The sequence below is a fragment of the Gymnodraco acuticeps genome, unplaced genomic scaffold (assembly GCF_902827175.1).
Source record: "Gymnodraco acuticeps unplaced genomic scaffold, fGymAcu1.1, whole genome shotgun sequence".
In the NCBI taxonomy this organism is placed as follows: domain Eukaryota; kingdom Metazoa; phylum Chordata; class Actinopteri; order Perciformes; family Bathydraconidae; genus Gymnodraco; species Gymnodraco acuticeps.
Genome location: NW_022991216.1, coordinates 467,750 through 611,928, shown reverse-complemented (window position 1 = coordinate 611,928; position 144,179 = coordinate 467,750). Strand labels below are relative to the sequence as shown.

At 41.4% G+C, this 144,179-nt stretch overlaps 5 protein-coding genes across 11 annotated transcripts; 2 read left to right on the top strand and 3 right to left on the bottom strand.

Annotated features, from left to right (window-relative positions):
* Positions 1 to 3,794: 3,794 nt before the first annotated feature.
* On the bottom strand, positions 3,795 to 4,616 carry LOC117561526 (protein ANTAGONIST OF LIKE HETEROCHROMATIN PROTEIN 1-like). The gene has a single exon (XM_034239017.1). The coding sequence runs from the start codon at positions 4,614 to 4,616 to the stop codon at positions 3,834 to 3,836; it is 783 nt and encodes a 260-aa protein (XP_034094908.1). The 3' UTR covers positions 3,795 to 3,833.
* Positions 4,617 to 45,012: 40,396 nt separating this feature from the next.
* arhgef28a (Rho guanine nucleotide exchange factor (GEF) 28a) lies at positions 45,013 to 107,524 on the bottom strand. 4 transcript variants are annotated; one of them, XM_034238836.1, is made up of 36 exons: positions 107,322 to 107,524; positions 104,234 to 104,288; positions 94,199 to 94,343; positions 93,740 to 94,111; positions 87,206 to 87,395; positions 86,891 to 87,074; positions 86,104 to 86,173; positions 83,411 to 83,457; positions 83,157 to 83,229; positions 79,920 to 80,017; positions 79,004 to 79,275; positions 78,736 to 78,919; positions 78,508 to 78,619; positions 77,740 to 77,826; positions 76,350 to 76,392; positions 74,977 to 75,078; positions 73,634 to 73,757; positions 71,601 to 71,736; positions 71,236 to 71,291; positions 71,061 to 71,121; positions 70,838 to 70,952; positions 70,628 to 70,743; positions 69,806 to 69,946; positions 68,957 to 69,207; positions 68,746 to 68,871; positions 68,179 to 68,296; positions 67,802 to 68,056; positions 66,644 to 66,720; positions 66,318 to 66,496; positions 65,937 to 66,028; positions 65,652 to 65,837; positions 64,516 to 64,751; positions 63,322 to 63,369; positions 55,027 to 55,545; positions 52,371 to 52,650; positions 45,013 to 46,246 (listed from the first exon to the last, which is right to left on the bottom strand). In XM_034238836.1, exons 2-36 carry the CDS (start codon positions 104,264 to 104,266, stop codon positions 46,077 to 46,079), a joined length of 5,298 nt encoding a protein of 1,765 aa, XP_034094727.1. In that variant the 5' UTR covers positions 104,267 to 104,288; positions 107,322 to 107,524; the 3' UTR covers positions 45,013 to 46,076. The 4 variants fall into 4 exon arrangements, with proteins under 4 accessions (XP_034094727.1, XP_034094729.1, XP_034094728.1 ...); XM_034238838.1 differs by lacking the exon at positions 74,977 to 75,078; XM_034238837.1 differs by lacking the exon at positions 77,740 to 77,826.
* A 3,665-nt stretch (positions 107,525 to 111,189) lies between these two features.
* Positions 111,190 to 115,383, top strand: ankra2 (ankyrin repeat, family A (RFXANK-like), 2). Of its 3 annotated transcripts, none has more exons than XM_034238970.1 (9): positions 111,190 to 111,324; positions 111,581 to 111,907; positions 112,499 to 112,657; positions 112,737 to 112,802; positions 113,172 to 113,269; positions 113,369 to 113,494; positions 113,586 to 113,652; positions 113,804 to 113,884; positions 114,631 to 115,379. In XM_034238970.1, exons 2-9 carry the CDS (start codon positions 111,625 to 111,627, stop codon positions 114,684 to 114,686), a joined length of 936 nt encoding a protein of 311 aa, XP_034094861.1. In that variant the 5' UTR covers positions 111,190 to 111,324; positions 111,581 to 111,624; the 3' UTR covers positions 114,687 to 115,379. The 3 variants fall into 3 exon arrangements, with proteins under 3 accessions (XP_034094861.1, XP_034094863.1, XP_034094862.1); XM_034238972.1 differs by having other exon boundaries at positions 111,230 to 111,319; positions 114,631 to 115,383; XM_034238971.1 differs by having other exon boundaries at positions 111,284 to 111,502; positions 114,631 to 115,383.
* An 887-nt stretch (positions 115,384 to 116,270) lies between these two features.
* btf3 (basic transcription factor 3) lies at positions 116,271 to 122,157 on the bottom strand. Of its 2 annotated transcripts, none has more exons than XM_034239047.1 (6): positions 122,069 to 122,157; positions 121,008 to 121,076; positions 118,821 to 118,934; positions 118,522 to 118,723; positions 117,643 to 117,705; positions 116,271 to 116,769 (listed from the first exon to the last, which is right to left on the bottom strand). In XM_034239047.1, exons 2-6 carry the CDS (start codon positions 121,074 to 121,076, stop codon positions 116,723 to 116,725), a joined length of 495 nt encoding a protein of 164 aa, XP_034094938.1. In that variant the 5' UTR covers positions 122,069 to 122,157; the 3' UTR covers positions 116,271 to 116,722. The 2 variants fall into 2 exon arrangements, with proteins under 2 accessions (XP_034094938.1, XP_034094939.1); XM_034239048.1 differs by having other exon boundaries at positions 122,006 to 122,119.
* Positions 122,158 to 126,968: 4,811 nt separating this feature from the next.
* foxd1 (forkhead box D1) lies at positions 126,969 to 128,776 on the top strand. Its single transcript, XM_034238980.1, has one exon. The coding sequence runs from the start codon at positions 127,202 to 127,204 to the stop codon at positions 128,192 to 128,194; it is 993 nt and encodes a 330-aa protein (XP_034094871.1). The 5' UTR covers positions 126,969 to 127,201; the 3' UTR covers positions 128,195 to 128,776.
* The last annotated feature ends 15,403 nt before the right edge of the window (positions 128,777 to 144,179 follow it).

Genomic DNA, 144,179 nt, shown 5'->3' with positions numbered 1-144,179 from the left:
TGGTGCCGGGATGCAGGTCGATGGCACAGTCGTAAGGCCGGTGTGGTGGTAGGGAAGTAGCCCTCGTCTTGCTGAATACTTCCTTGAAGTCCAGATATTCCGGTGGAACTACTGTAACATCCGGAACTTGGCTGGGGTTCCCCGAGCACTGAGGCGCGGCAGCCTGTTTCAGACAGATCTAATGACAAGAGGGGCTCCACCCCAAAATGGCTCCCGTCTCCCAGTCAATGTTAGGGTTGTGGCGGCGGAGCCATGGGTAACCCAGGATAAGCGGGATATGTGGAGACCGGAGAACATGAAACTGAATAGTTTCGTGATGGTTCCCGGACAGGAGCATGTAAACGGGTACAGTCTGATGAGTCACTGTCCCCAGCAGGTGACCGTCTAAGGCGCTGGCTGGAACTGGGCAAGATAAGGGAACCCGGTATATTCCCAACTGCAGCATAAGCTCTTCATCCATAATACTCGCGTCCGAACCAGAGTCAATAAAAACTGCAAGAGCCTGAGAGCTATCTGGCAATAGCAACCTGGCGTGGCTCAATGGTCTCTGAGCGGGAACAAATCCAGGGGATTGGCTCACCAGTATGTTCCCCATTACTGCTGAGCCCTGCCTTTTACTGGGCAGCGAGAAACCAAATGGCCAGCCCGGCCGCAGTAGAGACATAAGTTACTTCGTCTGCGATTTTCACGTTCCTCCAAGGTGAGGCTGGTGCGACCCACCTGCATGGGCTCATCACCCCCTGGTTGCGGCTTTGGAGTGAGGGAAGGAGTCCCAGTCGAACCCGGATGTCGGGGCACCCAGGCATGTTGAACTCCCTCCGATCGTCGCTCCCGTCTCCGTGTCTGGATGCGCCGATCAATGCGGGAAGTCAGCTCAATCAGCCCCTCCAGTGAGTTGGGCAGATCAAAAGACACCAGCTCGTCTTTAATGTAAGCCGCCAAGCCACGCAGATAGGCGTCACACTGGGCTGCAGAATTCCAGTTGCTGAGGTGGCCCCTGGTGCGAAATCCAATAGCATAATCCACCACAGATCCATTACCCTGGCTCAGGCTCAGTAGTCCCCCTGCAGCGTCTGGACCCACGGACACGGGTCCAAACACCTTGCGTAGCTCCGCGGAAAAAGCGGGGAAAGAAGAGCATGCGGGTGTCTGCTGCTCCCATTCAGCTGTGACCCACAGTCGGGCTTTCCCAGTCAGATGATTGACAGTGAACGCCACATGAGCTGTGTCAGAAGCGAAAGTTTGTGGCTGCTGCGCGAACCAATAGTATGAAGCTGCAGCATCGGAGGCTGCACTCTCAGGACCGCACTCCCACGACCGCACTCCCGCGACCCTAATTGTTTTGCGTATTGTGTTGTGTACTTACCATAGTCTGTATAAAGTAACATATTATATCTTATATTATTAATATATATATAAATAATTCGGATAAAATGTTATTCCAGCGTCAATAAATGAGTGTTAATCCCAGTGTGTTTAGTGTACAACATCACATGTCATTTCACCTTCAATTCACGGTTTTCAAAACGTTAGCCAAATGCTAATGCTAACCGGAAATGAAGAATCTTCAGAATAAAAGTGTTAAGTTAATAGTTAGTGTGAACTTCCGGGTTTTTCAGAATAAAACTGCTTTAAATTAAAACCCTGTATTTAATTTAAATTACGTCATATCAACATCGAAACATTGAGGTTTGGGAGGGAGGAAGGAAGATTAGGATTAGGTAAAAAGGTAGGGAGTGGTTAGGGTTAGGATGGGGGGAAGGGAAGGGTTACGGCCCGTCTACACTACAGGCGTCAAAAAATGCTTTCAACGCTTCGCCCATTCATTTGAATGGGGTGACGTGGATATTTTCAAACTTCGCCGAACTGCATTGTGGGTAGCATGGCAAGGCGTTGCAAGCATCACGAGCGTCTATCGGCGTCAAAAGTTAAACAATGTTCAACTTGAACAATGTTCAACTTTTGAGGCTCGATGCTTGCTCGAAGCTGGCGTCAGCCAATCAAATCCCGTTTTTGCAATTCCCGCCAGTACAAGCACTAGCCAATCAAACCGCATGTATGCTGATCCCGCAGGTCTTGACTATTTTCCATATGTCATAAAATGGAGGACAAATTAATCATTGCCGTGGCAAATGTCCCAGTCTTGTATGACTGTACTCTGTTCACCTACCGGGACCTAAACCGGAGGAACCAGGCATGGCGGGAGGTGGCAGAGACAGTTGGTGAAACTAGTAGATTTTCTGGGGAGTTTATATCCAGTTTACTTCGTTTTAGCATTGAATGGACAGCTAGTAATGTAGCATAATAACATATAATATATATTAATATAATAATAAAAAAACATTATAATAAGTATAAGCATAATATATAACATAACATATAATACATGCACAGCTATCAAGCATAGACAGTATATTTAGCCAGCTAGTAATGTAGCATAACATATAATATATATTAATATAATAATAAAAATATATAATATATAATATAATAAGTATAAGCATAATATATAACATATAGCCTAATACATGCAGAGGGTGTCGTTTTTCTCATACTTACTGATATTCTGAACAATCTGTGCTGTTGTATTTGCTGTAAAGTGTCTCTACTGTAGGCTAATTTTATTATATGTACAGCACTTTGGCTCGACCAAAAATCGTTTATAAATGTGCTATATAAATAAAACTTGATTTGATTCACAGCTATCAAGCATAGACAGTATATTTAGCCAGCATGGAATGTAGCATACAAATAGCATTCATTAATGGAGGAATAATTTAGAAAATTCAAGAAATTCACTTTATTATTTATTAACTTTATTATTTCATTTCATTTTATTAGATAATGTCTGCAAGAAGAGATGGAAGAGTCTGAGGGACAGGTTCCGCAAGGAAAATAATATGGAGAAGGAGGCCAAAAGAAGCGGGGCAGGGTCTGCAAGGTGGTACAAGCCCTGGCGTTTCATGGCAGTGATGGGGTTTTTAACCCCATTCATCATAGACCGTGAGACGTCCAGCAATGTCCCCCGGCAGACCCTGCCTCCATCCACCCTGGTGGCAGAGGAAGAGAGTCAGGTAGACAGTGAGTCAGCCAGCCAGTCCACCAGCCAGTCCGCCAGCCAGTCCACCAGTCAGCCCGCCAGTCAGCCAGGAGGAGAATGCTGAGGTCCGGGGCAAAACACGGGGGAGGGGGAGGGAGATGTCCCCGTTTGAACGAAGTCTGCTGTCTGCTGTCAGCAATTACCAAGCAATTGCCCAGCCAACCCCACCAGTGGTGGAGGAGGACGAGGACTTGCAATTTTTCAAGAGCCTCTTGCCCACCATGAGGCAGATGACAAGGGCACAGAGGGCAAGAGTCCGCCTCGGGGTACACCAGCTAATTTTTGACGTGGACCAGCAGGACAATTTATAATTTAATAATATGTTCACACATACTGATCCACATTACATTTGTTTACACTCATCACACACACTTCACTCAAATTCACCAAATAAAACATTATTTCAAGTATGTTGTGGCTATACTATGTCTTCACTTGTTCATGTGGTTTGTCAGTTGCAACATACCAGAAGCTTCATGTATGTCGGTATATATAATGTGCTTTCTTCTGTAATTGGTCATATGAAAACCTATTGAAATTATGAGTGGTTTATCAGTAAAAACAGGGCTGAAAGAAAAAGGTTGTTAGTCATATCATAATATAATAATATCAATTCAAGAAACATGTTTATTAGGAATGTTTGATTTTAAAATGGCTCATTTGGAATATTTGCTCTTTAAAGAAAATGGGTAGCTCTTAAAAGAGCTTTTGGTTTGGAGGAGCCATGGTGACCCTACACCACTTTATGCTGCCATGACACTACACCCTCCTCATTCAAATAGGAGCAGAAGGTCTCCCGCAGTTGGATGGATCGGCGTGTGGCGTTGTTTGAGCCCATCATAGGTGCATCGCGCAGGGTTGGAGCTTCATCACTCGACTCTGCGACGACAGGTGTGCGTGATGACCTTCCTATTGTCTTCCTGCGGAGGAAGTTGTGCAACACACAGGTGGCCTTCACACACAACTCTGTTACCTCCGGGCTGGTGGTAATGACACGCCGGAACATTCTCCACTGAGATGAGAGGATGACAAACGCACATTCAACCACCAACCTGGCCCGGCTGAGGCGGTAGTTGAACAGCCTCCTTTCACGCGTGAGCTGACGTCCAGGGAACGGACGCAGCAGGTTGTCCAGCAGCGGAAAAGCCTCATCTCCAACAAACACATGGGGAAGAAGGCCCAGCCGCTCTGCTCCTGGGATGACGGTGTCAGGTGGTAGCTGCAGACTGCCATCTCGGAGGCCCTCTCCAAAAGCGGAATTCCGCAGGCTCCCACCGTCGCTGCTCCTTCCAAAACCTCCGACATCCACTACCCTGAAGAGGTACTGGGCATCCACTACAGCCAGTAGTACCAAGGAGTGGGTGGACTTGTAGTTGAAGTACAGGGACCCAGAATTTGCCGGAGCCTGGATCACCACATGCTTCCCATCAATGGCACCAACGCAATTTGGAAAGTTCCAGCGCTCCTGGAACCCAGCAGCGATGGCTCTCCAGTCCTCCGTCTGTGGTACCGGCATGGTCTCCTCGACCAGCGCAGTCCAGATGGCACCCGCAACCTCCTTGACGATGACAGCCACTGTTGCATGCACGAGTCATCGGTTGCCAGGTACCTGAGAAAAAAGTAATATACAAGATTTAAAAAAAAAAAAGTTATACGCCACGCAGACACACACACCACAGACACTAGGGGTGTTGAAAATAATCGTTTCTACGATGCATTGCGATGCGGACGTGGAGGATTCGGTCTCGGTGCAGTGACGGAAGATAATCGGTTATAGCGTAGTAACGTTGCTTCCTGATTTTCCGGCCGCGGCTTTACTATAACGTTTTTTTTTCTGTCACTTGTTAGTGTATTCTAAAACCCCGAAGGCAGGAGAGACTGAAAAGAGTCAAGGGAAGCTTATAAAAGTTAACAGCATTTAATTACACAAAAGATGCGGTGGTGTACAAAATGAAATGTGCGAGTGGAGGCGCTCTCCTCATCCGACCGGTCAGTCCAGGTCAGCAGGTAGAAAGAGGTCAATCCTTGGCTTGCTCTTCCTGTTGTCATCGGAGGTCTTCTCCTATTGGCCGGCGTCGTCGGGGGCGGGTCCAATGCAATTTCTGCCTTTTTCTGTTGTTAAATTAAATTAAATTAAATTATATCACCTCTCTGAAGAACCAGCACCTTACCGTGGTAGAGAGGTTTGTGTGCCCTGATGAACCTGGGGGCTGTGTTGTCTGGAACCTTGTGTTCCTGGTAGGGTCTCCCATGGCAAATTGGTCTCAGGCAAGGGGCCAGACTAAGATTGGTTCAAAAGACCTCATGAAAGAAAAACTAAGAAGTGAGGATACCCGGCCCGGAGGAATCCCGGGGTCCCCTTCTGGAGCCAGGCCCAGAAGGAGGACTCGTCGGCGAGCGTCTGGTGGCCGGGCTTGCCACGGAGCCCGGCCGGGCCCAGCCCGAAAAGGCAACGTGGGCAACACCTCCGCTTCTCCGTCCCGCGGGCCCACCACCTACGGGAAACATCGATGGGGTCGGGTGCGCTGCCAGAAGGGTGGCAGTGAAAGCGGAGGGTCTCGACGGACCAGACCCGGGCGACAGAAGCTGGCTTTGGGGACATGGAACGTCACCTCTCTGGGGGGGAAGGAGCCGGAGCTTGTGCGGGAGGTGGAGCGTTACCAGTTGGATCTGGTTGGGCTCACCTCTACGCACAGCGTCGGCTCTGGAACCTTACTTCTGGATAGGGGTTGGACTCTATTCTTCTCCGGAGTTGCTCAAGGTGTGAGGCGCCGGGCGGGTGTGGGGATACTCACAATTCCCCGGTTAGGTGCTTCGTTGTTGGAGTTTACCCCAGTGGACGAGAGGGTCGCCTCCCTACGCCTGCGGGTTATGGGGGGGAAAACTCTGACTGTTGTGTGTGCTTATGCACCCAACAGCAGTTCAGAGTATACGGCCTTCTTGGAGACCCTGGAAAGAGTCCTGTATGGGGCTCCTGAAGGGGACTCTTTAATCTTGCTGGGAGACTTCAACGCACATGTGGGCAATGATGGAGACACTTGGAGGGGCGTGATTGGGAGGAACGGCCCCCCTGATCTGAACCGGAGTGGTGGTTTGTTACTGGACTTCTGTGCTAGTCATGGATTGGCCATAACAAACACCATGTTCGAACATAAGGATGCTCATAAGTGTACGTGGTACCAGAGCACCCTAGGCAGAAGGTCCATGATCGATTTCGTTATCGTATCATCGGACCTGAGGCCGTATGTTTTGGACACTCGGGTAAAGAGAGGGGCGGAGTTGTCAACTGATCACCATCTGGTGGTGAGTTGGGTCGAGTGGCGGGGGAAGCCTCTGGATAGACCTGGTAAGCCCAAACGTGTAGTTCGGGTGAACTGGGAACGTCTGGAGGAGGCCCAAGTTCAGGAGGCCTTCAACTCGCACCTCCGGCGGAGCTTTTCGGGCATTCCTGTGGAGGTTGGGGACATTGAACCAGAGTGGTCGGTGTTCAAAGCCTCTATTGCCGAAGCCGCGGCGGGGAGCTGTGGTCTCAAGGTCCTAGGTGCCTCAAGGGGCGGTAACCCTCGAACCTCCTGGTGGACACCGGTGGTCAGGGAAGCCGTCCGACTGAAGAAGGAGGCCTTCAGGGATTTGTTATCCCGGGGGACTCCCGAGGCAGTTGCAAGGTACCGACAGGCCCGAAGGGCAGCAGCCTCATCCGTGGCCGAGGCAAAGCAGCGGGTGTGGGAGAAGTTCGGAGAAGACATGGAGAAGGACTTTCGGGCGGCACCAAAGTTGTTCTGGAAAACTGTCCGACACCTCAGGAGGGGGAAGCAGGGAACCATCCAAGCTGTGTACAGTAAGGATGGGACGTTGTTGACCTCAACTGATGGAGTGTTAGGGCGTTGGAAGGAACACTTTGAGGAACTCCTGAACCCGACAACTCCGCCCTCTATGTTAGAGGCAGAGCTGGAGTATGACGGGGGATCAACACCAATCTCCCGGGGGGAGGTCACTGAGGTCGTCAAACAACTCCACAGTGGCAAAGCCCCGGGGGTGGATGAGATCCGCCCGGAAATGCTGAAGGCTCTGGGTGTTGAGGGACTGTCATGGTTGACACGTCTCATCAACGTTGCGTGGAAGTCGGAAACAGTACCGAAGGAGTGGCAGACCGGGGTGGTGGTCCCCCTTTTTAAAAAGGGGGATCAGAGGGTGTGTGCCAATTACAGAGGCATCACACTACTCAGCCTCCCCGGGAAAGTTTACTCTAAGGTACTCGAAAGGAGGGTCAGGCCGATTGTCGAACCTCAGATTGAGGAGGAACAATGCGGATTCCGTCCTGGTCGTGGAACGACGGATCAGCTTTTTACTCTCGCAAGGATCCTGGAGGGGGCCTGGGAATACGCTTATCCGGTCTACATGTGTTTTGTAGACTTGGAGAAGGCGTATGACCGAGTTCCCAGGGAGTTACTGTGGGAGGTGCTGGCGGGAGTATGGGGTGAGGGGGTCTCTACTCAGGGCCATCCAATCTCTGTACTCCCAAAGCGAGAGCTGTGTCCGGGTCCTCGGCAGTAAGTCGGACCCATTTCCGGTGAGGGTTGGCCTCCGCCAGGGCTGCGCTTTGTCACCAATCCTGTTTGTAATATACATGGATCGGATTTCGAGGCGTAGTCGTGGGGGAGGGGGTCTGCAGTTCGGTGGACTAAGGATTGCACCACTGCTTTTTGCAGATGATGTGGTTCTAATGGCTTCATCGGTCTGCGACCTTCAGCACTCACTGGATCGGTTCGCAACCGAGTGTGAAGCGGCTGGGATGAGGATCAGCACCTCCAAATCTGAGGCCATGGTTCTCAGCAGGAAACCGATGGACTGTCCACTTCAAGTAGGGAATGAGTCCTTACCCCAAGTGAAGGAGTTCAAGTATCTCGGGGTCTTGTTCTCGAGTGAGGGAACAATGGAGCGTGAGATGGGCCGGAGAATCGGAGCAGCGGGAGCGGTACTGCAGTCGCTTTACCGCACCGTTGTGACGAAAAGGGAGCTGAGCCAGAAGGCAAAGCTCTCTGTCTACCGGGCCATTTTCGTTCCTACCCTCACCTATGGTCATGAAGGATGGGTCATGACCGAAAGAACGAGATCGCGGATACAAGCGGCCGAGATGGGTTTTCTCCGCAGGGTGGCTGGTGTCTCCCTTAGGGATAAGGTGAGAAGTTCGGTCATCAGGGAGGGACTCGGAGTTGAGCCGCTCCTCCTTCGCGTCGAAAGGAGCCAGTTGAGGTGGTTCGGGCACCTAGTTAGGATGCCACCTGGGCGCCTCCCTAGGGAGGTGTTCCAGGCACGTCCAGCTGGGAAGAGACCAAGGGGTAGACCTAGGACCAGGTGGAGGGATTATATCTCTTCGCTGGCCTGGGAGCGCCTTGGGATCCCCCAGTCAGAGCTGGTTGATGTCGCCAGGGAAAATAAAGTATGGGGCTCTCTGCTGGAACTGCTACCCCCGCGACCCGACCACGGATAAGCGGAAGAAGATGGATGGATGGAATTATATCATTCTGGTGTCTGTGGTTATTTAAACATTTCCTAATAAACGTTATTCAGCGGTAATAAATGAGTGCTAAACCCAGTGTGCTCAGTGTACAACATCACATGTCATTTCACCTTTGATTCACGGTTTGAAAATGCAGCAGTGGGCGACATTATTGTCACAAGTAAGAAGGAAATTACATACCTAGGATCTATTCTTGAGGCAAACCTCTCCTGTGACAAAATGGCATCCAATGTAATAAAAAAAGTCAATCAAAGAACTAGATTCCTATACCGGATCTCCTCTCTGGTAAACAAAAACACCCTGAAAACTCTGGTAGGAGCACTCATTCAAGGGTACTATGACTATGCTTGCACGTCATGGTACCATAGCACCTCCAAGGCGCTAAAAATAAAACTTCAAACATCGCAAAATAAACTGGTCAGACTACTGCTTGACCTTTCATCTAGAACCCACCTCACCTCTGCCCACTTTGACAACCTAGGATGGCTTAGAGTAGACGACAGAGTACAGCTACTTGCAATGGGCCTGGTCTACAAGATCCACTACACCTCTATGGTACCCATGTACATGTCAAAATTATTCCCAAAGGTCAAGGAATACCATGATCATAACACCAGAGGGAGCTCCACAAATCATGTGAAACCCAGATTTGGCACAAAAAAGGGGGAATACACGTTTCGCAATTATGCCACATCAAGGTGGAACGCTCTTCCCACAACTGTAAAGGAAAGTCAAACTATACTTACCTTCAAAACCTCTCTTAAAGAGCACCTTCGGGGGAGAGCATTGCAAAACTGGCCCCGGTAATGGTACAAATCTCAACCTGTCGTTCAATGGACAGCTTCCCCCCCCCCCCCCCATCTATGTATATACTCGCATTTTAGACTCTGTTACTAACTGTATATCTGTAGACTTGGTATGTCTTAAATGTCCGGTTAGGATGTATTATAACGAAATCTAAAATGAAAATTGTAAACAAGCAATCTGTATGTAAAAAAACCACCTGTATGTAAATTGTAAATAAGCCATCTGTATGTCAAATATGTCTTATATGTCTTAAATGATATGATGAATTGGAAATGGGGGACCCTGATGTAAACAAGACGAAAGTCTTTCTCTGGTCTGCATCCCCTTAACAATTGTATGTTTTGAGCTGTACTGTACTGTACCCAATATACAAGCTGTTAATAAACTTTTCAATCAATCAATCAATCAGCATTTCGCCACATGCTAATGCTAACCGGAAATGAATAATTGTCAGAATAAAAGTATTAAGTTAATAGTTAGTGAACTTCCGGTTTTTCAGAATAAAACTGATTTAAATTAAATAGTGTATTTAATTCAAATTACGCCATACCAACATTGATTTTAATTTCTAACAATCCCTCCTTACATACCCTTTAAGGTATGTAAATAATATTGAAATCAATTAGTTCTTCATCCGAACATTGCATGGTACATAACCAGTGTTGGGACTAACGCGTTACTGTAACGCCGTTATTTTTGGCAGTAACTAGTACTCTAACGCATTACTTTTAAAATCCAGTAACCCAGTTACCGTTACTACATGGTGCGTTACTCCGTTACTCCGTTAATTTTTTTATATAGTCAACAGCCAGGCGAACAGAGATGAGAACTGTACTTAAGTACAGTACTTGAGTAAATGTACTTTGATACTTCCTGTGTCACATGCGGAGACGGGCAGTGGGCGTGTTTGTGTTGTTTACTAACAAGACTATCATGGCGGCGGCGGAGCTCAAGTCTAGTTTCTCCACCTGGAGATATTCTCACTATTTCACTTTTGTCGAGCACAAAGAAAAGAACGTTTTAGTTAAATGTAAGTTGTGTCTTGGCGGGTCAAAGATCCTATCTACTGCCCAAACCAGTAATTCAAATATCTTAAAACATCTGCAAAAACAACATGCTGGGACGAAGCTAGTAGCTAAGACCACAGAGACTCAGCCGACGCCACTCCACCTCCACCTAAGCAACAGCGGCTGGATTTTAACCAAAGGACTGTTATCCAGGGAAAAGTCGATAAAGCCATTGCACGGTATGTTGTAGAACACATGCAGGCTATTGCTACAGTGGAGTCATCCGCTTTCAGGGAGCTAGTTAGCATGATAGCATGTCCGGGCGGCACACGGCATATCGGACGGAAAACTTTTTCCAAACCTGGAGAAAGAATATACAAAAATGGAAAGCCAGCTAATATCGATGCAATCCAGATTGCATATAATGCATGTCAAGTTGATCAACAGATTGTATTATTCTCCAATGCAATAACAGTACTGAAATGAAGGCTATAAGGGCATTAATGGGAGCCCTTTGTTAAAGTAACGAAAACGTTAATAAGAATACATATTCATCATAAATATGAAGTTTTTCATTTGTGCATAACTTCTAGCTTAAACCTTTAATGTCACTTTGTAAAATAGCAGCAATTAGCTTGGTATGGAAAACGTCTAACTCCCTCCTTTCACATCATAAATAATCTTCTTACTGTATCTGGTGTAAAGGCACTTGTTCTTTTATAAAGTATAAGAAGGCTTAAACTATCTGAAAATAGCTAAATATTACTCTTTATTTACTTTTACTGTGTCTCAGGTGTAATTTATGAATCTCTGCTGGTTCTAGTAGATATAGTTCTCCCCATCCACATTCTTGTTGGTTGTGGGACAGAGGAATACTAATTCAGAACCTGCTGATATTTTAATCTTACTACTGGGCATATGTTACAAACAAAAAACATCTTCATGGTGAACTAAATAAAAACCTTGTAATCTTTCTCAAATCTAAATATAACAATGAACTATTCCTGTTTGTGGTAAAGACACACACTAACGTTATGTAATACAATTTCATTATGGATTCAAAAACAACTAAAGTCATGATGCGGTCAGAGTGAATGATTTCCTGAGTGTATCTGTCCTGTAAGGTACGTCATTCTCTGCTTGGATCGTGTGCAGAAATCCCATCGATTGCACCTGGCAATACGGCTTCCACCTGTCTATTATCAAGCTGAAAAATGAATACAGAATTCCAACATACTGTCATCAAATGTCTTGCTATTATGAATTTAAATTAAATGTATATCCCCATAATGAACTAAACAATAAAGTCTATGGCTTTTACTTCTAATGCTTTACCAGGCTAGTTACAAGATGTTGTCTAAATTAAATTCGGTCTAATTACATTACTATGTTTTAGCTTAACTTAACTGTAATATGTTCTTTCTACATTTCAAACCTCAGTTACTCTAATGTCTGTTAAAATATTACAAAATTGTTTCATTATCACAGGTCAACTTCTTCGGTATTCTATTCGGTAATTACATCTCTCACAGTAGCCCCTTGGCCACTGCTTCTGTGTTACCTGTTATAATTCAATCAATATTTAGAAACATCTCAACATTCATCAAACAGTATCTTATCCCCAGATATGGAGCAGGTTAATTATAAAACTATCATTCAATGCTCAGTTTGAACATCTGGGTTGGGGCGGAAGGTTTCTGTCAATCCTTAAAAGAAAAATTTAAATTGTGAATTTTACAGCCATGTTGACATTATACATTATACACACTCCCCCCTTTATTTTATTTAAATCAGTTTTATTCTGAAAAACCGGAAGTTCACTAACTATTAACTTAATACTTTTATTCTGACAATTATTCATTTCCGGTTAGCATTAGCATGTGGCGAAATGCTGCATTTTCAATCCGTGAATCAAAGGTGAAATGACATGTGATGTTGTACACTGAGCACACTGGGTTTAGCACTCATTTATTACCGCTGAATAACGTTTATTAGGAAATGTTTAAATAACCACAGACACCAGAATGATATAATTTAACAACAGAAAAAGGCAGAAATTGCATTGGACCCGCCCCCGACGACGCCGGCCAATAGGAGAAGACCTCCGATGACAACAGGAAGAGCAAGCCAAGGATTGACCTCTTTCTACCTGCTGACCTGGACTGACCGGTCCGATGAGGAGAGCGCCTCCAATCGAACATTTCATTTTGTACACCACCGCATCTTTTGTGTAATTAAATGCTGTTAACTTTTATAAGCTTCCCTTGACTCTTTTCAGTCTCTCCTGCCTTCGGGGTTCTAGAATACACTAACACACTTTAATATCAAATCGGTCGGTGACGCAGAGATCAGGGAACAGACGTGACAGCGGCACAGCAACACAAAACACGGAGTAGTCTGCTTTATCCACCAACACAACACCACCGTCCAGAACCAACAGCAGAAGGACCCGCTCTGAATCACTCCGTGTCGCTGCGGCACAGGGATTTAGGCTATGTTTTTCAAAAATAATCGCATTACAATCATGTCAGGTTTTTGGTGGATTTAATTAAGTCTTGGATTGCAGAGTATGAATGTCCTCTAGCAATTTTCAGACGATATACGTGTGTGAAGTTTGTGAAGGCAGGAGGAAAAAAGCTCCCGCGATCACCGTCTCCTCCGTTCCTCCAAACCCCTCCCTGAAAATAATGAGTGACAGGCTGATAGTGACCCGATAGAAACTTTATTATTCACTTAATCACTGAGATATAATGAAGCTAATTTAATCTCATACATTCATGGGATGTATGCAACAGTAAGACAGAGAATGTAAGTGTGCACCCACATGCAGTATTTTTGTTTGTATATGCTGTTGTAAATACTCCTGTTGTCTGATATGTTCAGACTCAAGTCCTGTGTGTGATGCCACATTCAGGACATTCAGTGTCCTTTTTTTAACAGAAGACCGTTGCTAGAAGCTGCAGCTAGACTGCAGAAGCATTATTTTTTTGTTTTTGAGGATGGAACAATTTCACACACAGATATAGGGAGGCTAGACCTATACAATTCATTTATTTTGGTTTATAAATGAATGTCAAGACATTTATGTTATTGATTTCTGAAGCACTTTCTAAATAATAAAAAGAGAGTTCATATGTATTTACTGCATGTATGCATTGATGAAAAATAAGCCATGTGCAGTAATATAGAAAATTGAGGATGCAACGCATTGGTATGAATCGTGATGCATCGGGATATCGAATTGAATCGTTGACAGGATAATCGAATCGAATCGTGAGACCAGTGAAGATGCACAGCCCTAACAGACACACACACACCACAGACACACACCACAGACAGACACACACACACCACAGACACACATCACAGACACACACACCACAGACACACACATCACACAGACACACACACCAACATACCACAGACACACATATCACAGACACACACACCACAGACACACCAACATAACACAGACATCACACAGACACACACACACCACAGACACACACATCACAGACACACACCACAGACACACATCACACAGACACACACACCACAGACGTACACCACAGGCAGACACACACACACACACCACAGACACACACACACACACATCACAGACACACACACACACCACAGACACACACACACACCACAGGGGAGCAATACTGCATTTACCTAGCTATCTTAATTAATGTCATTCATCTGAACTAAATCACAGACTTCATTCATCCATTGCATGCATTCTCTCTCTTTATATACAGAGTCATATTAAAGAAGTAGAAATACACAAAACGTATCGTAGGCAGATGGCGAGTCGCTCGGCGGGTCCGATTGACAAACGCATACGGGTGTCTGCTAGTGATGGGAATTCCGGCTCTTCTTGGTGAGACGGATCATTTGGCTCGGCTCACCAAGAAGAGCCGGCTCTTTCGGCTCCCAAACGGCTCTTCAGTTTACCACATATTATACCTTTTAATTAAATCAAATGTAGCCCTGTTCAGACTAATGATTTATATTTGTACACATATATCACTTAAATTATTCAATACATCCTTTGTACTGAAGTATTCAAAAGTAAAAATTACATGTTTAATATAAATGATTTGCTGTGGCCAATTGTTTTCATTGCATTTACAGACCCGTGCAACTCTCTGATACCACCCAATGAATTGACTTGCTTGTAGAACCACACTACACAAAACAGATAGCAACACCTATAAAAACTATTTTAAAAAAGGGGCTACTGTATCGACCTATATAAAGTATATAAATATAAGGTTTTTTTCAAAATACCAAAAAGATCCTGCATTTTAGCCATGCCTCATTTCGCTCTATTTGCTCCATCCAGCGCTGTTTTTGCAGGGGGCTGATTCTGTGAGCTGCAGCTGACCACGCCCCCCTGCAGGAGAGGGGAGCGTGCTTTGAGGTCAGCAGCTGGGCTGTCAGAAGAGGGGGAGAAAAAGAGATCTCCGTCCTCCGTGTTTTATTCTTATAGAAGTAAGAAGAGAAGTAATGGGGCAGAAACCCTCCTTTTTATACAGCGGTCCAGACATAGACATCAAACGGCGACACATATTCAGTTGCCAGTTACTTTAGCATTAGGGCAGGGATATCTAGATACTTTCCAAGGTTTGACATAATGAATTGTGCTACTTTTAAAGCAAGGAACGATGTTTTCAAATCTGTAATCAAAAAGCTCCTCAAAAACACTATCGAAGCAGTTCCTGCCGTTGCTACATTAGTTCAAACAGTAACAACGGACTACTTTTCTTAGCGGATGCATGTCAATTTAAATCAATACATAAAACTATTTTTTAAATCAATAAAATCATTTTCTAAATCCATAAAAGCATTTCCATTACTATTGGGAGTCATGTCGTTACTTTGTTGAGAATGTGGCCATGTAATAAGCGGGATAATGTGCACATTGCATATTGCATAATGTGCCTTCATGCCGATCTAGATCCCTCCGCAAAAATGGCTCGTTCGCGGGCGAGAGCCGGCTCCCGTCGTTCACTTAAAAGAGCCGGCTCTTTGAGCCGGCTCGTTCGCGACCGACACATCACTAATGTCTGCCTTTGCAATCAGTGGACCGACTTTTCCGAGCAACTCGTCGAACGCGTCTTTGCTCATCCTGAAGTACTGCTGAAACAGTACACCATCCAGGCGGAGCTCTTGGACAAGAACGTGGTATTCCCCCCGTTGCAGACGTTTTCTGAGTATTGTATGTACCCAACAGCGACGCACTATACGTGGCCTCCTGCGAGACATTGCATAAACCAACGCTACCGTTGCTACAAAACCGGCATCCATTTTGGAAATAGTGTAGAAGAACCGGGCTTTTTTTTGCTTTGTATGCTGGGGGCGGGCGGGAGATTCCTGATTGGTTGTTGGTCGCGAGAAATCGCCAAGCCTCAGACACGCCCAGCTTCAAGCTTTTTCGATGCCTGTAGTGTAGACGGGCCGTTAGATTGCGCACTGCATTGAGGGGCTTCAGGCGTTCATGTGAACTTGCTCCGTTACGTGCCGCTGTGACGTGCTCCGTCGGACCTGTGTGTGCGGTTCTACAAGTGCAGTCCTGTAACTGCTGTCTCCGACGCTGCAGCTTCATGCTACTCGCGCGAACAGGATAGAACAGTTAGTAAGAAACGGGCTGCAGCCCTCCGGTTCCCCGGCGTATCGCTCCGGAGTTCCCACCCGAGGCTCTGGAGTAAATCCCATCGGAAAGGATGCAGAAGCGGGGGCCGGCGGCATGGGAAGAGGTGCTGGAGCAGCCACTACTGCCGCTAGCTGCTGCACAGTAGCCGTTAGCTGCTGTAGCTGCGCAGCTAAATAGGTTAGCGTCTGGTCGTGTGTAGAGTTAGCATGATGAGCCTCGGTGGCCAGCAGTGGCGGCGCCAGAGTATTTGTGTTGGGTAATCTATGGTAGGGCTAGCCCATACAGTGGTGGGGCTCAAGTCAGTATTTGTAATGTAATTACATACACGCTATATCGCACCCCTTGACAGTGAAACGCCAAGCGTGAGGCTTTTATTAGTCTCCTTTTATCAGCTAAATTACATCGAGAGCAACAGGTGTGAGTTAAACAATACAATAGCGTATTCTGCTAATTCCACGTTGTTACAACATGCTACGCAGCGGCAGAAACAAGAAAAGTTGGCATATAGAATTGACACGGAGAGGGAGAGTGAGGGAGAGAGACAGAGAGAGAGACAGAGAGAGAGAGACACAGGTAAACAGACAGAGACTGACACAGCACACAACAGGTGGCCTGTGTCTCTATTGTCATACAAAACACTTTTTCAAATTACTATTACAAAATATATTCAAAACTCACTATTCACTCTTGAGGTGGGTCGTGTGACTCTGGCACCTGTTCGACTTGTACCTCAATGCGAGGGCGTTTAAGAACAAATCTATCCATCCGAAATATACAATTAATCCTAGAAGTTCTGCTGTCTGTCTGCAATTTACTCGGCGCGAGTTTGGGGACTTTTCACTGTGAACGTGACGTCTCGACGTATCAGTAATACATGACGCAGCAGACCCAACGTTTCGTTGCTCTGATTGGCTGTAGGTCTATTCAAATTGCATTCGGAGGCATTTTGATCTCGCGGCCGCACTGATTTCCACACCTTTAGTGTATAAAACTCCCCCACTACTTAGACACCCCTCTAGCATAAGCCCGAATGGTCTCAACCATATTGCGTCAGTAACGTGCACTTGTTGTTACAGCAGGATCAGTTTGTGTGTTATGGACACGACCGGTAGATGTTCGCAATCCGTGTTCTCAACATGCTTACTTTAACATAATTTTTCATGGTCGGGCTAAGGTAGGGCTAAGCCATTTCTTGGTATGGCTGTAGCCTACCCCAGCCATACCCTGGCGCCGCCACTGGTGGCCAGGGAGGCTATCGAGACTTCCTGCCTCTGGAGAGCGTCCTCAACTCTCTCAAAACGGTCTCTAGGTGAAGAGGAGTGCGCTGGGTCCATGTTCTGGCCAGATTGTTCTGTCACAATCTTATGAAGGACCCAAATGCAGCACTCGAGAAACCACGGAGTATTGGTAATGTACTTTATTGGTAATAATACCAGAGCAGAGGAATACCGGATGATGTACAGGCAAACGAACCGGAGGACAGCGGGCAGAAGGTGAGTCAGGGCCGGGCAGAGGGTCAGGGAGCAGGCGAGGCAGTCAGCGTAGTTACAGGCAGGGTCAGACAGCAGAAAAGGCAGGCTAATCCAAGGACAGGCAGGATCAGGGATCAGGCAGAGCAGGCAGGTCGGGGACAGGCAGGGTCGGAACCGGGTAGGCAATCTGATGACAAACGCGTGAAAGACTAGCATGAAGGCAAAGTACGATTTGGCAACGGGTGTGTGTCTGGTGAGGGTTTAAATACTGGCAGTGAAGCTAATGGGTGCAGAAGAGAAAGAGAGTGAGCAAAAACGTGAGTGTGGTTAACAGGTGAGACAGGTGAATGGAAAACTACTGGTGAAAGATGGAGCAGACTGTGACATACAGCCTATCTACCAATTGGATCAAATATAAAAGTCAGCCGAATTAGTGTTGATACTGCAAGGAGACGTATTGCGTGAAAATAAATGTAAGATGTTGTTTAATTGCTGATATATTCATGATACACGTCACGTTTTCAGTGTTGGCGGCATTTCCTCATGTTTGTCTAGAAGTCTTCTCATCAGGACTCTATAAATAGAGAACTACGTATGTATATGTATATGTAATATTTAATGCAGCCGAACCGAGTATTACAATGCCGTTATGTGATGACCTCCAAAGAGAAAAGCAAGCACACGGGATAAAGTATTATTTTTTTTTTTTTTAAATGTTTTCGGTCTGTTTCCGGTATTTGTTTATGACGATGTGATGTGAGATGTGAGACTGGTTTGGAGAATTGCACAGGGGAAAATAATAGGAATGCACGATAATTATCGGCCCGATAATTATCGGTCCGATAATAGGAATTATGACGTCATCCCGATAAACCCGATACCAGTATTAATAGCCCCGATAATATACAATATATTTTTTGGGTAAAAAAAAAGAAAAAAAATACTGCGGTGTGGGTGGATTGGGATGAGGGGCGCTTGTTTTTCACTCGGCTCCTCCCGTTTTGCCAGTACTGTGGTATTAGTGGTTTAGGAAGAGGGGAGTTCTTCACAAATCCAGCGCTCCCTAACTCGTGCCTGGCTGTGACGTAAATGGTGTGCGGCCGTGAAGCCAGGACAGTAAACAAACATGTCGTCGGTGGTATGGGCGTTGGAGCTATGTGCAACTCAAGGCATATGCTCGAACCGGAGCTGCCTGGACGCTGCAATCATGTTGCGCACTATCCGTGCTGAGTGTGCTGACTTTTCGTACAATGTCCCACTGTCTGGCTTCCTGCATAAAGTCAAGTGCTCGGCGCAGTTGTGGCGAAATGTCGCTCCTCTGTTTTCATTTAAACAACTCCTTATATCCGTTAGCGCAGATAGCTAGCACCAGATGCTAACAACAACAATGCACGTAAGGTCTCTCTCTCGCTCGCTCGGGCCACACATACACACACCCTCCCGGTCCTCCAGATGGCCAGTCAGTGCCTGCCGTTTTTATCTTTTTACATAAAAGTAGATCAAATATGTTAAAATGAGAATCTTTAGACTGGTTAATTAAATGAAATGCATTTATTTAGCACTAAATATTGAAGATAGATTCACTGTCAGCAGTCTCTCTCTCTCTCTCTCTCTGTTTCATTGAAGCTGCTAACAACCACTGGCTAATTTCCTGCAGTAACACCACTGTGTGTCTGCAGGGACCCTGAGAAGGATCTCACAGTTCTTGCTCATATCCTGTTTGCTGTTCATCTACTTCTGAAGCCAACTCTCAGGTTGCCTGTTTATGTTGGCATCCCACGTGTTCACTAATAAAGCCAGGCATTGTAAACACTTTCTTTCATTCACTTCCTTGACTCATTCTTTCTTTTCTCTACTGTTGCAGTGGTAGGGTTTGCCAGTGTTTAAATCACTGGCCTGTAACAAAACATTTTGTTTTGATTAAGGCAAAGTTCTCACTCAAATTGCTTGCGGCATGTAGAGAATTGGCATACACATATTTGGAACATTGTGTTCTTCTGTGTTTTTAACACATGTTACCCACCCAATCTCACAAATCAACTGTGATGTATGCACGTTTCCTTTACAGTATATAGAAACAATCTATGGGGATTTTAAACACCATTTAAAAGAGCACATTTGCTCCTTTTCAGGTTCATATTTACATTTTGTGCCTCAACTGTGACATATACATGCTTAATGTTTTTAAGTGCTTTATTTCCACATACCTCTTTTCACCCTCTGTCTGAAAGCAGAGCCCAGTCTGCTCTGATTGGTTAGCTGGCTGGCTCTGTTGTTGACCGCCTAGAGATGTACTGCCCCTTAGCCTACCATGTGTTGGAGGGCTAGCCAATATAAGCGCAATCGTTACATAAAGATGCCATTATGTTACAGAAGTAAACAAAGTAGAGATGGCAAATCCGGATCCTTTTACGGACTCACTTGTTGCATTTCACGAGCATATTAAACTGACGTTATATTAACCTCCGCTACACAGTGTCTTTTGCTTTAATAAAAAATGTTGATCACAAAAAAAAGGGTTATTTTGCGATTTGGCGAATCTGAGTCTGCTGTTGACTCGTGCATGACAACGAGTCTGCTGGATCTCTGGATCTGTTGCTATATGGTTACGGCTCTGAGTCCGCACGAGTCTGCTGTGTTTTGCACAGTGAGTCAGGATTTGCGAATCTGAGTCTGTGAAGTTCCGCTGACTAACTCGTAGGCTACTGGTCTCTCTCGATCATTGTCCTGGATTCACGGATCCCGCGATTTTGATTAAGTCCATTATGTTTCCGGCTCTAAATTAAGTTTCAGTATAGACTTCTAACAAAATTGTCATGTTGTGCAACAGTCTCCTGCGTGTAAATCTGCATTTCCAATAAGGATCTTACTTGGCAAAACGTTGATTTTGAACATAGCACACAAAAAGAAACAAACAATGACAAATGATAGAAAATTGCAAAACAGTTAGAATATATAAAATGTCTTAATTATACAATTATTATTATTAAATTAAAACACAATTGTGCAAAATTTGCTTTAGTAAAGGAACATATTCAAATAACTATATACATATAATGCAAAAAACTTATTTTTTTAAATGCACACACAAAAAAATCAAGCATATCTTCACCCAGTATCTCCACCCATGATAAAATAACTATGAAAAATAAGAAATTAATTAAAATGAACATATATACATATGTGGGTCATGAAAACAGTGTGTATGTAGATCTAATCATATGCCCCCCCCCCACTATTTTCTCATGGACTGCGTAATCATTGCAATACTGGTGTGTGTATGTGTTAAATGTGTGTAAAGTCGTGTCTTTTGCTTTAATAAAACATGTTGTTCACAAAAAAAAGGGTCATTTTGCGATTTTGTGAATCTCAGTCTGCTGTTGACTCCTGCATGACGATCTGCTGCTATACCGTTACGGCTCTGTGTGTTCCCTGTGCCAAGTGCCAGATCGTTTTTGAACCTTGTGAATGGATTACCTTGCTTATCACCACAGTAAAAACCTTTTTTTGAATCATCTTTTGTCTGGAGTCGTGCATTTGGGTCCTTCCTCAGTTTTTGTGTGCTCCAGTCGTAACATTACGATCTGGCCAACAAATGGACTCAGCCGACTCTCAAACCCTGAGAGCAGCGCTTTGCTCTCAGGCTCAACGTCTGCGGCAGCAGGACGAGGACATGAAGGACATAAACCAGGGAGTAATGACCCTGATTAACAGCCAGAGTGAGTTTCGTGGCGCGGTTACGACGCAAATCAATCACCTGGCTGAACAGTTCCAGAATGTACTCACACGTTTGGATCGTGTGCCCACCGCTCCTTCCGACGTGGCTGCCCCAGCCCCAGAGCCTACAGCTGTTTTTCCCATGCCAACTTCCATGATTCGTCTTGCTCCTCCTGCGAAGTTTTCGGGCGAGTCTGGTAATTGTCCTTTTCTAGCGCTGCTTTCCCCAGCGATCCCGCCAAGGTGGCGTTCATTGTGTCCCACCTCACGGGAAGAGCGGAAGCTTGGGCTACGGCGGAGTGGGCACGGAAGTCTCCGGTGTGTAATTCACTACAACTATTCACTGAGACTATAACAAAAATCTTTGACCGAACCACACCGGGGAGAGAAGCTGCCAGAGCCCTGACACAGATCTCCCAGCAGAATCAGAGTGTGTCTGACTACGCCATTGATTTTCGTACTTTGGCCACGGACAGTGGTTGGAATGAAGACGCACTATATGACATGTTTTTCAGCGGACTCAGTGACTGTGTGTGGGATCTTCTTGTTCCTCTTGATCTTCCGCCGGATTTGGACAGTATGATCGCCTTGGCTATACGCACAGACACTCGGCTGCAAGAGCGACGGAGGGAGAAAGCCAGGAAAGCGTCACCTCCGCTAACTAAACGAGGAAGCTCACCTCCTGCACGATCTCCACGACGACCCGGATTTCGTACCAACTATCCCTCCTCTACCGTGAAACCTGCTTCGTGGAACACAGAAGAGGAACCCATGCAGCTCGGAAGGGCCAGGTTGTCTCCCGAGGAGAAGCAGCGGCGTCTCCGGGAGCGTTTATGTTTCTATTGTGGGAAGCAGGGACATTTCCTGGGAGCCTGCCCGTTAAAAGACGGGGCTCACCAGCAAAACGGAGGGTGCTGGTGAGCCGACTGACAACCGCAGATTTCCCTTCACGTTCCATGTTGAGATTAGTAATACTGAGCACAGCATAGGTTTGAAAGTACTTGTAGATTCAGGGGCTGACGCTAATCTAATGGACTGGGGATTAGCTAAACGTTTGAAAATTGCCTCGTGCCATTGACTCAGACACTTGAGGCTAGCGCTCTTGACGGTACTCTGATGTGCAAAGTGACTCATAGAACCATGCCTCTTAAAATAACTATTGATCATGAACACACAGAGCATATGACTTTCCATCTGTTTGATTCTGCCCAACATGCAGTAATTCTGGGCTATCCCTGGTTGTGTAAACATAACCCTCACATTGATTGGCGGACTGGTAAAGTTTTGGGATGGGGAAGCGACTGCACTCATTCGTGTTTCAGGGGTAAAATTACTGAAACTGTTAGAGAGCCCATTATAGACACTGACAGGGAAGATGAAAAGAACCAAGACTCAGACTTCCCTGACCTTTCGAACGTGCCCAGCTGCTACCGAGATCTAAAGGAGGTGTTCAATAAGACCAAAGCGACATCCCTTCCTCCTCACCACACCTATGACTGCGCCATCGATCTCCTGCCTGGGTCCCCCTTGCCCAAGGGAAGACTGTACTCTCTCTCTCAGCTCCAGAGAGAGAGTCTATGAGGGAGTACATAGACAGCTCTCTCAAAACGGGCCTCATCAGCCCCTCGTCATCTCCCGCCGGAGCTGGTTTTTTCTTCGTTGAGAAAAAGAATGGATGGATCCCTGAGACCCTGCATCGACTACAGCCCCCTAAACGACAAAACCATCAAGAACAGGTACCCCCTCCTGCTTATGACCTCAGCGTTTGCACTTTTGAAAGGTGCTAGAGTTTTTTCAAAACTTGACCTGCGTAACGCTTACCACTTGGTAAGGATACGGGAGGGGGACCAGTGGAAGACTGGGTTTAACACTCCAAGCGGGCATTAGGAATATCTGGTAATGCCTTTTGGTCTTACAAACGCCGTTTTTTAGGCCCTCCTAAATGATGTGTTATGGGAGTTTTTGAATCATTTTGTTTTTGTCTATCTTGATGATATTTAGATTTTTTCCCATGAAGATTCACACGTTCCGCATGTTCGCCAAGTATTAAGAAAGTTGTTGGACAATCAACTTTATGTTAAGGCTGAAAAATGTGAGTTCCACGTCAGTTCCACTTCATTTCTGGGTTTCATCCTGGGTCCTGACCAGATAATGATGGATCCTGCTAAAGTGAGCGCTGTGGCTGATTGGCCCACACCCTCTTCCAGGAAAAAAGTCCAACAGTTCCTTGGATTTGCTAACTTCTACAGGAAGTTTGTTAGGAATTTTAGCGCTATTGCCGCACCTATGCATGTACTCACCTCTCCTTCTGTTCAGTTTGTGTGGACCCCACAGGCAGACCAAGCTTTCCAGAAGTTAAAAAAAGTGTTCACAACAGCTCCAATACTTACCATCCCGGATCCTCAACGGCAGTTCACGGTGGAGGTGGATGCCTCCAACGAGGGCATCGGGGCGGTCCTCTCACAGAGGGCAGAGAAAGACAGTAAGCTCCATTCACGTAAGTTGACTGCGGCTGAAAGAAAACTATGATGTAGGCAATAGAGAGTTATTAGCCGTGTAGGTAGCACTGGATGAGTGGAGGCACTGGCTAGAAGGGGCAAAATAGCCATTTATTGTGTGGACAGACCACAAAAATGTGGAGTACATACGCAAGGCTAAGAGGTTAAACTCCAGACAGGCACGATGGACCTTATTCTTCAATAGGTTTAACTTCACTCTCTCCTACCGTCCTGGCTCACAGAATGCCAAACCAGACGCGTTATCCAGGCTCTTTGACCCAGAGGCTCTTTCCAAGGAGACCGAATCCATTTTACCGCCCACTCAGGTGATAGGAGGGGTGACATGGCCAATTGAGGCTAACGGCCCGTCCACACAGCAGCTTTAGACGATTCTTCCACTGCTTCCAACGCTTCTCTGCCCATTGACTTTGAATGGGGATGACGTCACTTTTCCTCGCTTGTCGCCGAACTGCATTGTGGGGGAGCGAAGCGAAGATTTCCATGATTTCCAGGATGTTCAGGACTCAAAAGTTGAGCAATGTTCAACTTTTGAAGCTGAGCTGGAAGCGTCAGCCAATCAAACCCGTTTATGCAAATCTGACAGTAGAAGCTCTAGCCAATCAAACCGCGTGTAAGCAGGGAGAGCCAGACCGCAGTTCATTTCCTCATATTCCAAACGAGAAATTACGGTAGCAAATCACCCGGTTCTTTACGACCAGACTATTTACCGGGATACAAACCGGAGGAACCAGGCATGGAGGGAGGTGCCAGAGACAGTGGGTGAAACTGGTAGGTTTTCGCCTGTTTGGGGAGTTTATATATATATATTGCTCGCATAAAATCCCTGTTTATTTTTGCTTTGTATGTCGGGGGCGGGAGATTCATGTGATTGGTTGTTGGTCGTGTTGCTCGCAAAAAATCCCCAAGCTGTCAGACACGCCCAGCTCCAAGATTTTCAAGATTTGTTCAAAGCTGCTGTGTGGACGGGCCGTAAGGTAAATCGAGCTTTAGAGGGAAAAACTGTACCCAGGGGTGGTCCCCCTAACCGCCTCTTCGTTCCCCCATCTGTCCGCTCTTACATGATTCACTGGGCTCACACATCTGTATTAACATGTCATCCAGGTATCAACCGAACTATGTACATGATAAAGCAAAGGTTTTGGTGGCCTAAAATGGAGAAGGAGGTTACTGAGTATGTGGAAGCCTGCACTACCTGTGCTCGGAATAAGACCTCTACCCAGTCTCCTATGGGTCTACTGCAACCTTTGTCCATTCCAAGCAGTGACATCTCGCTAGATTTTGTCACTGGACTGCCGAACTCTGCAGGTAACACCACCATCCGCATTGTTGTTGACAGATTTACTAAAATGACTCACTTTATTCCCATGCCCAAATCGCCCTCTGCTAAAGAGACAGCAGAAGCGCTCTTGTCTCATGTCTTCAGGTTGCATGGATTTCCTCGAGATGTGGTGTCAGACCACGGGGTGCAGTTCGTTTCCCAGTTTTGGAAGGAATTCTGCAGCCTGATAGGATCCACTCCCAGCCTCACATCTGGTTACCACCCACAGGCTAATGGTCAATCAGAGAGGATCAACCAGGAACTGGAGATGTGTTTACGGTGTCTGGTGTCCCAGAATCCCACAACTTGGAGCAAGCAGTTGATATGGTTGGAGTATGCCCACAACACCCAACCTACATCTGCCACGGGTCTCTCCCCTTTTCACTGCGCCTATGATTACCAACCTCCTCTTTTTCCAGAAGTAGAGAAGGAAGTGACTGTACCGTCAGCACATGCCCTGGTGAGGCGGTGTCACAGAGTCTGGGCAGGAGCTTGCCAGGTTCTCCTGAAGAGTGCTGCTCGCAGCAGATCGACATCGTCGTCCGGCACCTGCCTACAGACCCGGGCAAAAGGTTTGGCTATCTACAAGAGATCTACCCCTATGTGTGGCCTCCAGGAAGCTGGCTCCGAGGTTTGTGGGTCCGTTTCCCATAACTACGGTTGTTAACCCGGTGGCTGTTCGCCTGCGCCTGCCCAGGTCCCTGAGAGTCCATCCGACCTTTCATGTGGCCAAAGTCAAACCGGTTCGGGAGAGTCGTTTGGTTCCTCCATCCAAGCCCCCTCCTCCCCCTCGGATGTTAGACGGCGGTCTGATATACGACGTCAAGAAACTGCTAGCAGTCAGGAAGAGAGGACGCGGCCGACAGTTCCTTGTAGACTGGAAAGGATATGGTCCAGAACATCGGTTGTGGGTACCAGCAAGTTTTGTTGTGGATCAGAAGCTGATAAAGGACTTTTTTAGGCTTAATCCACAGGACTCTGGGCCGTCCGGAGTAGGCCGTAGAGGGGGGGGGGGTACTGTTGTGTCTCGTCAGATTTGTTAATATTATTTCTCTGTTAGTTTATATTGTCAAGTCCTTGTCTGCCATTTCCTGTTTTACTTTGTTATTTCCTTTCTCATTTTAGGTAGTTCGACTCCTACCTTGTCAGTATGTTCACTGACCTGATTACCTGCCCCGCCCTTATTGTTTGCACCTGTGGAGTCCCTTGTATGTGTATATATTCTGTGTGTTCCCTGTGCTAAGTGCCAGATCGTTTTTGAACCTTGTGAATGGATTACCTCGCTTATCACCACAGTAAAAACCTTTTTTTGAATCATCTTTTGTCTGGAGTCGTGCATTTGGGTCTTTTCAGTTTTTGTGTGCTCCAGTCGTAACACTGCTGCTGGCTGCCTGAAGTATGAATGCATTTAAGAGGCCTGTTTCCGTGCTACAAAGCTTTGAAATGTGTTTTGAATTTAAGAGAAATAACATTTGATTATTGCCTCGCAGCGCACCACCACTAGATCAATCATAAATGGCAGTGTGAACAACAAACAAACATGGAGCCAGTAGTTGAGCTGAGGGGAGGGGAAAGCTAATACAGAAAGATTTTAAAGCAATTGTTCTGTGATTGAAGTGCAGCGCTCCCCAGCCTCAGGCTATCAAATAAAGTCTGATCCCTCTTCCTCAATAACTCCCAAAATCTTTTAATGAGACCAAATCCTATTAACTCATACTGCCGGAGTTATGAATATAACTGTGTATATGTGTTTGCCAGTTTGTGTGTGTGTTTGCACAGGAGAGCTGAGAGCTGTCTCCCCCTTCTGTTGGGGTGGAAAGAAGAGCAGCAGTTTCCTCTGGAGGAGAAATCACATCAAAGACATCAAAAGACCAAAATCACTGAGCGTCAATATCAGGCCGAATGAGTATCATCTCACAAGACCAATGAGAGTGTGTGAACCGCTGCTGGGATAAACCAAATATACCACCTCAGAGATTATTAAAGCTGAACTGCAGATGACCTATAAATGAGAAACACTATTTGTTCAATTTATTGCACCTGGCAGACTTAGAGCTTTAATTAAGCAATGGCTTCAGTCTCAGAAGTAAACGTATGACCTCAGTGTGACTGGGACATAACATTTTAATTCGATTTTTAACTCTCTTTTTATATGCTTATATTCCAGCCTGGTAATATTATTAATAACAGGTGATTTAATTTCACAGCAAAGATAAAGTGAGTAACTACAGATAATTTATCTGCAGAGGAAAATGGTTACTTATTAGGCATCGTTTAGCCCTAAAATAACCACAGAAATGTTAGCATGGCTCGAGAGACTCTTGTTTTTAACAATGTGAGGGTAGCCTTTTCATGACCCTCCTTGTGACTGAGTGAAGCCCCCCACATGCTATAAAAGGTCACAATCTATCAATTCAGTTTACAAAGTCATCCAACTCCAGAAAACATGGTTTGTGCAACCTAACCCCATGAATACCATTTGCTTACAGAGCATTACATAATTTCACTTGCTTTGCAAAACAAACAATATGCAAGCTATCTCTTAAGCAATGCCTAACCTCAAGTGAATTCCAAATGAAAGGTTGCGATTGCTCTGCTCGCTTCTCTGCCATCCTGCAGCTTTTAATTAAACATTAATAACTGGGAAGACGTAAGAGCCCTTTACCTCGCCCCCTGCTATTAGACTGTTTGGCACAGACGCAATGCACGGCATGTCTAAAGGATACAGCCTAGGAACTGTTGCATTTCAAACATGAGATGCTTAAAAGAATGTGAGCACAACTGTTGAAAACAACTTACCAAGGTGAAGGCATGTTGAGTTTTGTATGCGAGTACACCAAATATAGTATCTTCAAACTACTGGGTGGAGAGAGGAGGCCAAGACTACAATAATACTATTGCAAGTTAAAGTATGTCTTACTTTTAGGAGGTAAAACTTGTGTAAATGTGTACCGAGATAAAAGTTAACAGTAAAGTGGAGGGAAGGAGGGTAAATAAAATGTATCTGACGAGGTTATATGATAGACCTATGTACAGTAAAGGCTTCCACAATACACCATAAAGCCCATATATCCTAACCAACAGTCAATTCCTGATGGCACTTTGCAGCCCTACAGTACGACTGATTATGTTATAAACAGCTGTCCTCGGTGTAGCATAACTTAAAACAACCAGAAAACAGGAAAACAACTCAATTACACAAAACATACCAACAATTTAAAAGAGCTTTTGACACCATGGCGTGTGCAACAAGCACATCAATCAATTAACCTGCCTCTTCTAATTGAGTCAACAGCAGAATATAAACCCAATAAACAATAGTAGCAGCAGACCCACATTATAAAGCATAAACAGAGCAGCAGACTTTGAATGCACATCCCACAAAAAATTCTGTTCTTCACCATCAGAGTTATAGTTTGTTTACCCACCTGTACAACTCCATTCTGTGAAGCAGGGGCGGACTGGCCACTGGGAATACCGGGAGTGGGCCGGTGCTGTGCGTGGGCCGGAGGTTCTGAACTGTGCTGTTCAAATAAATGTTGAAAGAAAAAGTAAATCTGTTCATATGGGTGTTGAGAGATGTATCCGTAGATTTAGTCCCTAATTTTGCTCTCAAAGTGCACCAGATTGATGCATTTAACTTCAACATTTAAAAGCATGCCCCCGGACCCCCCTAGAAGAGGTTAGGTCCACCACCTGCCCACACCCCCTGTTAAATTGTCTCACCCACATTGAGGATGCTTCCTACGCCCATGTTTTATTCCATGTGTCAAGTCAGGCAAATTGGGTCCAAATGTTATTGCATCAATGATCTGTTAACATTAAAATCACTAAATATATGCTGTAACTATTTTGCTCTAGGCAACTCAAGGGCTCAGGTAATGTGATTACTATATGAATAATGGTCCAAAATAACATTAAATGCATAGGGTTTTTTGTTAAGTTACATACTTTCGTCGCCGGCCGGCCGATACATGCCGCGCATTAAGTGGGCCTGTCTGTCAATGAATCCCCGGGCCACTTTTTCCCCCCAGTCCGCCCCTGCTGTGAAGTCCTCCTCTGTTCCGGGTTCAACTTCTTTTCAGCAAAACCAAATCATAGCAGTCCATTCGGCCTTGCTTCCCATGAGCTCCTTCGTTTGTTTGTGTGTTTTTGTTTGTTTTTACATTTGTAGTTAATTGAGACTCTGTAGTTACAACTCAAACAGCTAAAGTCTTCTAACACCAAAGTGAAGGTGGAAGTTTTAGGATGAACACAGAAGCATTTCAGCATTGAACTAGCAAGTTAGGTGGACTGGTGCACCTGTCGAGCACGCAAAAACGTGGGTGTGTTTGATTCGTGTGATGTAGCGTGCCCACCGGGTGGTGCATGAAACCCCTGAAGTGTTTGCACTTTCTGTGACCTCTTTTTTGTATCAATGTTTTTACAACAGCATATTTAAAATTGGTGTGTAACATTATTCAAGAAGGAAAACTTGACAAACAATTCAATTTCAGGATAGGACATGTTTGTATATGTTTTGAAGTTATAAAGATGGAAAAGGCTGCTGTGTTAAATAGTAAATAACACAGCACAGAAATTCCACACTGACTTGAAGAGATTGTCGGACTACAAATTGTGAACATTTTAACCAATAACTCCGTCAGGCACTACAGTAACAAAACTAATTTTAGAATTTGTAGGCCTACTAGTGTTTCAAATACATTGTTTCGTGTTTTACTTTGTACCCCTGTTTCTGACAGGTGTGTGGGTATGTTTAAAAACTAAAATTAAGTAAAGTAAATGGATGTTGGTGTTTTTTAACTACGCCGAGGACTATGATGCTTTCCTAATTTGCTATCACAGAATTATTTGTTTACACAGACTTCACAACAAAACAACCGTGTTACTGTCATGAGACTGACCCTCTACTTTTATTGGCCCGGAGCAGCTACTTAACTTGTTTGGCCTTGGGGCCACTTTTTGCAAAGCGACAGGAGGCTAGGGGCCCAGTATAAATCAGTTGTATTGTCTTCCACAAGCTCTGTGAGACATGATGTATTTCTATGTAGCCTCACACCTTATTTACATTAAAGGTACAAAAGAAAATTCCCATTGTGAGTCAATTTATCTCATTGTGAATTAGCTTTTAAAATGTCCGAGGGGCCACTTGGCATACTATCAAAGAGGCCGTAAATTATGGATTACTTATAGGCACTAATATGTGACATACAATACAAAAAGCATAATCAATGTGTGCTAAAAAATAGAACAATGACCTCCACATAAATGTCCAGTTCTCACAGCCATTAGGCTCCTTCCTTCTGTCTCTTCTCAGCGGTGTCAAACTGATTTCTTCTCATGCCTGATGGGTCAAAGGAAATGCATGATGACCCATTTCAGCTACGGATGTTTAACTTGTTTAATCTGTTCTGGCATAAATATCTGGTGTACAAAGCTTCACTAACTCCAGTCTTTTTTCCCGGCTGAAGCCAGGCTGCTGTGTCTGTGACTGACAGCAAATGACCTCCGAAAGCTATAAATGCCTGTTCCTCTTTGTGCATGGGTGGATGGAGGTGTGGACTGACCTTGTTTTCACCCTTTTTTAATGACAAAGTGTTCATCTGCTAGGAGGGCCGGCTATCTGTTAACTGCTACTTCCTCTGAAGTTGGGAAGGTCGTTATCAAAGGGGAGGCAGAGTGAGATACTAACATTAAAGAGCTCACGGTCCACTGAACTGAAGGATACTCATTAAGAGACAAGCTGCATGTACACATATGCATTCAGATGAGACAACATAAAGGATAACTGTTATTTCAACCTGGGCCGTACATTCCTCCTGGCAATAATAATACTAATAATAATATTAACCTTTCATCTGACAAGATAATTGCTGTACATGTGATCATACAGCTACTGAACACACCCACACATTAGCCAAATGGATTCAGAAGACAAATTAGGCAAGTGGTGGAATTCTGTCTTGAAAACAGCCATCACCATTTATAGACGGACATTTTGGGATTATTTACAACATTTTCAGGGAAATCAATATCAGTTTTCTCCCAGAAGAAATGTGGTTTGGTAAAACTTTCATCTAATGGATCCTGGATATTCACAGTTTTCAGCATTAACTGTGGAGAATGTAATGTGATCATCTGCAATAAAAGATACAGACTCTTCCAAAACTATTGGAACAGCGAGGCCAATTGCTTTATTTTTGCTGTACACTGAAAACAATTACGTTTGACATCAAAAGATGAATATGAGACAAAAGGTCAGTATGTCAGCTTTTAATTCCAGGTATTTACATCTAGATCTGTTAAACAACTGAGAAGATAGCACCTTTTGTTTAAACCCAGCCATTTTTCATGTGAGCAAAAGTATTGCAACATGTGACTGACAGGTGTTTTTTGTTGCCCAGGTGTGTCCTGCTACATTGATTATTCAAGCAATAAATAGCACTGCATGTCTACTCTCAGTTTGAGCTTTGGGTTTTGCCTGTACAGACTGCAACAAAAGTCTGACATTATTCAATTAAAATAAAGAAGTAAACACAATAAGTGTGGCTTGATATTGAGTTGAAAAAAAAAGGTTGATAAACGCTGTGAGAATGGATCAGTGGAGAGCATTTCGCCGCGATCCCAACTCGTCTATTACCAACGTTCAGGGAGCTCTATGCAAGTCAATGGGACTCCATGATAGTTAAAACTCGACGCTAAAGGGCCCCCCCTTGCGTTGGAAAGTGAAGGCAGGGACCCTGACATAATGTCAACATAGGCCGAGTTGGGAGTGAAAATGTGTTGCATAAACACCATATCCCAGCGTGCATTGCGGCTAAAACATCCAATCACCGAGCTGAGGTTCTTGCCTACGTCTGTTTCCAGTATTGTTTATGACGGATGTATTTTGTTATACACACATTCCTTCATTTTAATTTTAATTTACATTAAAGTATTTTGTGAGGCCTTCTAAAATGTTTTTAAATATAACTAGGGTTATACCCAAGCTGTTGCCTGGCAACGCAATCACACAACGTCGCGTCCGTTAATTCCACATCGACACACATGGATTAACATCGATTTAATACATTAATGTAGCCTTTGTTTCTGCTAAAAGAGGTGTCGACCAGGTGGGTTAACAAGAAAATTGGCGAAATCGAGTGTGACTATTAAAAAAAAAAAAATTATTATATTAATATTGACAATAACAAACCGACCATCGTGGTAGAGCATTTGCTTGGCATTTCTGGGTATTTCTCCACTGGTTGGGCCATGTTAAGAATACCGTGTAACTGTCACGTTTGAAGGAACGAAATCGTGACATCTTCACGTCTCCCAGCATGGTAAATCGTCACAGGTAATCCCTTAGCTTGAAACCTACACAACAGCCTACCCATCCATTATCCATTACCCAACAGATATACGGCCTCTCCCTCACACGCACCACATGGACACCTAACTGTCCTCTATAATTAAGAGGGACAAAGAAGGAAAATGAGGGTCCTATTGAGAAGCAGATGGGTGTGTTGAACTAATGAGTGAGCCTTTTGTTGAGGATTACCAAGCCGTCACGGTGCAGGATCACAGAGAACCGCTCCCCCCTGCTCTCACGAACACCATCAGATGCATGTCACTCACTCTGGAAGGTATGGCCCTTAGTGTATCAGTACCTACCCCCAACCCCCCCCCCCCCCCCCCGTGACCGGCATGAAAAACATTGTCGGTCTCTCTTCCTTTCCGAGCAGCTGATGTAGCCAAATGCCACAGATAATTAAACACATTTTTCACTTCTCATACAAGCTAACACACAAAGCTTACACGCTCTCCTGTAATGCTGTTGTGCCAACATCATCACAGGAACAACTGATGACGCTGATGACAGAATGGAACAGTGCTGAAAGAATGGCCGTGAAAAATGGAACACGTGCAGCAATACCTCCAACAGGTGGTGTAACAGACGCTGGATGCGGTGTCTTCAATGTTCCTATTCCCTTATTTAAACAATAAAACAAATAGCAAACATTTTAGAGGCATACAGGTGTTGGCTAACCATAGTCTGCAAGCTTAATGCAAATAATTACCAACTGTACAAAGAAAGGGATAAAAGAAGCAGAAACGCAGTCAACATGGATTTATTTGGATAATTTTGTATCGACTTGTGCACACCCCCAGGCAGTGTTAGTTGTTTGAAAGCTATTAAAAGTATGGATTATCAAGCGTATCCCTTTTGACATATTCTCACCAATAACATCAATATCCTCTATAGGAAAACATTTTTTATTTTGTTTACAAAGTTGGAGAAAACACAGAAAACAAGCACATACAGTGCTTGTTTTCTGTCTTTTTCCAATGAGTCTTATATCATCTTATTACTTCTTCATCTGTGGTGACGCCCCCAACCTCAGTGTGGGAAAGTAGAGTCAGATGCACCCCAGATGTGGTGCATGTGTGCATCGTCAGTATTTATTTTAATTTCTAAGATAATTACTACCATTACCACTTGGGTATGAAATAGTTTATTTGTTAAGTCTATGCAGATAGTGCTTCACAGTATATGAGGGTGCCTAATGTTGCAGGTTTGATATAATATATTTCTTTGCCTTGAGAAAATGAGAGAAATTATTGTGTTTTAAAGTCAGGGAAAACACTGTATGTCTTTCTCTGTAGTGTCACACCATTTATTTTAAGTATATCTGTAGGGGCGCCTCCCACCTAATTTTGAAAAGTAGATTTAGATGTTGCTTAGATGTGGAATTGAATCGCCTTGTCAGGATTTATGTCAATTTCTTGATCATTATTACCATTACCCTTTATGGTGGGTGATATAACATGTATGAAGTTGTTTACTTGAAGTTCAGTGGTTGTCCTGGATAAGTATGAAAATAAAATTGCTGATAAACTTTTATGTCCTAAGCAGAGGTTGCGTTAACCGAATATTTTCCGTCGGAAAAATCTGAAAGCAGTCCGTCATTTTGACAGATTAGAACAAACTAAGAAGAGCGCCAAAGTTTCCCTGCAGCGAGGCTCCGGTGTTTTGCCGTGTTATGCATGCCCGTCAAAAAGGAAATGATATCGTTTCCAAACCTAACTTTGCCGTACAAATCATTGAAATGTCTGTGAGTTTTTGCTTTACGCTGTGCGCGCTCCCACGAGGTGCAGGGACGGTGCAGTGGGTATGCACAGCGCCATATAGACTGAGAGTTACGTCATCTCCGTTCACTCCAATGGACCACTTTTTTACAGCAATGGCGGATCGTGGAGCCTCTCAATCGTTCCCCGGAAGTTAGCGCCAAGGCTAGCAGAGCTGTAGAGTTGTAGCATAATAGACCGTTCGTGACGGACTTTTAAAGGTAAGAAGAACTTTAAAGATTTATATTGCGGATATTATCAGCACATCTGATTCAAATTAACATGTGTATTAAAGGATGTCAGTGGATTATCCCTAAATCAGTAGATTTAGGGAACGTTTACAGATAACAGATCAATCTAGGATACCGAAGCAAGTTAGCAACAGACGTTGAGCAGCCTTTTAATTGTAAATTCCGTTCTCTTAATGTCATTTCGTCCAACGTTGTTGAATTAGAGAAGAGAGGCTTCTAAACGGGATTGTATGCGGGGGTGGAGGGAGTTAAATATTAGATAAATATAACTTTGGTGCGTGTAAGAGTGAGTGTTTTTAGCAGAGCCATATTGTGTCCTTGTGATTATGTTAATTATTACCTGTCTGTATTATGTTGCAGCTCAGCTGATTTTGGATTGATGGCAAAGGGAGAGGGACTTAAGTGAGAGTGAAAACACAAGGTAAGTTTAATACTACTGTTTTCTATAAGTAAACACCTTTCTCCTGTCTGTTACTCCCTCTTTCAGCACAAGAACCAGAGGGGGATTCAATGGAGCCTGAATACCTGCACTGAGACCCTCACCCTGCACCCTGAGTCTCAACTCTGTGTTTTTCAAGCCTTTCCCTGTTTTTTTGTATTAAACAAAACATTAAGCTTTCCCAATGGTGTGGTTTTCGTTTTGTGAAAAAGTGCAAATGCAGTGTTTGTATATAATGACATCACATATTTTGTTGCTGTTGGTTGTGAAATTGCTCCTGCTGACTTGAGCCAGCCATTTTTTCCTCCACTCTGTGTCAGTGGGGAAGCCGTACATTCGTACTCCTTTCTCGGAGCAATTTGAGCATCCCCAGGCAGCACAGCAAACCATGGTGGCGACTAGGAGGCAGCACAGCAAACCAGGACAACACGGAGGAAAAGGCACAGACAAACTGCATGATATGCTATTCAATGTTTATTGAATTCCATGTATTTGCAATGGATGTTCCTAAAACAACACATTTAACATCATCATCATCATGCTGCTGCTGCTAGTCCTTTGATAGTCACCTGTCGGTCTCCTGTCCTTTCTGAAAGCCATAAAGATGACATTAGTCATTTAGATAACTTGTGTCCTCAATTACCATGGGATTACTGAAACTACCATGAATTTAAGAAAATGGTAGACATTAATCTAATCTGAATTTTAAAGCATTACTTTAGATCCCCTCCCTCTAAATATATCAATAAACATTAGAAAGTGATGCTCCTGACTACCATACAGGAGCATTCAAAGAATTCAAAGCTATAAATAAACAGCAACAGACTCTTTAACCAAGGCACTGTTAGCCTACCATGTAAACTAGTTGTTCACATTAATCCTAATATTATCACTTAATATTAGCAAATTATATTTTATTTTTTAAAACATATTGATGTAAATACATACACATATCAATTTGTTGTATAAATATTGCAAATCAAAACCTTTATTCACTAATAATTACCAAAAATCGTAGTTCTATCTCCTGTTATCAATGCATTCACATTGCCCGCCATGAACTTCTGGGGAACGATCCTCGTCTACATGAACCACGTGACGATAACCGTTTTTGGACTTCCGTTGTCGTAACTCTTCTATCTATATGGCGCTGGGCATGCATAGAGAGGCGAAGTCCCTCCCTTTCCGGTGGACCTCCATGGGACCTTATTTCGGAAAAATTATGTATTGAAGTCAATGGCGAGAGAAACGTTATCTTTCGATCCCATTACACCAATGATGTTTGTCAATTTAAAAGATAATTTTGCAAGTAAAAAAAAAAATATTTTGCCGTAAAACTGTGAAGTAAGACTTTTTTTGTGTGAAACTGCTCAATAAACTACATCTCTGGTCTCGCACAACAACACACGTCACCAAGATGGCCGTCACTACTGTCTTGCTAAACAAGGGATTGACTACCCTCACTATCACCACAATGAAACACGTCCAGAAGAATGTCATGCAAAGCTGCCTGCCTTCCTTCGATTCTCCCTGAACTGCCTGATCTTTTTAATGTTCAATGTTAACCATTTGTGCAGATAGCATGAAGTAATAAATGTAGCCGATGCTAATGTAGCATTAGCATGTCTCCCTCGGGGGCATCCGGGCTTAACGGTGTATTATAGAATGATCACACCGGTGTGACAGTAGCCTACTCTTGAAAGGGTTCACGAAATATGACTACTACTCTACTGTTTAACACTTTGGTTAACGTAATGTTACTTCATGTTAAGGCTAATAAAAATGACAAGGCTAAGCCGAACTAACGTGCTTGCTACTAGCTAACTGAATCCAGCCAGCCATAGCCGTGGGAACATGTTTCAAATGGGGGGTGCTGTGGGGATGACATCAGGGCTGGTTCTGACCAATGTGCTGCCCTATAGGCCAGATTTTAGCTGGCAATGGTACAAAAGACCAATACACTACAAAAAGATAAACATATTGACATGGTGGACAGCTTATATAAAAAGGCTTCAAATGTATTTAGTATTATAACATGTTTTAATTGGGGCGTGGACTTCACATCCTCTAGGCGGGTCCGGGGGTTGTCCCCCGGGAAGATTTTTTTAACATTTTATAGTAAAATGCTTCAATCTGGTGCAATTTGAGTGCCCAATTACTAGAGACTGTGGGTGGGTACAACTCTATACACCCATATGAAAAAGATCGGTTTGCATTTTATTAATCAAATAAGTATGTGAACATTTCCAATAACCTACCATAGCCAATAACAAATAAATGTAACTTATTTTAGTTTTGTTGTTCATTCATATCTTATTTTACCAGTTAACATTTATTTATGCATATTTTTAAATCTCTCCAGTTGTAAACGATATTTTTGGTTTACTGTCCTATAGTATACATTGGAATGATTTCAAACCTGTTTTTATTTATCCTAATAATTATAAAGGTGTGCCTTGGAAATATTTGTTGACATAAATTGTGATCAAAACGTTTGAGACTCACTGAGATAACTTAGACTAAAGTGAACTATCTAAACCCTCAGAGTCCTTTACCTCACTGAGCCTCTCAGTCTGACAGGACAGAACTCTCCCTCCACATTATTGTAGAAACAGCTTCTTATATCCGTTAGCGCAGCAGAAGCTAACAACAATCCCCGCCGGTACCGGTGCACCCCCTCTCTCTATCTCTCTCACTTTGGCTGTGAGCTGTGGGCGCCTGATAAGCCAACATCCCCCACTTTCATCACTTACAGCGCCCATCGTACAGGGCAAATGGAAAATGTAACTGGGGTGAAAAGGGTGTTATCTTTACTTAATTATGAATATTGTGTTGTCGTTTTTTTTGTATTATATTTGTATTATATCTTGTGGAACTGCAGATCCCCTGTCCTCCACCAGGGGGTAATGCAGCACTCTCAGCACCCCTACTTCCCAGGCCCTGGGCCCCTTCTCACTTCTCTTATTTTTCATTTCCTCGCTCCTCGGTCTCGGTCTCACCGGAAGTTGATTTGTCTGCGCCATCTTGAGTACCGTCCCAATGGCCTTATTTCTGCCAGAGGATCGAGGACCGAGGAGCGAGGAGCGATAATGGAGGAGCTATAAGCGAGGAACCACCAGACCATCCTTCGATGAAATCCTCAGACACTCGCCCCGCCCCCTTACTGTGTATCGCTCACTGATTGGACGATGCAACGCATGCACTGATCTGATGCTTCTTGACATGAGAGCAGTTTCCCAGCGGAGTGAAGAAAATACATGAACCTCACGAGAGTCACTCCTCAGTTTATACTGTGTTTTGTTTCAATTCATGTTTCATTTAGTTACAAATATGTGATATATCTGAACAACAAAGTGGTCAAAAACCATTTTATTCACTTTTTTCGTTTTACATTTTCAGTTATTGTCATTTCCATTCAGTCATTAAGTGCTATTTAAAATGTTAATTTGCTACATATCCACACAAACACACAAAGTGTGCAATCCAATGAATGTTAATCTAACTGGGTTTTGATAGATAACATATCTCTTTTTCTTCTCTCAATTATTTTATTTATATTGTGCACTCTAATCAATATTAATCAAACTATTGTTCGTTTATACATTTTAAGAATGGCGTTTATCTTTTTTGAGAATGAGTTCTTATTTGATTTCATGTATTTGGGTCTACAACAGATGATACAAATGTTAGTGTCAGTAAATGTGTGCTAACAGAGGCGGGGGGGTGTGTGGAAATAACGGGGACAGAGCTGCTTTCAGACGATGTGCAGCGTCATCACAAACGGACGTCGCTTCACGTGACGCTCCGGAGGAAAGGACGTCCCATTGCTCTTAAAACTCATTTCCCTGCTTCTCGTGGTTTCCTTGCGTCTCTCCATGCTTCCCTGGTGGGAGGGACTAGTCGCAGGGAAACGACGCAAGTGAGGGACGCAAGGAATCAATTTAACCGAAGTGAGAAGGACCCCTGGTCCTTTCATCAGACGGGAAGCGAAAGAACGAGTAAGAGCCAGCGCCATATAGATAGAAGTCTATATGGCGCTGGTAAGAGCCATTGCTGGTATGATTACAACCTGGTACAAAGCACACAGGCATATTGTTAAAGTTATCTTAGCTATCTCTTATATTTAGTGGAGGGAATCAATTATGACATAATTTACGCGACTAGGATTTGTAGTCTTTCTAGTTGCGTATTTTTCATAGACTTATATTTCAACAGTTTTACGACAAACTAACTTTTTTGACATGGAAATTATTTTTTAAGATTGACAAACATCATATGTGTAATTCATGGCACAATTCAAACGGGATCGAAAGATACGTTTTCTCTCCCCATTGACATCATTTTTCTGAAATAAGGTCCCATGGGGCGGAAGTAGAAGGACGGGACTTCGCCTCAACACGGCGCTACAGTTCACGAGCCCGCGCCCCATCCATCCGTCAAAATGACGGGCAGCGAAAAAGTCTAGCGCCAACACTGGTCCTAAGAGACTTCTGTAGGCTATTAGAATTTCACAAAGAAATCCCTATAATAATGGCAGAGTTTTTAATTAATGCTGCGTTTACGTCACAAGGAAGGAACACATTTGCCATTTTCCAGCTTGTAAAAGCAACATCCAAGTAGCTGAGATGCACCCAACTTGGCTTTACATAGAATGGAAAAGTAGGAAAAAGGAAACAAACATGAATGGCTTGCGTCAACCAAATCTAACTATTATAGGGGAAATAAATCTTTATTTAACCCTTTTTTTGTAGCTAATTCATTTCTGGTACATTGTAACCTTCACTGCCAATCTGACTTTCGCACCTTGGCTTCTTGCTGGGACACTGAAGCTGTCTAATGTCTGAGTGCTGTAGTTAGCATTTATTTTGGGGTAAACATCATTGCATTTGGCTTTGGCCCAGATGCATGAGACTGTGACTTAAAAGGGACACGATGAGTGAAACCAATTAAATCCAGGACCCAAAATACAGCTCAGAGCATATGTCACTTAATATGTCACTTCAAACGTAACACTGCATTCTTTGCAAAGAGAAGCTGCTCAAACATGTTTCAGGGAGTGTTAAATTCATACTGACATATTTTGTTAACGATAAAAAAATGTATTGAAAGTCTAACTAATTTGGAGGAAGTTGTCGTAGATTTTATTTTCTCCTACGGGTGTGAACAGTCAGTATATTTATTGAGTCTGGCGTGTCACTATTCACCCCAAGAGAAATCTAATAACCTGTATATATGCTGTATATTGTTCAGGGTTTCTCATAAAAGCATTCCTCACTGGGATAAGCTTTAATGGCTGTTATTTATATTTGGGCCGGGCAGGTTTATTCTGTGCGCCTACAGAAATCATTACACTTCCCCTTGGGAAAGACTTTAGCGACGCGTGTTTCACCCTGGCAGATGACTCAGCGATAATATGTTTCCCCTTTATTGGTTTTTCCTTTGGCATTATTGGTTACCTTCCACGAGGTCATTAAAAACAACTAGGGGAGAGAGACACAGGCCACATACAGCACTGGTTTCCTACTGTGTAATGAGGAAGGAACTACTTCTGATTATTGAATCCACACTGAGCGAAGCTGCAGGAGAGAAACACTAAAGAGCTATTAAGTATTTAACACTATTTTAGTTGTAATATTGGGCTTGTAAGGTTTAGTAAAGGAACTCAAGGATATTTACTATTGGCACACACACTGAAAAGAGATCCAACTTGATAGAGTTTTCAGGAAATGAAAATACTTTTATAATTTTATTAGGGAATGATATCAGAGTGTCAGTTTAACTGGAAGTACCCAGATGGCTGGTTGGCATTGATCGCAGTTAGAGCCTCTGTCTTTTCAATAACACCATGTCAAACAAACACAAAACACAGCCTCTAAACATAGACATATGACATGCATACAAAAAGTTAGTTTTTTTAATAAAATGTGCTCTTCCCTTTCTGCCATTTCTCCTCAAACAGCTGTTAATGGTTTTGAAAGTTTCCCTTAGGCAGAGCTGAAAAACTTGCAGAGGCACATAAAAAACAGGAACATTTACATTATATCCTACTTTATGGTCCATAAAATGGTAGAAACGGCTGCTCACTGAAGCATACAAACTGTTTCAAAAGTGATTATGTGAGGGCCCAAAAAGAGATGATGGAAGAGAGGGTAATCTTCAATTTAACAGCAAGTATAATGAGAAGAATGGTGTGTGAAGAAGAAAGAGTTCCAAACAGAGGCTTGACCACATTTCCTTTTTCTTTTTAGTGTAAAATATCAGGAAGTGGAAGCAACACAATATCCTTTTATAAGGTTTGAAAACGCATTTTCAAAAAGATCTAAGCATATATTAGAGTAGAATATTAGCCAGAGAAATAACGGTATAATGTGATTACAGTGCAACAATAACCAACAACGTAATAAAGCAGGCGCAGACAGGGAAACTGTTGAATTTACAGCAGACCTTAGATGTTCCAGATTCGTGGTGCAGAGAAACTAACGACTATGTTTCTTCAACCCTTAGAAGTAGGGATGCTCCGATCGCCGGAATCAGCATCGGCCGATACCGATCGCCGATCCGATCGAGTGGGCGGGGCCTAAATGGAAGATTTAAACATCACTTTAAATCTTCCATTTAAAGTGATGTTTAAAACTCAGTTAATGGGGCTCATTCTCTGGAGCTTCCACAAACAACAATCAACTTAATTATTACATTCAAATGATGTACATTATTCAAGTTTACATTCACTTTGGATAATAACACGGGAGAAATGAGCGGAAGCGCTCTCTTTTCCTCTCTCCCTCTCCTGACAGCCTGTCAGTATCTCATGCAGCTCACTGATCCAGTAAGAGTGACCCGACAATGAAGAATAAATATATTTATAATAACTAGTTTAGCTTGTTCCAGAGGTAGATAAAATAGCTAAGTGTGTTAGGTCTAACTCTTACGGTACGTCCACACAGCAGCTTTTCAAAAATCTTGAAAATCTTGGAGCTGGGCGTGTCTGAAAGCTTGGGGATTTTTTGCGAGCAACGCGACCAACAACCAATCACATGAATCTCCCGCCCCCGACATACAAAGCAAAAAGCCCCGGGGATTTTATGCGAGCAATATATATATATATATATAAACTCCCCAAACAGGCGAAAACTTACCAGTTTCACCCACTGTCTCTGCCACCTCCCTCCATGCCTGGTTCCTCCGGTTTGTATCCCGTTAATAGTTCTGGTCGTAAAGAACCGGGTGATTTGCTACCGTAATTTCTCTTGAGGAAATGATCTGCGGTCTGGTTCTCCCTGTGTGTGTGTTTCGCTGCGCTTACCGGTCCGGCGGGCGGAGCTGCAGGATTTCTGCTTCACACACGTTGCATACCGCTATTTTACTGTCTTTTTCGGACACCTTAAAATAATGCCAGACCGGTGAAGCCATTTTGGCGAGCTTGTTTTGCCGCTCACAGAGAAAAGTGTCATGTATTTTACGTCATGCGATCGGCTCTCGCGATCGGCATCTTTAGAGAGCACCGATCGATCGGTAGAGAGTGAGTATCGGCCGATATTGATCGGTGACCGATCGATCGGAGCATCCCTACTTAGAAGTGAAACAGTCCCAGATGACCTGAGAGGCCGTAAAACTGAAACAGATCAGAGAGGTATTTTGAGCCTTGAGATTTTAAAATCAATACTTAAAGATGAGAAGAAGATGATGATGATGATGAAGAAGAAGATCAAACATTTGGTGGTAGTGGATGGTTCAGAGGGTAATTTTATAAAAAGAAAATATATGCAAATTACACCTGTTTTACTGGTTCATTACGACAGATTATCCACCTCTGCTCATTCATTTAGACTGAAATGTTAAGGAGTGGATAAAATAGAAATAAGGTTTAATCAAGTTCATGTTAAATTATTAAAATCATTACACGATAATTAAAGCATTAATTAGCACTTGATGTCATTGCAAATTGCATTTCATAAAGCAAAATGCAATAAGATAGAAAACAGGCTGAGGAGTGCGGTGACAGGGAACGAGTGGGTGTTTGTATGCAGCACCTTGTTGAAATAATAAGGCACACATGGGGGGTAGAGCAGGGAGCCTGTTGATATCAGGCATCTGCTCTTCTGTCTAAAAAGGGAAAAAGCAACAGAGGTGAAGCATGTGAATACATTACTGCTGTCAGGGAAATCCAGAAAGCTCCAATTAGGTTAGCTCAGTTTTTATTTGTAGCCTTTTCTTGAGAGACAGGTTGTGATTAGTTTGGATGTTTATACCCATAAAAGTTTAATGTATTCTGAAATGTATGTAAAAATAGTTATGTATTAATAAAACCTACATTTGGTGACAAAAATATTGCCTTCATTAATTCAATACGGATGTGTTTTTGGTGATTGCAATCTAGAGGTGCAGTCTGAAAGAAAATCATTAACATTCATGCACCTGCTCTACCAACTGTCACAGCACATCTGTTGACACTGCATTCAGAACAGAGCCATACAACTGAAGTGATATTTGTACCATAGACACAGGCGTAAAATTGGTGTTTGTGCTTAAACAACGTTTTTGTATTCTATAATATTGTACTGTCATCTTCACTGAGCCCCATTTAACAGCCGAAAGAAAAACAAAGCACTGTGTCAGTCAATAAAAGTTATTTTTATCAATGCGGACATGTCTTAGTCCACAAAAAAAGAGACGTCTTCACACAGATACACTTTTATGTACAACACAACCCTTCACAAAGCACTGTTAAACTCTTTTGTACTGTAATGAATACATAAAAGCACAGGCATATAAGGTACTACAATTACAACAACATACTGCCACTGCATTATAACCCATTGATAACAGTAATTACATGTATCTTTTAGTGTCTGTAAGAAGAAGAAGCACTTTATTAATCCCTTACAGGGAAATGTCTTTGAAGGGACATCTAAAGCATTGGCACAGGGACCTCTTTACACATAACAATGCCCATGAGAGATTATATGTAAATTAATGAATGAACATGAATATTCAAATGTACTAGCTTATAGCATTAGCATGACAGCATCAATACGGCAATTTACTGTTCTGGGAACTTACCAATATAATTTCAGGACAATATATTCAACCCTTTACAGCTTGTATAAAGTTAAAATATATTTTTTATATAAAGTAAAACAATAGACATAGGGGGTCTAAAGCCATCCTAGCAGCTCTATTCACCTCATTCACACCAACAGTGTTTCAGGGTCGATTCGGAGCCGGAGCTTGAAAAGCACCGGGTTTTCCTGTTCACACCGCAGCGGAGCAGCCTCTTAGCTCCGGAATCCGGTTCGTTTCAAGCACCAACAAATTGTCCGGCTAGAGCAAAAGCACCACATACGTCACGCTTACGTCGAGGCGGGGGCAGGATCAACTCCTGAACAACAACAAAAAGCCCGCGTTTTATCCAGTTTGTACACAACGATGGAGAAACAAGCAGCAGTGGTCCACTGAAGAGACCAGCTACCTACTGGGAATCTGGTCTTCCGAAGAGGTACAGAGGAAGCTGGAGCACAATCGCGCGGTTTGGCTTTATGAAGCAGGCACGCAAACGGTTACGTCATGGTGCAAACGGTTACGTCATGGTGCAAACGATGACGCAATGACGCAGCACAAGTCGGACTCTGGGCGGTGTGAAAAGAGCCGGAGCTAAACCGAAGAACCGGTTCTGAACCTGAAAAGCTCTAGCACGGAGCTTGAACCGGAGTTGCGTTGGTGTGAATGAGGCTGTACTGAGGCACAGTGGTGCTTTGAGCTAAATGCTAATGTCAGCATGCTAACATGCTTGCAATGACAGTGCTAACATGGTAACGTTTTTCATGTTTAACATCTTTAAGATGCAATTGTGCTGTCAGCATGCTAACGTTTTCACAATGACAATGCTACCAAGCTACTGTTTGCCATCTTACTTTAAGATGTTATCATGCTAACATTTGCCAATTAGCACAAAGCAAAGTGAAGCTGAGGCTGATGGGAATGTTATTAATGTTTTAGATATTTGGTCAAACCAAATATTAATATTTAATGGGACTATATGAAAAGTTTGTGGATAACCAAAGTTATAATGATTAGAGAGTGGTACAAGATTGTCAAAAATGTTTAATTTATACCCAAAGACATTGTACACTTGGTAGGGCTAGAAAATGTGTCATGTAATCACCAAATGTATTAGGGTTTATCCTCATATTTAAAACTTATGTCTGCACAATATTTCACTGTGATGGACCAAAGGAGAGGACTGAATCACTGGCATTACCATCACCAGAGCCAAGTTGCTAGTGTGGCTAAAATGAAAGAACAATGAATGAGAGAAATACAAATGTAGCGACCATTTAACATGTTTTCTTTCTTTCAATCTTCCTGCACCACATTTCTTTCCCCAAGGATAAGTGTGCTTAAAAATGCTTTCTCAGACTTTTGCGGATGAATGTCTACGTTCTGATAAAACCGACTTATTAGCACAGCTGCAACATCTCTCTTACAGCCTCATCTTTGCTTATTTCTCTTCACATGAAAAACGTGCTTCAGATAAAAAATAAATAAATATTGGGGTTTGAAAAACGTGGGACTGACGCTGTTGCACCTCATCTTTCAATCCTAATGTTCGGCTTGTACATACACAGAAGCCGTCTGATAGATGAGGGGAAGTTTACTCGATGGTAAGACAATCACACTAGAGAAATACCGCCTGATGCATCGCTTGTGATGGGTATACGCATTTTCTCTTCTTCTGTGGTAAACATAATAAATATAGTGCTTAAGGGACCTGAGAAAGAAAAGGAAATAAGTAGGTATGGAAAGTAGCAGAGGGAAAATAGTGAGGCTGCAGGGAATAAAGACCACACACATATACACACACACACAGAAAATAGACATTGAACACCCAGTAGTGCCTCGAGCTAAGGTGCATGACGCATGTGAGATTGAGTATGAAACACCGGTGTTTCTCGCTCTGTGTTCCGGAAAACTTTACACTTACAAAAGACCACAAAACATCTTTAAAATATAAAAGAAAAACATGACAAAAGACTGTTTCTCAGTGAAATGCTCACGGAAGCTACCCCGATTCCAATCCTGTTGCTTCATAAATGTCTTTATATTTTTTCCAAGTGCTGTGTTGGCTGTTTGAGAGTCTGACATGTTTCAACGTTCAGAGGTACACGATGGTTTCCTCACAGCCCTCCTCACCACCGCTGTCAGTCTCTAAGGAAACCAGAGCACGGAGGTCCAGCTGAGGGTCAGCGGGATGCGAGAGCAGAGGATACGGGTCAGCCCCATTGGCTGTTGACGGCCATGTGTCCCCGATGTAGCTGTGAGGATCTGAAAGAGAGAAATACAAATATTAAACATGTTATACATTTGAAGCTTCTCATGGGAATTTTGAATTATTTTTAAATAAATGTCATCATGCTTTACAATGCCATAACCATAAAAAAAGTTATGTAATTGAACAAAATCCTCGATTTGCATAAAGTGATTTATTGGATTAAAATACATTTTAAGTCATTAATTTGCCTCCCTTTGTGTGCGGCTAGCAAGAGAGAAAACTGTTTTAGACTGCAGTGGAAATGTTGTTTTTGAAAGGCTAAATAATGGCAACAAAAGTGGATTCAAGCAAAAATATTTTGTGAGAGAAAAACATGTGGTGAATTTTAACTATTGGACTTTACAACTCTCTGGAGTTATTTGAAATGTTTTGATCACACAAGACTGAAAAAGTGCTACACAGCCATCACCACTGGAATCTATTTCTATAAAGTGTAGAATACTAACATTAGTGTAGTGAAAGGAAGAAAAAAAGAGGTGCAGCATTTAAATGTTCATTTAGAAGTCAAACGTTATGCATGAAGCTTTAAACTATTCTGCACAGCCCTATTGTACTGTGTGTAGAATAAATGCAGCTACTGACCTTATCAATAATTCACTAACCAGTGATACATAATCACCAGGATTAATTGGTTAATGAGTTCAGTCTAATTGTTGCGCCCACTCTTCTAATCACTACCTGCATATAGATCAAACCCCACCCCCCGTTCAGCAGCGGAGCATGAGAGTGAGAATGAGAACAAAAAGAGGTTTTAACTATCCATCATTCCCCCTTCTACTTAGAGGTGTCCCTTTTATCATTATTGTTGTCAGCATCATCCATCGCCATGGTTAGGATTTCATGACTAACGCCTTCTCACATTTGACTGTAAACCAGAAGAGATGAGGAACATGGGTCCGGAAAGAAAAAGGAATTAACGAATATTTTACAATTGTAATACTGTGAACCATGCACATTCCTCTCTATATTTATATACTGCACATGTTTTATTTTTTGTATTGTGCTTAGTTTTTATATTTAAATGTATTAATAAATAAGTAAAATAATTATTTCTTTTTTTTTAATAGTTTGTAAGATAGATTTCTATTAATCCCTGAGGACATTCAGGTGTTTAAGAAACAATTTTAAATATGTATTTGATAAATATGTTTTTGATCAATATATTCTATAACACATAGGTTTGAGCAAGCTCTCTGATTGGTCAATAGGCGTGTTTGATTCCACGATCAAACAACGATCAAATAGAAGGTGCCTAATCACAAAGTATCCAGTGGCCTACACACGCCACTAGCCTACCGAAACTACTTCCATGAGCCATCGTGTGGTTTCCATAGCGACGTTTAGCGACACACAGCCGTTACACTGTTATACATTGTCTCTCGTTGGAAATCGGTAGCTACAAAATGTCAGATTTTAAAGTTAATTTTGATTGGTTGGGGGGCCTCAGTATTGATGAATGGTTGGACATGGACACAGACAGAAAGATGTGGAGCAACGCGCTTTTTGCCGGTCCGGGACACGCTATGAAACGGCCACTGAAGGAAAGCTCTTCCTATAACGTAGTCCTACCCGTGAACACCACAGCACCACCTGCAAAAAAGTCTGGCATGGAGTTCATGGAGAGCTGTTTCAATAATTGCACTTTTAATGGCAGCATGAACATCACCTTCATTCTGAACCCAAAAAAAAACTCCAGTACTGTCGTACCAATAATGACGTTCAAGAACGGCCTCTCGTGTATGATTGCTTAATTAAAATATGTACTGCTGAAGTGTTTTTTAAAGAAATGTGATATCTCCAGCTTCAGTTGTGTTCCCCTCAAGGATCAATAACATTACGATTTAATTAAAGGCGATCTGAAAGATACATTGTTTTCATGGGTGGCCTCTAGTTGAGAAAGTGTGTGCTCTTACATGTGTGTGCGTGGTGGGTGCTGTCTAGCATTAGGGCAGGTGTGCTGTCATGGTAACAGATGGCGTGAACTATAAATTGCCTCATTGTGTCCCTGAAGGAAAGTGCCTTTGTTTGATTAATTATATAAGAGTCTGTTAGAGTGGATCTGTTAGCCACCATATAAGCCAGGCCTCTGATAGATGAGACATCAAGTGTGCAGCAAGATGATAAAAACACTCAATCTCTGTCTTCATCTATAAAGTACGATTTTAGCGTTATTAATATGTTGGAACACAGACAGCTTAATGCATGCTATTAAAAGAAAGCACCAAAAAAAATATCCATTTGTACGGGCTGCAGAACATTTGGAGAAATGAATATCAGTCTTGTATGGTTACCCAAACAGAAACCAGATGGCTGGGGTCATTAGAACGACCTGGAACATTGTGGATTCCCTTGCCAACATCATTAGATGCTTTGTAAGATACTACAGGAAAACTTAGTCTGTAACGCTTCCGCTCTGAATTTGAGTTAAAGCTTTCTGGACAAGGCAATACAACACATCTGGTAAATGGAAAGAAATAAAAATAATTTTTGCAGTTGCGGTTGTTTTGACATCTTATGAGAATATATATTGTTCTCCTTCAGTACAAACGACCAGTAGCCTCTGCAATAAACAACCTGTTCTGACAACAAAACAACTTTAGGTTTAGGAAAAGCATAGGTAAAAATAAGTTTGCGTCATATTTAAAAAGTTTAAGACACCCTATTATGCTTTTTGGGGTTTCCCTTTTCTGTAGTTATATAGGTTTCAGTGCATGTAAATGGTTTGCCAAGGCTAAAATCCCTGTGTTCCCTCCAGAGGGAGTTTCTCTCCCACACACTCCCCCCCCCTGCCCAAAAGGATCTAATTCTCTGTACTGTATGTCAGTGTCAGTATTGAGAAAGAATAATCATTGGCATTTAACCATTACTGCGTAACCCAATGCTTTGTTAGAAAGTCACATTCCAGTGTGTGTGTCACGCAGCACATTATCTATGTGAATGAATCTGCATACTGTAAAGAGCACCAGTCTTATCTCTCTTTTCTTCCTCAGCTAGCTCATAATGCTCTCATCCTTTGTATGAAAAGGTGAGCAACAAAAAGTAGACACGACTCATCATCAGATGAAACGTCATCTCACAGGAAATTCCATCCAACTGGTTCTCCGAGATTCCATTGTGCAGGAAGAAATTATGGAAATCCACCGAACGAAAAAAGGGTGTGTGTGTGCGTGTGCGTGTGCGTGTGTGTGTGTGTGTGTGTGTGTGTGTGTGTGTGTGTGTGTGTGTGTGTGTGTGTGTGTGTGTGTGTGTGTGTGTGTTGTGTGTGCATGAGAAGACATTTTCACATGCTCAGGTGAGAATGAGAAGTGAGATCGTGTTTTGATCAACGTGAGAGGCAGCACAATGGAGGATTTGCATTTGAAAGAGATTCCTCTTCTTTTCACACGATAAAAGAGATACCAGGTTCCTCTGCACAGCAGGCATCAGTGATCCGGTATGAAGAGGACTACACATCTGAGTCATTGCGCATAAAATACTCAAATGAGGCATAAAGGAGACATAAATCTAACAGGGATTTATGGGAAGAAGGCAATAATTATCCGATTGCATTTATAACATAATCGCAATTACATGAGATGACTGCCATCATGTTTGCTAAATCGTTGGGTTCCAATTCCAATAAAAAGGGAATTTAAAGTTCAAACTGTGGCAACAAATAGAAAGTATCTATCTTCTGGGTAACAAGTGCACAAGGTTCAAATATTGGGAGAAAGAGAGTTTGGGTCCAGCTCTCGCTGCCGTTGGACAGGTTCTTTTTGAAGAGGCCATATTTCACTGTTACAAAACAAGGTGCTGACAGGAAGGTGCTGATAACAGATCTCTTTGTCTATAGCAGAGTTTCCCCTATGGGTTCAGCACTGTGTATGACAGCTCAGAGGTTCATTATGCAAGTGTTGTAGCTTTCAACAAATGTACCAATTCGATTTACCTCATTAAAATGTTCAGATGGAAACATGGTGTTATATAAGAGGAGCGTAGGTGATTTAATAAAAAGCTTAGTGTGTAGTGTGAGTTTAGCTAGTGTGTGGAAAACAACGTGAGAAAAAGAGTGACGTAATAATAACAGTTACGTGTAAATAGAAGTGAGTATCAGTTGGAGGCAAAACAAAGTGTGTATTCCTGATTCATTTTTGAGTTCTTGAAAAATAAAAATCACGCAACCTTCTACCAATGCATAAAGTTAGTTACTAGAAATAAGACTGTGCAGCACAGCGGCAGGTGCAACACGGATTCGGAATAATGTAAAGATGAATTGATACTCTTTTGGCAACGAACGCATCATTTGATGTGCAGCAGTTGAAGTGTCCTACACAGATTGAGGTCTAGTTGCCAAGTCAAACACAAAAGCACTGTGTGGCACAAAATAAACAAAAAAAAGAGGCTTTTAAATTGTTAACCACAACTATTTGTGTGACAATCAAGTGTCAACTTAATATGCATGATGGTGACAGGTCTAATTGCAGGTTCTCATGGGACCCGCTGAGGAATGCATTGTGGGTATGTCAGCTGGAACGCGCCCTGGTGGTAGATGGTTGCCAAGGTTCCACCCCAGGCTTGTTAACGAGTGACTCAGGTTTCACTGGGGCTGGTGTGAGCGCTCAATAACAAGGAAAGGTTAATAAGCCGATCAATGAGGAAGAGATTGTGCTGCCTGCTGTAGCCTCTGAACAAAACCAGCAACTCCCATCAGCCGCACTTAACTTGACCCGGTTTATTAGAAAAGAGCAACACGTGTAACCTGTCATTTTCCTGTGGAAATTAGAATGAGCGTGTTGCATGAATGGATTAGGAACGGGGACGGCGTAAATGTCAGAATGTATCCGACACCTCGCGAGTGAAACGCAGATGAATACACGTCTCTCATTTCCTTCCCCCTTCTCCTGATGCGATGACAAGTCATGCTGTCATGAGTTTTATAAAGATTTGTTTAGATCGATGTCCCAATCAGTCCGCCATCGCCTCTGAACTGTGATTCACATGCTGTTGTCTGCCCTGCCAGTCGATAGATAGAGGAACCATTGATTTTCTTTCCCTTTGGCAGGTGGGGGCCTGGCTCACTGCTGCTGCAGGTGGAGGTGGTGAGCAGGGGGGGGGGGGGGGTTCTTTTTCAGGAGGCACTGATTAACTGAGAGGAGGACAGACAAGGCCTCACCAGGGATCGAGAGCAGAGTATGTAAGGATACGTGTGTGTGTGTGTGTGTGTGTGTGTGTGTGTGTGTGTGTGTGTGTGTGTGTGTGTGTGTGTGTGTGCCGTAGGCTCTCATGACATGGGTGAAACCAGTGCAAGCGGAGGTGTGTTTACATTCTCACAGGAAGCAGGTTTCTCATTTACGTTGAGCAGCAGACAGGATGATACTGTTTTTCTACACCGAGGCACTTTAGCCAAGTAGTGTGGCACTAAGATAAAGGATATTAAACAAAACCAAACATTTAAATTATTAATTGAGCATAATTGATGCATTCATTAGCGGGAGTTTTTGCATCCCTTGTAAGATGGCATCTGAAAACATAATATGGAAATTAATGTAGTAAAAATCTAATAAGCAGTTTTAGTTTTATTATTTCTTCTTATGAAAGTCATTGTGTCTACACCATAGGTCTACACTTGAGCAACAATTGATTTGTCGAATGATGAGAAAGAATATTCTTGATAATCGTTAAGTACTTCATCAAGCAGAAACTTTTAAATTCTCTTTAGTTACAGCAACTAACTTGAGGATTTGCTTTTATTACGTTGTTAGCTATTTCAGTGGTTCTCTGCCTGTGGTAGAGACCCGATAAATGCGTCACAAGGGGGTCTAAGGGGTTAACATAATGCTCAATATAAGGCTTTCTACTCTTTGCTGTTTAGATAACAAATTGACAGTTTGACCTCTTTGTGCCTCAAAAATGAGACGATCTGAGACATTTAGAGGTCAAAACATTTAACTTATAGACTTCGGACACCTGCTTAGACACTGCTTTACTTAAAGAGATCCTAGCCATCCAACATAGGATGTATTAGAAGCAAGAGACAACAACATTTTTAAATATGGCTCCCCATGAGCCGGTAATGGCCATTTCCTTTGTGATCAGCTCTAAACGTCCTCTATATCAGATAACAGATGACCTCCTCACCTCTGGCGCTGTGCTGCAGCTCCAGCCTCCCTGCAGGACTGTACAGGTACCCTGTCCCTGTCATCCATCCCTGGGGGTCTGAGTGTGGGCTGTGGGGCGTCTTTGCTCCGGGGGGCGGTCTGCTGTTGGATTTTGCCAGCAGGGAGTTGAGACAGTTGTGAGTGCTGGGGTCATCTCTTTTGTGGCGGCCTTTGCGGTTGTTGATGGCAGAGCTTGTGAAGGCGGCCTCATTCACAAACACGGAGCCGTTACCGGCCAGGTCTCTGGACTGGGTCGATTCCTGGAGGAGAGAGGGCGAAGAAATCAAGAATACAGTGAACACACATTCAGAAGGAGAGATTTTTAAGAAAGAATGATGATTGGATAGTTTCTACACCTAAAAAACAATTCAACAGTTATCCTTTGAAATTCACTGGTGCATTTTAACGAGAGATCATGAAATTCATTTTATAATTTAAAAAAGTTAGTGGACCTTAATATACATTTGTCAAAAAATCAAATTAAAAATAATTATAAGCGCCCAAAATCAATTGTCCCACTTGCCTATAGTGGTATCATGTATAAATAGATTGATACATAATTTTATTTGTCCAGGTTTGGATATTTTTCTGTCTGAGATTCCACCTTCCAACCCAATAAGCGAATAACATTTCACCTGAAATAATATATATAAATAATATTAATACACAGTCTTTACTGTGAGAAGTTTTTTAGGGACTATTTATTCAGCAGAAATTGGCCATGAGACCTCTTTACAGTGTGTTGTGTGGATTGTTTTGATTCATGTAATTCTATTTCTGAAAAATACACTTTTTTAAAGATTTCTTAGAAAAGAAAACTCTTTGGTCAAAATGTAAATTCAAAACTCTCAGAGATTGAATTCTTAAGCTCTGGAGTAATACATTGTCACATACACTAGATGTACAATAAGTGGAACAAATGGAGATTAATTTGTGTGGACCCTTTATTGCATAGGAAAAGGTATTACTGCTGCATCTGTCCTCTCCTAATACCCCTGTCCACTGTCTCATCTTCACATTAATGTGCCCTCCTTTTCTCTGCAAAGCCGAGGCAGCAGCCGCAGCACGGCTAATTAGAAACGACCTGAGAACAAGGAGTGTGTGTGTGTGTGTGTGTGTGTGTGTGTGTGTGTGTGTGTGTGTGTGTGTGTGTGTGTGTGTGTGTGTGTGTGTGTGTGTGTGTGTGTGTGTGTGTGTGTGTGTGTGTGTGTGTGTCCATGCGTCATTGGATCTGTGTCTGACCCTGTGAACTGCTGCCTCTGGCTAAAACATTAGCAGGGGAACATTAGGACCTCTGCACGCCTTTTTCAGACCACTGCAGCCTCCACACCGACTATAATAGATGAATTGAAATTAAAAAAAAGGTCCACCTAGAGCCAGGAGAGCCTGATCCCATCCAGCCTGTTAAAAAAGCCCAGGGTGGTGTGTAAATTAATGAGGGAGAGAGGGAATATTGTAACACGAGTCAGCTCATTTGTCTGTCCGTTGGAGTGCTCTCTGTGTGCGTCTTTTGAACGCTCACACCTGCTGAACGGAGCAGCACAAAGCAGCGCAGAGGTGTGTGTGCTGTATTGCTAGTCCAGATGAGGTGCATTGAAACTTAAAGGGCACGGGGAACAGTGCACCCTTTTTCCTCCCTGCTTTCCTGCTGCGGGGGGGCATTTCACCATAGTGTTTTTCAAACAAAGCGTTGATAATTGAAGTCCTTTCTAACACGATTGATTGGATACTCGGGCTGCGTGCCTCTGGTTTTAATTATTTTGTCGGAGCTCTTATTTGCAACGGTTTACTTATCATCAATCATTAAGATGTTTATGGGTGAGTGGGCCTGCAGGAGCACTAAGACAAATGATGCTGAAATTGCTCTCATTATCGCAGGTCGTACATCAAGAGGGGATTGTGCTGTGTGTGTAAGTGTGTGAAGCAGCGTAACTCAGGCTGAAAGCTGTTTGAGAAAAGCTTCTAGTCAATGACTTCAGAAATACTCCATAAACTCTGCGTATCTACCGCACACTTGTGTCAGGGTCAAGAGCTTTGGACCAGGGGTGTCCAAAGTGCGGCCCGTGGTCCATTTTTAATTGGCCCACAGCAAATTCTTAAAGTACAATGGAATAATAAAAGCCCAATAATTTATCTGCATAACAAGTTTGAAATAAACCCTTCCTATTTCCCCTACACTTAGATCGCAGGTTCCTCAACAAACAATAAATATTAAAAAAAACAATAAAAACAAAAATAGTGCAAGCTCAGGTGCTCAGGTGAGTCTGGTGGTTTTAGTCCTGATGCTGCGGTACCGCCTGCCAGACGGCAGCAGACAGAACAGTTTGTTGCTGGGGTGATGGGGGTCTTTGATAATCCTGAGGGCTTTCTTCCTGAGGGTGAGGGTCTAAGGACAGAGGGTGTTGTATTCATCTTCTTTACAAACTATAAAATGTGTGATATTGGGCTAGATAAATAAACATAGATTGATTGGTTGATAAACCTAACCTCCAGTGAGTGGCCCAGCCAAATGTTTGGACTACCCTGCTTTATACAGAATTGTTCTAAACCCTTGATCATCGCCCCGATTAAACATGAGAAGTTATATCAAAGTCTATAGACAGAGGAAACAGTAGTGAGTTGTGCATCCCCCTTACCTGCGTCCCATCCAGAGGGATGACTATGTGGGGGGTGACAGTGGGCAGGCTGCTCTGCCGGCTGTGCCTCCAGGTCTGCAGCAGGGTCTGCTGGTGGTCCAGGCGCTCCCTCTCCCTCTCCACGCTCCTCTGGCCCTCCCTGAGCCGCTCCAGACTCTGCTGGTACTCCTCCAGCTGCTCGTCCAGCTCTCCCCTCTCGCGCTTCAGCCTCTCCATCTCCAGGTGGCACTGCCTCTCCCGCTCCTCCAGCCTGCTCTCCTGCTCCCCCTGCTGGCTCTCCCTGGCCTGGCACTCCCTCTCCCAGCGATCCTTCTCCTGGCGCAGCCGGTCCTGGAGACGCCGAGCCGCCACCACTTCTTCTTTCCTCTTCTCCAGGTTCCGCTGCTTCTCCTGTTCCTGCAGGGCGTTGCCCCGGATGCTGGGGAGGTGCGTTCGCTGGGCTCGGGGGGAGGGGCGCCCCGTCTCCTGGAGGAGGAGCCTCTGGACCTCGAAGCAGCTGTCCTGGATGGTCACTGCGGCCTAGAGCACAAAGATGAGGTTCATGGGAATATAAAGGCTCAAGCACAACTGTAATTACATGTGCATCCTCCTCACAACAGGCAGAGATAGAAGAAGTGCTGAGATTATTAGCTCAAGTAAAAGTAGCAATGCTACATGGTAAAAGTACTCAGTTACAAATAAAGAAAAAGTACTAGCAATGAAAAAACTAAATAAAAGTACCGAAAGTAAAATTACTCGTTATGCAAAATGGCCATTTTAAGCCCCAGATATTTTACGTTAATTGTATTTAAAAAAATCATTGGTGCATTAATGTGTTCATCACTTCAATGTGGCACTATATAAAAGTGGGTTTTATTTGTATTACTTGATATACTACTGGGAAGCTCAACCCATAATAATAAATGATAACGTATTTCGATGTATATTTTTTAACTTATAACATGTCAAATAAAGGTAGTGGAGTAAAAAAGTATTTGCTTACAAAATGTAGTGAAGTAAAAATATAAAGTAGATACAAAATACTCAGGTAAAGTACTTGTACCGACATTTTTTACTTAAGTACAGTATATGAGTAAATGTACTTACAGTAGTTACATACAGTTAATAAGAGACGGTGATTTGAATGAGGGAAAAAAAGATGAATAACTAAAGTTCTTATGTTAAAAGTCCCATGACATGGCCATTTCTACTGATCATAATTCCATTGTAATAGATTTACATTGTTCAATGTTCCAAACTCACATTGGTTTCTCATACAGCATCTCTGTATAGTATGTGTATTCACTCTCTGTCCTAAACGGCTTGTTGGAGCTCTGATTGGTCAGTTCGCCCACTCTGTTCTGATGAGTCCACCACCGTTACAGCAGAACATCAGTGTTTATGTGTTACAATGGCGTTTGTTAGCAACCAGAAAATGACACCAGTAATGACAAACAGATGAGAATGCTGCGTGGGGTCTGGGTGCCGTGTTGTGCCGCTGCTGTGAGGAGCGGACAGTGTGAGCTGGGTTACTGGTGTCGTTTCCTGGTTGCTGCGTCGGGTCTGCGAGACAGCGAGACATTGTGAAACTCAGCCTGAACTCAGCCTGAGCACCATGGACGCGGGAAGGGGGGGTGCTGAGGGGGCTGCAGCCCCCCCATCTGCGAGGCTCCACTAGCACCCGAATATTTGAATAACTTTGAATATGAAAACATCAGTGAAATCAAAACCTCAAACTCACAAAGATTGACAAGAGTGCGCACACCATAGGCGGCGCGTGAGGCTCAGGTTTGGGAAGGCTAAATAACTTTTTTTTTCATCTTACGCTGCCCGCCTCCGGCGTCTATAGAAAAGAGATCAACTCAGTGAAAGCACCGCCTGCTGACCGATCAGAGCTCAGTGTGCAGAGTTTAAATCTATCAAGTCATATTACAGGAAAAAGGAAATTCAGTTTAAACTGCTGTATGCAGAGAAGACGCCGACGTGTCGCACTTATCATTCATATCACACTGACATCACATCATCAATCAGATCATCGATCTCACATCGATATCACAATATTTCCTTATCTGAGTCAGCTTCTCGAGCCGTATCTGGCCGTGCAACACTTAGTTACATTGTCACATATACTGTATGCAGACGTATTAGCAACACATTAAGTTGACGAAACACTCAACTCAAATGTAATAAAAAGAGGAGGCGTGTGGCGCAGTGGATAGAGCCTTGGTGTTGGGATCAGGGGGTCACAGGTTCAAACCCCACTGCTGTCAGCATGTCGTTGTGTCCCTGGGCAAGACACTTCACCCCAAATTGCTCCTGTGGGGATTGCTCACAGTATTGAGTATGTAAGTCGCTTTGGATAAAAGCGTCTAACAAGTAACATGTAATGTAATGTAATAATAAAGTCAGATCCCCTCGTGTTTTAGATGGGGCAGTATCATAAAACTGTTGTACGCTTTCAAACACTCGGTAGTTTATTTTTTAACGAGTTGTTCTGTATTCTCCTTGCAGGTGCAACTATGTGGCTTGTATCCTGGATTATATGTTTAAGTCATCATGGATGTTTAAAGTTCATATTTGTCTAACATTAGTTTACTTTTCATTAATGAAGTATGATGTTGCGCTGTCAGTACCCTTGTCCCTGTTTGTGATTGGTCAAATGTAGCTAACCCCGCCCCTTTCACGTGAACGCGTTCTCAGCTGGAGAGAGAAACCCTGGCTTGATTTACCGAGTTGATAACCAGCGCCGTAGGACCGTTTAGCGAGATCTCGTTTGTTAGGGTTAGTTAAGATAACTCAAGCATATCCAGGGTCTGTTGGACTGGCTTCGTAGTACAGGGCACAGGTGCATGCCCGGCGCCGTGGGAGGGCCAGGGAGGGCCAGGCCCTCCCATTTTACATTCTTGCCCTCCCCCAATAAACACGATTTTTATTATTTATAAAAATTAAAAAATATATTTTTTAATTTTTTTTGTTATAAATAAACCGTGAACTTTTATGCTACGATGTATGTGATGTCAGATAGTAACTAAAACAAAAAAAATCGCAGGCTACGTCAAATAAATTCATGTGTCTGTGATTTGTGATTCGTCCACATTTAGACCAATCACAGCGTCACACTCTGCCACCTATTCTGGATTTGTTTATTGTGCATTCTGTAGACTCCCATTTATGTTTGAATTACACAATGGACATCAGAAATTGGCTCAAAAGGTCTAAGGATTTATTAAAACGAAATAGCGATGAAAGAACTGCAGCCGATGCAGCTGCTGGCGACCCTGCACCTGCCGTTGCAGCAGCACGCATTGCCTCGGCAAACCCCGGGGCTGAGTTAGCGAGCCCAAGCCCTGACTCATCAAGGCGGCCGCCACCAACGCTGTCCTCCGATGCACAGCTCCTTGTGCCACTGCCCCTACCATCACCACCTGCGTTGCCACACCCTGCACCACACCCGCCAGCATCCTGCTCCGTGCCGGTGCCTCCACTACAGACGCTACCTCGCAGCACATCAACAGGTACTATTGGGCCAGCAACCGCTCAAAGACCAACAGCCCCAGATGATCTTGGGGTTAATAAACCCAAGCAGGTGAAACTGGATCGTTATCCAGGGAGATTGTTTTCAGGAAAGAAGCGCACTTTTGCCGCTGCATGGTACAACAACAGACCATGGCTTGAATATTCGTTAAAAGCAGACGCAGCCTTTTGTAGACAGTTTAAAGTAAATACGTCTTCATCTGATGCGGCTTTTACTGTCAACGGTTTTTGCGACTGGAAACACGCATTACAGACTGATAAAGGACTGCTAAGACATGCCGCATCAAAAGAACACATTTCATGTCTGTGAGAGTTTGCGGAGAGAGAGACAGATACGCGAGAAAACAAATAAGGAAATTAGTACTTTGGTGCAGATCAGCTGGCACGGAACCGTTATTACGTTTATTTCTATGTTGCCCTTTATTTGTGTATGTATTTGCGATAAGTGTGCGTCTTTGCGCAATGCTGTTGGCCTTGCTGTTTGATATATATATTGTGCCACAGGCCCGCAGCACGTGACGGTGTTGTGTGCCCTCCCATGAAAATCATATGCCCTCCCTTTAGAATTGTTCTAGCGCCGGGTCTGCACAGGTGGCTGCATAGCAGCGCTAATGTCAAAGACATTATATTTTTATTTTACCAGGATGCAGTTACACAAATATTTGGGAAGGCTTAGCCTTCATAGCCTACAGCACCCGCCGCCCCTGGCGCACACCTACACTCAAAAAAACGATTCAAGCCCTTCTTAGACTTGACACATTAATAATTGTTTCACTTTACTTAAATATTTTTATTTAAGAAATAAACCTAAGTATAGTTCATTAGTGTAACACAAATTACATTAATCAATTCACTTATTAAATGTATTTAAGACAGAGCAACTCAAAATGAATTGTTTTCATTTGGGACCGCCCCTTTGCACATCACCTTTGCGCATGCACAAAATCCGTTCTGTCATTTGCCGCCTTTTGTCTAACACTGACTGTGGAAACTGACTGGGGAAACTGACTGGGGAAACTGACGGTGGAAAGTCTATTATTTGGTAAGTATTTGTTTTTTCTAGTAGTTTAGAATGTTCCCTGTTTCCAAGTAGGCCTAATGCCTTTTCATTATATCGACAAGAATATTTGAAACCACCGTGTTATATTTTGCTCCGTTTTTAGTTGGGTCTAAACAGCAAGCTAGCTAGCTTGCTAGATATGGTTAGCATTGAATACTGGATAGTAGAGATCATTAGATTATATTAAATTAGATGTCACGTTATTGTCATTGAACACAGTACACCGAAATTCAGTTTAAATTCAACCAAAAAATGCAAAGAGTAATTAAAGTGCACGAGGTAAAGCAGCAAGCTAGCTAGCTGGATAACTGGTTTGTTAGCTAGCTTGCTAGATACGGTTAGCATTGAATACTGGATAATGGAGATCATTAGATTATATTACATTCAATTTAACGTTATTGTCATTGAACACAGTACACCGAAATTCAGTTTAAATTCAACCAAAAAATGCAAAGAGTAATTCAAGTGCACGAGGTAAAGCAGCAAGCTAGCTAGCTGGATAACTGGTTTGTTAGCTAGCTTGCTAGATACGGTTAGCATTGAATACTGGATAATGGAGATCATTAGATTATATTACATTCGATTTAACGTTATTGTCATTGAACACAGTACACCGAAATTCAGTTTAAATTCAACCAAAAAATGCAAAGAGTAATTCAAGTGCACGAGGTAAAGCAGCAAGCTAGCTAGCTGGATAACTGGTTTGTTAGCTAGCTTGCTAACAAACCAGTTGCTTAGTTTTTGTCCATGATCATATGAACACATTTAAGAAATTGTCTGCTTTTATAGTGTTTTTAAGGCAATAGCTTATTGTGGAAATGTAGGTGTAAGGAGTCCTGCTTAGGGACACACACGACAGATACAGCCCTCTACGTTGTAAACTACCTGCTCTGTTGCACATGCATTGTGCTTAATTGTCTTTGATTTATTGCCCCTGCTTTAGTTTGAAAACATCCACATCAAGAGGGGGTGCATCCTGCGAAGCATCGCGATCTACCTCAACGAGGATCCAGACTCTTTTTTTAAGGAGTATCAGGTATGTTTATCACAATATGTTTTCAATGTATTGGTTAACAGTGTTACCCACAATTATAACCACCATTACTTACATTTATAATAAGAAAATTATATGGCACACAACCCTATCCCTGCTTACATCTAAATATCTTATCACATATCATAAATACATGCAGAAATAAATAAATCTATACATTAATATAGGAATGAATATATGTAAGAATGAATAAATACAGAAATAAAAAAATAATAATAAATAGATACAGAAGTAATTTCATCGGGCAAGTGTTAAAATAAATATAGAAAAAAGTGAATTAATACATTTATACAGATATAAATACATCTATAAATTAACATAGGAATACAATTGATAAATACAAATGTGAATTAAAACATGAATATATCTGGAAATAAATACAAATAATAAATGAATGCTGAAATAAATATTTACATTTATATATAAATACATCTATAAATGAATAAATAAATATGGACATGAATACATATGTAAGAACTTATAAATAATTGAATAAATACATAAATAAAATAATAAATGCTGAAATATATTAATCAATAGATTCATGTTTAAAAAGGTATGTGAATGCAGCAATTACTAAATTGTTAAAGGAATAATTACATAATCACATAACAAGGAAATAAATTATTAAAGAATAAATAATCAAATACATATCGAAATAAGTAGGTAAATGCATAATTAACTACAGGAATAACAACAAATTACATTATTAAGTAGGGACGTAAACAAATAATACCTGAATTAATAAATAAGATAACGTTGATAATCAAACAGAACATACAGGAATATATCTTTATAACTTATTTATGCAAACATTTTCTTACAAGCTTAATTTAGTTCTGTGTTGGAGGTCCTAACCTTCTCTGGTATCACTCGGACATTTTTGTCCAAATTGGTAATTTTTCACATCAGATTTGGCTATAATGATTTTGTGTTTTTTCTAGATACTTTTTGGAATTTCAATTTTTCTAATCGGTCTCGAATACACTGTACAAATTACCCTAATTGTCCATTTAAAAAATGTTCCCACACTTCCCAAAAAGTGTGGGGGAAAAATATTTAAATATAATATTTGTATCATATCATTTTATCATTCAAGTTTTTGAAAGTGGACATTTTTATCCTGAGTGGCCAAATAGGGTAGTACATTTGAGTGATACCAGAGGGTTAGTCTAAAACTGTTTTGATCAATTAGGAGAGCCACATAAGTAAATCTGCTTCTATAAAATGTAGTAATTCAGGTTTTAGTTAACACATATGTTGTATGTTTGTGTCTTTGTTCAGGCCTCTGCCTCTGAAGATGCCAAGAGGGACATGGCAAACACAGTCATGGGCATATACACACTTCAAAGAGATGTGGATGGGCAGCCAGAGGACGTGGGAATTGTCATCGAAGGCAATATAGTCATGGACAACTTGGGCAGCGTGATTGTGGGGTTTGTCATGCTATTGGGACTTATTTATGCCCTGGATTTGAGCTTTCCGGACAACCTCAAACACACCTTCGAGTTCATGCAGAAGGTAGTGATGAATCTGGATGGGCACAAGCTGAATGGTAAAATCGAAAGTCTGAAGATCAAGTTGTTCGATTGAAATGTGAAAAAGAAGTGACTCATGAGTTCATTGTTGTCATTTTATTCACGAGTTTCCTAGTCAGAGCAGATTGAGCCGTTATATCAATCATTTGTTCTGTGCTTTTCTGTATTTGTTTCAACACACTGTAACACTATTTCCATATGTTGGTGTTTGCAGTGCACTCTTTATGTTATGTGTTATTGTCCTGTTAGAAGAGCAGTGCATACCCCTGTTATATTGTATTCATTGTATTTGGCAAAGGGAGATTTGTAAGTTAATTATAGGAGTTCCATTTCTCTGCCATTTTAAAAATGGTATTATCTTTCAGAAATGTTTTTCATCTTTCAGTGTGAATTCATTCATTTTAAAAAGACTGTATTGAATGGAGGATTGTTTTGAATAATGTGAATTTAAAAATAAAAAAAACTAAACCATGTTTTCTATCATGTGTAACACATTTTTATTAAATTATATTTAACCTCATTATTTCATTTTCAATTAATTAAATAGGATTTAGGTGGACTAGCATTATTTAAATTCATAAAGGTAATGTTATCATTTTACTTAAACTCTATTTGAAAAATTTGAGTTGGACTAACTCATTTACATTATACTGCATGGATGCCATTAGTTTGAGTTTGTGCCACATATATTTATTGGATGGAAAACCTGCCAACAATAAAATTGAGTTAATCCAATGAGTTATTTCTTTGAGTGTATCGCCCTCATGCAAATACGCACATGTTCTCCTTGCACACATTTACATGTTATCAGCAGTGTGTCAGTGTGTGTGGAGAAACATGGTTCCTCCTATCTCTATAAGCAGGAAAATGATCAGTGGGATCTCGCTCGTGCTGCTACCTCTGGCTTCAAACAGCTGAGCTCAGCGATGGTTCTCTGTTTACTGGAGCTGGAGTGTACAGGCGTATTAAAGCCTTTATCTGACTGAGAGTGAGAATAACAAAGCAAGTGTGTGTTCTCAGGGAAGGAGAAGGGAGGTGGGCTTGTTTTCAGACCTGCTGATTGGATAGTAATATGGATGAGGGCTGTGAGCGGGATAAAAGGTTAACTGTATGTTAAATAAGTCACTCACCTGCAGACTGTAGAGTAACTGGGTCAGGCTCTGGACACTTAGAGCAACCTGTTCATGGAAAGAGAAAATCAAAATACCACATGTATATTAACCGGCAGTGTTTTAATGCATGATTTAATAATGAGTTTTACAATCTACTCATCTACTCAGATTGTTCCACTCATGCCCATTTTAAACCTAATTCCTGCAACATGTGCGCCCCCTTGAGGCCACCTGTTGTCCCCTCACACTGTTTTGGATTAAATGAACGCTCTGCAGTCGACAATAAAATGATTCTCACTTCTCAAAGTCTTTTACCTCACAGGTCACAAAAAGCTGCAAACGGAAGCACAACTGCGGCATAGTAATTGGAATAAGTATTCATATACATTTGTAATGCCTGAAGGAACTAAATGGACTTCTTCCTTTATTATGAGCTTATCAATAATGTATCACATTAAGACTGAAATGCAGTTCTAATAGACCGTACTGAATTATTAAAACAACTTTTGGCAATCTTGAGCCACACATCTGTGGAGAAATGGAAAGCGCTGAGGTTCAGATGCAGGCTATAATGACCTGTAATACTGCTGTAGCTACAGTGAAAAACATTACATCATATTGCTCTATTAACTAATAAATCCACAACCGTTAGATATTTTACAAGGAGGTCATACAACAATCACTGTACGCTACATGATGTTATATATATCAGCAGCAGTAGAACTACTAATAACAACTTATAAAAAAATTAAATGTGAAATACTACAGTGAATGAACACTCTGGTAAAGTAAAGGCCTTGCATTTAAATATAGTTCAAACTTAACATATCTATCAAGATATACTTTGAACACCAACATTAAAAGTGCTTATTATAAAGAATTTCAGTATAATACATATTGATGCTTTAATGTGATTATCACTTTAATATTGCAGCTTATGAAGATAGAGCTGCCTGTAATTGCTGCATGGGTTGATTCATTTATACATTACATCATAAGTTATTAGTCGTCGACTATTGGTTATATTTTATATTTATCAAAATCTTTCCAAAGTAACATGTAACTACATCTGTCGAATCAACGTATTGTAGGAAAACATTGAATTTCTCCCTCTGAAAGGTAGTGGTTAAGAAGTATAAAGAAGTACAAGATTGATATACTTAAGTTAATAACAAGTACCTGAAGTTGTACTTAAACCACACCAGTTTGTACCTTTAAGTCGATGTCATTGCCGTCTGGTTTTGGCAGCCCACACGGGGCCTGCAGCAGGGAGCCGCCGGTCCAGCTCCCCTCTCCGGCCCCCGGGGTCTTAGGTGAGGCCTCAGACTCTGATGGGGGGGGGGCAGGAGCTGCCGAGCTGACAGGAAACACTGAGTCTGTGTCAGAGTCCGGGCTGGGGCTGGATGGAGAGCAGGCCTTAGAGGACAGCGTGGCGTTCAGGTTCTTAGCTGGGACACAAAAACAACAACAAGTGAGTGCACTGCTCATCCATTAAATATGAGACCGGGTTCTCCTGGAAGAACATAACATTATACTGCGGTCCTTTAAAATGTATCATGATGGCAAGAGACTGAAAAATAAATAATTGAATATTTGGAATAAAAGTTAATTTCTCTTTTGTTACAATATATCTGAGCAAAATGCAAGATACATTTAAGCCACAGGATGAATGACTCTTTAAGAAAACCTCTAATCAACAATGATGGGTTGCAAATGGCAATTAAATAAGCATGAGCTTCATTTTAAAGATAACTACCAGAAAAATGAATACAAAATAAATCAACATTAAGTTAATTAATAAATAAATAATGAGGTCGCATTTCTTTATTTGATGGAAATATTATTGACACTGTCAATTGACACTTTATGCCCCACACCAATACAAATGTTTAAGCAGTACATGAACATGTATTAGTTTATAACACATCATTATGTAGTTTTTAATACATATTAGTTTTATTATAAGTTCTATAGTTTTAAATTATAAGTGTCATATTATTACCGATGTGTTTTACCACTTTGTCATTGGTTATCTGTTTATAACCCAGCCTCCACTTATGAGTAAGCAAAGGAGGAGTGATAGTTGCTGATATTAAAATATTTCTTAATAATGTAGAAGACGTTATTATTTATGAAAAATACTATACATTAGTAACAACTTAAATATGTCCCTTTATCTGCCTACAAATACATAATAATGGGTTTTAAACTATTTGAAAATGTTTATAAGAGGGGTCAAAATAAGTGTATCTAATATTTTTCACACTTTTTTGTCCTGTGTTGTTACAAACCAAACAGAGGTGCTGTGTATGTGTGTTTGTTCCTGCAGGGTACAGTAAAGTTCTCACCCTCTTGCAGAGCTGCAGCCAGCAGCAGGGCGGCCTGCGGAGGCTCCTCAGAGAGGGGCTGGACGAGGAGCCGGGGGTCCAGCAGCGAGGCGCCCCCCCGCCCCCGCAGAGCGGAGAGCGCTGCGTACAGCTGCAGCTTCTCCTCCAGGCTGCCGCAGATCCGCTGGTCCTGGCTCAGCAGACTCTCTGAAACACAGGGTCAGATGGTTCACAGAGTCTGGTGAAATGTTGACTCGGGGGTAAAATATGAAGGAAAGGGAAGAAAAACAAAAGTATAAAAAATACCTTGTAACTTATGGATCTTCTGAATACGAGCCTCGGCAGCTCGCTTCTCCTCTTCTGATCCACTTGTGTATTCTTCTTCTTCCTCAGGACAGCTAAGCACAGAACAACAACATGTTTTCACAAATGCTGGAAAATGTAGCCTTCAATATTCTCCTCTTGGTATTTCAACATGTATATTTTCTATAAAAAAAATGTATTGCCGTTTTATTTCTATTTTGAGATGTTTACATTTTTGAATTGTTTATTTCTACTCTTAATTCCATTATGTGCAATGCCTTGTCTTTTATGCTTTTCCCAAATTGGGATCAATAAAGTATCTCAACTCATCATCTCTCCTTCTAAGTGTTCATTTGTACACACATGTAAAACAGTATTACACACCTCTCCACAGCCTCCCTGATGAGCCTCATCCAGGTGTTTCTCTCCTCTTTGGATGACGTGTGGACCTCGTACATCTCCGGCCCGGCGGCTGAGGCGCTGATCAGGAACATTCCTCTCTCTTCATTTGCTACCTCTCGCACTATTAACTTCTGCAGTGCGATGACTGGAGGCTTCTGATCCTGAAGCACATGAAAAATGGAGATGTACATTTTTCCAGGACGTGTTAATGGCCCAAGATAAAATACAACAGGTATGGTGTGAAATGATCACAGACACACAGCCGAGTTTTGGCTCTTTGAGATCAGACATAATTAATGTGTACATACCACTGCGGCAAATGTATACTTCTGGTCTTTTTCTTGCAAGAATATCAGTGCATCTGTGAGTAGGAGAGCCAAGACATCTATAGAAGGGAAAAAGCAGGAAATGTCAGGAGTTTGATCATTTACTTACATAATGTGAATGCATCTAAACAATGCAAACAACATATTAAAGGGATAGTTTGGATGTTTTGAAGTGGGGTTGTATGAGGTACTAATCAATAATCTGTGTAATAACTGCGGTAAATGTCCGTTGGTGTAGAAGCAGACAGGAGTTTTATAATGCAGGCTGAGCAGCAAACTGCTGTGGACCGGGGCATCATGAACAAATATTTTGGCCACCTCAAACCAAAACAAATCAATATCAGTTTAAGTGTACTCTTTATTTAGAATATTTCACCATTTTAATTGTCAGCAGACAGCCCTTTTCAGCGGGGGACTGAAGCCGTCATATCCATCTATTCTCTCGCCAAAGCCGAAGAATACTAAACTGTTACTTTTAAATGCAGTCCGCTGGCCTTGGAATGAGGATGGATAACAACTTCAATCCCTTTCATAGACAGACTGTATACCTGTTATACAGTAATATAAAGCAGCAAATAAATATATGTGATAAAGCATTGATTAAACTGATGTTGATTCTTATATCAATGTGTTTCCTTAGGTGGCTAAAATACTTCTGACTGCTGCCTCTTCCACTGCAGTACATCGCTTTGATTCAGTTTGATAACGCCATTTACTATAGGTATCACACGGAATAATAATACACACACTTCAAAACCTAGATGGATAGATACACATTACCCCAAATGATTTGGCATAGCAGCATATGGGCAGTCAATCTACAATCTAGAGAATAAACATATTCTCAGTAATACATACATATATTTAGAGGAGTATCTAAAGTTTAGATACTCCTCTAAATATAGGTATTTTCAGATTCTAAACATTTTACAATACAGAATAAAATAGAATACGCTCGAATATACCAATCTACTATAAACAGGGTGTATTACATACATACATACATTTGTTTTGCTTAAAACTAAAAGTAAAATATATCCTGTGAGGAAGTGTAAGTAGGCTGTAATATGTAAGTACAGTATGTGCAAATTGTTCATGCATCCCAACATTCCCTTTAATTGAACAACAGGGCAGTGTCACCTTTCAGCCGTCCGGTGGCCGTCTTCCACAGCAGCAGGCCCTGGTGTTTGAGCATCTGTCCGGGCTTCATCATGTCCTGCTTGCGGAAAGTGTGTCCATTCTTCAGTTTGGCTGCGCTGCGGTTCTCCGTGCGGTTCCACACCTCCTGCAGCCGCTGGTGCTGCTCGTACTCACTGACACTCAGGTTCACGGCTGCTATCACCTCTCGGATCTGAGCCAGGGCTCTGGAGAGGTCGGCATGCTCCTCTGTTCCCTCTGAAGGGCAGGAGGACAAATACAGGATGACCAAATGTTATATTGTGTATTCAAATATTGTAAAATGGGCTGTAAATTGACCATACAAAGATGTAGCCAGCAGAGGGCAGTATATAACTGACCTTGAGTGTATTGTAGGATCCTCTCCAGCAGCACCGGGTACTTTGTTATTCTTTGGGTGACAAGCAAGATGCATTCTGGGATCTCCCGCCGCCTCACCAAGGAATTATTACCTTGTTGCTTTAAAAGGAAAAATCAAGAGTTATGCAACATTTCCCTCAGCAGAAGGGTAGTGGTGCTTTTGTTGCAGAATGATATATAACATAAAATCAATAAAATCGTTATAAATTAAAAAAAAGGATCAAAGAAAGACGATATGGGAACTTTTGCATTTCTCTAAACATTTGTCTGTAAAACACGCAGCATAATCAACAGGTTTTAGCTTCTCACGTGCACCTTTTCACTTTAATATTTGATTTTCAAAAAGGCTTGAATAGATTTTAAACCTATTTGACCTTATTGTTTCTCTTTTAGGGCTGAGCGATGGTTGAACATATGGTCTATTGTTTTTACTGTGGACTTGTTGGTGTCCTCAGGTCTAAAACACTGGACAAACACATTTCTCATAAATTAAGCTGAAGATACATTTGTACAGTAAAATACAAAAAAGATCTGAGAAGGTTTCGTACCTTAATGAAGTTCTGAAATCTCTTGTTATGCTGCTGGAGCTCTTTGAAAAAGCTGACTGCTTCGTTGTGATGGCTGCAGAATTCTCCATACACCTGCTTCATTTTCACGCTGTTCTCGTCTGAAAACTGCAGAAAGATAAACACTCAGTTATCCACATCCTAACTCATTTCTATTGTACCCAAGGTAATATACCCCAGAAGAAGAGCGGACCTGTTGGAGCAAGACGTCCCCTACTCTCTGGATGAGGTAGTTGCTGTGTCCCTGGGGTTGGGCGGAGCTCTGTCTCCGCTCCTTCATGGCAGAGAAGAAGGCGTGATGGAGGAGCAGCAGCTGATCCAGGCAGGGGAAGACCCGGTCCAGCGCCTCCGCATCCAGCTGCACCTCCTCCCTCATGCCTCGCCGGAACACCTCGGCCATGATGTGCAGCGTCTGCAGGTGGTGCAGCTCCGTCTGCATCAGCTCTGCAGGCAAACATGGAGATGTGTGTGTCACATACAAACATGCAATATGTCCCTTACGAAATCTTAAATCCGTCACTAAATCATATCAACCAATTATCAGCGTTGCTAATTAAGTATATTTGGTAAAATGTTGAGGTACTTGTGTATGTTTATTTTCTGCCACTTATCTTTTCTTTCTCTTTTCTACTACTTATTTTTGGCAAATATTGTACTTTTCACATCATTAAATGTGTTTAACACTTGAAGTTAGCAGTTATCTTTTACAGACGTAACACGATGTGATAAGAATACCATTCATTTATTCAGCAGCACGCAGTGTCTAAAATGTGCCCCAAATTGACATATTACATAAATAAAAAAACTCTTATATATGCAAGCACTTTTATTTTTGATACTTTAAGTACATTTTGCTGATAATACTTTTGTCCTGAAGTTTAGGTATCTTTTTAAACTCAGGATGTGGTATTATTACTTTTACTTAAGTAAAGAAGCTACTTTTTGCAATCACTGCCAATTAAATGTGTTTACAGCTATCTTGAATGTGACATTCTGACACTGACAGAAACTGACACATTCCAGTGGTTTTCCTTCTGCTCACCAAAGATGACGTCCTGCCTCTTCACGGCTCGTTTCTCCTGCTTCTTGCAGAACTTGTGCTCCACAGTAAGACTCCACGACTCCGCCTCGTAATCCACAGCGTCAGCCGAGATGTCGTCATGGATACACGCATCCACGCAGTCTAGGGAGAAAAAGACATACCAAATCAGTTTTTCTTATCAAAACTGCAAGGTATTACATTTCTATAATCACAACATTAACTTCCATCTTAATGTACTTCTTTAGCCCAGGGGCTAATTATATGTGTGTTAACACATCTCAGTCCTGGTGACAAATCCTTTCTTCATTATTAACAAATAAAATATTCATATAGTTGTATCGTGATTTAAGGTAATCATAAAGGCATTTCTCCCTCCACAAACAGAAAAACTCAATTAAAGTACATTTATTTTACATATAAATACAATAATTTACATATTTATGTTGTTTTTAAGTGCTGGTTGAATAATCAGACAACAGGTTTTTATCTACCTTTTTAATAATGAAAAATTGACATCCTGTTTTTATTTGTTGATCAGGAAACACACAACTGTCATCAGCATTGAGACTAATTTCTAAGAAAGTATGCATGTTACTGATTAAAAAATACATATTTTGTATATTAAAAAAATGTAAAACACTGAAAAAATCTGATAAACAAACTGTAATAACATCTGTGTAAAAAATGTATGCAGCCAATCAGTTTTTCAACTATTTCCAATGGGAAACACGACAACATGTTTGTGCATGAGGACATACATTCCATGTAAAAACAATGTCCTTTATAGGAAACTGAAAACAATGAGCCTCATTCATCACATACCTTCTCCAAAGGATGAGTCAGTGGAGGTGGACGACACTGGAGTCTGCAGCAGCTCCTCTGATTGGCTGTTCGCCTTCCAGCCGTCACACTCTGTCTCTGAACCCTCACTGAGCCGACTGAGGAAAACACGGACAACCAATATTACCCTCAAATTGTCACCAATAGCTCCATATTAATTATATAATTTATAACGTCTGAGAGCTTAATGACCTGTCACTGTTTGTGAAAGACCCAGAGAGGAGGCATGACTCTGCAGTTTCCTTCATGACAGGTAGAGAGGTAGAGACGGGGACACACAGAGGAGGACTGTCTCTCACTGTGAAATCTGTGGACAAAAGAAAAGATATATAACAATACTCATCCCCAGAATGAAATGATACAAACAGGAAATGTCACAAACAACACCCTCGTGACCCTCGTGTTGTAAACTCACTCTGTGGGAGGGATGCTGTCTTGTTCTTCGCCGTGGTAACAGCATACTTATCCTGAAGTTTCTAAGTAATACAAATGAGAGAGGCCGGTAACAGAGTATAAACAATTGACACAAGGACAGTAGATAAAGCAGTTCAAACCACTTTCTAACAAATACATTTCAACACAATATTCACCTTTAAACACGGGGGGACAGAATCCTTACAGCCCTTATGGACGATAGCAGTGCAACCTGGGAAAGAAATACAAACATTTGAGATAATGTATGTGGTTTTTAGGGCTGTGTTTCTTAGTCAAATAAGATTTAGAAAAAATAATCAATAGTGGATTTCATTGACGAATCTGTGAAACTAATTTCTCCATAATAAATCATGCAAAAGCAAAACTTCACCAGAGATATGCTCATAATTAAACTGGAAATAAGTCCCTCAGCATGAAAACATCTTAAAGAATTACTAATCCACAGATATCTTAATCAAATCAAACCAAAACAACCAATCCAAGGAGAGGGAAACCATGGTTGGTTTTCACTTTTACTCACTGGAGCAATGCAGCAGGTCCTTTCCAGAAGCTGGTTTGTCACACACCACGCACATGTTGGGGCCCAAACAGGAGCCTGTGTTGAACCGATGTCCATTTGGCTGCCGGTCCTTGGCCTCCCTGTCCTTCCCCTTCCCCTTTGAAAACCATGCCGGAGACATGAGTAAACAAAGAGGCCAGACAGACAGAGAAACGGTGACAGCTCTGAGCCTTAACTCATATTTCTCTAAACCAGGGTGAGTTTGTATTTGCAGAGTAAACTCTTCCACATGTAGGTAGATACATGAGCCGGGACGGAATCCCCGCCTTTTGCCAAAGTATAAGAAAGTCCACCGACAAGGAAATGGAGCGTAGCATAAACAACAGATGTAGGTCGGGGGGGGGCTTCCGGTCTCTGTGCTGACTCAACAACAGGGGATTAATCATTGAAAGGAAGGAGGCCGGACACCATGTTTGGTCTGTTGCTGTGACCTTGAGTTATTCCCAGAAAACATTTCCTGGTTGTGTCTCCCAGAGTGTCCCATATTTCAAACCTGTGTCCAGACCTGGACTATTAGCCTTCACAACTGTTTTATAATGGTCATTATCTATAAATCATCCATACCTTTATTAAATAAATAAATATACATATATATATATTGTAATATATACAAACACAATTGCTGCAGAGGAGCACAAATGTCAATAAAAGCAAAACACATTTTATTTTGAGGCTAATAAACAAAGCTGAGTCTAATATAGCATGTAAAGCTGGCTTGTATGTACTGGAAGAGGACGTTATGTTATTCCTGATACTCTAATGCAGTGGTTCTCAAACTTTTTTCAATAATGTTCCCCCTTTGAAAAAAAAATGCAGCCAAGTACCCCCTGATCAGGGAAAACACAATTTGTTAAGGAAAAAATGCTTATAAAGAGGTACAGTACAGCGCTGCACCATCGGTGTCTGATTTATTAAAACAACAACAGTAACTGAGAAACACTTAAATGCTACATTTCAAATGTTTACAATCCATCACTAAATTCATGGCAAACCAATTTTAACATCATGCAATAACACTGAGACGACATTAGTTGCATTGAACTGATCTTTTTAATAAGTTGTACAATGTAGTGAAACATGGGCTTGAGCTTCACTGAGGATCTTTGTCATTCTGACAGGGAGGCAATCTGCAGTTATTACACTTCACGTTTTGAAATATGTGTAACTCTGTTAATATAAAACACACACTGCTCAAACTTCGTTACTTTTCCTAAAATTGGTATATCTATTTATTTATTTATTTTGGGGCGTGGGGAATGAAGAGAACAAAATATATGAGCATTTTATGAGCCCTCATATAAACACATGCATAATGCTGCGCTATACTCTGCGGCCACACGCCTTTGCCAAGCAACGCTTATTGTTTAGGACCTTTGATAAGCAGGCAGTGATATAATTAACTAGAACTAGCTAGATCTGATAGATTTGGACATAAACGCGAGTGAAGTCTAACCGGATGCGAGAGAGAGATCAGATATCAGATCAGCTGCTGCTGACGGAGAACACGCAGCTCTGCATGATCACAGCTCCGCCGCTGTGACGGACCGTTGAGTGGAGCAAAATACACTAAGAGTTAGACCTAACACACTTAGCTAGTTTATCTACTCTGGAACTAGCTAAACTAGTTGTAAATATATTTATTCTTTACTGTCGGGTCACTTATTACAGGTTCAGCGAGCTGCACGAGACTGACGGGCTGTCAGGAGAGGGAGAGGAAAAGAGAGCACCCCGTGTATTTTTCCCATTTTATTATCCAGAATTACTGTAAACCTTTGACCTTTTGAATAAAGTAAATCTACTATTAGTAGTTTGTTTAAATGCATTACTTGTGTTTTTTTCTTTCTCATTAACATAAAATAAATCTCACGTACCCCCTGCAGTACTCCAACGTACCCCTAGGGGTCCGCATACCCCCATTTGAGAACCACTGCTCTAATGGAATCTTTGATAGGTGTAACTTCAGAGGCGTGGACTGTTTGTGTTTTGTGTTTTACCTTTGTCTTGTTGCGTGTGCTAGACATCCGGCTCTTGAGGAAACTGAAGGTGCGAATGACTTTGTACTTCTCTGACTCCACCTTTGTTGGGATGTTGTACTTATCCAACTCCTCCTCTTCAATTCTGAAGAAAAAATGAAATAATGTGAGTGCAATTTGTTATCTATCACAAGGGTATATAACCAGCAACAGTATAAACATCTTGGTTGTTTTGCAGACATGAGGTAAGTGATAAAGTCACGGCATCCTGTTTTCTTCCTGCTGAGTCTACAGGACAACAAAGGCAAGTTTGGTTAATGCAGGCGCAGGCACAGTGAGAGACGTGTATGTATTCTAATATGCTTATAGCACAAAAGCATATAGCAGGTTAGTTCATACTGCAACTTCCTGCCATGAAATGATCAACAGGTCATCCAGGGTGTACTTTCTGTTATAATAAATGTTTGATAAAGCAATATTTTAGTCAGTAAAATGTGTCAAAAAAAGTATTCATTCTCTGCGACTCTGTGCTGTGAAAGAGGAAATCGTTAGGGGCTGGATACATGCAAGACCATAACAGAGACTATGGTGCATATTGTTAAAAGACAATAACAACCAAACTGTTGTTGTGCTGTTAGAAGAGAAGAAAGGGGATTAAACAAGGAGAGGAAATGAAACAGGGAGAGGAGAGGAAGAAGAGAAGAGGAAACAAGCATATGAAAGAAGGAGGGAGAGGAAATGAAACAGGGAGAGGAGAGGAAGAAGAGAAGAGGAAACAAGAATATGAAAGAAGGAGGGAGGGGAGATGAAACAGGGAGAGGAGAGGAAGAAGAGAAGAGGAAACAAGAGTATGAAAGAAGGAGGGGAGATGAAACAGGGAGAGGAGAGGAAGTAGAGAAGAGGAAACAAGAGTATGAAAGAAGGAGGGAGGGGAGATGAAACAGGGAGAGGAGAGGAAGTAGAGAAGAGGAAACAAGAGTATGAAATGATAGGAGGGGAGATGAAAAAAGGAGAGGATAAGAATCAAGGGGAGGAGATGAAACAAGAGAAGAGTGAAAACCAAGAAAGGAGATGAGACGAGAATAAACAAGGACAAGAGGAAACAAGGAGAGGAGATGATATGCAACAGGTAGAGAGGAAGAAAGGTAACAATACAAGGAGAGGAGAGGAGAGGAGAGGAGAGGAGAGGAGAGGAGAGGAGAGGAGAGGAGAGGAGAGGAGAGGAGAGGAGAGGAGAGGAGGATGTTGTTGCTGCCAGTTGCTGTCAGTTGCTGCGTTCATGCTGTAAGTCGTGGGTTAGTTTGCTGGAGGTGGATGGTTAAGGATGCTAGAACATGGGATCGGGGGTCCACCCCCCCACATACTCTTTGAGGAACTCAGACAGGGTGAGATGTTGGAGGGACTCGGCCAGCTCCATGCTGCCCTCATCGTCAGCAGACTGCGCTCGCTTACGGAACCTAATCTCCCTGTGAAGAGCAACGCACACACACCCACACACACACACACACACACTGATGAGTTAATACTGATGAGAAGCCACAGCGGTCGAGGGGAAAGGCTACGAAGAGAAAGCAAAGATGTGCTCAGTTGTCACCTGCATATCTTTAACACTACATACATGTGTTAATGAATATGGCCTCTGCTCCTAAAATATTCTACAGATGTTAGTCGTCAAGGGTTAAACTAAAGAAACTTTAACTACGCTGCAAGAATAAATAAAAAGAATGACTTTACTATGGGCGAGTTTAAGTAGATTAGCATTAAGAAAATAGCAGTCTTGGTCATTGTGATTGCTGGTAAACTTTTCAATGAAATAATTGTATTTTGTATGCATTTTGTTGTATTGCATATTAACTGGTGCATATTATATCTAGTGTGACAGTTGTAATTGTGTGCATGCATTGTTTCAGTTTGTTGCTGCCTTCTTGTAAGCTCACTGTTAAATTGAATTTAATATCAATGCATATACATTCTGTATATTAGCCCTACATTTGTCTAGTATCCTCCACTAGGGGGAGCCCCTGAAGTGCAGTGGTTCAATAAGTGTATGCACACATGAAGATAGTAAAGATGGGGAGATCAGTAGGAAAACAAGAGGAGGAAATCCTATGTTATGTTAAACCCTCTTTGGTCTGACAACAACCATCTAAAGCAGCACGGTCACTTGTACACTTACATTTCATACAATTGTTTAAATCATAAACCGTCATTTGCCTGTGCATTGTAGTATACACTCATTTTGAATTGGGACATCCTTGATGCAGCTGATCATGTCTGAGGCAAGACAGCCATGGAGGAAAAAACAAGAGCATTTCAATAACAAAGCAGGAAGCCGCTCAGGGTCACGCTGATATCTGTACTGTACGTCACTAGAAACAGAAACAAACAGGGTCAAAACCACCAGCTCGTAAAGCCTCTGCTCCACAAGGACAAAAGAGCTTTATAAAAGACGGCAGCGAACTTCACAGAGTGCCCGCTGTCACCAAGCAACCCGGTCGTCACGGTTACCAACATAGGTTGCTCCCCACGCTGGGGATAACATATTTGATGAAATGATCTTTGATTTTAATTAAGAGTTAAATACCTGCTAATATGAAAAGCTGAGTCATTTTGTAAACACTGAAACACTGAAACTAAAAAGAGAGAAAAAGGCACGTGGAATATAAAGTCATAAATAAATAAATAATAAGATTTAATTCAATTATTTCAATTAAATAGTAAAGTAAAGAATAAATACCTTTTGTCATGTGACTGCTCTGATATACTGGAGGTTCTTTGCTCTGTGAACATGAACAATGATGAGAAGTTATCAAACTAAAACATTTAAGGGTTTGATGGTTATCCGAAAGAAAAACAAGAACACATTCAATATCATAAAAAAACAAAGAACTATCATTTTAACCTCAAACTGTTGCAGCGAGTGAATATTTTCTAAAAGTTTAATTTATTTGCCAGAGAAGCATTTCGTATGAGAGCATAGTAATACATATTTATATATAATAATCAATTAAATCACAACCGATATGCAAGACAACAGATGATCGGGGTATATGACATTACATATGAAGCTGCAGCACAGACAGACACAGAGCGCAGACCCCTCAGAGACCCCTCAGAGACCCCTCAGAGACCCCACACCAGGCTGCAAAGCAATCAGCTAGCTTTTTTATCTCATCACTGCAAATGTGATTCCTTCTGGCACTCCCACTGCCATTCTGATTACTATAAGGCTGTCTCATGATTAGGGAAGCCATACACACAAACACACACATGCATACACACGCCAAGGTTAGTATGTGTTCATGATTCTAATTTACTTTGATTATTTTAAAATCCCCATTCTTGTTCAAACTTTTATCTAATTGTGGTTTCATTGTCCACGGTTTTGTACTCAAACTTTTAACCTTAACTTATCTTATACTCAACTTGAATGCAGAATGATGTTGCTGATCAGGTAGTTATATTTGAACCAGACAACAGTTTAAATGTAGTCCTTTTTAAAAGGTGCAACATTGTATTTGGCCACTTGGGAGCAGTGAAAACAAACCAAGAACAAATATTGTCCCCTATTTTAAATTGATATGGCAATCCTGACAGTTGTTTATTTACATGTTTGGCAGTTTCAAAGCAACCTCTACATTAATTTGAGTCTTGTTTAAAGCCCCCCTAATGAATGTAAGTCCAGCAATCACTTTAATCTTAGCTCTGATTTGGTCTCGACCACTTCCTGAAGACAGAATCTGGCATTTGAGCTGCTCACTGATCCACCATTTTCTGGTTGGTGTGACAAAGCAGGTAGCATACAGTCGGTCTACTTTTTGGGTGAAAACAGCAGCCTGCATTAGGAAATGTCATTGATAAGAGTAGCGGAAATTAACCACAAAAGTGAATTTAGAGACCCCTTAACAAAAAAATCGAGATAAAACATGAATATCCGTAGAGCTGGGGATATTTGCACTGCAAACGTTCTGTCTTCAAATCAAATAAAATGTTTCAAAACTTTAATTCAATCATCAGAATCAGTTAACAATAATAACCTTGACTCACACACACACATAAGCACTGACACTGACAGCGGCATGCTGAGCCTTGGCGCAGTGTGACGGCTGCAGGTGTCCAGTACTTACTACCAGGGTGGAGAAGAGACAGAGATTTAGACAGAGAGAGGGCCTGAAGGAGAGATCGGCTGTGGCTGACACTGTGGAGCCCGGCATCTACAGGACACATTGGACAGAGCTCACACATCAACCACAGAGCAGCAGAATATCACCGCATACAGTCAGATCCAGACTGAGAGCTCTAAAATCAATGTGTATTGCACTGGTGGAGGCTCACTGTGAGGATTTGAAAAGTGTTTTTGAATACTTCAAAATCTTGGAAAATATTTGCTTTCTTGACAAGAGTTGGAGATGAAGATCAATATCACTCTCATGTCAGTCAGAGTCGATTTTCCTGGCTAAGAAATAGTGCATCATATAATCTCCAAAATAAACTAACATTTTGGGTTTTTGTATGAATTTAACAAAATCAATATATAACAGGTTTAATTAGCGAGTTTCACAGCCTATGCTAAGCTAAGCTAACTTTCTTCTCCTTGTTCATATTAAACAGGCAAAAACAAAAAGAAAGTGATATCGATCTTCTCATCTAAATGTCTACAAGAAACCAAATAGGTGTATTTCCCCAAAATGACACAATATTATTACGGAAGTTGACTGCACTTTTTATTAGTAGTGTGATTATCTGCATTGAACAGCTGGTGAATGTAAAAAAGAGAATGTAAAAAGTTAGCTCTGCACCATCCATTAGTGACACACAACACAAGTAAAGTTAGTTGATGAGAGAATTGTTAGTTATTTGTTAGACTACTGTACATTTCTGACTGTGTTACTGACCGGGGCTGATATCTGATGTGTGGTTGTCCCGCGCAAAACGAGCGGGACGCAAGCTGATTTTGGAGGAAGAGTAGGAATACGAACGCGGGCGAATCCCCTGGTCACCCAATTCCTGTGAAAAAGAATATTTCAAAACCTAGAAACATAAGACTTCAAACAATGCTAGTCATGAATGATATGAGGGGAAGGGGAAATGAATGTTAGAGAGAGCCTGATATGGTATTTTACCTTAGTGCTGGGTTCACATGCTGAGGAGGCAGATTGGCTGCGAGTGCATGTGAGCTCATGGGTGGGGCGAGATGCTTCACTTTGCTCTTCACTCTTCTGAACATCTGACAGGAGCGGGGAGAGCGGAGACTTTGGCTCAGTGCTGTCCTCTTCACTGTCCAGCTCCAGAGCCACCAGGCTGGGACTGGAGAAATAAAGGACCAGTTACACACAGAGTCACCTGAAACACTGCCTATGATTAGAGAAAATGTTCTACAATGTTTTATACCTGAGGTCGCCGGTTTCCATGGGGGAATTATCCCTCTCATTGGTCGACTCAGAGGAGGTGGGACTTTTTAGCCTTGCGAGGGCCTGGTCAGCGAGGGAGAGTGGGGGAGAGCAGGGGAGAGAGGGAAGGAAGAATTCTTCTGAATAGGGCGGAGGAGAGTCAGTGGCTGCAAGGAAATCATCTGAGTCCACCGTGTCCCATAACCCGCTGTCCGTCCCCGTGCTGCCCCTCGTCACTCCGCTGACGCTGTACTGAAGGTCTGCTTCTTCATCCTGAAGTCAAAATACACAAGTTGGATTAAAGAGTGCAAAAGGAAGCAGAAATGTATTTTTATAAAAGTAGCAGGGGAAGATTCCCAGCTACAGCTCACCCCAAAATTCACAATACTTAGATTGTTTTTGTGGGAGTAGCAGAGTGATATAAATATAAGCCAAAAAGATGTCTGCCTTCTCTCAAATATAATGTAACTGGATAGCACTCAGCTCAAGGTGCCCCTCCAAGTGGCAAGGAAGTAGATTGCCAGCATGTTCTCTTTCCAAGAATCAAGACCCGGTTACTGAAGATAATCAACAGACCTTGTGATGAGCAAAGTTGGAACTAATATCTTTCTACCGAACTACACCCACCAGCTGTAACACCTTGAGCAACAGGTCATGATTCCTGGAAAGAGACATTTGTTGAGTTTTTCAAATGCAAACATTTTAGCGAATTTATCACCAAAAGCTGGTTTTATTATACTTGAGAAAAGCAGACATCTCTAGGGCTGATACCGCTAACAGTCAGCAACTCACACTAAAACAATCTAGGTTGAAAAATAGCACTGCAGGTATGAGGAAAAATAAGTATCGTTTATTTTGGGGTTAACTGTCCATTGAAATGATAAATCTGTGTTTAAAGAGAGAGGGTGATGTATGACCTGTGAGTGTGTGATGATCCGATCGCTGCTGTTCATCATGGAGAGTAGGGGGTCTGCAGCATGCTGCCTGAACTGGCTCTGCATGGGATGCCCATTTACTGTGAAAACAAACAGTACAATCTTCAGTGAAGTTTATATGAAGCCACTTATCATTACTATTATTCATCCTAACATCAGTTGGTTTAATATAAAAAAAACAGCTCTCAATGTGCCATGAGTTAACCCGATTTCCAACCTGTACAACCAAAATACATTACAACCATTTAAATGAAAACTCTCCATCAGATATGCCATAAAAAGAGAAAATAAATGACCAAACATGTCATCATATATTTCTGTTAACAGTTAGCCTTCTGTTCTGCTTCTTTCTAATGATTTTTGGATCATTGTGCCATAATGTATTGATCTTTCTCCTATGAAATGTCAGGGATAGAGTAAAGAAAGGAAAATGAGATACTGCATACCTTCTCCCTGTCTGACCTTTCCAGGTTTGTTTTTATAGAAACCTGCACATGCCAACCTTACCGCCAAACTGACCGTTTTCTAGGAAATGGATTATGGACTGGAGCCTTGTTCTCCTTTATAGACCACGTCTGGTTAACAGTAATCATGTACACTCTCTCTTTCATATTCATACATTGAATTATAAAAACAGGATGTGGGCAAATGTCTAAATTGGGAACTCTGGGCATGACTACAATTCACATATACAAAATGTTTTTCCTTTTTTTTTTATATGGTCCAGTCGTGTAATATTATGGTTTGTATGATTGCTCCTACCACCATTTGAATTAAAAATAACATGATTTTAATACCTTGGTTAGGTTTTGGGACTCTTTTTGTAGACTGAGAATATAAGACTCTTTGTCTTGTTACTTTTTTAACATGGAAAATCTCACAAAATATCTGCCGATATGGAATAAAAGAAGACATATTTATCAAATATTATGAATCAATGTATATTTATAAATGTTTCGATATGACAATTACTTATCCTTCACATTTTTTTTATCTGGACTCCTGTATTTAGTGTTTATAGAGTAAAAAGTACACTAAATAAGGCTTTTAAATGTGTATAGTGCAGTAAAAAGTGCAATGTTTCTGTTTAAAATGTAGTTAAAGTACAAACCAACAATAACAGCACCTTAAAAATGTAAGAAACTCAGATAAATAAGTAAAGAATAGGTGCAGTTTACATACTTGTGCAGACTAAAGTGCATGTTAACAAGAGCTGGTAATTCTAAGATAACAATGTGGAAAATGTCCTCTCTTGATGAGAAGCCATTTTCTAAGCCCTCTGAGCACTTTCCCCTCAGACTTTGATGTCTGAGCGGCCGTGCCCACACTAATGTAAGGGAAATCCTGAGCATCACAGAGGCATTTCCTCTCTGCTCTCACACAGTGAAGACATTAGCTGCAGCTCAAACACACAAGGCAGACTCTCTGTGTTTATCTTACATTCTGTATATGTCTCTGTCTGCATGCTTCCATTTTATTTGCTCAAATCAAACTGTCAATGTATGCAGCTTCACACACAGACACAGAAATCTCCCCTCTGTTTCATTTAAAGATGGTGACAGATTGAAGACTCAGATGGTGGAATGATTGTCACACAGGCACGTTCCAACAACAGCTGAAACTGTTGAAATTAGACGACCATTTCGACACATCTGGAAAAAACAATAACTCTGGATGACAACTTTATACCACAACCATCGTCAGGCGCTGTCATGACAACAAAAATATTCAGCTCAGCTGGGAGTTTGATGCCTTGAGCAATACTGAAAAATCTGCAGTCCTGCTTAAGTGGAAAACATTGGGATCAATGCCCCAGCGTTGCCACACACACACACACACACACACACACACACACACACACACACACACACACACACACACACACACACACACACACACACACACACACACACACACACACACACACACACACACACACACACACACACACACACACACACACACACACACACACACACACACACACACACACACACACACACACACCACACACACACACACACACACACACACACACACACACACACACACACACACACACAGAGAGAGAGAGAGAGTTTATTGCCTTCATTCGGCAGTTTACAACAAACTATTCATTCTTCCACACAGGAAAATAGGACTCCCAGTAACCGTGGCAACACCTGAAACATTTGAGCATCCTCCTCAAAGTTTTTTACAAGCCAGTGACTGTTTGCGCTTAGCTGGGCTTCTACAATCTTGCGTGTTTAAGAGAGAACTCAAGGTTAATGTGTGTGGCTCACCTAAAATGTCAGCTTTTGTAAAAAGCTACGAAATTTGAGCTTGTTAACATTCCCCCCTCTCAATTCAAGTACAGAGCCCCACTGTCCGATCCAGGGGAGTCGGGGGAGGGGACGTCAGGTAGACAGGCCAGACTAGGAGGGGGGGGCATCTCCGTTCCTGACCCCATTCCTGCTTTTGTCCCAGTGACAGGGCAGATTCCTGGGCTGAGTCATTGTGGACGCAACTGCAGCCAGACTCCAGGAGGACAATACGTCGGTTTAATCAAACAAAACTGCTCATTAACCTTCTCCAGAAGTGGATCCCTGTCTGTGTCTGCCAGGCAGTTAGTGTATTGATTTCCTATGATGTGATTCAAAACAGAGCTCTACATATGCAAGCGCCACCAGAGAAAAGCTCCAGTCAGGGCTTCTCCTCCACCTTATTATCCCACACCCTGCTGCTCAGTACAGCCACAGATATGCTGTTGTGTTTCTTTTTTATGTGTAACAGATTCATTATTTAAGACACATGGAGCTCCTTGCTTATACCTGTGCAAAATACAAATATTTAACCAAAGTTTGATTAATGACATACGAATCTCCTCCAAGAAAACATTAGCATTAGCACATCAGGTATTCTGGATAAAACTCTTCAGGAATTGAAACCAGATGCCAGTATTATTGCCATAATATTAAAATGGAAAAACTATTTTGGGTTTGGCTACGTTGGTATTGTGTTGCTTGAGGTAGATACATTGAGTGAGGAGAGAAAAAACACTTTATTCACATATTTTGTATATTTAGAGGTACTTCAAATAAAGTGCCTTTTTTTACTTTCTGAAAAACCCTTTATATTGTAATGAAGTGCTGTGTGAATTTATTTAAAAACAACATAAAACTAATTATCTCGATGTGTGCAAAATGGAGAGAAGAAGAGATCAGAGAAGAGAAGAATTACCAGATAATGAGGATGTGTACTCGTCTTCATCGTCGTCATCATCCAGAGAAAGGACAAGCTGCTCATTAAATACCTTTAAACAAACCAAAAATCACACAGAGGAAGCATGGCTCTTAAGAGAATTCAAGTATTGTTTACTTTGAGTAAACAGAGATACGATCACAGTGAAATGCAAGAACCAGGAGGAACTGAAGAGGCAAATCTATAAACATTTACAGCGACACTCACAAATATATATGTGCATGTATACTCACGTTGTCCACCAGCGTGTGCTCCTCCACTCGGAGCTCCGTGCTGATGCCTGGACAAAATACAAATGTTTAGCCAGAAGTTAATTCATGACAGGCTACAGCTCTCCTCCCGAGAAGAAATGTGCACATGGCACGGCATCAGCTCCTCTGGATGTGTCTTCACTTTCCAGGAATTAAAAAATGTTCTGTGAGATGTTGGAACAGAGCACACACTCCCCCCCGTGAGGTTGTTATTGGGAGAGGATTAATGGACGGGGCTGAAGTCGGACAGGGTTAAGGTCAATACTGAGGTACACTTCCTGCTCTGCTTTATGAGTCGATACGGCCACGTGCCATCTCTATGGTTACTAAAAACAGTGACCAGGTAGGAGAGTGCTACCCAGAGTGTGTGTGTGTGTGTGTGTGTGTGTGTGTGTGTGTGTGTGTGTGTGTGTGTGTGTGTGTGTGTGTGTGACAAGAAGATGCAGCATGTAAGATTTGCAGTGGTGGGTAGTGATGAGTTACATTTACTATGTTTATGTTACATTATTAATAATTTAATTAAAACATCTCAATCGTAAGAGTGGTTGTTTTGCAGAAATACTTTTTTCCCTTACCAACTTCTCCTTCATTTTAGGTATATATATAACCATGAATAATGTTAATATCCGGTATTTTGTAGTTCTTGACTGACAAAACAAGACATTTAAAGACATTGAATTTGAGAAACTGGGACATTTTTCACTGTTTTCGGACATTTTATAGACCAAACAATTGAAAATTATTCTAGAAAATACAGTCATCAGATTAATTGATGAATATTGGATATTTGCAACTGGAATGATTGTCACACAGGCACGTTCCAACAACAGCTGAAACTGTTGAAATTAGACGACCATTTCGACACATCTGGAAAAAACAATAACTCTGGATGACAACTTTATACCACAACCATCGTCAGGCGCTGTCATGACAACAAAAATATTCAGCTCAGCTGGGAGTTTGATGCCTTGAGCAATACTGAAAAATCTGCAGTCCTGCTTAAGTGGAAAACATTGGGATCAATGCCCCAGCGTTGCCACACACAACACCACACACACACACACACACACACACACACACACACACACACACACACACACACACACACACACACACACACACACACACACACACACACACACACACACACACACACACACACACACACACACACACACACACACACACACACACACACACACACACACACACACACACACACACACACACACACACACACACACACACACCACACACACACACACACACACACACACACACACACACACACACACACACACACACACACACACACACACACACACACACACACACACACACACACACACACACACACACACCTCTGGTTTCTAAGAGTTTAACAGTCATTACCTGCACATATCTCTCTCTATCTGGCACTTGAATGACACTTACAGTGCACTTCTCATTTGTTTTTATTGAGGATCTGTTTGAAAAAATACAATAAGTTATGTATTACACAGCATCTAATTAAGTTCATCTCTGCTTGAATAGTTTTAATGGTTGTTATTCTTGAAGATAGTTATTTTTACATGTACTTTTACTTGAGTCAATATAATTATAAAGTAACAATAGTTTTGCTTGAGTACCGTTGTGTTTACTCTACCCACCACTGAAGGTCTTAAAGGATCTTCCTGTGCGGTTAATAGCCAGCCCAAGCATGTCACCAAAGGAAGAGAAAAACAATCTGCCGCTCAAGATTTCTCTGAGGAAGAACAAACACACGTGTAGGAGGAGAGTGTGCCTTTTATGGTCTCTTTCAAGAGTGTTTTCTTAGTCTCTTTAGGTTGTGAGTGATGGATGACCATACGGTTTGCTCAACTGAATCTGTGGGGATTGTTTTCCACAAATGCACGCAGACAGAGAGCAAATATTATAAACTGTTTTTGCAAGAAGAAAACACTGTCATGGCGTATTACTTGGTTATCTGTTGATTATTTTATTTTATCAGAATCAAATAATAATTTAGTGTTGATAATAAAACAAGACGTCTGGGAAAATGTACCAAAGCCTAAGCACACGTCTTCAAATGATTTGTCCTACCGAAAACAGTTAAAAATCCAAACAACGTCAGCATTTACTGTAGAAGCTGCTTCATAAATGAGTTAAAATACTAATTGATTATTCAAATTAGTTGTATGTAAATTAAAGTAATGCACTACACACAACTACATCATTGAGTCTAATGTCACTGTGGACTTTGAGTGTGTTCAGGTGTACGTGTCTGGCTGTTTCCGGGGCGTTTGTTTTTCAGAGCTCGTGTTACACAGTTAACATAATGACAGCTAACGTGTGGCACATAAAGGAGAACAAACACAAAGCAGGTATCTGGATTGTGCTCACCTGTCCCTCATGTCAGATGATCACAGGCTGACACTTGATTAAATGTTCTTGCTTTAAATTAGTATTATTGTGTACATATTCAATGTACCTTTTGTCTAAAAGTAGAAATTCTTAAAGTAGCATTGTACTTTGGATGCAGGTAGGATATGGTAAAAAGCATCTTGTGACAAACAGTCCTTAATAACCTGATTTTCAGATGAATGCAAATAAATCTAGAGTTAATAAAAAGCCACTGTAAACAGGAATGTTATACTTTATACAGCACATAGTTAGATTTAAATAAGCCACTTTACCTTCATCACTAGGAAGGAATTCCTTTTTGCCCGTCTTGTCTACCTCACTGTCAGCTTTGAGCATGTTGATCTGGAAAAAAAACAGATATGTTAACAAAATAGAACAGAAAAATATACCCAAACAAATCTCCAAAAACGGAAGAATACAAGACATACTGTAATGGGATCACACTAGCTGCAGCGCTAAATCCCACCTGATGCGTAAAGAGGGGGAGGCTATCGAGGTCACAAAATATGTCCACAGAAATATACGCCAACCGAAACACCACGTTGTTGAAACAAGGCCATCTTTGAACTTTACCTTCATTTTTATTTCAACTACACATGTAAATGGTTGCGAAGCAATCTTGTTACAAAACTGTCCACAGACACCAACTGAACCACACAAACACAGAATCACATAGAGGAAACAATACCAGAGTCACTGCAGCCGCTGGTTGACTGGAAGTTGTACAAGTTGTACTATCAATGTGGACCTGTGTGTGTGTCCTTTCATATCACCGCTCATGCCCTCTGATTTATTATGCATTGTTGTGTTCACCGTTACCTGCTCAACTCTTATCAACATGTCTGACTGTATATTAAAGGGTGTGGGAGTCAAGGGCTTTCTGTTTACACAAGCCCGAACAAAACCTGTGCAAACGGCCTTATCTCGACAGCAACACACATAACATCATCAACAGAGACCCATGGGAATATTTATCAGCCCTTTCTGTTCTATATTGTGCATTAGATAGGAACACAATAAGGACGTTACATAAAGGTGTTCCTGGTTGTTTGCTCTCACCTGTTTGAGGATGCTGTGGTCTGCCAGTTTGTCTCGGAGGGTGATGATGGCGTCCTGAGGGGGGGAGGTGGATGTACGTCTCACAGTCAGGGTCAGGGAGTCCGTCGCGGGACAAAACCTCAGCATGAAGGAGCTGTCGGCCCACACACAACACACACCTGGAGCAGGGCCGCCTGCAGGAGGACTGAGGAGGAGAGAGAAAGATGACAGAAAGTGAGGTAAAGTTCATTTACTGAGAACAGAAAGGAGCCTTCCCTATGATTCAGCCTTATCAGAAGTCTTGATTATTCCATTTGTAAAAAGGAGTAGCCTTACGCTGCAAGCACCCTGAACATGGCATGCTGTCCGTCCCTCTGAGCCAGCTGCAGGGGGGTGTCTCCCTCCTGATTGGGTAAGGTCAACGCCCTCTGACCTCTCGGTTGGTGGATTAAGAAACGGGAGAGATGGACTAAACCCAAACGCACTGCGAGGTGAAGGAGGGTCTCTTTGGGATGGAGAACAGCAGCTGGAAAAAGGGACCAAAATGAAAAGGGAGTCGGGCAAAGATATAACGTTAACTGCTGCTTTACCTGAAATGTTTGGAGGAATCAAGATATATTGCATTAGTATTTTGGGATTGGTTAAGTGAGGTTGTTGCCATGTGTTAAATACTATTATACTTAATATTACATACTATATTAAGCTTCAAAAGTATACTGTACAGCTTGTTTAGTTGGAATGCTGATACAGCATTCCAACTATATGTTATTCTACGGACAAAAAGTTTATTATTCCGCCGGAATTTTGCACCTCTTCTCCTCCTGCATTGAACATCGCAGAAACTCCGTTCAAACATCAAAACGTTCAGCTCGGTCGGGAATCGATGGCTATTACTTTTCTCATTCATAACTTTCATAATTCCAGAGATAAATCCCATAATACATCACATTTTTAACATGGAAGTCAATGGAGGAATTCTTCAGACTTCAACAAATCTTCATGCGACTTCAACTGCTAACTGTTCATTCATACTTTCACTCCTCATTCCAACTTTAAAATGTTACACATCTTTCTGACATTATTCGTGTAACACAACTTTTAAATCTGATTCTTGCTTTTAGAGATATTAAACATTGTTCAGACCTCGTTATCGAGGTTTTCTTCAGATTTTAACATTAACTAGAGTGCGTGATGTCAAGAAAATCTTGAAATTTGCCTTCATATATTTTTTTAAAACTGTCATAATTTCCAAACCCTACATTCCTGAGACATCATTTATTCATGACAAACGTAGGAAAACATCTCGCAGCTTGAAAAATGACAAATAATTAAGCAAAATAATTAAACAAAATGCCTCTTGAGGGCATGAAGTGACACAAACTTTCAACATGCCTCCATTAAAGCCCATTGTAATTTCAGGCTGATATTTCCTCACGGCAGCAGCCGCACACCTTTAGTTAAACTGCCAAAAAGGCCACATTATTAACCCGAAAGTACACAAAAATTACACTTCAGATGCTCAAGTTCCTTGACATGCTTTCACTGATATCTGTTACGGTTCTTCAACAAAACGTTCACATGTAAGAGGTTTATCTCTCATTCAGAACAATGCAAATGCTCTCCTCTCACTGATTACTGCACATCACCATGGAAACCTTTGATCTCTGGACACATCGTTAGCTCAAATATAAACACCTGTGTCATGGAACACGATGATGTCATAACTCCAACTGACATGCTCAGAGCAGCAGACTTCAGATAATGGTTAACACAGCTCTACATTAATCTGATGTTATGTAATGTGGTGTTACTATGGCAACGCATCCCTCGCCATAAAACAGCAGCAGACTTCAGATAATGGTTAACACAGCTCTACATTAATCTGATGTTATGTAATGTGGTGTTACTATGAAGTCTGCTGCTGTTTTATGGCGAGGGATGCGTATCCCTCGCCATAAAACAGCAGCAGACTTCAGATAATGGTTAATGGTCCTTTCCTCAACAGCTCTACGTCAATTATGGGGTGTCATCATATGCCGTTTCCATGGAAACGCATCCCTCGCCATGAAACACGATGTCGCTGTAACTCCAATGGACACGGTCCGATTGTCCTCAATCTTCACTTGTATATCACGGTCTATGCCTCAACAGCTCTACGCCAAATCTGAGATCTCACCATAGGCTGTTTCCATGGAAACGCATCCCTCGCCAAAAAACACGATGTTATCGTAACTGATATGAAAATGGTCAAAACACCACCAGACTTCAGATGACAGTTAATGGTCCAGCCCTCAACATGTCTATGTGCCATTAGTGAGTTTTCCTCAAAAGCTGTTGCCATGGCAACTAGGGTTGCAAAATTCCGGGAATTTTCAAAGATGGAAACTTTCCATGGGAATTAACGGGAATTTATGGGAATAAACTGGGAATTTTCAAAATTGAAGGTTGGCTCTTCATAGGGAACTTAAATATAGTTGGGGAAAGTATATGCCATTCAAGTACACTTGATGCCCGCATCATCACCAGAACCCCCTCCATTAACCACATCACTCCTGTTCTTCAGCAACTTCACTGGCTCCCTGTCAAATCCCGTATCGTTTTTAAGATTCTGCTCCTCGCCTTTAAGGCCATCCATAACCTCACTCCTCTGTACCTCTCCGACCTCCTGCACATCAACACACCCATCCGCACACTCAGATCTTCTGCTTCCCTCAGCCTCACTGCACCCCCCTTCCGTCTAACCACCATGGGGTCTAGAGCCTTCAGCCGCTCTGCACCCCGCCTCTGGAACTCCCTCCCACCTGACATCCGCAACACTGACTCTCTCCCCATTTTCAAATCACGCCTCAAAACATATCTCTTCACACTCACATATCCACCCTGATCATTATCCATCACACATCCTCTGTTTTTATTTATTTGGTTATTTGATTGATTTAATTACTGCATTGACTTGTTTATGTCTCTTATGCTGGTGTTATGTATTGTGTATCTTGTTTTTGATGTGTTTGTATGGCGACCTTGAGAGCCTTGAAAGGCGCCTATATAAAATAAATGAATTATTATTATTATTATTATTAATATCCATGCCATAGCACACTGCTTGGCTATTGAGACCACACCCCCTACAGGCACTGTGCATTCCTCCATCACATGCACAGATGAGTAATATTTAACTCAACATTCCTGTTTTCGTTCTTCAATTAAACAAATAATTGTTCAATAAAATACTTTAAAAAAATTAAATTTAAAAAAATTAAAAATCTGTTGAAATGTCATGTTTTATGGGGTGTCATCAAATACCATTGCCATGGCGACAGATCATTCACCATCAAGTTAGTTAGTTCAAATATTCTGCTGCTTTTCCAAGCTTTTTTACTTTCTTTTCTTCTCTCAGAGTCATCACACATTCAAGCCCCCAGTGTCCATGTATCATTTCAATCTCAATTCTTCACTTTCTTCTTACACATTACATTTCAGCATAGCAATTCAGCGTCAGCTTTTCAGCATAAAGCATTCCCACTAGCAATTTCTTCAGGAATTGCATTCTCTAGTTGTTTATGTTATGCATTTACGTAAAAAAAAAAAAAAAACTTCTTGGTTGATATATAATTTTCTGAAACCCCTGAACATCAGTATCAAATTATTTGACTACTCTGTTAGTAGAGAAAAATATAAGCCACGTATTTTGATAATCGATCATCGTAAATGCTGAGTTCAGATTCTCAGATATAGAGATATCCTGCTGTTATCGGTTTTATATCATATACAACTACATTTCTTCACCTTAGCCTTTGAGAACCTGAGATGGACGTTTGCTTTGTTTTTTTTACAATTTCCTGACATTTTATAGAACAAAATATTCATTGAAAAAGAAAAAATGTTTTAGTTGCAGTCCTCATCGATATCACTATTGGCTTTAGAAATCCAATATCAGTCAGGCTCACTGTGGTTTACTTAAATAAAGTAAGCCTTTTCCTCCAACCCTCAGATTGATCAAGGCGTGGTTTTGTACACACGCTTTCTCCACTGTGCTCAGATGTACAGATATTCTGCTGCATATCTACGGCATGTATTGCATTAATAAAGCGTACAGATGGAGGAATGAACTCTGGGTCACGCAAGGTCTGTAGTATATCGATAATATATTATCTAGAAAAACTGGATATTTCACTGAGCCAACACCTGCTGTGAACCAACCGATCCTGCCTCCTGCCACGTGTGCAACGGAGTATAATGATGCATAAGCACAAAGGATACAGGTGTATAAACAACCCTCACTCACTTTGAATGACTCTTTAACATGAAAGTGCTGATATCATGCTGCAGCAGGGAGGCAACCGCTTCTGATGATCACTGCTCAGCACAAATCCTCCATATACACCCTTTTTGTTTTGTAAGCACGGGATGAAAGACAGCTTTAGAGTCGACTCGGTATTTTATCTGTACGCCTTCCCTGTAAGTGCGGGTAATAGCTGAAGGTTGCCATGGTGCCTTTTTTCCCCACCCAGAAAAAATGTACAGAATAATTTAACTCTTATTTTCTGTTTTCAATGTGTTGCCGGGAACCCCGGGGGCAACTGAAACTCCCGGTCACCTCCACAATGGCGCCGTTAATTGTGACCCAGTTTCACCCAACTGAGAGGAGTGAACACTGATCATGCTCTCCATGCAAAGTTCAACAAACAAGAATGTCATTGTCGAACACACCAGTAAATAGTGCCCAGAGGGACTATGGGCCGACAGCTACTTTGCATTTGCAGCCTGCCCATGTTTTGCATGTGCAATGGCTTTTTCTAAGCAAGCCATGTGCAAATACCATACTGCTGTTTAAAGGTGGGGTAGGTAATTCACTTCAGAAACACTTGTTGTTATATCCCATGGAATGCTCTTAACATCCCGATAGCAATGAATACATTAAATGCTTTGACAATAAATATATAAAAAACGTCATCTGTGGAAGCCGTAGCGCTGTAAAAAGCACAACCAATCATCTGAGCCGGCCCGGCTAAAGTAACTGGATGGCCTACCTGCCTGTCAGCCTTCCATCTGTGCACAAACTTATCTCGTGCCCTCATTGGTCATGTCATGTGCGTGTGTGTTGGAGGAGGGGCTCTGTAAGGAATTCTGAAGGAAGGGGCAGATTTTTTTCGGCTGCGTACTTTCAAATTCTAGCGCACTCGAGCTGGTTTCTCCATTCTTACCTACCCTACCTTTAATGAGAGGACAGCCTACGACTATATGAGGCCTTTTAACTAAGCTATGTACTGGAATTGTAAAAAGGCAATTAGCTGTATTAGCCAATTATACTTTTCGATAACAGGTCATGTCATCTCTTAAAATGCACCCATGTTAAATCAATACCTTTTTTTGTGTTAGGCCCTCAGTTTGTTAAAAAAAATGCTTTGTAATAATGAACCATTATAAATAACTAATTCTGAGGCCTTTATGCAAGAAAGCACTCTGACACAGCAGTGGTGTTGAGCAGTGGGAGTGCAGTGCAGAGGAAGATTGTGGGAGTGTATTTAACAGACACAGAGGTCTGCAAGACAACTCTAATCTGGCTGAGGAGGAATAATGGCAGTAATTGCTCCGTCTTCTTCAGAGCACACTGGCCAGCTGGCTGGTCCTGCACATCATGTGATGAAGATGGTGGGTTTCTAAAACCTCTGAGCACTAAGAACAGCACTGCACTGAGGGTGACCTAAAGGCATTATGTTGTTTGTTTGTTTGTTTGTTAGGGTTCATTCACACAAATTGTAAACAAAAAAAACGTCAACTATATCCGGCTATGTAGATACGGTGATTTGATTTGATGTTTCCACGTTATGAGGAGTATAAAGTTGTATAACGTTTTGGGGAAATGTTTAAGATCTGTCTTCATTATCTCTTACTTTTCCTAGGTACGTATATTCACTGTGGACCACATCTCCACCCTCATTCATATTACCACTTCCAAGACAATTTAATACCCTTGTTGTTGAGCTGTTATTATGTTTATGCTGTGCCGGATTAGCTTTTATTTGCAAAATGTTAAAAGTATTTCTGCAATTATAATTGGACTACCCTACTTCATAGCTCGATAAATGAGCTTGCTAGTTCAGCATCTAAATTGTATAATTTAGAGAGATAGTTTACCATTTGCACTTTTGATCATTTTAAGATCAAAATGGCTATAAACATTACACATGAAATAATGCGTGTGTAAATAAAAGGTAACTAGTTTGAGAAACACTATGAAGATATATTTTCATTATTAATAAAAAACATTTCAATATGGGTCATTTTGTATCCACTTGTGGAAGAGTGTAGATCTAATTGAACTATGCATCTATAGGTTTAAAACAAGTCTCCTTTAGTCTGGATACATAACAGATCTGACCTCAAACCCTATGCAAGTGAGACAAGAACTGTGGCTGGATACCACAGGAGTTAAGTGACAACATATGTGTTTCTGAACCTGTGTGAACCAGCCTTTAGGAACACCTCCAGGATGTGCATCCCAGCAACAATAGAACAAAACAAAGAAAAAAACCCTCCTTTGGCAGTTGAATAGTTGGTAGTCCTCACACTGTATCTGCTGACCAGAGGGGATTCCCTGATATTTGATCTCTGCAAATGATCCAGGAAGGAGCACAGCACCAACCAGGATGTGATTGGATGTGTGGCTCAACTTACTTTAATCTTCTGAGTATGAAATAAATCCACATGTATATACCCTTGCTTTCTTTCATACACTACAATATGCACACCCAATTCTGCTTTAGAAGGCATTCAAACCGTGGCTCGTACTGGCTACAACAATGACCTCTGGCAAATAAAACCCACAAGATCGCTTGTTACTTACACTCTCATCTCCTGTTTCATTACCTTCTCTTAGCTCACTGTCAGTGTTTTTCCACTGCAGAGGGTAATCCATGTTGGCCAGAGCCTGTGTGATCTTCTCGTCCAGCTGCCTGAGACCAGCTTCATCAGCTGAACTTTGCCCGAGTCGCATATCCTCCTCATCGCTGTCTGACCCCAGAGCGAAGGGCTCCTCGTCAGCTGCCTGCGTGGAAAACCTCTTCAGGACCTCTAGGTAGCTGTGAGGGCCGAGCTGCTCCCTGTTTGCACTCAGGTACTCTGCAGCCTGCTGGGCAACATCCCTGATGTATCCAAGAGAAGCTTCACCTTCACATGGGTTGACTTGGTCCTCTGCGTAAAAGTAGGGTGTCACAGAGGCAACCTCCACAAGGGCATGGCCTGTGGAAGATAGAAAGAATCATGATAAGGGGGTAGATAATGACAAGGCCAAAAAGTGAAAACTAAATGTTTGATTGAAGGACATACCGGGAACTGTGTAGCAAAGGCTCTGCCCATCATCTCCTCTTTTTGCTGCAGTCACATGTGTGAGATCAGAGCCTTGCACAACAATGTAAAACTCTGCATTTTCAGGAGCGTTCGCCTGTAACCTTACATGGGCCTTCACTTGTCCCTGCAATGAGAAAAAGAAAATCCAACTATTTAAATTGCTTTTACAACTTAAAAGGGGCCCTATTATGCTTTGGGTTTTTTTCCCTTATGTTATAAGAAACACCTCCATTGGACTCCTTTGTTTACTTCCTGAACATAGTGACATGTAACACTCATGCTAGCGCTCCAACACATTATAGGAAATAGGCTAAGGGGTGGGACATTTCTAAGCAGTTTACCAATCACAATAGAACTGGCCAGCTGACCAATCAGAGCAGACTGGGCTCTCGTTTCAGGCATGTCACAGTAAAAGCACAAATTGAGCGTAATAGGGTCCCTATAGTGTAAAAGGCCTTTCATAAACTGCTCTCTCTAGAGGAAAAATGTATTTTCTTATCAACCTCTGACACAACATAGAAAGAGCAAATATGGGGCAGCCACCAAAAAAGGAAGAAAGAGAGACACAAGTCATTTTCCCACAATAGGAGTGAAAGGCATCTGTAAAATGAGGTTCATGACTTCTGTAACATCAGTGACCTTGTTATTTTTACTGAGCTCATCTGAACTCTGCTTTGACCAGCATCACTCCCAAAACACCCACAAGTCATTTCCTCGAAAAAGATTTTAGAGGGGAAGATCAACACAGACCAACTGAATTTCCTCTCTTAGTGTTCTCTCCCATCACCCACATTATTCACGGATATGAAGTGCCTCTTAGTCACTGACAGAGCAAAGTGAATGTCAATAAGATTACCAAACAGGAAAAACGCAATATTCACTTCACTACCCAGTGTTATTTTTCCCTCCAGAGCCGACCTTTTCAAGAGGGTATCGTTGAAGTTCAAGAGGGATCACATACTTGGAGTTCAATGCTTGTGCAATATCCTTATCATCTGTTTTTCTTGTGCTCAGTTTAGGGTTTAATCTATTGATTTATTGGGGCGTCCTTCATTTGTCCTTATTCTTAATACTTTAGGCTAAGGCATTCATTATGCTTAAATGTATTTAACAGGGCCTACATCAACCAGGAATATGTTGTTCTCAAGCCAACAGCATTTGTTGCTTCGTAATGCACAACTGACTCTTAATTCTTGTAACATTTCAGAGTGAGGACAGCTAAATAAAAAGGGACTGAAGCATAAACAGCTGATAATTACAGCTTTGAGTGTGGGTGGATTAAATATAATCATCATTATATTTTGAAACATGAAGAGTCTTGAGTGGCTGTGAGGCTGTTGGGCCATGCTTAAAGCTAACATCAGGAAGCTAACATGCTGAGGGCTAGCTTAAATGCTAATTTATAGCAGGAATAATATTTACTATGTTTGGTCTGATAATAAGCTATCATTTGCTAATTAGCACAAAATAAAATATAGATGAGTACTGATGGGATTGTGAATATTTGCAGGTAATTGTACTGAAACCTAGTACAACCCAGTCTCATGGCATTTCGTGTTCACCAACACGATTTTGAATCTATTGATTCGTGTTCACCAACACGATTTTCCCCTTTTTTTGGTGTTGCACAGCACGATTTTAAAAGCAATGTATTTCTACTGGTAATGTGTTTCGTGCCTGCAGCACGTCTTTTTCTCCGGTCGGGTCGTGGAAGACCGGAAGCTGTGTGGTTCATAAAAACATGTTCTTACTCAATACCAAGCCACAATTATTGCTTTTATTTTAAATCGTATAATTTCTTTCTTTTGTTGCCGTCTGTGAGGAAAATAAATGGGGCTCAGAGCCTCAGGATACTGAAATCTGTATTTATTTATTTTTAAATTCCTTCTAATTTGTTATTCTTTTCAAAATAACACACTGTTATTTACTCACCAATAACACACAATTATCCTTGTTTTTATGTATTGGTTTAATTCCATAATCTTGGGCTTTTTTGGCGTCCGTCAGGAACTGAATTTCAAAATAAAAATAACCGGAACAGACGTAGGCCTCTAGGAGTTTAGGATGGCCGAAGACACTACACTACCCATAATCCCCAGCTATCGTTTAGGACTCCCCGTGATTAATCTTCAAACTCTGGGATTGGATGTTGGAGTGGCAGTGCGCCAAGGTTACGCCGAGCGTCAAACAGCTGTTTTAAATGGAACGAAACCACGCCAGACTATCCAAAACTGGAATCGAACGCCGCCCCAGAACTACACATGCTGGCTATTGTGTTTTGCAAAATGTTCTATGGGACGTCTCTACTGAACGTTTTCGTTTTTCCCACAATTAGAAGTTGCCAGTATTAAACACATTGGTGTTATCAAATGTAAAACATATAATTAATAATTGGGTGAAAATCGATTGTGTCCATAATGCGCAGCATTAATATATACCCACATGACAGCTCATTGTTACTTTGTAATTCTACTCCACTACAATTCAGAGGTTAACCTGGTATTTTTACTCCACTACACTTATTTGAGTTACTTTGCAGATTCTGATTAATGATGTGAAATATAAACAACCCTTAAATCAGACTTTAGTTACACCTGAGTAAAATTCAGGGAAGGTGATTGTCAAGTGCCAACAATCAGGAGAGATATTTGATAGTTGGTGCTTGAGAAGACTAAACATTTATCTGCAATTGACATGAATGGAAACGAGTAATAAAATATATTCATTACTCGTTATTCTCTACTAATAGTTCATTAAAGACTGTATATAATGGCTATTTTGCACATCCCTTTCAAGATTTCAAGATTTTCAAAGGTGTATTAACATATCATATACACAACTACGGTGTATGCAATGAATGAAAATCTTGGGTCGCAGGTTCCTCAACAGCGCATTACAAGACATCTATCAATATGTGTGTACCTCCACCCTTAAACTGTCATTCTGCACATTTCTTATTCTATACATACATGAGAGTATAATTAATATGTATAATATCAGTTAAAATAAGTGCTTCAACATAGTTAACATTGCAGGAAAGCAATATATTAGACGTTAAGTACTTTGTCAGGCTTAATATTTATCTGTAGATAGATACCCCCAACGTTTTTTTCTTATTTAAAAGAAGACCGTAACCTGTTATTTAATGTTTAAATAAAGGTTAATTTGTTTTTCTGTTTTGCACCTCCTCCTATTAATATCTTTGTGCATCCTGCACTAAACTGTTTTATTGTAGAGATCACTTATAGTATCTTCTTGATTTGTTATATTCTATATTTCTATCACAGACCTTCTACTTTCCCCCGATGAAAGTATGTACTCTTCATATTTTTTTAATCAAATATAACACATAAAAACAATAATTCAATAACGTGCTTTAACCACTAGGCGGTGCACACAAGGTACACACAGCCATAATAACTTTGGATTATTAGTGTAGGACACTTATGTATGTACAACATCTGAAGATGTGTAGTTTTATTCATGCTTTCACATAATTTTACAGCATATTGCTATACTATTTCAGACTAAGTATTTACATTCTTATATTCAAAGAAAATCAGTAATATTTTTAAAAACTACAAGTCCTTTTATATCAGCTGTGCACCGTTATGGTGTAAATATAACCTATCTATGAATTAGATCAAATGTAAAAGTCAGCCGAATTAGTGTTGATACTGCAAGGAGACGTATTGTGTGAAGCCAAATTGAAGATGTTGTTTAATTGTTGAATATATTTATGATCCACGTCAAGTATTCAGTTTCGGCGGCATTTTCACAGTTTGTTCAAAGGTCTTCTCATCAGGGCTCTATAAATAAAGAACTACGGTAGATCTGTAATATGTAATGCAGCCGAACCGTGTATTACAATGCCGTTATGTGATGACTTTCAAAGAGAAAAGCAAGAACACTCGGAATTAAGTATTATTTTATTATTTTAAAATGTTTTCCGGATTTCATATCATATAAACACCAAGTCCCAGCATGCATTGCGGCTAAAACATCCAATCAGCGAGCTTAAACCATAGCTGAGGATCTTGGGTAATCGCTCGAAATGCCTATGTCTGTTTCCGGTTATTTTTATTTTGAAATTCAGTTCCTGACGGACGCCAAAAAAGCCCGAGATTATGGAATTAAACCAATAAATAAAAGCAAGGATAATTGTGTGTTATTGGTGAGTAAATAACAGTGTGTTATTTTGAAAAGAATAACAAATTAGAAGGAAAAAAAGATTTTAAAAATACAGATTTCAGTATCCTGAGGCTCTGAGCCCCATTTATTTTCCTCACAGACGGCAACAAAAGTCCGACATTATACGATTTAAAATAAAAGCAATAATTGTGGCTTGATATTGAGTAAGAACATGTTTTTATGAACCACACAGCTTCCGGTCTTCCACGACCCGACCGGAGAAAAAGACGTGCTGCAGGCACGAAACACATTACCAGTAGAAATACATTGCTTTTAAAATCGTGTTGGTGAACACGAAATGCCATGAGACTGGGTTGGATAGTAGCTGCCTGCTAAAGGACACAGATACAGGACTAATTTTCAAAATGACTTTTGTTAACACCATTACTGTACAGGGGAAAGATTTCTCTGCACAACCTCATAGAGACCATCTTCCATCTTCACCCTGACTAACCAAACAATAATATCAAAAGTCTACATTTTAGTTTGGGCCTTTCAAACTTAAGTCACTCTCCTTTTTATTTGCCTTAACCCAACAATCTGGGAGCTTTCCAGAGTTTCTTCTGGAGTCCGGTCGGTGGTGATTCAGAGGTAGAACTGAAACTGACCTCCTGTGTTGGCAGGCTGTTAGTTTAGACTGATAAAAGAAGTCTGACTCAGCCTCCAGTTTCTCAGCTTGCTGCGTGCACTTAGTGGTTAGTAGCACTACCACCACTTAGCAACCACTTTACACTGTTAAGGATATTGCTGATAATTATTCCAGCAAACTAAAAGATAAGATGTTGGCCTGTGGTTTGTGCAACCTTTTTGATTTCTTACACGGCTAGCAAGACGCAAGGCTCACATTGAATTTCATTAAATTTATTAAATAACCATCACATGTGTGTCCTGTACCCATTACAAGTATTATTATAAAATATCCCAGGAGATTTATCAATTGTCTATGTCCGCTGCTTTATGTTTTGGAAAATTGTCTTCCAGTTAGTAGATTTAATGCGTTGAAAAACACAGAAACATGTGTACGTTTATTTTTGTATATCTTTTGTTTTTGTTTCCACCCCTACAATGAGGCTGAAGTTTCAACTTTATTGTCCCAACCATCTGCAGCAGCCTCAGACGATATTGTTCACACAGGTACAATCTGATCAGACAGGGTTTGCTTGATCCTAACTTCATCTCCTGTGCCTTGGGGAAAAGGGAAGGAGGAAGGCTGGTGATAATAAAAACGACTGATGTGATATGCCCTTTGCTGTGGGGCTTTATCATGAGCTGATCCAGTAACAATGAAATATTCAACAACTTGTAGTTTCACCTCATGCCTCTCATATGGGCAGTTCTCAGGTCAGATGTAATGTGTAAATGATGGAACATGAGGAGGTCTATCGCATAGGCAATAGTAGCTTGATACCAATCTGAAAAGGTGGGGGTGCTGTGTCAGCTAGCCTTAACGTATGGAGAAAAAGAGAAATAGACTGCAGAGATAATGCTTCCATAACATATTTATGTTATCGACAAAAATCACTTTGTCTGGTGGTAATTCAATAAATATATGTTAATGGGAGTGTTATTTTTAATACTTTATTTGTCTTTTACTGTTTAATCTGTCGTACTCAGTATTTATTGTCTGGACGTGTATGCTTTAGTAAGAATATGCAAGATTACCATAATATGACATAATGCCTGGTGCATATTAATATTTGTTTTCACTAGAAATCCACCAGTGTTTATAATCCCCATGTTATTGTCCTTTCAGTGGGGGAAAACAACGTGGGATCTGCTGCCTGTCGTCTCCAGGAAACCAGCAGTCATCAGCTTTGGAGCTCTTTGCTGTGATCTCCTGAGTGTAACACGCAGGTGACGTCAGGGGAGCAACAACACTGCAACAACAAAAACAGCTCCAATAACAGGGCTGACCTGAGTGAGAAAACAGCCTGACGTCAGCACGGACAGAGGTTGTTTTTTTGTTTTAATTATTGGCCATTTTAACAGTATAGTATTTCAGTTTAGAAACGGACACAAATTACGTTGTGTCAATGAAATGTGTTGAAATCCCCACACAGTCACTATATATTATTATTGATTTGAACCGTTAGTCTTTGTTCCAACCAGCTGACATCTCAGGTAATGACTTTTCGAATTCTAAGAATAATTCAAAGGGAAAATATTTAAGTATTTCTACGTCACACAGTGCCGAAGTGACACATTAAGGACGTACATCTAAGCTTAAAGAAACTCAATGGACCGGAAGCTGATTGGAGCCTTGAGGGTGACAGCTTTAACTGTACTGCAGGCCTGTTCTCATACTCAGCTGGGACACATACCTCGGATTTAATCTGCTGTGAAAATGAGATACTAATAACTAATCTTCACATCAGAAAGATCTGTCAGTAAAGCTGGCGTGGTGCCGCAAACATTTCTAAGAATAGGGCTGCCAAGAACAGACTCAGTAAAAATACTAAGAAGTGCCTGGAGTTTGTGCAAGCTGTTACTGACATTAATCATTATTACGTCTATTTCAGGTCTGCAATATTGGAGAAAACTGAGAGCACGTCTATTTGTTCAAGTATTTTTCTTCTATTATGATGGACTGGCTTCTCAAACGTCTAAGGCAGGGTGAGGTTTTGTTTGTTTGACATGTGAAAAGCATGGCAAACACAACCACCTCAGCACTTAAAGGCAAACAAAATCATAAACCATGACACAGAGATACCCCCTCGTTCAAAGAGCACTGTGAGATTACTGTCACCATCGGACCATACGGGCAATTGAATAAATATGGCACAAGAAGGATAGGGCTAATCTGCCTCCATTTTGTGAACATGCAGTTGTGCTGTGTTGAGATAACAGCTGCTGTAAAAGAAGCAAGATTTAAAAGACTGTATTGGAAATAGAAGTAATTTGAGAAAAATGCTAACGTCTACATGCTAGCATGCTGCTGTTAACAGTGCCACGGTGTTTATGTTTATCAGGTGCAATGTCTTACATGGTAATCATTTATGTTTAGTGTGTTAGCATGCTAAAATTCACTAAAGCACAGCTCAGGGCAGGGGTTCCCAAACTTTTCAGTCCGCCACCCCCAAAATAACAGTGCCAGACTGGCGACCCCCTGTCAACGAGAGATTGACAGAGATTATTATCTATGTATCTGATGAAGCATTGCATGAAGTCTGTTGATGATCAGAGGCTGTTGTTGGGGCTGCATATTTTTGTTTTGTAGGCAGACCATGCAGGCCTCAGAGAGTTAAACTTGGGCCTGCAACCATAGTTTTACTATATTTTGTTTTGAAAATCCACAGCAGAGTTTGTGTCGTAGGCCTACTAAATCCACCAGACTCAGGGACAGTTTCATCCCACAGGCAATACGACTGTTAAACACCTGAACTGTTGAAACAACGTCCACAATATTCATCTGGCTGCTACTTAAAAGATATTTATCTATTTACCTAATATATCATATTTCAATGACTTGCATATAGACTCTTATTGCACTATTTCACTTTTTTAAACTATTTTCTTCTTGTATTTACTATTTACTTGCACTATATTTGTCTGTTTATCTGTGTTTTGTGTTGCACTGTTGGAGAAGCCTGTGACACAAGATTTTCATCGACTAACTACACTGTAGCTATGTTCGTTTGACAAATAAAGAACCTTGAACCTTACTACATGCAGTGTATTTTGCATATCTCTCAGTAGCCTACGATCTGTGAGTCTGTTGGCTCGGACATAAACTTCGTAATAAATGTAGTCTACATTTCATAAGAGGTGTAAAACCTGTGAGCATTTTAAATCGCATTTGAACTAAATGCTTATATAATCTGTAGTTGTATTTATATTGTTGATTTATTGTGTGAATGAGGCGATATACAGTAGAGAAGGTGAAGCTGTCATTATTAGGCTGTTTTGTACTGCTGGAGTGGTAAGCAGGCCTATTGTTTTTTGATATGTGTGGAGTTAGGTGGTCTGTGAGTGGTTTTTTATTGGTTAAGTGTCCTTGGTATGAAAACGTTTGAGAAACACTGCGCTAATGGATTGTCAACGGGGGGAGCCTCGCTGCGGGGAAATTATACAGATGGCCAGTCCGCTCCTGAAAAATGTCTATGCACACGTTATTATTAATAATAAAAAAAATGTTTAAAAGAAATTTTTTTTTTTTTTTATTTTCAATTTTAATTTTGGAATCATCTTGCGACCCCCAATCGGGGAACCCCTGGCTTAGAGAATGTCATTTATTTGGCAGTGCAAAGTTGGCTAATCGACAGATAAATTAAAGATTTATTCTTATAAACTTCTGTGCAAAACAATTTACCTGCCAAAAAAACAAAGTTGAGAGACCATGAAGGTTTGAACAAAATGTAAATCCATCCAATAGTTGTTCAAGAAATGTAGCCTATACCTTGTGGTGACACTGAAGGAAAAGTCAGGCTATTACTAAAATCAGTAGGAAACATCCTCTGGGGACCATAATTGCCTGTACAAAATTCCAATGTGATCCCTTAGATAGTTATTGAAGTATTTCAGTCTGAAGCAAAAATGGTGGACCCACTAACAGTCTGACAATGTCATAGAGCTGTTGGCTAGATGAATTAGTTTTTGGGGATATTTCTCTCTTACATCTGATGTGAACTTCTCACATTTCAGTGACTTGAGTCTTCTTGATTCATTTTACTCACACATAAGCACATGGACGCACAAAATCACTACACTGGAGCTCAATAAAACTTCGTCCAAGACAGGAACTCCCACTTCCTGCCTGCAACTCAATGCAGCCATTTATCCATTGATCTGGTGGAACAGTACCTGCTATGGGCCTGACACTATGTTGTATGTATGGTGCACTATAACACTTCACTAAGGGTGTTACAATAACAGCTTTTATAGAACAGCAGTGTGGATTGGCTCGCCTGCACAAAGCCTGGCATTGAAATCTGGATCTCATTCAGCAGTGAGTTTGTGCATGTTGAGCTGTGACCTTAGAGGGTGGAGACGCCACTTCCTCCTAATGGAGAGGTGTATGCGAGAGTGGTAGAGCCCATAATGATTCACATGCCTGGGTTTTTAGACCGGACCTCAATCAGCCTCTATGAGCGAGGGAAGGCAAAGGTTTTGGAGCGAGCCCCCCCCCCCCAACCACTTAATCCTCTGAAACTGGTGACACAGCAAAACAAGCAGACACTCTGCTTACCAAAAATCTGGCAACGCTTCAGTGAATGGCCCACCCAGACTTCCACACACACACACAGGAGAATAAGGGCAAGAGACTGAGAGAAATGGAGGATTGACGAGTAATAGAAAGACAGATGGAAGCAATAAAGTACCACAAAGAAACAGAGTTCTATTATGTCAAACAATAATCCAAACACACCTGCATACTGTGCACCCTGACCAGTGTTTTCAAATGGAAAATGTGTATTTATTCAATTAACACACTGGTTGGTGCACTCCTTCCAGGAAAACCCACTACAAATAGGGGATATTCTTTCCCTTGTTCACTACGAAGCGTAGAGGGCCTTGTCATTCGGTGAGCAGGCTGTGTAAGGCCTGGCTTCCCCGGGGACTGAAACCCTCCTGGCTTAAGTTTCATCTGCGACACAAGGCTTGCTAGTCAACCCCAGCACAGAGGGGGAGTCAGGACTGAGAGAGAGGTGGGAGGAAAAAACTAGAGTGCTCTAATTCTGGTGGGAAAACACAGAGTGGGGTCTAAATATGGCAGACTGCTATTCAGAGTTCATGTACTCACTCAACCACACCCTAAAAATATCCAAATAGACCACCAACACATCAGACACTTACAGAATGGAGCAAAAATATATGAGCACTTACATATAGAGGCACCTCTCTTCTCTTCACGTCCATTTTAACTCCATCCACCAGAAGCCTAGGGAGGAAATTGGCATGTTACTGTAATGTCAGGATAAGAAAAAACGAACCATTCAAAGTTAATAAATCATGACATTTATTTTATTGAAATTGTTTGTTATTCATTCAGGGAAAGTAAAAATGTGTGTCAAACCATGAGCACTTATCATGTTTATGAAACAGTCAATTAATCTGAGGGCATTTTCTGGTGAACAATGTGTACACTTTTATATATGATCCTCTTCTTAAAGAGGACACATTATGCTCATTTTCAGGTTCATATTTTGATGTTACAGAAAAAGATTACAATATAGGCGTTTCAGAAAGGGGCGGAGCGTCGTGAACTTTGTGATTTAGCCAGACAATCACTAAACTAGGACAGAATAGGGCCCCTTTAAAGCCTTTAGGTGATTGGGTTAACCTGTACGGGAGAAGCTACAATAACAACAGCGTCACACTCATGCAGGATGCAGCAGTGGAGGAAAAAAAAGTAAGTGTATGGTCAGCCCACACCGGACCCGCTGTGACTTCACTCTCAGCTTGAATAGTGCATGACTTCAAAGCTGCACAGTGGTGTCAGCTCTGCAGGCTGCACTGTGTCTAGACACTCATTAGCATGAGCTGGTGCCGCTCAGACAAGCCAAAACTGTTTTAATTCTGCAGCTCAGTGGTCATCAGAATCTGTAGTCATCACTTTTTCTTAAATTGTTCAGCCAAAGCAACTATGCTAGCAATGCTAGATGAAAACGATGTTCCACCATGGTGTTACCTTGTTCAGAGATAGGCAGAGATGATGTCAACACATTGAAAACAATCAAGTACCTATTTCAACACTTTCCCCAATATTCTCAATGCAACCCCTTATTCAACATATGAAATACAATAAAATATCCCACGATTTTTCATTTTGACACTTGGTGTATACACTTTAAATGTGTCCAAAGTACAATAACCTAAAATCCTCTAAACCTCGGTTGAACTGAAGGTTACTTCATTAAAAAAAACTATAGTGACACAAAAGACAAAAATCAAGAACAGTATCCACGGGGTTAACAACAAGTAAAGTCACTTTAAACTAACTGGTGTCCTTAGGGTGTACCTAACAATAATATCACTATCCCTCTGATATTGTATCGTATCAATAGAAGTGAATGCCACAGGCCTGGGCGTCTATCTCCTGCTTTTAATCCTGCTCATATCAATGGGGCTAAATGATTGTAATTTGGAACTAGAGAGGGTTTACGTTTCATATGATAGAATACACATTGTCCTAGGTTGGCAGGTTGCGCCCTATAACATCAACATACGTGAATATTCTGGTATGCTAGTGTTTATGCAAGGTTTAAAGACATAAGCTGATTCAACACAGAAAAAGGATCAAGATCCATCTTGATGTAACGTTCTAGAGCTCAATAACACACTCTGAATCATCTATTAGTAAAAAATAACCATGTGATCAGGTAGCCAAAGAACAGGAGGAACACACAGAGATAAAGAATCTCCAATCCTGATGTCCAGTTGTTCTCGTCTGCGCAGAATTTGTGTTGGTCATTGTCCTGAGGCCGTCTTCAGCCTCTGACATGTCCTCTGACAATGTGCTGAATAAGAAACCTGACCTGGCTGGTGGCCACACACTCAACCAGGACAGAGCGTGAGAAAAGAGATTACATATAACAAGAGAACGAACACTGTCACAACGCATTTGGGAAACTCATTTAGACATCTTTATGTGATGCAAATATTTTCAGACGTGAGCCAGCTGATCCTGTTGTCCCGTAAAAAAAAAATTCAGGGGATGCATGATTGAATAATCCAATTCCTCTCACATGACAAGCTGCAATCTGTTATAGGCTGTATTAATAGGAGCACTTTTCTGCTTTCAGCCTTTAGGTAGGCTACTAAACTTTAATGTGGTACATGTTATCATTTGGTATGTGGACTCACTGAGTAATTCTTTCACACACAGTGACGTCACGAGCTACCCACAATGCAACACGCGCCATATATATATATATATATATATATATATATAAATACGCCATTTTCTTGGAGGTGCAAATATCCTGGAAGTGCTAATATAAACAGCTAGCTAATGTAGCCAGGCAGAGCGCACTAGGTTTTTTTTCAGAATTAACGACCGAAGAAATCGCTGCATGTCTTCGGATTACATCTCTGGTCTTGAGGGGTGTGCTCTAGGTCGTTACCAGCGTAAACTAGAGCTGTGTGGGTTGTCGGATTGCCCTTACAGACTGCGTCGATTTTGGCTGCATCTACGTCTAATTTCTGGAAACACCAGGTGAATACCCCACTTGTCACAATAATATTATCATGCCATTGCATATATGTGGTATTTTAGAGTTGACTAGATATTGATTAAGGCAATAGACTATGATATTCAGTACAGGAAGCTTAGCAACACCTAGACGGTGTACGGCTAAACCCTTGGCCTGCTTGCACCTCGCGTAAAACGGCGGATACCGGGCCCAATACCCGTATGTGTGTGTGAAAGAATGTCACAGTAACTTTTTGTGATTAAAAAAAAGATGTTGAAACTTTTTTTCAGACCACATTTTGGCATATATTAAAACAAATGGATATAAGGTAAACAATGAAAAACAGAAACTTTTTTTGTAAATAACCTAAATGCTAAGCCACTGCATGGACAGGTCGCCTATCCCAGAAAGAAGTGAAAACAGGATTTAGATAAATAGCCCACACATTATCAGCACTCTAACATATCCTTCAGGAACAATGACTCTACTGCTTTCACCGGGGAGTGAAACTCCAGCACACAATCAAATACAGCCAGTAAATGCATCAAAGCAATAATAAAACAGACTGCACGACCACAACATGGACAAAGAGTCAGTAACAGTGAGGCATTGAACTCACCACGTTGTTTTTACGGTTTACCTATGAACGCAACAACATTTGATAGTTTTATAGCCGAAGTCAACTTGTGCAAATTTGAAAAACCATCATAATATCAAAGCGCAGTTGTTGATGTAAAACTATTTTACGCAGATTGTGTCAGCTGAAGATGAATCATTACCTGCTGTCGTCTCTTCTCAGCCCTCGGTGCGATCCGTAGAGAACTCAAATCGCGCAACTTTTTATACAAGTTGTTTTTCTGTTTGGTTATTTGCTTAATAAGCACCTTTCGCACCCTTATTCCGCATTACGGTCTGCTCCAGCTTTCTCCGTCCCTTCTCTTCAGTCTGTTGACAGTTTGTTTGCAGGTGTCGCAGAGTTGTGTGAGGCTGTCCTGTGGTCCCGCCTCCCCCCCCCCCCCCACACACACCGGGCTGCAGGACTGAAGTCTGTCAGGGGGCACAAACGTTCCTATGAGCGTTATATGTGTTTATGTGTGTCCCCTTACATGCTATGTCTACTATATAGACTGAGTTTAAAGCGACATTTCATACTTTATTATGATATGTTTATCATGCTGTGCACGGGTCAGTTGTAATTTCAATTTCCTCCAATCAGAGATGAGCTTGAGTAACGTCACTTTCACCTATGTTAATTTGTCGCCCTCTGTAGGCCTACAGTATGCAAATACTGTCACTTTTTTTGCAGTTGTGGAAATGTACTAGGTGAACTACATTTACTCAAGCATTGAAAAATTAACAATAGGTTGTTATTTCGTATATTTATATTTCATACAAGGTAAAGCCTATACTTTCTTACTTGGACTGATTTGACCAATAGTTTGTGTTTGTGGTGGTTAGCATTAGCATTTACATATAGGCTACCTTTTTACTGATTGAATCACTTAAATGTAAATGTGACTGTGGTACTAAACAGGGAAATTGAGAAGCATTCATCACATTCATCACCAAGTATTCTGGGATTTTTGTAACCTATAAAATATATAGATCTGAGACTATAGATATGTGTCATCATAACTGAAAGTGCTTAATTGAGTAAAGGTTAAAGAGTAGAGTAGAAGAATACCCTGTTTCATATCTGCTCACTTTGCATGACAGTTACTCCTTGTGCTCTTATGTTGGATGGAAATCTCAGAGCAGGTCTCTTTTGGATTGTAATCACAAACATGTATATGACAGCAACAGGAAGAGAGGGGAAGACTTTCCCACCCTTCCTGCTCTCAGATTTATCCCACTGATTTATAATGAGCAACAGATTAAATGTGTAAAATGAGGTCACAGCTGACCACAGTGCTGCCTTACTTTAAGCACAGTCAGCAGTGTGAGATAATTGTACTGTTCCCCCCGCACAGTGTTGTCTTGTTTAATTGGGGAGATGAGAGGATTATAGGCCATTTGGGACTGGGTCACATCTCTTCATACGTGTAGCACAGCAAGTGACTGGGCTGCCATCTGTTGGCAAAAATACATCAGCAAATAAAATGTGAATTAAGTAACAATACTGCCATCATGTGGAGGTCTTCCTGATAACACATCATCATAAATGTCACTAATGTGACTCTCTCCACTAAACGGCTCGTTGCAGCTCGTTGCAGCTCGTTGCAGCTCTTGCCCCCAGGGTCTGCAGAGAGAATGGGTCTGCAGAGAGAATTTTGCCGCGATCCCAACTGTCTGTTATCAGCCTGCAGCCAGGGACGAGAGATCAGCAGAGCTGCCTGCACTGAGTGTGTGATGAAGTCCGTGGATTGGTCAATTTGGACCAATCAGCGGGGGCTAAACGTAACGGCTCCGCGGACGTAACGTAACGGCTCCACGGATTGGTCCATTTCGTTCCGGGGACGACATGACATCATGATGTACCCGGAAGAATCAAATGGACAGTGACGTATCTCCAACGAGGCGTTTTGGGGAGGTATTTTCTGTGTTAGAGTTTTACTCCCTACATGGTGTACTTTGAGGGTTTTTACTCTGCACACCGTTTACATGCATAAAAACCTTCATAACACACAAGGAGACGGGTACTAACCGGAAAAGCATGACATGTCACCTTTAAATAAAATACAATATGCACCACAAATTGATGTTCACAGATGTGAAACATGACCTGGTGTATGTTCTGCTCATGATTTGCAGTGCATGTGATCCAGGTGTCCTGTAGATGGCAGGAGCAGAACACAGTGGAATTAATCTCATGCTGTCATAAGAAAGCAGCTGAGATCAGAGTTGCATGTGATCTTGGTCTTGAAACCAACGTCCTCATTGCAACTGCAGCTTTGTATTGCCCTTGGTGTCATCACAGCAGTATGCATGAGCCTCATCATTAGGAGACTCAAAGGACAATCAAGTAAACAGTAATAACAAGAGGCAGCAGAGCAACCATATGTATCTCTTTTCCCAGTGCCTGCTGTAATCCCAAGAAAACTGCAATGAGACAGTTTCAATCAGCCCCCTAAAAAGACATTCCACTCAGTCCAAGAATAACAGCTTAGGGATTGCTGTTTGGTCATTTCACTTGAACAAACAAACAAACTGAGCCTCCAAAGCTCTGTTTGACCTCTCAAACACACTAATCATAACAATTCAGAGAGTGAATGATTTTAATTTTGCAACACATGCCTAGCTAGCATGCAAAGCATGTGTTTCTGAATGTGTCTTTGTTCTTTACTGAAGAAAGATTTCCTTCTTACAGAATTGTCCAATTTCTGTGTTTTTATTTTCTCTGAGGGTTTTTAAAAGTAGGGAAAACAGAGAAGTGACTCAGCTAATGTGAACCTCACATAGTGAGATCACTTGACTTTAACAACATTTACAACATTAACCTCACTTGGGAAAATTGCTGATATAAAGCATCACGCAGGAAAGCTATACATACCCAGCCTCAATAATTAAACTTTATAGTTAGAACCAATGAATGGGATAAATACTCCAGGGGCTTGAACTTGTTTAGACTGCAAATCCTAATCACCAATATACCGTTTTGTAGGCCCAAGACAATCACATACAAAAGAAAGAAAGTTAGATTTGAATGGATGGATAGGTGGATGGATATAGTTTACACAGAGTGACTGAAGCATGGTGACCCCCTGATCTCCTCACTTCTGACTGCACAACAATAAAAACAAAAGGCTAATCCTGTGTTTATGCCTTTCAATGGGGGGATTTGACAGATTATGTGGAAATGTTTGCTGTAACCTCTTAATCAGATTAACATTTCAGGGCTTTGGGTTAAGAACTTCTGGAAGGAACTTGTAATTCTCCATCATTCATTTGGTAAACTGATCTAAAATAATTTATTAATAATTATTCTGCTTTGTTGAACATTTATTATATAAGCCCTTTCTCCAGAATAAGGTGACCATGAGGGATCTCAGGCCACTAGTTTATTTGAACAAGATAAATGGGACTTTTTACATAGTTGGTCTGCTAGATAAGACTCATAAATACACGATCAAATTCAATAATTAAATCAAGCTATTTAAATAATTTCAGGTCTCACAATATTTATCGACATTTCCAAATCATAAGTAATTTACATTTTATTTTGTTAAAATGTTTATCATCCTGATCATCTTCCTCCATAGGTTAAAATGCAGTTATATGGCCAAAAAGGTAAAGTAACTCAATAATACACATACTATTCAAAGAGTATTTGTCTTAATAAAAATGTTTGTCCACCAACCTACTTTTTACACCTTATATTCGTATCTAATCCACCGCATAGGCTGCTCCTGATCACTGTGAATGAAGAAAAAGCTTCTCACTCAGAAAGTGACACACAAGAATATACAAGAAAGATAAGTAGTGTTGTGTACCTTCGTTCGTGTAATATCAGACACTAAACCTAGTGTAGTGTTTTGACCATTTTTAGATTATTTATCTATCTAATCCCTACCATTATTTAAAGTTTGCTCCCAATGTTAAAGCACATGATACGATAAACAAGCGGCTTTGCTGAATCTGAAAAAAAGCGTCTTCTTTCTCAGCAAAAGCCTACTTTCTATCTGAGGGCTACACAGCTCAACGGAACTAAAGACAGGGAGGCCAATAGTGGATGCACACGGTAGTGGACGACCAATTGCGCATGCGTGTCGTGATAATATCAAAACACCGAATAAAGAGGGATGGCTGCATGAGGATATTTAAATAAAAACAATGCCTGGTGGAGTAAGACGTTTATGAATTACAAAATAATGACGTTATTTAATTTCGTTATGCGTGTCCATGTTCATATTTGTTTGCCATAGCTCGTTAAAAGTTATTAACTGAAAGCAACGATAACAACAGCTAGCATGCTAACTGATAGCTAACAGTCAGTTATTAGGTTTTTCACATGCAATTGCAGGTAAAAAAGGATATGTTTTAATGTAATGTGAACGGTAACTAATTGTGTCTTCTAATATATATTATTTTCTGGTTTCAGGCGTGCAGTGTCTACAGTATAATCTCAGTGTGACAGCTCGCTGAATGGACAACGTTAACATGTCAGCCTCTGGGGGGACAGCGGAGGACATGGAGGGGATCTGTGTCATGCCGGATTTGAGCAACATCAAGACGGAGCAGTCGGTGGGTCCAAGCCCAGTTAACACAGGCCCCCAAAATGTGGCCATGGGCATCAAGTTCATCCTGCCCAACCGCTTTGACATGAATGTCTGCTCAAGATTTGTGAAGTCGCTCAACGAGGAGGACAGCAAGAACATCCAGGACCAGGTCAACTCTGATCTGGAGGTGGCTTCTGTTTTATTCAAAGGTAAGACTCCATTTTATGAATCTTGTGATAATGCCTAATGTACGAGCAGAGGTGGGAGAAGTACTCAGATCTTGTAGTAAAAGTAGAAGCACCAGTGTTAGCATACTCTCTTACAAGTAAAAGTCCTGCAATCCTAATGTTCCTCAAGTAAAAGTACACAAGTATTGTATCTACTTAAAGTAACAAAAGAAAAAGTTCTCATTATGCAGATTGGTCCATTTCAGAATAATATATATGATATGTTTTATAATGATTGATCATGAAAGTGTTCTCAAAGCTGGTAAAGGTGCAGCTAGTTTGAATGGCTTTGTATTCTGCAGGGTAGCTTGTGGATTTACTCCAGGTGGAACTAAAGTCTGATTTAACACTTGATTATATTTCACATCATTCATTTGTAACGTAACTAAAGGTATTAAATAAATGTAGTGGAGTACACGATCTACATCTGAATTGTAGTGGAGCAGAAGTACAAAGTAGCAAAACAATGAAATACTCAAGTAAAGTACAAGTATCTTACAATTTTACAAAACGTACGTAGTTACTTTCCCCCGAGGCTTTAACTAACCAAAGAATGTGTCTCCTCTCTTTCAGCTGAGTGCAACATCCAGACCTCACCTTCCCCGGGTATACAAGTGCGCCATGTGTACACCCCCTCCACCACCAAGCATTTCTCCCCCATCAAACAGTCCACCACACTCACCAACAAACACAGAGGCAATGAGGTTTCTTCCACACCTCTTTTGGTGCATTGTAAGTAGTACAGTTGTGTTAACTACATTTAACATGAATGAAGTCAAACATGTTAATGAATTTAAACAAATCCTCCCAGCTTTGTCCATTCATCAGCTTGCAGCCCAGGGTGAGATGGTGTTCCTGGCCAGCAGGATTGAACAAGGTAAGCAGCCAATATGGGTTGTCATGTTAGTGAAATGATCTTAAACTATACTCATCATTTGTTATCTTCTTTAGGGCTTTTTAAGTGATTAAGAACATAGTGGAAACAATGCCGCTATAATCTCCCAGAGCAATCTTTTAACATCTTGTGTCAGACAAACAATCCCAAAACAAAAGATATACATTTAATAAGTAAAACAGTGTAGGTCATTTTAATATTTACGATGCAGGAACCAGAACACATTTGGCATAATTGGCATTGCCTTCATCTTACATTAGTTTGTTCTAAGTCACTGCTGCTAAGGTATAGCGGGTTAGATTATGAACATATTAACGTAATCACTTTTCTTTTTATGTTTCATTTGAATAGAGACTGTGATCAATCACCAAGATGAAGAAGGCTTCACCCCCCTGATGTGGGCCGCTGCACATGGACAGATCGCTGTTGTTGAGTTTCTGCTCCAAAATGTACGGAAACCTACTCGCCTGATTGAATGATATCAGATACAGCTTTCTTTATTGTTCCTATGTTATTGACTCGCTGGCCTGTATCCGTCTACGCTGTAGGCTGCTGACCCCAACCTCCTGGCCAAAGGCAGGGAGAGTGCCCTGTCCCTGGCCTGCAGTAAGGGGTACACTGATATCGTGAAGATGCTCATTGACTGTGGGGTTGATGTCAATGAATATGACTGGGTAAGAAGAATACTAAGCTATACTATGAAAATGAGCGCTGGGGGTTGCTGTTACCTGTGGCTTGTTGTGATGTTCCCTCTGTGGCTTTCAGAATGGAGGAGCCCCTCTGCTGTACGCTGTTCACGGGAACCATGTGCGCTGTGTTGAAATCTTGTTAGGTGAGTACGCACTGTTTACTGAAAGTTACACCTATGGTCAATATCATAGGTGTAACTTATCCAGCTCCATTAATAGACTATACGTGACACATTTTATGTTTATGCCTCACTTGTCCGATAATCAAGTTTTGGAATGTTTTATGTCTTACAGAGAGCGGTGCTGATCCTACCATTGAGTCGGACTCTGGATTCAATGCAATGGACATGGCTGTTGCTATGGGCCACCGGAATGGTATGTTAACCCCAAAGCGTGACTCACTGATTTAACACTAACGGCCCGTCCACACACAGGCATGAAAAAAATATTTCAAAGCTTCGCCCATTCACTTAATGGGGTGACGTAGAAGATTTTGAATCTTCGCCGAACTGCATTGTGGGGAGCGGAGCATGGCTTTGCAAGCATCGTGAGCATCAAAAGTTGAGCAATGTTCAACTTTTGATGCTCCCGATGCTTTCGAAGCTGGCATCAGCCAATCAAATCCCGTTTATGCAAATCCCGCCAGTACAAGCGCTAGCCAATCAAACCGCGTGTAAGCTGGGAGAGCCAGACCACAGTTCATTTCCTCATATTTCAAACGAGAAATTACGGTAGCAAATCACCCGGTTCTTTCCGACCAGAACTATTTACCGGGATACAAACCGGAGGAACCAGGCATGGAGGGAGGTGGCAGAGACAGTGGGTGAAACTGGTAGGTTTTCGTCTGTTTGGGGAGTTTATATCCAGTTTACTTCGTTTTAACATTGCTATTGCTTTGTATGTCGGGGGCGGGAGATTCATGTGATTGGTTGTTGGTCGCAAAAAATGGCCACGCTTCAGACACGCCCAGCATCAAGATTTTTTTCATGCCTGTGTGTGGACGGGCCGTTAGTCAAATTTGGTATTTTTCTGCTGCTCCTTCATAAAGTCACCTTTTTAGTATACACTTGAAATGACACTCGGCTCCGTCGATAAATGTTGTTTTATGTTTCTCTGTTTAGTTCAACAGGTGATGGAGGCCCACTTACTGAAGTTACTGATGGGTATCAGAGAATGAAATGTGACAGTAAGGAAAACAAATGCTGAAGGGAGGACGCTGGGCTCTGGACAATCATGGAGCACGCCCGGCTGTCCGTTAACAGGAATGTTTTGTGCATTCAGTGGACATGAAAGTCTGTGCTGTGTGGAGTTATTCACATCAACCCAGCATGCACTGCACTCCATTTTTAGTATCCTTTACCCTGCCAGATGTGCAGTGTAGGTTTGATTTGGCTTCAAGTAAGCATGATTGTTTTGAGTCTTTTAATATCAGATATGACATCATCCAGGAAGTGTTTTTGTTTTTTTAAACTAACTTATTAACCGTAATAAGGAACAGTTTTGAAAAGTGAAATGAATGTTACATGTTGAATTGCCTCTTGTTCATACTGTCTTCATTGTGAGCACATTTCTAAAGGTTCATTTTGCTCCTCTAAGGACGTAGTGGACGTATCAAAAATACATTATAACATACTGTTGTGCTTTTATGATGCAGCCAAGCTGTTTGAGTTGGTTGCCCTGAGTTTATTTATTTAATAATATAGACGTGTGTGTTTGATGTGAAAACGTCATCGTAAGTCTCTTGTTTTTGTATAATGTGATGCTGTCTGCTGTGTTGTGATTTAAAAAAAACTCACCTTGGTAAAACATCCCATAATAATGTTGTTGTGTTGCTGCTTCAGTTTTATACCAGACATACATGGTTCAAAAAGAAACAAGTTGTACTGCCCTCCATCATTCGGTACTGATGTACATCGGATTCAGAGTCTCGACTCTAAAGGCTCAAACCACTGTTTAGTCACTGAAATTAAGCTGTTATTTAACCCAAAGATGCATAAGTGGGTCTTTTTTGACCCGGTGAGGTGGTTTTCTTAGAGTATCTTTGTAATTACATTTTATCATTTCATATTCCAGCTATTCCTCAAAACATGTTTTGGATATCATGCCATTCAAATTGTAAGAAATTGTAGTTTTTGTATTACGACCCCAAGCTTCCATAAGTGGGGCAAAAATGACCCGCATGCATTTTCTATGGAATTTTGTTTTTTTTTCAAAATGTAAAAGTCTAAATTATAAATAGTGAAAACTTAAATATAAAATATTTCTAGTGTTAACCAAAATGACAAATGGCATAAAAACACATTATTCTAATACGGGTCCTTTTTGACCCATTTATGGAAGAGTGTGGGTCCAGTCACTCGTGCATCTAAGGGTTAAAGCTGCATTTGTCAGTCATGGGGAAAAACACTTAGTTAACTTCTGTATCTAGGAGCAAGGTATATACACTGATTTCAACACTTTGATAATACAGTTAAAAGTGCCTTATAACATGTAAAGGAAAACAAATAATGTATCTTAATATGTACGTGCCACAACAATATTTGATATACAAAGAATTATAGTGTGAGAGAAATAAATGTTATCATATAGGTAAGATCTATACACAGAAATATTTTTAAATCTTATTTCAAAAGTACCTCAGTACGTTTCTCATTGTACTCATTTAAAATAGAGTTATATAATAATGGCTGACAATTTACAAGAGGGCAACTTTAGTTTTTCAACTGTGCAAGTGCTTCTTAATGTGAGAGAAAATGCAGACTTTTCTTTTGACAGTAGCAAATGTTTATTCCAGATATGTTGGTTTCAGCGAGGCCACAAAGATCAAGTTTCATTAAGAGAGGAAAAAGATGTACAGCAGGAGCCTTAAACACAACATTTTACACACAATCTCTCACTAACTAGACCACAGAGCACAACAAGCATTTGGAGAGTATGATGGAAAAGAAGAAGTGGAATGAGGACTAAAATGCCTTAACGCTTTAATACTGCTACCCCCCCGGTTTTAATACTTAAGAGTACTATTTAGAAAAATTACTCAAAAATATTGCACTTCAGAGTAGGCAAGTACTTTGTTCAGGAGTTACATTTTAGAGAATGCTAAAAGTTGACATAACTGTAACTGTTAGCCTTCCACTTTAATAGAGACAACAAAAAACACCTTGAGCCTCACATGGTCCCGTCAAGTTCTGACACTTCAGAGTCCCGTTTCCTCTAGTTAGCTTCATCCTTGGATGCTTCATCAAAATTCTCCACCAGGTCTGAAAAGACACAAATTCAGAGGAAAATAGATTCACAAAGACTCAAAGGTACCAGAGCACAGTTCAGGAACAGTGTGTTTATCTGAAATGTGATACTAGGTGCAATGAAATCCAATTTTCTTTTGCCTCATCTTTCCCCTCTCTTAAATCGACCGCAATGTGCTGCACAGATGAGGCCCTTACAACTTCTGAAAGCAGCTGTGAAAATGATGGCGTAAAGCATCAAAAGGTTGGCTTCAATTACTCCACGAGAAGTGAGAAATCTGCCTTTTCAACGTTTTGGCTCAAAGGGTCGAGGGTTCAAATGGAAACAATTCAAAAGGTCTGAGTAAACATGTTCCTTCAGTGGGAGAACAAAAAGGAAACTTAACTCCAATAACAACATGATGGTGATGGCTGTTAACCCTGTGCCATCAGGCCCCGACGGCTCCTATTGCTGAATACATGTGTAATCGTTTGTTACATTAGCGAGAGCCCAGGCTACAGGGACAGGAGTCCTGGGAAAAGCTGAGATTTGAGTAATGGCAACCTCGTGTGTTTGGCCTATTGTCCTCACAAAGAAAAGCAAACTGAATCTTGAGATCTTATAAACAATGAACATGAGATTCAAACATTGCACCATCATTAATCTGAAGTCATTGATGAATTCCCTTCATTTGACCCCCTTCACAAGCCAAAAGAAAACAAACGGACCATGGCTATTTAAGCGAGAGAAAAGAAAACGGTGTCTCCCCATTATGGACAAGGGGGAAGGAGAATCTCCATAAAAACACTGCACAGGATGTAAGAGGACCACATGTTACTTGAGACGTGTTGAAGACATCTTTAACGTTACTTGGACAGATGAGTGTAATGAGACATTGAAGCACTCACCTGGAACATCATCATCTTCATCCTCTTCTTCTACTGTTGCAATTGGCGCTCTTCCATCTGAAGCTGCAAGAACAGAAAATACCTGTTAGAAGCTTGAAGAGCAGTTTAACCGGCCATAACACGAGGAGGCGTGTGGCGCTGTGGGTTGTGCGTTGGGATCAGGGGAGCACAGGTTCAAACCCCACTGCAGTCAGCATGTCGTTGTGTCCCTGAGACACGTCACCCCAAAGTGCTCCTGTGGGGGTTGTCCACAGTATTGAGTATGTAAGTCGCTTTGGATAAAAGCGTCTAACACGTAACGTGTAATGAGACAATCATGACTGAATCCAAAAGGAAAGAATCTCTTTAACCCGGCGAGACCCACGGTAAGACCTTTATTTGTATACCTTTATGTTTCTCCGTAGAAATGGTCATTTTAGCAGTACATTCCCAGAATCATCACACTCCTCTGAAAGTGTGTACAAACAGTTTGGATCCGTGTGTGACATCCAATGGAGCAAATAGGAGTGTTCGATTCAGAAAAGGTCACTAACAAAAATGTATGTTTTACATACAGAGACTAAGCAAATCCAACATGCAAATAGGGTGACTCTTCACATCTTTTAAACTCAATTGTTTTATACACAGAACTAAATGGCTTTTATGGAACAAAGGCGGTTTGAAAAAAGGGACGTTTAGCAGTGTTCACTAGTTTGAGAGGGAAAAAGGCATGCCACTAGCGAAACCAGTGCAACGTTATGACCGTGTAAAGAGGGCATGGCTTTTGGACTTGTGTATGGCCCAGTGAGTCCCAGATGGTTAAACGAGTTTGAATACAGTTACACCACAGTTCCTAATCTTGCATCACCTGTACAGGTTTTAGTATAGTAGCTTACTGACCCTGTTTGGGCAGAGCCTCGGCGAGTCTCCGGAGGCTCGTCAGGCTGTCGGCTCCCAGCTGGTTCAGGATGCCCGGCAGCATCTCCGTCAGCTGCTTGGTCTCAGCGTGGCCCGTGATGGTGAAGGTGTTGGCTGCCAGGGAGGCCTGCACTTTGGGATTGTTGAAGTGGATGACTGTTCCTTGATTTGTAAACATGTTAACCTGTAACGGACCAAAGAGTTACACTGTTAAAAACTAAACAACAGGCAGCCCTGAAACAGTCGTCTTAAATCACAGTGGCACGAAAAGTCATGCTTACCTCCTCAATCCCAGAAATGTTGTTGACACCAAGTTTCTTCAAGGAGAACTGAAGCTTCTTGTCATCTGCGGTGGCCGTTCTGTGTACAACCTTCTTCTTTCTGCGAGCACTGCCCTGTGGGGACATTCATACAAACATATTATGAATATTAAAGCAAACCGATATTGTTCTAAACTGTATTAAAGTAAACCGGTATTATCTTGAACTGTATTGAAGTGAACATGTATTATTTGGGACTGTTTTAAGGCAAGGCAAGGCAAGTTTATTTATATAGCACTTTTCAACACAAGGCAATTCAAAGTGCTTTACAAAAAACGAAAGACATTAAGAAAATGGCATTAAAAATCAGTCATTAAAAAGAAAAGCTAATAAATTAAACATTAAAAGAAAAAAGTACATGGATCAAAGTTACAGTGCAGTCTAAGATATGAATAGTTCAATTAAAAGCAGCGACAAAAAGAAAAGTCTTCAGCCTGGATTTAAAAGTAGTCAGAGTTGCAGCGGACCTGCAGGTTTCTGGGAGTTTGTTCCAGATATTTGGAGCATAATAACTGAACGCTGCTTTACCATGTTTAGTTCTGACTCTGGGGACAGAAAGCTGACCAGTCCCTGAAGACCTGAGAGATCTGGATGGTTCATAATTTAGAAGGAGGTCAGAATAGCAACTCCACCCCCTTTCTTATGCATTCTTTCCTGACTCATAAAACTAAAGTTGGGAGGGGTTGATTCGATAAGAACAGCTGCACTGTTATTTTGTTTAATCCATGTTTCCGTTAAAAACATAAAATCGAGATTGTGCTCAGTGATAAAATCATTGATTAAAAATGTTTTTCCTGCCAAAGACCTGACATTTAATAAAGCTAGTTTAAGTTTGTTAAACACACTATCAGTCATGTTTTTTGTAACAAGCTGTGGCTGACATGGAATCACTGCTAAATTAGATACACTCACACAAACGTTTGAGCGCTTCCTGTTTCTATGATTCACCGCTCTTAATCTATTACCTATCAACACAGATATCGGCAAAGCTACTGGCAGGCAGGGCCCCGACATGTCCTGGAAAGAGTTGAGAGTGCCATACGCCCTTGAGCCTGGACCCATCACATATCAGTAAGAGTAATTTAAAGTAATCCTATATATATATAAACCTTCTTACTTACACTCCATGACCCAGAGACCCTGGCACACACACATACACTTCCTCCCATCAGCAAACACACACACATACACTTCCTGACCCAGATATCAGCAACACACACACATACGCCTCCGCTTATCAGCACACACACACTTCCCCTCACTAACACACACACATGTTCTTTTTCAAGGTTCTTTCTGGGGCCAATATAATCCCAAGCACCAATATATCTGTGTACAATGTTTGATTGTTTAGGAAAGAATAGTTTGTGTGAAACCTTCACTGGGAAATTAAAGGAGTTGGGTCCGGTGGAAGATAAGAAGTGGATCTCCGCCCCAAATATGTCCATATATACTGTTGTTTCTTCATGCAAAATGCCCCCTGTTTCTGACTGGCTGGTCCCGATATCTCTATCGCACGGCAGTAGAGCGGGGAGCCCGGAGTGTTCTGTTACAGGGCACTCTGTATTTCGTATTGTGTTTTTTACCATTAAAATCAGATTATTGTTATAACTTTTATGCCGGTGTTTTGAACTTCTTTTATTAAATCTGACCAGGCTCATCTAAAGGACGGCGCGGAGCAGAGGTGGGCTTTAAGCCACCACTACTGTGTTTGCTCCTACAATATGTGGGACGGGTCTGTGCATCTGATCATCAGATCAAGGGGGGTGCTGGGGAACTCCAGTTCGAAACCCGCGCCTGCCGCCACTGCGTCAGGCCGTTGTGTCCTTGGGCAAGACACTTCACCTGAACTTGCTCCTGTGGGTATTGTCCACAGTACATGACCATTGCATGTATGATATGTGTAATGTGTATTTGTAAAGCGCTTTGAGCATCTGGAAAGGCGCTATAATAAATGTAAGGAATTATTATTATTATGTATAAGTAAACCTCCAAACATCATTTACGTTTCAATACGTTTTAGGCTGCATTTGTACGTTTTGGCACCAAGCTCAAAGTAAGCATGACTGAACACATTAAGAAGCAGCAGACAGTGCTTTGCACAGCATGTATTACTTCATGAACCTGTGATATTTGAGTTTCACTTACCTTTCCGCCGATGCGGACTTGTGCCTGTAGTTTAGCTAGTTTTTCTTGATTCATAATTGATTCTTTCATCTGAAAAAGAAGAAAATAAATAACATTAGTTTATTTAGGTGTATCTGTATACTCACAGCCTCTAAGTTTAACACACTTTGGATGTTTGATGATTCACATAAGTATTACCGCCACATTTAATATTTTGTAAATATTACATCATGATCAAGAAAGATAAACGTGTAAGATGAAAATATGTCAAAAAAGCAGGCATCAAGACACAAAGCAAACCATACAAGTACAGGCTGTACAAATGTCAGACTGCAAAGCAATGGAAATTAGACTTCTCTACCACAATGACACTTTGACTGGTGTTGCAATAAATAATAATAGATAAATAATCAATAAATGATCATATTGCTACAGCGAATGTAGGCCTACTACATTTTATAATATTACTGTATCGTGTTCATAACACCCATGCTAAACATGAAGAGTAAATCACATGCATTTAAAACATATAAATACTACAAATGAAAAAACGTTATGAGCTCTCACATTTAGCCATATCTGCAATGTTGCGAATACTTCGAAAATACATCGCATCCAAATGATGAAAAATATGAAAACAAGTGACGATATGACTACTTTAACGACACACACAGGCCAACACACTCGAAAGCTAATGCTTCCCCTTCTATGTTGTCTGTATTATGGACAACAAGCTAAGACAGCCACATAACAAAACACTGCGTTGGACTAAGAAATAAGCCAAAAACACCACAGGTAAAGACAATTACGTTTAAGATAACACTAGATGACTAATTTAGCAAACTACTGCCCCGAAACAAGGTGTGGTTTAGCTTTAATGCGAGAACTTGTAGGCTAACTTTAGCTAGCTTCTGAGCTAGCTGTGAGCCTGTTGAGTGGACGGCCTTGTCACACAAACTGCGTCAGTAACGTTAGCCCGGAGGATTTCAGCCATCTAGTCAGAAAAGGCTTTCGTTTACCTCTTGCCGTCGGAACGGGGGGAAACAGTGCAGGGAATAAGGTATTTAAAGCTCCTCACTAACCTGTAAACTAACAGCAGACACATGCGGGGAGCAAGATGGAAGCGAGAGAGGAGGGAGGAAGTGACGTAGGCAAAAAGCGCAAACTGGTGGGAGGGTTTTCATTCCCTGAGTTTAGCTTTGCAGGCAACTCTTCCACTTTATCAATGACAGTCAAAATATGTGGAGTAAAGCTGAGCGCATATGTGGGTTTTGGGCTGCCCCAGATTGATCACAATTTAGATATTTAAATGTTTATACATGTATGTTATTATATTTATGTTCTAAAAAAACAACAACAACAACATAGTTAAAGGCTACAACTTAAACAAAGTGTTTGCAAGCACTTATACAATGAATGTGCCATACATATCCATTATTCATCCTGGCAAACATTTCCTGTTAATGTCATCTTCATGCGTCTGCTTCACTGTAAATCCGAGGCTTTATTTGTTCTACATCTCCATGACTGAAAGTATGTTTTACTTTAAAGCACATGCAGGTGCACAATGCAGACATGTTTGAGATATAGAGAAGTGAACTGATTTGAAGTGTTCATCTTGTATTTGTGTATTTTCAGTGCTACAATCTTTTAACTCTGAGGAAGATGCGACATAAAACGTGCAATGTAGCACAGGAGTCGCCCTATAGGCACTGTAATAAACACCAGCCTTTGTAACATTTTCAGGCCAATATTTAATTGAACGTTCTATATAAGATAGGTATGACACAAGTATGTATATATACCTTGTTAGTTATGTTGTCTGGTAACACTGCAGATAGAATAAAACACAGAGGCTGCAGCTGATAATTCCTTTATGTAATAGGTTGTGGAAATATACACAGTCACATAGGCACCTGTGGAGGAAGAGCAAACATATTTTTGATTATGAACCTATAAGCGTACTGATGATGATATATTTGCAGTTTACTTATGCATGATAATGACAGAGCCCATTTACCAGAGAAACTTATTTTAAGATGAACAGAGGGAAGACTATGATATTGTTATGCAAATGTTGTAATTTGACATTAATTGCATCTTCATCAAAATAATGTTTTTATATGCAAAAACCCATATGCACCCAAATAGTTTTTAAATGTGTTAATTAGACAATTTCATTATTTTATACATTTTTCATAATAACAAATAAGTCAAATGTCCATCTAAATGTGCAGATACACTTGTCCAAGCAGAAAGCCTTCACTGTGTGACCCTTTCACCTTCAATCTAAGTACTGTTTGCTATGTAATAAAGTTTAGGTGAAAAAGTAGTAAAAGTAAGTGTGTGCCGTGCCAGTTGGATCAAACAGGGGAATGTGATATCAATGCATGCCCTCTCTTTGAATTCAGAGGATATTTCACCTCAGATCAGCTTTACTCCACTGTGTGTGTGTGTGTGTGTGTGTGTGTGTGTGTGTGTGTGTGTGTGTGTGTGTGTGTGTGTGTGTGTGTGTGTGTGTGTGTGTGTGTGTGTGTGTGTGTGTGTGTGTGTGTGTGTGTGTGTTGTGTGTGTGTGTGTGTGTGCACGTGTGTGTGTGTGTGTGTGTGTGTGTGTGTGTGTGTGTGTGTGTGTGTGTGTGTGTGTGTGTGTGTGTGTGTCTTGTGACTGCATTGCATTTGGTCTATTGAGTGTATCTGTAAAGATGTGTGTCTGTGTGATGTTGAACATTATAACTTAAAACATGTATAGAAGCATTTCCTCTGATAGACTGAACTTAAACCTAACAGTGATGTCACAACATCAACATGAAAATAATTGTATACACACATAGCACCAGTGTAAAAACCACACACTACAAAACGAATAATGTATGGCTTGATATCCAACATTATAATATTTATAATAATAATTATAGAGGTGTGATAAGTAAATGTTTGCTTTGTGTATTATTTTGTCTTTTACAAACTTGAATAAGAAGCACCATCACTCCGTAACCTTGAAGACAATAAAACATATGTCATGTTTTTTAATGTAACCAACAGATGTTAGCCAATATACAGACACCATCAACTCATTATGTCTTTATAAATAGAATATATAATAAAAACAATATTTAGTATATTTGTCCTGCTATTCCTCCTGCAGTCCACCTCCCAGTCTCTGTTGGTGTGGCCCTTGGTCTCGCCTCTGCATGTGATGCATGTGATACACACACGGATCACATGCCGCAGACCCTCAGACGGACCGGGTCGGTGACACTCGGGTTTTGTCGGAGCAGCAGCAGGCAGGGATCACGTTGAACCAGCCAAGTGCTTTCGTGGTACCCCGTAGCACGGAAACACCCTCGGATCTCAGAGGGGGAATGTAAACACTTTAGAGGTGGTTTACCACACATGCGAGAGCTGCGTTGCAAGTGTCGGCTCAAGACGAGAACATATAATCGCCTGGTCTTTATTCAGTGTGGATTTTTTTTTTCTGATAGTGTCAGAAACTTTCGCTTAATTTGAACCTTTTTGGCTCCGAAACTTCGCTTTAGAGTGAAATGCACTTGCTCTCTTTAAAAAAAAACTGTTTTCTATACATTTTTAACTCGAGCAAGAATTAAACCATTCTTTGGAATCAAACTGAAGGTCTGATGTTGACTTGATAAAAATAAATACAAATAAAAAGGTTTGTGAGTTAGCCACTCACGACGTCGTTGGACTTTAAAATAAGGTCTGAATAATAAAGGATAATGTATAGGCGTGTAATAACTTTTGTAATGTCCATAAGGTGTTTATTTTTAAAGAGGCACATCCATTTTTTTCCAATGAAGTTTAAAGTTTGATTTGATTAATCCATGATTTTTGCTAACACTTCTTAAATCATTCATCATCAAACCATACGGCATATTGATGAATGGCTTCAAATGTATCCTAGCAAACGATACAAACTTGTTCCAACAATGACTCCTCTAAACGACACTGAAAGATTCACCTTAGTTTAAATAGATATTTGAAACTTTAAATTGAATAATTCATTAATTCATACAAAAGGTGCGAGGGTCATATCTGCCTTTTTTCTTTTAAAAAAAAAAAGTTTCTATCAGATCTTTTTTTTTTCATTAAAAAAACAATAATAAATACTGAGTTATGCTATTGACTTATTTTAGTGCACTTATACTTTATAAAAAAAAGAAAATGCAGAAGCGATGAATAAAATACAGCCTTCAATCATCTAAATGGAAAATAACAGTTTACTGTTCACAAAAAATACAGATAATATTGGTTGTTTCACCTTATTCATTTTACAACAGAACAGTACAAACAAATACTCATATAGGGGCCAGAATAATTAGAGCTTTATTACCAGGATGACAAAGCACTTACACTTTAAATCAAACTCTTTATTAAAAATTGATAGTTTAAGGGAGGTTAGTGAGTTGATGGTTGTGACAGCTGCAACAGTTTTTCACTTTTATGGGCCGTCAAGTGTTTGAATTGTGAGACTCTTTCGCCGCTAGATGGCGTTGGTCCAATGGGAACCTCAGAAGGTAACTGACACCTGAACAACTTGTGTCAGCATAAGCTTCAGGTAAATATGTTTTATTTGAAGTATAAAAGTATTTTTACGCCTAGTGCATCTATAAAAAACTGGGTTTATGTTTTTAGATACAAAAAAGTAAACTTTACATAAGTTTGGTAAAGTTTAAAAAAGATATATCATCTGATTTAAGTCAGCAAAATGCAATCATTTAGTAAATGCGTTTGCTTTGTTTGAATTGTTTTCGCTATTTAAAGCAACTCTTGATGTTTCACCTGGGCTAATAAAAGGAAACCACGTTCAAATAATTTTCGGCCAACTAAGTTATTAACCGTTTTAAAGGCAGATCTGAACTCAGCAAGATGGCGTTAAAAATAATATCAATATACAACATAATCTATAGCCTATTCTTACTTTTTTTTTTATCTCGCTTTTATTTATTTCTAAACTCAGTTTACTCATCTCTGTAAATTAACCATGAACCGAATAATAATGTTAATTCAACAAACATCACTTCACGTTGATTAAGGGTCAATCTAGATTACGTGTTACAATGTTTGTAATGGCCCTACATATTTTGTTTCTTTTTTTATATAGTTCACATTTTGTTATTTTATGTGATTAACCTGTAGCCTATAAAATGTATTTTATGTTTTTAGACACTCGTTTAAAATATTCGTTTCATTTTCCTAACTCCATGAAATAAAGAAAGATGATTACAAATGTCCACACACACACCCGGCACTGTGCTCCAGACGCACGGCAGAGGCCTTCTATATCTGGGGCGTGCATGCTCTGCGTGACCCGTGACTGATGCGAGTTAACAGCTGACTCTTTTCCATTACAAATGGCTTGCGGATAATCTAGATAACTATACAGGATCACGCAAACTGAGCTGCCTGGATACGGTGCACCAGTCTGCGGTACTATTTCACAAGGCAGTCATGGAAAAAAAGAAAAGAGAAAAGCAATCACCAAATAAATCTATTTTATTTTAGCGGACACTTTTTGAGTATTTTTTTATATATTATTTCTGCATATTAGAACAAAATTGCATGTGATTCCTCAATGTAACACACAAGTAACTGCTTAAATAAATAAAACGGTTGTCAAGATATCCACTTCGATCTTAGCAATAACTAGTAATTACACTTTCTGAACAATCTGTTATTCTTCCAACATCTATTTTTGCGCAAAAACACTGCGGTAGAATAAAAGCTTCAGATTAATGCGGACTACAGGCCACCCTGAATGACCACTAAAAAGGATGGAGGCCACACCAAACTTTTTTTTTTTTAAACCACTCAGTTAATTTTCAAAGACCTTTTGTTTTGTGTTATTTAATTTTTTCTCTCTCTTTTCATTTGCCTCGGTGACGTTTCCTGCCCATGTGACCAGGGCGGCGGTATAAATACCGGGAGAAGATCCGCCCCCTCTGTTATTCAGGTTTGGCCCCGTTTGTATGTTTTCCCGGCACATTTCCCTTGCCTGATATCGGGACCGTTCGTTACAGTGGGCGATAAAAAAAAAACCTGAAAACATATGGAAATAGCGAGAAAACAGGGGGACAGCTCTCACCGACGGCGACACGTGGTTCTCTCCTCTCCCCCTCCTCATATGAGTTTTTGAAGAGGGAGGGCATCTCATCGTCTTCCTCATCTGGCGTCGGAGCGCACAACCGTGTGTGAGCCATGACTCTGAGCTCAGAGATGTCGGATGCCTCCATCCTTTCGGAAGAGACCGACATAGACGTGGTCGGCGAAGGGGAGGATGGAGACAGCCAGACGCGCTCCTACGTGGACGAGGAGGCGCAGATGCACGACGGCATCCTCCTGGACGGCTCTCCTCCGTGCCTGGACGGCTCCACCTCCTCCTACAAGCCGGCGGGCAAGAACACCCTGGTGAAGCCCCCTTACTCCTACATCGCCTTAATCACTATGGCCATCCTGCAGAGCCCCAAGAAGAGGCTCACTCTCAGCGAGATCTGCGACTTCATCAGCAACCGCTTCCCGTACTACAGGGAGAAGTTCCCGGCCTGGCAGAACTCCATCAGACACAACTTGTCCCTGAATGACTGCTTCGTGAAGATACCGAGGGAGCCCGGGAACCCTGGGAAGGGTAACTACTGGACCCTGGACCCGGAGTCTGCTGATATGTTTGACAACGGAAGCTTTCTGCGGCGCAGGAAGCGCTTCAAGCGGCAGCAGGCACAGGACTTGCTGCGGGAACACAACAGCTTTATCCCCGCGGCTGCTGCGTACGGGTACGGACCGTACGGCTGCGGAGGATACGGCATCCAGCTCCAGTCCTACCACACACACTCTGCACTTTTTGCGTTTCAGCAGCAGCAGCAGCAGCAGCACTCCAGGCACTCACACACCGGGACCATTATCCCCGCGCCCTCTTTGATGACCACGGACTTAGCCAGGACTAGGTTTTATCCCCAGCTCAGCTCCAGCCTGGGCTCAGCCAGCGTGCAGGCTGCAGTCCCGGTGCAGAAGTCCAGCTCCCCGGTGCAGAGGTCCCCCTTCTCCATAGAGAGCATCATTGGGGGGTCGCTGAGCCCCTCCAGGACTTCCCCGGCCGTTATCCCGGTGTTACCCTCCTCTCTGGGGCCTCCAGCAGCCGGCCACCCCGCAGAGATCTTCCCCAGCAGACTGTTGAGCGGCTCTAGCGACTGTTAAATGTCTTAAAAACTTTTCCAGAGACTAAACAGCAACAATAACAAAAAACGCCCCTCTTCGAAGGTAGGATTATTTTTGTATGTTTGTTTGATAGCACGCAGCTGAATGATGGACATAAAAAAGAAATCACTATTTGTGCCTATATTCATGCTGTTTAAAAATATATATTTATGTTCATGTTTTTCGGTGTGAATCAGACTACCACTTGTGTTTCCATGGAGTAATTCGTTTCAGTCACTGTTTAGGGCGTCTCAGGATAACGATTCAATGGAAGGGTTATTAATGATCACATGTTTGGAGAATAGGCTGATAATGTATTTGTGTCAAACACATCCATGTTTTTTTGTATTAGTTTGGCAAATCAAAACGTTTTTTTGAAGGTTTTGATTTGAACTTTGTACTAAAAAAACACAGAGAGCAAAGTCATACATTTATAATAATAATAATAATAATATGCAGTGTGTGTTTATTTCAGTAATAAAACATTGTACATTTTTTGGCAAGTTTTGTGTAATTGAAGTGTGATCTTTTTACACAGTTTGTTTTTCAACAAGAATAAATTTCGTTTTGCAAAAAAGGTAATTTGTTTGGAAATACAATTATTAATGAACATAGAGCCTGCTGGGCCTATATTACCACCACAGGGTTTTAACGTTAGGAATAAATGAGGCTATACTGCAAAAATATCTCAAATAGGAAGTTATTTGCCCTTGAAAACTTTATTTGAACTTTACATGGGATTATGCTAATGTTCTCTCAGCTGACAGTACAAGGAGTATAACATCAGTATGGCTTTAATGGGGGTTTTAAAGTGTTTTATATTGCAGGAAGTTTTTGTGATCAGGTTGTTCAGATGTGGTACATTATCTAAAGTCAGTGCTGTGCTTTGGAACATGCGCGCACACGAGGCCTGCGTGTCCATCTGACCTCTCTCACACTCATCCTCGTAATGACGGTGAGCGGACAGGAGGGTGTCACTGGGTGAGCAGGCTGCATTTTGCCTGCTCCAGGTCGGTGATTATCCCGGTGCTGGTGTCGACAGCTGGCCAGCTCTTGAGAAAAAACAATCCTCGTGTAATATTTCATGATCTGCTTTTATTTGACACAGTTTTCTAACCAGAGAAAAGAAACTGCAGTGGAGTCTTGCTCTGCTGTGCCACAGGGGCCAACAGGGTCTGCGTGCAGGCAGATATGTAGTGCAGGTTAAAATCATCTTCACCCACTTTACAATTTGTTGTGTTTACTCCCATTTATTTGACAGGAAAGGGCATGTGGTGTGGTGACACAAGAAGCCAAATAGTGTGCCACGTTTTACGCAGAAAATTACGCACCAAAAATAGCCACAGTAAAATAGGGTTAGTAACACACTCGGAGATTATATTTTTGCATTGGATTAAAAAACAACAATCAATGCACAGTATATTGACTGTATATGTTCAAGTGCAGATAGTAACTGTGTAGTAGCAAGAAGTGATGAATTACACTTAGAATACAGCCTACAATTGTTATATAAAATACAAATAATCAGTTTTAGAAAATACCAAAAATATTGGTTTTATTTTTCGCCCTCAGAACTTTCTCATTCATTTGACTACAGAAGGGTCCCCATGCATACAAACAAGTAGCCTACTCATATAGGGGCCAGTAGAATTGGATTACGTTATATTTTTATATTACTATTTTCAAAAACATATTTCTTTGTGAAGCAGGTGCTGCAGGGCTGGAGCTCCTGTGTGAGTGAGGCTGCATGTGTTTCGCTTTAATATTTCACGAGTTTGCATGCAGCATTTACTGTAGCCGCGCTGCTTCCGTGACTGGATGTGTGCGCGCGGCCGCTGCGCGTGTCTGCAGCCCTGATTCAAGCAGCGTGTGTAGTAGATAGCTAAATTGGTGCAGCGTTTAGAGCCAGTTCAGTAGGCCACGGGAGGACAGCGATTGCGTGATGATGTAACACGCAACTAGACTGACAGGCACACTCACACACGGAAGAGAAGGAGGTCAGTTGTAGCCTACTGTATGGACTTGTTTACAAATAGAGTAGGTTAAACAGGGAACATGCGAGAATAAATAATGCAATAGGACCAGCTTTAATGACGTGTAGCCGATAAGATTATATTCCAATTGCGTTTAAAATAATGATACATTATAATATAGTGCTTTTCCAAATTACAATAAGAGTCCAATAGGTATTAACAGTGTGTGTTTGGATTACGGTGTTTATATTAGCCTTGAAAAGCCTATTTATTATGCCGTTTATACACATATAATGTGTTTTACGCATTAGATGTGATATATTGAATACTGTGGTCCTATATCATGGTGATTTATTTTCTAAAAAAAATGCTATTCTCTCTGGTGCAGCTAGTGTGTCTACGGTCCTGTTATATTCTGTAGGATTTCCTGTACTCAACTTAAAGTTAATTTAGCAGTCTTTCCTCTGTCTCATTGCTGTGGTGTTAGCTTATTTTCTAAATATTCGTTTCTAATCATATGATTTTGTTAATGCGAATGAATGGATGTTTCCAAACGTATCCTGGGCTTCAAACTATTTAAAATCATACTTTGGACACACGGATTTAATACCAAGCATTCTTTCGCCATATTGAAAACACGTTTCATTATGAATGAATGAAGCAGACTCTCTCCTTTATGCCTCTCTGCAGGCCATGCTATCGTGGTATAGCCTAGCTACAAGGCTACATTTTTGAAATAATCGTTTTTAAATGATGCCATTTTGAATAAGAAATAATGTATCTGAAAATAAATCCTGGTTAAAAAAAAGACTCAATAAAATGAATAATAATTATATTTTTGAAGAAAATTGACGACGACGGCAATTTCTATCATTCTTAGCCAATGGGAAACGTGCACTCGTTTGGTTGATTACAAAAGGTTATCACATAAATAAATATACCGGTTCCGGGTTGTATGGTAAATCACCACAAAGGTCTTTAAGATTTTCGTCCTGATAAAAACGGACTAGGCTATAGCCATTACTAATATGCATTATTCATTTAAGTAGCCTATAGTATAGCAGTAGTAGTATCCCACATCATTCAAATGTATCACTCAGAGATATAATAAAAAAATAATTAAACAGGCCTATTATTGTTAAATAAAGCCTTGTTGGGTTTAAAATGGAGCAGTCAATATTTAAGGGCATTTATTTTATTGAATTTATACAAAGTCAAATCAGGTGCAATTCCTAAACGTCATTTAAATCAGAATGCTTTATTGCTACTTTTGTACACGAACCTCTTATAGTACACATATCTTAAAGAACAAATCACAGCAAGATATATATACAAAGAAAACGATAATTTAAAAAAGCTGAACAAAGAGTGGTAACAAAATATAAGCTTTGTTTTTAAGAATAGGGAAAACATTGATCCAGAGACTCAGGGTTAGGTTTGTTAAGTGTTTTGTCAGGGGCAGTTTATCATCAACAGCAGAATAGGTGGGTAATCCTGCAGTTAAAAAAGGAGCTTGTCATGGATCATGTGGGCATCAGCCTTCTTGAGCATGACTAAAGCTCAGTTAGCAGTTTATCCTGCTGGGTCACAGGTCATGAGGAGAGGGGACAAAGCACCACACTCAGCCCATAAAACACATTCGGCTTTGGGTAAATGTGTTGGGCCATTCAACACTGTGAGAGTAATCTATATTTCAAAGGAAGTCGTAAATACTTTTGCTACTATAGTAAGAAACTTAGTGCCAGTAAACGGCACATTTTAGACCACCTTTAGACACCTATATGAATAAATAAGTCTTAACCCCAGCAGCTGCACATCACGCCACATAGCAGTGAGAGACAGAGCAGCAGCAGCAGGGAACATTTAAAACAATTTGGACGTGGATTTAATCTGTGAAAACACACGCAAAATAGGAATACACATTTTTCCTGGCTTAAAATGTGTGCTACGAAATAAAAACAATAAGTAATGATCACTCATTTAAAAAAACCTTTTTGCCCCAATATGCTTAAATACATCAGTCTGTTGTTTTAATGAGATTTTATTTTTATTTAAAATAAATAACAACAATGCTGTAAAATAGGATTTTGTAATAAGATTGTTTTTGTATAAGAAATATTCTAACCTTTCAAACACCATTATATAAAAATGTCAACAAATACAGTTTATGACCCTCACTAATAAATCATAAATGCAAGTTGACCTGCAGTCAAAGAAGTAGAGTCTAATTAAAAACAGTTTATGAAGCGGTGTAGTAGTTAACATGTTGTGTTTCTGGCCTCGTAATGCCTCCATCAAATCTTTCATTATTTACAAACCCAGGTGCACTGCAGTGTGAGCGGAAGTCCTCAGTGAGGTGAACCAAGCTATGTATATGTTTTTAATTGGTCTATAATTAATAATGCAAGTTAAAAATGAACATCATCATAATAATCATGAATTACTGTGCAAGTCAAACAAACCAATAATAATGACTGCTGTTAGAAATATGGGTTTACCCCATCATAATACAAATTCAACATCTCAAATTGTCTCTTTAACATTTAAACAGCAATAAAAACATAGCGTATATATATGAATAAGTAAAGAAATATGTCTTGAAAGAAAGATACGTTTAAAGATCTTACATAATAATCATGTGTTTCTATCTTGACTCAAGTTTTAAATATGTGTATTCAAACAAGTTGTCAATATATATGCAAATGTAATCATTAAGTTCATTCATTTACTTTTTCCATTCATGTTTAAGCCCCACACGAGAACAAATATATGTGTTTCTTAAATATAGATATATAATGAAAAATACAATAGAGTTTTAGGTCATTTTTTGAACTAGAATGATGTACTTATTACAGGGATAATTCACATTGACCAGCAGCACTGTACGTGTGTCAGTGTTATCCCTCAGACCAGTGGGTTTTAATCAGAAGCAAGACTAATGTGCCTTAACCTTGGATCCTCTGCTGAAGTGAAATGTCTGGAAAACAGAGGAGGAATATGAAGAAAAAGAGAGCAATTGGAAAAGGGGCGAGTAAAAGGAATTACATTTAAAAGTAAAAAGAGTGCATACCTCCCAGGGAGGTGCAGAATCTCTCCATCTGCTATTCAGTGTATGAGCAGGCGCTACACTTATCCCCTCTCTCTAAAGGGAGCTCCGCTTTCCACCCCATTAAAAAGTTTGGGAACTAATGCCACCCCTGAATACTACCCTAATTAGAGGCTGCTCAGAGCTGCAAGGACCTGCTACACAAGAGTGGCTTTGGGATGGATTCTGCTTTCCCCCTTTTGTAACGCCGTCGTTTAGCTCTCTCTTTTTCTGACCCATTACAACTTTCTTTCTGTCTTTCTTCCCTTTCTTCTTTTGGTGTCCTCTCATCAGAGCTTGCTCACACAAAAAGGAGAACCAAGCTTTCATCATGTTTTAGCACTTTTGATCCAGACAGAGTGATGGGGAAAGTGCCTAAGCTGGAAGGTAACTAAGTACATTTACTCAAGTACTGTACTTACAATTTTGAGGGACTTGTACTTTATGTATTTCAATTTGTTGCTACTTTGTACTTCAACTCAACTCAAATTCAGAGGTACATGGTGTACTTTTCCTTCACTACATGTATTTAATACCTTTAGTTACTTCACAGATCTGGATGAATGATGTGAAATCTAATCAAGTGTTGAATCAGACTTTAGTTCCACCTGGAGTAAATCCACCAGCTACCCTGCAGTATACAAAGTCATTCAAACTAGCTGCACCTTCACCAGCTTTGAGAACACTTTCATGAACAATCATTATAAAACATATCATATCTATTATTCTGAAATGGACCAATCTGCACAATGACTACTTTTACTTTAAGTATATTTTGATGCTAATACTTTTTACTTGGGCATCAATTGCACTGCAGGACTTTTACAACTTTTACATTCTGGTACTCACTGTACAGAAGTGATGGTACACATGATGAGCCGTACAGTTTCAGCTGTACAGATGCATGAAGTGTTTGACAGAGAATGAAAGAGTCTGGCTCCAGGCCGCTGCAGACAGAGAGGAGAAACAACACTGAGCTTTCACCACCTCATGAACTACAAGCTTACGCGTCCTTGCACATCATTTATTTAGCTGAAGACTTTCAGAGGTGTTTTTATTTGTTCTACATCTTGCCTGTCTAACCCCGGTGTGAACCCGCAGATCCGGGATCTGCTGCAGAATTATGTTACTGCCTCTCACTGCATTTTTCACTTTTCTTTTTAGCCCTCCACGTGTTTGCTTTGGCATGCTATCCGCTCATGCAAACAACTGGGGCCGTAGCTTATCCATCACGCTTGTGCAGAATGTGATGATAAAATAACAGGCGGCTTGAAACAAACCATTTGTTAGCAGAATGTATTATTCTGTCCACTTGAAACAAAGTACAGAGGTTACCTAGACATCTCCTACTTAGGTTACAACAATAAATAGTACAAAAAGAAGTTGGCTGCACAAAGTCCAGCAGCTGTGTGATGTCATCGCAACATCCGCCGAGCGTCTGCATCCCACACATCATTTAACATCATCACGTTACCGTTCAGAAGGCTCTGCCAGAGGAGCACTGCTTTTCACTACCAGCTTCAGGCCTGATTAGTTACATGCAACAACGCCTTTCAGTCATAAACACTTCATGGAGCTCCTGCAGCCGTTCATCATGGTGACGCCCGCAGGTAATCCACACCGAAGCTGCAGCTGACACAAGGCAGGACACAACATCTCCTCGAGCCTCTCAGCACAGACTGCCAGCCCTCAGAGCGGTACACTAACAGTAATATCACAGGAAGTATTCAGAACTTTCTTTAGATTCAAAGAGCTGCATGACATCCTTAGCTTTAAGAAAATGTATAAAAAAGAATAATTAGACAGTGTGAAGATGTCATAATATTGCCATACTGATATTCTGTACAAACTGTGAAGTCCACTGAGACAAATGTAACATTTGTGATATTGGGCTATATAAATAAACATTGATTGATTGATTGATGTCAGGTCAACTGTTTCTGTGAAGGTACACTAAAAAAATGAAACGTTGACTTTATTTAAATGTATTATGTCAACAGTTTCACACAACTGTATTAGGTTAGTTGAGAGCAATACTATTACGTTTAAATAGGTTCAACTTAATATTATTGCTTTCAACTGACCTAATACAGTTATGTGAAATATGTTGACATGATACATTTAATTCAAACCAACATTTCAGCTTTTCAGTGAAGATTGTTGTGTTTGTGTAATTGCTTTCATGATACTGTAAGTATTGGTTGTGATCAGCTGTGATTGGCATCTACTTTTGAGTAAGTGACAGGTCAAATAAGACTTTCTTCTCCCTGCTTCTTTCCATTATGGGCTACAAAGAAAATGCCTAAAGTGTACATGTTTTGTTTTATAATAAATGCCATGAATACAAAATCGAATACATATAAAACCATAACAAACACAGAGATAGAAAGCTCTAGCCTGGTGTTTAAACATTATGTAAAGACTTGTTTTACTTCCTCAAAAAGCTTCCAAGTTTGAAACTTCAGTCTGTATCCTCTGCCTTATGTCACTGATTCCTCAATGACGATGGCCTTGTCACTCAAAGGGGAACACATCAACAGTGGAAGCCACCCATGCAGGCCCATTCACTCCTCACTTTTCCTAAATATCCTTCGCTCTCTCCTCCCCCAAACATTCCCTCCTGTTTGTATATTTCTTCGCCTCCCATCCTCCTCTCTCTCTCTGCAGCTCTCCGCCTCATTGACTCGACCACAAAGTGTCTATGGCAGATGACTCGATCTCTGAAAGGGAACAGGGAGACGTGGAGCTGAGCATTTAAGTGGTGGGCTTCAATCCGCCCCACCTCTCTTTCTGTGTCACTGTGTCTTCCAAGGCTTTTGGAAGTCTGCCTGATCCGTCTCCATGTTTGACAACGGGCTCTTCTCACACAGCAAACAGATCAACGCACGATTAGAAACAGAGATTTTACTCACAAGCACCCCGACTCTTGGATGTAGGCTTTGCCAAACTGTGAGCCACATAAAAGACAAAACCATGACCCTCTGCTATGTATTAGGGATGTGAGGCTTTGACTTTGTGATCACACACTGCATGGTTATGTATGACATTGTCGAGGTGAGGGATATGCCTTAGAGACACGTTCTTAAATTGTCAGCTGCCCTCTGAGTCATGACTCGATAATGCCTGGAAAAAGATCAATTACTGGGGGGAGTGAGAGGAAATACAGTAAATGTGAGTATTTGAGTGTTCATTTCCCAAGCATGTTCTAATGTATGCAGCTAACAGTGGCCTGGAGGACCTTCTGGAGAGTGACAGAGGTTGTCAAACCCACCTCCATTCCCTTCCTTCCTCTCCACAGGTTTGATAAAATAAAAAAATAAAACATATACCTAGAGTGCAACAACCATGTTGACTCTCAAAGGAAGGAAAGAAACTGTAACAACACTGTCTTGCTGAAAGCCTCCTTTTGTCGGCAGTGCCAGTGCTAAAACATATAACTGGCAAGATCTCACTAAAGTTGAAAAATATTCTGTTCTATTTGATACTTCCTCCCAAGGCAGTAGGCACTTCCTGTTCCCCGTCACAACGTTTTCAGGGGCCTCTATCAAAGTATAACGTCGCCAGGGGGTGTCCATTGGCCCCTGTGCTCCAGGGTGGTCAAGCCCGCCAATTCTGAGCAGAACTCTGTTGGATATGTGAAGTATCTCCACTGATCGGTAACTAGATACACATTCAGGGCACAGCAGGGTTCCGCAGACCTGCTGAAATGTAGCCTTACTCTGATGTTAGCACAGGCTACTTTTACAGGCTGATTTGTTATGCAAGTCCACTGTTAACACAAGCTTAATAAGTACCACAAATCTGCACTCCTACTCAATTCACAAAAATTGCAACATTAGTAGTAAAGAGGTTCGACTTGTGTGTTTACTGGCGTTCCATAAAATGAAACCTCTTCATGAATCCAAGTTACATCCATAATCACTCTATTTCATGTTTTATCAATGCTCAGAGTGCCTCACTTATGCTCCATTTTGCTCTCTCATACAGGGCAACGCTGGAAAAGTGGCTTTTACACACCCACATACCATCAGTGCACACATACTCTTAAATGGGAACACCAAGACTAATTACCACCGCCCAATAGTGGTAATTCAGTTTGATCATTATGCAAGCAGACTTTTCTCCAAACAGCAACATATCTATTATAGCAGGAACCAAATTATATTATACATTTATCTACTCACCAAAAGATGTCCAACTGTTGTTATAGTTACAGTATAAAGCTTCCCTGGTGATTTGTTCATCATGGGACCGTGTTTATCCTGAGTTGATTGGCAGCTCCTGCTCCTTCTCCTTCTCCGTGGTGTCGTTGGAGTTTGAAGTCACTTTACACTTCAACACAACTGGAATCATACCTGGAATACGTGCAACAATTTTGGTCAATTGATTAATTGTGTGAAATGTAACTGTAGCTATAGTTAGCATGCTAAGGTAACCAGCTAACCAAGTTCATTATTCCTCATTTGTTCTTGCCAGTCTCCAACGCTAATTTTTTGTCATTCAAATCATCAACTCGATATTTATACTTATATCTAATTTAATATATTATTGTTAAATATGAAAGCATCATAATAACATCATATTTGTTATTATTGAAGAAAATCCCCTGGCGATAAGCCATTGCAATGTTCATTTATGCAATTCATTTCAAATGATGTAGTGTCCTGTGAGATGTTACCATGTGACATGGTTTTGGTATTTTCTTCCATAATTCATAAAGTTATGAAAGGGGGGTGAGGTTCCAAAACTGCATCTCTTCAGATAAAATACAAGTAATTATCAATAATGAAACAAAAATGTATATAAGTAGACAATTTTACGGTCGGGTTTGCACTTGGAGTATTTCGTTTTGTGACCTAAGTATTCTTTTAAAAACCCTCCTGTTGTCTTCGGGTCAAATCTGACCGATGTACTACTTTCATCAATCATAACTTTTTTGTTTTACATTCGATTGCATTAAGGCTTCATGATATCCTTCACAGAGTAGACATTTGAACATATCAAATTGCTGATCATCACTTTCATTGAATTTTGGATGAGTTAGTCAACTTTGTAACACCATGGTGTTCCTGGTCAAAAATGAGCGCCATAAAGAAAAGGAATTAGTAACCATCCGGATCAGATAAAACACACACACACACACACACACACACACACACACACACACACACACACACACACACACACACACACACACACACACACACACACACACACACACACACACACACACACACACACACACACACACACACACACACACACACACACACACACACACACACACACACACACACACACACACACACACACACACACACATACACACACCTCTTATGTGCCCATCCCCCCACATGGATCACACCTGGCACACGCAATACATGTTCAGTTTCTATTCTTTATATATTTACTGCAGTTTTTCATGTATGCCAGTAGTCTGATACAATGTTTACAGTTTGAAAGGGTGTTAAATGATATTTGGTGATGATTAATGTGGTTTTTGTGTTAATGTAATAGCAGTTAAAACAGGACCGGTCAAATTTGACCGCAAACACCAAAGTAAGGGGGGAAACGAAGACAATAGGAGGGTTAAAACCTGCAGCTCTAATTTAGACTTGTTAAATGGGTCTGTTCTGGTTTCTTAGTTTTTGTTCAAATTAAGCAACTAAACGATCAAAAAAGAAAACAAATGGACAGCAGCAACTTCAACCCTAACTATGTATTGCTTCTAAAACATTGTGACATTCTCCTCTTCCTGAGATAATATTTGTGGTGGGTTTTGCTGAACATGCAGTGCTTCACTAATTGTGGTCTGCAGTATGTGAAGCCTAAGATAACATTATCAACATTTGTTTTAAAGTCGGTTTCTGTTTCTTTAGCCGAGGAGCTTTCTCAAACGATGCCCTGAGTAGTCTTCAGTGGCTGTTTATTCTTTACAGATTCATGTTCACATTCAGCCAACGCACACATGGTAGAATACTACATTTGGAAACTTTCAACAGAACTGGATTAAAGAGAGTTCTTGTTTTTGGAGTAAAGATATTAGGCGCTAGACAAACATGGAGGAGTTTTGACAATGAGTGAGAAGGCTTAGAGGAGCTTGGTATGTTTCCTTAAAGTCATTTAAAGGAAAACAGCACGTGTTCATGTCCATTCCTCAAACCCAGGATTCATATTATTTATTTGTATAGCATCTTTATACACCAGGTGCAACTCAAAGCGCTTAAACAACATGGCACACATCACAAATTAAAACAGAGAACAACTAATTCACTTCAGGTCAGTTGGTAAAACCTTTTTGCACATATGCAGTATGTCAGAGTAAGAGTGAAAGTACAGAACAAGATACAAATGTAAATTATATACAGATAAGTAGCTTTTAAAACAAGAAATACATTAAATGAACATATATATTTGAGTCCGAGTTAAATATATTTACATGTATGTGTGCAGGTCAAAGTTATTGTGCAAACAGTGCAGATGTACAATACGTGTTACTAAGGGACACAGGAGGTTAAATGTATCATAATACAAAAACACATTTTTGTTATCCCTCTCAGTAAAATAAAGGAAGACTAAATGAATAACTACAATGACAAAAATAATAATAATAAAATTAAAACAATACAAATAAATAAATAATAAAAAGGTTAAAAGATTAAAGACTAATTCCTTCAAAAGGGGATTGTTATGGTTGAGTGAAGGAAGCAGGACCCAAATGCAGATAACTCTGATAAACCTTTATTTCAAGGATAATGAAACTAACTAACAGAACTGGGCTGACAGCCCAGGAGCCCAGCGGAGGGCCCGGAAGGGATCTCGGGCGGACGGCCCGGGAGCAAGGCAGAAGCCGAGAAGGGGGTCTCGGGCGGATGGCCCGGGGGCAAGGCAGAGTCCATGGTGGGGGTCTCGGGCGGACGGCCCGGGGGCAAGGCAGAGTCCATGGAGGGGCGAAGACCACAGCGGGCGAACTCAGGGGGCCGAGCATGAGGGCGAAGGCAGCGGCAGGAAGAGTCAGGGGGCCGGGACCGAGGGCGAAGACCGCGGCTCTCAGGGTGCCGGGCTCGAAGGCGAAGACCACGGCTTTCAGGGGGCCGGGCTCGAGGGCGAAGACCGCGGCACTCAGGGGGCCGGGCTCGAAGGCGAAGACCACGGCTTTCAGGGGGCCGGGCTCGAGGGCGAAGCAGGCGGCGACGGAACAACTCCGGAGGACGGGCAGGAAGGCGCTGACGGGACAGCTCCGCAGGCCGGGCAGGACCCAGTGTCGACCGGACAGGAACCGGAGCCGGTGGGACAGACTTCGGCAGGATCCCCCACGGAAGAGGACCAGGAGTTGGCCGGACCCCCGGCGAGACAGGTGACGGCGGGACCTCCAACGGAACAAGACATGGGATTGGCAGGACCCCCAGCGGAAGAGTAGTCGGCGGGACCCCCAACGGAACTGGACATGGAGCTGGCAGAACCCCCAGCGGAACCTCCAACGGCACAGGGCACAGGGTTGGCAGGACCCCCGGCAGAAGAATCGTCGGCGGGGCCTCCAACGGCACAGGGTTGGCAGAACCCCCGGCAGAAGAATCGTCGGCGGGGCCTCCAACGGCACAGGACATAGGGTTGGCAGGACCCCCGGCAGAAGAGTAGTCGGCGGGACCTCCAACGGCACAGGACATAGGGTTGGCAGGACCCCCGGCAGAAGAATCGTCGGCGGGGTCTCCAACGGCACAGGGCACAGGGTTGGCAGGACCCCCAGCGGAACCTCCAACGGCACTTGATTAGGGACTTGAGTGGGGACTCGAGAGAGGGCTTGAGAGGGAACTCGAGAGGAAACCCGAGAGTTGACTTGAGAGGGAACTTGAGAGGGAACTTGAGAGGTAACTTGTGTCGGTCGGTACGCCGACAGGACACGGGGAGCTGGCGTCGGCTGGAGAGCCAACAGGACACGAGGTGCTGGAGTCGGCCGGTACGCCGACAGGACTCGGGGAGCTGGCGTCGGCCGGTAAGCCAGTCCTGGAGCCGAAACTGGAGTCGGGACCATGGCTACTGGGGCCGGTACTGAAGCCGGAACCATGGCTGCTGGGGCCGGAACTGGGGCCGGAACCATGGCTGCTGGGCCCGGTACTGGGGCCCGAACCATGGTTGCTGGGGCCAGGACTGGGGCTGGAACCATGGCTGTGTGGGCCGATTCTGTAGCCAGAACCATGGCTGCTGGGCACGGAACCGGAACCATGGCTGTGTGGGATGGTACTGGAGCACAGAACCATGGCTGTGTGAGCCGGCACTGGAGCATGGAACCATGGCTGCTGGGGCTCGGGATGCTAGCCTGGACTTGCGACTCCTTCTCTTAGAAGCCGCCTGAATGCTCCGTGGACCTACAAAAGCCAGACAAATTCCAGAAAACGACTCCTGGACAGGAGCAGGAACTGGGGCAGAAGCACAGGTTGACTCCAGACGGAACCCACCGAGGCGTATGGTGCCAGGCTGGGAATTGGGAGGCAGGGGGCTAGCAGGCCGGGAAACAGGTTTGACCTCAAAGCTGCCCAAAAAGTCCTCCACCTACTCGGGTAGCAACTCCTTCAACCAGAGCCTTGAGGTTACCTCCTGGCGTGCCGCAGAAATAACTGACTGCCTCTCTTCACTACTGGAGGCATATCTAAAGTCATTCCTCAAGCATATTAAATTGTACTTCACCTCGTACAAACTGTCTGCTGGGTCCATTCTTGGTTGGTTCGTACTGTTATGGTTGAGTGAAGGAAGCAGGACCCAAATGCAGATAACTCTGATAAACCTTTATTTCAAGGATAATGAAACTAACTCAAAACAGAACACTCACCGGTGAACTCAGTCACAAACACAAGACGAACCAACACTGAACACAGGAAGGGACAAGACTAAATACAGGGAGGGGTAATCACAAGACGAGAAACAGCCGGGCAAGGGAGGAGAAACACAAGGGTGAACACAATCAGACAATTAGACACACCAGGGAAACTAACAACAAGGAGGAAAAACACAGAGAGAGGGACCAGACAATATACAAGGGAGACAGGGAGAACCGAACAGCAAAATAAACCCAAACCTAGGACATACAAAACTAAAAACGTGACATAACATGAGAATCGTGACAGAGATGTCGCTAATAAAGTAAAAGCCTATATAAAAGAAATAAAACAATGTAAAAATAAAGAAATAATGAAGATTAAAAGACCATTTAAAATGGGGGTGTCGTTAATAAAAACCTCATCTAAAAAGATGTGTCTTTAGATGTTTAGCTCTCGGAGAACCTGACAACAGGATGCAACAGCAGGCAGGATGCAGACAGCTGGGACTCCTGCCTCTGCGCCTCGTTGTTTCTATAGTAGCTTAATTGATTCTCTGGTCACACCGGTCTCCTCCTCTTCATCTCTCCATCCTCCCCGTCACTCAGCACTCAGGTGGAGCGAGGCGTTGGGGGTCCAGGACGTGGTCTCAGTCCAGCCTGAGCACACATGCTGCACAGATCAGTGTTTCCATTTATCTGCCCGTCACCAGAGGGGATAAGGTTACCGTGTGCCGGAGAGGGAAGAGGATGAAATGCAGAGCTGGTTGGATGGAGCTGGGATGTGATGAGCGTGCACATCCATCTGTAAACGGTGATCCTTTGTTAGCTGTGGAACCTTTCCTCCTTCATGAACCTCACACTTCTTTTGCAACTATGGAAAACCATAGTCTATCTATGGTTTAATAGAGTCAGACAAATTCATCAATGTCCTTGTGTCTCTCCAAGTATAGAGAATACAAATAGTTGACACTAGTTTATGAATATTTATGAGATCAAAAAGCAGCTATTACTTAGTATTGGGATGCAACAGTTAACTTATCAAAAAAACGAATGGCCCGTATAACGTTACTTCAAATACTCTCCTGACTGTCTGGAAGACAGAATATTACCTAAACAAAACTAGTAATTCTCCAGTTGTGAATGTATTCCCTTTCCCTGGATGCTAGAAATGGGTCTTTTATGAAACTTAGGAAATGGATTAAAAATGGTTTTATAACAGCACTGTGGACAGCTCTTATTCTCTTAATCTTAAATGTTTCTAGCAAGGCTCTGTCCAAAGGTAAAAACAAACCCTTTACCATACAAACACATTTAAAATTCCATACTATACAATTTATCCAAGTAGTTACACTCATGTCCTCATGTACAAAATGAGAGTAGCTTCTCATCCAACTCTCGGCAAGAAAGTGAATATGCGTATTTGCCCAATGTCAAACTATCATTTCCTGTCAGTTTCACTTTTCTGAAGGTATCAAAGACAAACATGACCTGCAGTTCCATTCAAGCTCAACCAGGAAGTGAAGACTTTAACTGAATCAAATAAGCCTTACAAATATGTCAGATAATAAGCCGTCATTACAGTTCATTATGATACACATCCTTATGCTTTCAAAATACTTTCCACTGTTGTAACCTTATTTTCGAGATCAAAATTGCTCAAGCTGACAGTGAAGCAACCTGACAGATTGATACTCTCCCGTTAATGCTTAATGACTTTCCCAGTCTAAACAAATAATCAGCCCCTCAGTAGCCGGGCAGGGGGATTCATGGGGCTATCAATTCACTCTTTAGGGATGAAGGAGGGAGCGAGGGCTGATGCCAGTGGAGGAGTGGAGAAGGGGCTTACCCAAGAATTTATCCTCCTTGTCTTTGGCTGCTCTGAGGGCGGTCAGTGTGGTGACCTCTCCCCTGCAGGAGGGGTCCGCATGTGACCCCTGTATTCCCCTGCATCCCCTTCCAGCCCCGGCTCAATGCAGGCCATTCATGAGTGTGTGTTTATCCTAGTGATGCTCCTCAGGGACAGCATTTTGTGGAGCCTGAGGGGCAGAAGGAGGGAAAAGAGGAGCGAGATGGAAGCGTTTAACTACTTTACTCACACTTACCCACAATAAC

Coding starts and splice junctions, on each gene's coding strand:
- LOC117561526 (XM_034239017.1), bottom strand. CDS start 4,616: ATGCCGGTACCACAGACGGAGGACTGGAGAGCCATCGCTGCTGGGTTC.
- arhgef28a (XM_034238836.1), bottom strand. CDS start 104,266: ATGGACGTGAAGAGAAGAGAGGTGCCTCTATAT. Junction 76,393..77,739: donor GTCTCTTCTCCACCCTGGTA/GTAAGTACTGGA, acceptor TCATGTTCACAG/AGCAAAGAACCTCCAGTATA. Junction 71,737..73,633: donor GCACACGCAACAAGACAAAG/GTAAAACACAAA, acceptor TGGTTTTCAAAG/GGGAAGGGGAAGGACAGGGA.
- ankra2 (XM_034238972.1), top strand. CDS start 111,625: ATGGACAACGTTAACATGTCAGCCTCTGGGGGGACAGCGGAGGACATG. Junction 112,803..113,171: donor GGCCAGCAGGATTGAACAAG/GTAAGCAGCCAA, acceptor TCATTTGAATAG/AGACTGTGATCAATCACCAA. Junction 113,653..113,803: donor CTGTGTTGAAATCTTGTTAG/GTGAGTACGCAC, acceptor TATGTCTTACAG/AGAGCGGTGCTGATCCTACC.
- btf3 (XM_034239047.1), bottom strand. CDS start 121,076: ATGAAAGAATCAATTATGAATCAAGAAAAACTAGCTAAACTACAGGCA. Junction 117,706..118,521: donor CGAGGCTCTGCCCAAACAGG/GTCAGTAAGCTA, acceptor CTGTTCTTGCAG/CTTCAGATGGAAGAGCGCCA. Junction 116,770..117,642: donor TGAAGATGATGATGTTCCAG/GTGAGTGCTTCA, acceptor GTGTCTTTTCAG/ACCTGGTGGAGAATTTTGAT.
- foxd1 (XM_034238980.1), top strand. CDS start 127,202: ATGACTCTGAGCTCAGAGATGTCGGATGCCTCCATCCTTTCGGAAGAG.